The 117,364-nt window shown below is 41.0% G+C and overlaps 2 protein-coding genes and 2 non-coding genes across 5 annotated transcripts; 1 reads left to right on the top strand and 3 right to left on the bottom strand.

Moving 5' to 3' along the window:
* Positions 1 to 6,265: 6,265 nt before the first annotated feature.
* Positions 6,266 to 82,389, bottom strand: IPO7 (importin 7). Of its 2 annotated transcripts, none has more exons than XM_089521152.1 (25): positions 81,927 to 82,389; positions 53,293 to 53,374; positions 51,231 to 51,384; positions 50,716 to 50,874; positions 43,324 to 43,480; positions 41,405 to 41,494; positions 40,601 to 40,695; positions 40,410 to 40,494; positions 39,370 to 39,504; positions 36,722 to 36,821; positions 35,200 to 35,276; positions 34,288 to 34,404; positions 33,001 to 33,090; positions 30,083 to 30,248; positions 27,471 to 27,631; positions 25,869 to 25,997; positions 23,467 to 23,533; positions 23,247 to 23,372; positions 23,014 to 23,111; positions 20,277 to 20,372; positions 19,154 to 19,374; positions 18,713 to 18,918; positions 10,811 to 11,017; positions 9,010 to 9,126; positions 6,266 to 8,356 (listed from the first exon to the last, which is right to left on the bottom strand). In XM_089521152.1, exons 1-25 carry the CDS (start codon positions 82,242 to 82,244, stop codon positions 8,259 to 8,261), a joined length of 3,351 nt encoding a protein of 1,116 aa, XP_089377278.1. In that variant the 5' UTR covers positions 82,245 to 82,389; the 3' UTR covers positions 6,266 to 8,258. The 2 variants fall into 2 exon arrangements, with proteins under 2 accessions (XP_089377278.1, XP_089377279.1); XM_089521153.1 differs by lacking the exon at positions 81,927 to 82,389 and adding an exon at positions 55,637 to 55,791.
* On the bottom strand, positions 22,369 to 22,549 carry LOC149314458 (small nucleolar RNA SNORA23). The gene has a single exon (XR_016281179.1). It is a non-coding gene; the product is annotated as a small nucleolar RNA SNORA23 (small nucleolar RNA).
* On the bottom strand, positions 30,376 to 30,545 carry LOC149314457 (small nucleolar RNA SNORA23). Its single transcript, XR_016281180.1, has one exon. It is a non-coding gene; the product is annotated as a small nucleolar RNA SNORA23 (small nucleolar RNA).
* Positions 82,390 to 93,301: 10,912 nt separating the features above from the next.
* Positions 93,302 to 112,049, top strand: TMEM41B (transmembrane protein 41B). Its single transcript, XM_089521151.1, has 7 exons — positions 93,302 to 93,499; positions 100,224 to 100,341; positions 102,819 to 102,947; positions 105,455 to 105,548; positions 106,885 to 106,989; positions 108,056 to 108,194; positions 109,596 to 112,049. The coding sequence occupies exons 1-7, from the start codon at positions 93,418 to 93,420 to the stop codon at positions 109,763 to 109,765; spliced, it is 837 nt and encodes a 278-aa protein (XP_089377277.1). The 5' UTR covers positions 93,302 to 93,417; the 3' UTR covers positions 109,766 to 112,049.
* The last annotated feature ends 5,315 nt before the right edge of the window (positions 112,050 to 117,364 follow it).

The raw sequence follows: 117,364 nt of genomic DNA, 5'->3' as shown, positions 1-117,364 counted from the left end.
CAGGGCCTTGTTCTGCAGGGGGCGAGGGAAGAAAGCCAACCTAGGGCTGGGCTCAGTTTGCCTCGGCGGCGCAGGACTCGAACCCAGGGCTTCCTTTCTTCGGGGAACAAAAAATAGGAAGGAAGGGCGCCTTTTCTTCTTTCTTTCTTTCTTTCTTTCTTTCTTTCACGGCGACGAAAAAAGACAGCCTCTCTGAGGAGAAAACACTTTAATTCGAATTAAGCCGAATACACACACACACACACATATATATATGTATGTATGTATGATATACATGGTTCCACATCTAAAATCCTACAGGCTTGTCATTTGTACATATTTACAACAGTAACACTTCCATCTTCTTTTCACTTCTGTCTGTTATTCATCTCTCTTATCATTATTCTTTCTTTTTCCCCCAATAACATTTTTTATTTCTCTGCTGCCTTTCCAAGGGACCAAGAATTAAGGTTCTTTGAACCTTCCCCTGATTTTGAAGATGGGTCTCGTAATGGCTCCAATTCACCAGTGCTTTTTCAAAATTATTTCCTTTTTAAAAAGGGGGCTTCCATCCCGGCTTCCCTCCCAGGAGGGGATTCATTTGATCACAGTGATAGACGTGGTCGGTTTTGCTCATTCCTGACTCGGTTTGGCATGAGTAGCCTGGAGCCCCTTCCCTGCTCCTTGTGCCAAAAACTTCCCTCTTTCGGCTGGTTCGGTAGAAGACCAATTAATCCGGCACCTGCCTTATTCAAGCCAGTTTGGGATTAATTTACATCGATAGAGTATAGTATACAGGGAATGGCAGTGGGGAAGGGGATCAAGCCCTTTGATTGCGAACTGAAACGGTTACAGACCCATTCAGCTTTTTCAGATTTAAGCTTATATATCAGAAGTTAAATATATATCATTTGCTCTCTCACACACACACATACATATATATATATATATATATTAAAACTTCCAACAGATTTTAGAGTTAACTTCTCATATGTAAACATACACCTGAAAAAGTAGAACGGATCTGTAACCATATGTATGCTAAAGCTTTCCAACAGGTTTTATGGTTAACGTCTCATATATAAACTTAAATCTGAAGAAGTAGAGTGGATCTGTAACCATTTCAGTTGGTAAGCAAAGCTGCTGGAGTTGATCTATATGTATTTGGATCATTGATTTATAGTCAGCCCTCCATATCCACAGATTTTTTTATCCACAGATTCAAGCATCCAGAACTTGAAAATATTCCAAAGAGTTATAAATTCCAAATGGCAAACCTTGATTTTGCTATTTCATATAAAGGACACCATTTCCTTAACCGTAGTATTTAGTGGCACTTGAGCATTCACTGATTTTTGTATCCACTGCGAGTCTGGAACCAAACCTCAGCAGGTAACAAGGACCCACTGTATTAAGGTAGACACAGAAGAAGATAATCACAGGGATGAATCCTTTGGTTAGATAGAATTAGACACATTCAGTAAATGCGGTCCAAAACACGCTGCAGAAATAATCCATTTTGAGACTGCGTTAATTGCTCCTTCTTAATGCTAGGCATTCTCAGAACTGCAGTTTTGTGAGACGTTTAGCCTTCTCTGTAAGAGTTCTGGTTCCACTATAAACTAGCATTGAACCAGGGCACTTAAAGCAGTCTGAAACTGGACTATTTCTGTAGTGTGTGTTGGTCCTGAGGCTTTCCTAGTTGGGAGTAACAACTGGATTCAGCCTGTAAATTTCCTTATATTATGCAAGTCCATCAGTCACAGACTGACAAACTCTCCACCATCCTGTAGAACTGGGCTCATCGTGTCAAGCTGCACAAACTGATATTTCCTGCTCTTGGATATTCTTGTCTTCAAACCAGCACGTGGGTTAGTTACTTGCCATTTGTTTCATAGGAAGCCCTTGGCCAAGAGAGAAAGAGAGCAATTGTGGCCCAAGCTTCATGGACAACAAGGTCTTAGTTGTAGACACTAGCAGCAGCCTCACCCATCTGCCTACCTCATGTGCTGCCTTCAAGTCATTTCAGACATACGGCAGCCCTAAGGCGAACCTGTCATGGGGTTTTCTTGGCAAGTTTCTTGCCATCCTTTGAGGCTGAGAGAGTGTGACTTGCCCAAGGTCACCCGGTGGATTTCATGACCGAGCCAGGATTCAAACCCTGGTTTCTAGACTCCAGCATTGAGACCATTGCACTATGCTGGCTTGATTCGGTTTGGCTAGATTAAAATAAAAGAATGCCAGTCTTCTTTTCCTAGTGCTCCTGAGAATTTTATTGAAGGATGATGGTATAAATTCCTCTTATAAATAAAATCTATGCAAGAAAGGACAGTCAACTCATAGTGAATGATACAATCAAGGAACTAATCATGAACAGTAGTAAGAACAAAAATGTACATTTTAAGCTGTTTAGTAAGAACTAGATCTGTTTGGCTAGTTCTTAATAAAAAAAAAATGCCATAGTCTTAAAAAGTTATATGGCAGTAAGCACATAAATATAACTTAGTTCCTTGAGTGTAAGTGTATCATTTATTGTAAGAATTGTCCTTTTCTGTGCAGATTTTTATGGGAGGTATTTCTACCACCATTCCTCAATAAAATTCTCAAGAACACTTGGAAAAGTACTGCCATTCTTCTAATCATTATGAAGCCTAGTTGTTAAAACTAATTAATTTATTTGTGGATTTTTGGTCCACAAAATAATGGCAGTAGTTCCTCTTAATTCCCCAGTAAATAATTGTAAACAAATTTGAAGCTTTGAAGTGTCCCAATGTTAGAAAAATTTCACTCAAAGCTGAAATGAAATGTTCTATTGAAGTTCTAAAAAATTGAAAATGAATTGCAGTTAGTGTAACACCAAGTTTTGCAAATAATTGGAGAGGGCACACAACATACGGTCATTTATTCATAAAGGGTTCAGGAAAGTTATTGATAATGATGTCAAAGAAAGTGACAAAGTGAGAAATTGTGGCCTTTAGGCTGTCCGTGCCAATGGTACAGACATCCAAATATATTGACATGAACATCAATAAATGAGAAACCACTAAGTCGGATATAAGGGTACACCTATTTCAGTTGTAATCAGCAAACTCCAGATTTTACTACATATAGACTGTTTCCTATTTGTTTTCCTTCATGTTTGGCCTATGAAGCCAGGCCAATTGGAAGTCACACCAATTGTTAAAGCATATAAAGTGTCCCCAAGATAATTGCAGTTCTGGAATTCATAGGGAATGTATTTGTTGACACACAAATGACTCTTTGACAAAGTATATGAGGGGGTATCCAAAAGTTTTAATTATAAAGAAGTTATAGAGATATTTACATGAAACTTTTTGTGCCTAATCAGTGTCATTGCCATGCATACTTGTGCAAATATCAAATCTTTGTCTAAAGTAGTTTTCTTTCCACAGGCTGTAGAAGACATCAACCTGCATGATGAACAAAACTCAAGCCTGAAGTGTCATAAAGTTCCTCCATTTGAAGGGCAACAATGCACGCCAAATCCACGATGAAATGAAATCTGTCTATGGGGATGAAAGCCCATGATATGACACGGTTGTGAGATGGAAGAGGAACTTTCAAAGTGGTCACATGTCCCTGACAGATGAGCCATGAGCGGGTAGACCCTCAATCAAGGATGCTCTTGCCATGGTGAAGAAAGTGGAGGCCATTATCCTCGACGACAGAAGATTGAACATGGAAAGTGTGATGGCGGAGACTGGACTAAGGAAGTGTGTGGAGGATTATTCATGAGGAACTGAACATGAATAAGGTGTCTGCACACTGGGTACCTCGCTTGACACCTCTTCAAAAGCAAACTCGCCACGACTTTTCCCAGCAGAATTTGACTCTGTTGGAGCAGAATGAAGACAATTTTTTTGCTCGTCTCATCACTATGGATGAGTACTGGGTATACCTCTATGATCCGGAGACCAAAGAAATGAGCAAGGAGTGGAAACATCCATCCTCCCCCCCTCCCAAGAAGGTGAAGGTCCAGAAATCTGCTGGGGAAGGTGATGCTGTCCATTTTTTGGGATAGCCGTGGCGTAATCTTAACCAATTACCTTCCGAAGGGCGAGATCCTCAACAGCGCTTACTACTGCAACCTTCTGGAGAAACTGCGTGATGCATTGAAACAAAAACGTCGTGGCACGATCGGCAAAGGTGTCTGTCTCCTGGCCAACAATGCACCCATCCATACGGCCCAAGCATCCGTTGTCATCACCCACCGGTTAAGCTATGAACTTTTGCAGCATCCACCTTATTCGCCTGATCTTGCGCCAAGCGACTTCTTCCTCTTTTCACGAGATGAAGAAACCACTTTGTGGTCGGCCATTTGACGACAGAGAAGATGTCATTTTTGAAGTGGAACAGTGGTTTTCGAGCAAAGCGGAGGACTTCTGCAAAGAGGGCTTGAAACAGGTGAAACGCTGGTACAAATGTGTGACTCTGCAGGGAGACTACACGGAGAACTAACTTTGACCGCTGCAAGTGACTATTGTTTGTTTTTTATTTCATAGTGATAATTAAAACTTTTGGATACCCCCTCGTAGCTATGTATCTACATCCCTAATAAGCAGGATGCTACATGTATTAAATAAATAGTCTTACTGCCAGTAACATGGACATAGTGTTGTCTTCTGTACCAAATAGACTTCCTGAATAAAACAAGTAGGTGTTTATTGCATTGTCATATGAGTTCATAATGCAGATCTCACAGAAGTCACAATCTCAGCAACAGAGAAGGCAAAGGCAAACCCTCTGAACAAATCCTGCCAAGAAAACCCTGTGATAGGGTTGCTTTTGAGTTGCCGTAAGCCAAAAATGACTTGAAGGCATACAACAATTTTGGTGGCCTTAACATTGCAAAAGCCACTTGTTTCTGAAAGTACAGAAACAGAAATACATTATATTTAAAATTATTAACAGCTGAAGGAAGAGAACATAGTTCAGGAATAGGGAATGCGTAAATCTCCATATGTTGGACTACAACTCAAGACAGCACTATTTAGTGCAAAATTACAAACTGCATCTCAAAAATATCTGAAATACCAACATTTTGTTATCTTTTCTTTAGTCTGTTTTCCTATTCCCCCCGTCTAAGGCTCAGCTTTTATGAACCAAAGAAAAGGGCCTAAGTATAGTTACTAGAATGTCTATAAGTGTTGCCTTCTCAGGTTCCTATTGAGTGAATGGGTATCTTCTGGTTTATATTTAAACTAGCTGCTTTGGACTTCCAGCTCCCAAAAGGCCCAGGTAAGCATGGCCAATAGGAAATCTGCCACTAACTGCTCCAGGTGGTAAATAAACTTGTTGCTAGATCGTTTCAAATCAGATTTATCAGCACACAACTCATCCTTTGATTTTTTTGCTACAGATCCTTAAGGAAACACAACTACCGTGTTAGATTGTCTTCAGCCCTAAGGACATTAGTAAGTTATATTATAGAAACGAAATCAATCTTAATGTTCTGAGATTACTTAGAAATGGTGCTGTAACTAGGTTTCTGATTCAGAGACTTGCTTTACTACCAAGCTGCAAGTGCTCAGGAAGGATTATAACTATGCTGGCACATGAGGAATATGTTCCTACAGACCATCCAAAGAATGTGTTTTTATAACATGCCACAAAGCTATGCCAGCAGAAATAAATGAGAGTTTTCTCTAAATGAAAAGAACTACCTGATTCACAACTTAGCTTAAAGTGGATTTAGTCAATTATACATTTTTGTTAAGTGAAACAGTTGTAGTGTAAATAGTTTCCAAATGACCAATACTTTACACAGAAAAGGAGAGCCATACACTGGAGAAATCTAGTGCTTCTGCAGTTAGTTTTTAGGATCTGTATGGTGTTTTCTGCTCTTGATATTAGCTTTTAAACTGAAATACCTGGATAACATCTGAAATTCTATTCACCATATATACCTGTCACAGAAATTTTGGCAGGACATGAAATAAACTGAAAAGAACAGCAAGAAAGTTTACAAGACAGGCTGAGGAACTCAATTTTATTGTGCTAGTCTGCCCAGAACCTGAATGCAAAATTGGATGGATAGAAGATGCCCTTCTCTTAAGCAGCTAGGAAAGGGGTTTCAGTAGCCTGCTTCTTATTAAATCTACAATTTGGCAAGTCTGGAGACAGAAAAAGAAACATAAATGAAAAGTGAAGGGACAGCCCTTAATCTGCCTTGAGACAATCTGAGAGGTAGGTAATCTACTGGGAACCTTAATTCCAAGCATCGTCAAAATGCATACATATGAAAACAAACACACATCACACAAAATGATTTTCCGAAGACTGCATTTTTGAATATCATAATATATATGTTCATTTCAGTTTCAGTTTTATAGATATAAATTCAATTCAATTTTCAACCTGCCCTTAAAAGTTTTGGAGGCTTACATTTAAATTAAGGTAGCTTGTTCAGTATCAGTTGTAACAGCAGATGACATTAAAACATAAAAACAGACAGGAAAAAAACATTTTACTTAAAAGATTTGACACCAATGATCAAGGCAAATCAAAAAAATTCAGCATTTAAGATTTTATTTTCATATTTATTTTGTAGACGGGGCATTAAGCAGAGTCGCATCATTTTGGTGTTGGCTTCTTCCTAGAATCATTTTAATAGTGGTCCCAGTAGGGGGGAAGTTCATTGTTCTTCTAGTTAAAATGCTAGCTACTTATACCTGGACTATAGCAAGGGAGAAAGAATGGTTGCTTCAAAAATGGGACTTGGTAACCCTAAAGCCATTTCAGATTATCATATCTGTTTTAATAAGCCACAGTACCAGTCAGCCTTTTCTTTGTACACACAGTCCCTTTGTACAAGCAACAATTATGCCAGGCTTCTCTATAGAATCCTGTTCATGTAGGCTAGGAAGAAGAATTTTGGTTACCAGTTTTCAAGAAACTAGGGAGTTTAAACCACATAAATGATTTCAGAATTCTGGCTTGTTCCAAACCAAAGTTCCTTGATACTCACGAAACAGTAATCGCTAGGTAATTTAAGAGTCTTCCCAGCTAAATGTGGCTTGCTCAAAGGTGCCGCACATGTGTGCCACACTTTTATCTTGGCTTTCTAAACCAGAATGATTGTCTGAACTGGATCACTGTCTTAGCTGGCTCAGGCAAACAAAAGAATGTCAATTTTTATAGATGTGGGTGGAGCAGATGTTAAAACCCTCACCCAGGTGCTGGAAAAGAAACAACAGGATGAGAATAAACATACAGTATTCCCAAATACAGGAATAAAACTTCTGATCCAACCCAAGTTAGCCAAATTATTTTTAATAACTGCCTACGTAGATGTTTCACTGCCACACTTCAAAATACACTCCTGTAAAAACAGAACTTCATGTCAGATTTCACATGCTGCTGAGAAAATGAACTCCCATCTCAAACATGAAGGTTTCTGTATTCAAATTTTCATTTGTACATTGACAGCTTTGAGAGAAAAAAACAAAGGACACAGAGGGTGTTGCCATTTTTTTCTTTTTTAGCAGCAATGAAATACCACTAACCCCTTTTTACATAACCAAATTCAAGTCACAACCAGTGGTGACTGCACCACAAAGTCACCAGGTACAAAACTGCTAGTTTTAAATTAATAACCTGAAATTTTCCCCAGAACATCCCTTTTTTATAAACAAACAATTTGCTATTTTTGTACATAGGCTAGCAGGCTTGTTTCAATATGAAAGTGCTAAATCATTTACAGATTTAAATCAGTTATGTAGTGCTACAATAAGTGTCCGATATTCTACATATGAACAAACCTGATAAATGGAAATGATGGAAGTGTTAAGTAAGGCTATCCAATTACCTTTATGTACATTAGAAGAATAGATACCCAGCAGGGAGGAGGTAAAGGGGAAAAGATTGGGCAAATAGTCCCACAGGTGTAAAAATTAAATTGGCCTTCTAGCTTTTGTACTGTAAATGAGACCTTTCCAACAGTCCTGCAGCCAATGCCTTTTTTTCTTCATAGAAAGGAAGCTGCCTTCATGACATTCCCTCTTGATTTTTGATTTCCACAGCGTGTCATTTGAAGCTCAAGTGTCAGGTTCTTCCTATCTTCATAAACCCTTCTTTCCAGTATTAGGTTGCATGATCAAGTCCCACTTCCTGGGTTGGTTTTTCTTTTTTAAACGTTCAATCTACCAATTCATTTAGAGTGAGCTGTAGATAACATGAACCAGTTCTGGAACCACTATATTGGGAGGAACACAAGCTCTTCACTACAATCACACAGTAGGAGGAAAAGTAGTGATAATTCAATTCATTCCTGGGGCTGGACCACCAAAATTGAATGAACTTGGCACAACTGGAGCATTGAACTTATATCCACCATGCTTTTCAATCATTTTGGATTCTGAAAGAGGAGAAAAAATTAAGTCACCTGAATGTCATAAACTAAGTCCATACAGGTTGCATCATCCTAAATTCATGATGTGTGCTGTTAGCTACACCACAAATGAGCCTGTTTTCGATACCTCTCTTTATATAGAAACAATGAGGAATGCAATGAAAGGGAACATGATTACTGTTTCAGTTTACTGTGTTACAATCAAAACAATTATATTGGAAATAAGACCATGGAACTGCGAGGCAGTTTACTTTAAATCTTTATTATAAGATAGAATACAGTATGCCTAGAGTACCTAACAAATGTTTCCTCCGTCTTTCCTTAAAAGCCTGTACTAAGGAGATCCTCATCGTCTTTCCAGAAAATGCACTACAGTAGTTATTGGCTCTCAAGAACAAATAACTTCAAGAATCCAAGAGTTTTTCAAGCAACTATCTACTTAACTACCTACTTATTTACAAAATATTCATTCAATCTCAATACCAAGTTATCACTGTTGCAGTTGCTATTTTGTAATATGCTTCCAAATGTACTTGGTTTGACAGTGCTTTAGGCTTCAAACATCAAATCAGAGCTGAGTGATCTGCTCACAGATGCCTCTAGTAAAATGTGAATGACACAACCAACCTCAACCAACAATTAATTTATAAAAAACTTACCATGGGCTGCTCTCCGTTGATCTGCTAAAGTTGCTATGTCCTGTAACTGTTTTCTTTGTTCTTCATTAAGACCACGTGTCAATGCTTGGTACCACACAGGGTTACGATTTTGAATTGCTACCGAATAAAGAAAAAATTAATTTTGGTCAGACTGAAAATTGAGTACTGCCTTAATTATTGAATTCTGACTAAAACTATTAATGCTAAACTTCTGCAGCATTAGACGAAAGTTATGCAGAACTATGCCTCACAAGGTTTTTATGCAGATAGCTTTAACCGTCTTTTAAAACAAGGCCGAAAAAACATAATAGTTACTGAAGATTTAGAAATCAAAAGGTTGTGTTAGGAAGCCAGAATAGTAGGGATTTCTCTACTTGAATAGCTTCCTATTCTACCACTACCAAAAATTCTACTTCTCCTTTAGCTCTTTCTGTGGTACCTTCTAATTATATTTCCAGTTATTGCCAAATGAAGCTTACTCATTGGAAAGCTTTCATTTTTCCTCACTGCCATTCACAAGGTTCCTCCCTTACTAAGCAGTGGTAAGCTTCCTTTTCCCGATTTTTCTGGCATCCTGGAGCTATCAAGGTCAAGTGCTAATTTCCATCAATCCACCATCTTTGTCACCTATCTTAATCCATAGAATCTATGGCTATGTACATATGTACGTTTGTATGTATGTATGCATGCATGCATGAGGGATGGCAGGCAGCTAGAGTCATTACTTGACATTAACATGCTCTCAGCCACTTAAAACAAATGTTTAATTAAATCAAAACTACAATCATAGATATCAAGAGGACATTTTGTGGGTGTAGGGGGCACCATGTTTATCTCTGCACTAGAGAACACAAAGATGTGTTTAAGGATAGTATTTAATTTTATTGCCTTGTTTTTTCTTATTCATACTGACAAATAGTTGCAAGTTTTAAATATTTTAGTGTAAACATTTACAAAATCTGGGATTCAATGGTTTTTTTTGGGGAGGGGAAGTAACATGATTTGACATACAACAGACCAGATCATACCAAGATGCTTCCTGAAAATTCCTTGCCCTCCATGAAAATGAATCTCATTTTCTCCATACATACTGCCAACCTCGCCTATTACAATTTATATTATCACTTGAAATGATGTTCTCTTTTGGGACATATGAGCATGTGTGGTGGAAGACATGCCATTTGTCTGACAATTGTACAGGTAGAACAGTATTATTAAGTCAGCTTCATGTGACTCAGCAGTGGATCAACAGAATTCTAAACTTTATTTTCCTTTTTTTGTATTTCAGTACTCTAACAAAAGAGCCAGTGTGGTGTAATGGTCTCAGTGCTGGACTACATGGACACTAGGCTCTGAACCCCCACCCAGCCATGCAAACTGGAAGGCCTTGGCCAGGTTACACCCTCTCAGCCTCAGAGGAAGGCAAAGGCAAACACCCTCTGAACAAATGTTAAGGCTTTAGGGTTGCCATAAGTGAGAAATGACTTGAAGGCACGCAACAACACAATTTCTATCAAAATAAAAATATTCTGTATTTGAAAAATTATCTTCATTTTCTTCAAATTTGTTTTCCTTCAGACAAAGCTACAGTACGACAACTATGATCTCATAAATCTAAAGCAGCATTTCTACAATGCCACCACTGCAGTCTTCTATCATACTCCTCCTCCAATAAATCTTCTGGAATCTCTCTGCACTCTAATTCCCACAACCCACAAGCTCTTCAAGACACTACTGACTCATTTTTCAACCAAAAGGAATCATAATATGAGCTTGCTGTACAAATTATAATAGCTCTTACTCTGAAAAATTGCTTTAAATATCTGGTACTCATCTACAGGGTTGTCTTCATCATCAATAATTGTTGAATATCCCTCCAAAGCAGTCTCTTCTGCGTCATCTTCTTCCCAGTCTTCATCATCTCCATCTTCTCCAGCCCGCTTTGCCAAAATCTCTAAATATTCTTGTCCATCTTCATCGATATCATCTTCATCACTCCCAAGCTCCTCTGTATGAAGAAGAATGGATAAAGCATAACACTATTACTATAATAGTTATGGCTGTCATAATTCTTGCTTTTTGTCCTAGTGATGGCACAAACTCCCATGTTCTTATAATGCAGTACAGTCAGCCCTCCACATTTGCAGCTTTGACATTTGTGGTTTTGATTATTCGCAAGGTCATGGCTGCGTGTGCACATACTCCTCCTCATTCCTCCCAGGCTTTTGCCCTCAGGAAATAAGCCCAGGAGGTCAGAAGCAGCCAGGAAGGGTGCATATACCAACCCCACATCTTTCCCAGTGGGATAGCTGTCTTTCCCGGGCAGCTATCCCATCAGGAAAAGAGGGAGGAGATTTCACACACACACACACACACACACACAGATTCCCAGTATGACAGCTGTCTGGGGAATACAGCTATCCCACTGGTGAAGGGGTGGGGAGCCAGTTAAAGGGAGGGCGGGGGAAGAGAAGTGTGCATGCCTGCTCCTCTTCCCCTGCCCACCTGTCCCTTTAACTGGCTTCCGCATGAGGGGAGTTATTCATGGTGTTTCCACATTTGTGGAGGTCTTGTTCCCCTAACCCCCATGAATGTGGGGGGCTGACTGTAAATACAAATTTAGTCAATTTGCACTATACAGCTAGCAAATGAGTAATGAAAACTGAATATGGATATTTAACATTAAAAGAATTCAAAATGGAGGAAATGATGTAACATCCACAGCCAGAAGATGAAGAACTGCAGGCTTTTGTGACTCCCAACATCTTTGTTTCCCACCCATGATTTTTAAAACCATCTTTGTTTGACAAGCCAGTGATTTTGAAATCTACCATGTTTTTGGTTCCTTCAGACTGGCATAATAAAGGTATCACCAGTATGTATTTTGGAAAGAATGATGAAAAGCGAAGGTGCAGACTTACATTTTTAAAAAGATAAAACAAAAATAGAAAAGACTGAAAAAAGGCAGATCAGTTACCAGCAATTGTGGTTCTTCTAGTGTTTATTTGAGCCCTCACACAATTGGGTTTTCGAACCTGTCCAGAAATTACCCTCAGAAAATCCTAGAGATGAGTAACCTGATGGGATGCCCCTCCCCTCATGTATTTCCAGCCCACCATGATACTCTCACTCAGTTTTAAAATCCACCAAGTAGCTTCCAGGAAACTGAAAGAGGGGAGGTTGGGTGTGTTTGTGTGAGGGCATAGATGACTACTCAAAGAACCACAGTTAAGCAACCTGTCCCTCTTCATGGTCTCTGTGCCTCACACAACTGGGTGACTATGAAACTTACCAAAGGCTGGAGGGTCAGGTCACTGGATAATAAGAAATAATAAAATTTATTTTTATCCCGCCTCTTCCAAGGATCAAGGTGGCGTACAATAGCGTAACATACAACATAGTAAAATATATCCCATTACCCTCTTTCATAAAACAATCCACACGATTATAATACAGTAAAACTACAGATAAAATTAAGAACATTAACATTAAAACCTTTTTAATGGAAGCAAGACATCGTGGGCAGTTGCTGAGACAGTCCGTATCACAAAGAAAAGGGCTGTCATAAGAGTCTCTTTTTTTTAAAGCTGTCAAGGCTAGTAGTAAGTCAACAGAATAGTAGATAACAGAAAAGAGTATGAAGAGGATAACATAAAAGAGTGCAGCCCATCCAAAGTTGGCATTTGCTTTGGCTCTACAGTCCAGTCTGTAGTGGGGTATGAATATCAAGGGCAGCTCTGCAAAGATTGGATGCCCCAGAGTGTACAAGGAGGCCACTGCTCTGGTTGAATGGGCTCTTAGGCCTGATTTTGTCAATGATCCATTTTGAGAACTGCTGGAGGGAGACTGGTTGCCTTTTCCTTGTGCCATCATAGCAGACAAAAAGACAGTTTGTCTGAAAAGACAAAACTATGCAGCTGATGTGGGAGGTTAAGGCACATTTTACATCCAAACAGTGGAGAAATCTTTCAAGTGGCAACTTAGGTTGTGAGTAGAACACTGGTAGGTCAAACTGTGACATAACCTTGGAAATGAAATCAATGTCCAGTCAGAGGACTACTTTATCCTGGAAGACTAGGAAAGGTTTGTCAGAGGAAAGCCATTTTGAAGGTGAGTAGCTGCTCATCAACTGCGGTAAGGCATTGATTGGACCAGGGTAGTGTGTGTGTGTGTGTGTGTGGGGGGGGGGTCCATTGATGAGAAGAAGTGCACTAGGGTCTTAAGCAACTTCCTGAGAACAGGGTTCAGAAAGAACATCAAAGGGGATGGAGGTTGGTTTGCAACTACGGCACCTAAGTATACTTTTAGGAACAAGTGCCAGTCTTTTTTCTCAGAGTTTTATCAACAGTCAAGGGTCACAGATGAAGGTAGCTTGTGTCTTGTGGCTGCGAACAAACAGAATTTTTCACATTTGTATTGATAGGGTTAGGGTCATTTGGTGAAGACCTTTCTGAATAGAGTCAAGACCTCCGTGAGGCACAGGAAAGTTAGGGTGTTATTCTTCATGCCAACAGTCTGACTGTCTTGAGGTCAGGGTGGAGAATATGCCTCCTGGAGGGAGATAGTAGGTCCACCATCCACAGCAGCGACATGGTACACTCCTGGATAGGTGGAGGAGTAGGATGAACCATGCTTGTCTGGGCTAGTGGACAATGAGGATCATGCCCGACTTGTCCCTCGATAGCTTCTTGATAACTGTAGTGAGGATTGGGAAGGAGGAAAAAGATAAAGGAGACTGCTGGACCATGTGAGTAAAAATGCATCCCTGAGGGATTCTCATTCCCTCCCTGCTCTGGAGCAAAAGCAAGGCACTTTATATTTGAAGGAGATGCAAAGAAATCAATGCTGGACAGCCCCCACTTTGAGGCAATGTACAGCGCTGTGTAAATTTACAGCGCTTTATAAATAAAGGTTAATAATAATAATAATAATAATAATAATAATAATAATAATAATGTCAGATAATGACCAGTCAGGATGAAGGACCCGAGTCTGGCTCATGGTGTCTACTAGGACATTCTCCATGCCTGCTAGGTGTATTGCTACAGGGTGAATGTGCCTCTCCATGCACCAGTCCCAGAGGTCAATGGCCAGATGCAGAAGTGCAACTGAATGGATTCTTCCCTGCTTGTTGATGTAACACAGGATAGTGCTGTTGCACCACCCTGTAGCTCAGTTTCTTCTTGAATGCTCAGAAGACCTTGATGATAGTGAGAAGCTCTAAGATGTTTGTGTGGAATGTGGACTCCATAGGAGCACAGATGTTGGTATAGTAGGGCTCTCATTCTGTCTGAGAGTCATCCATTGTCATCACACATGATGGTTCAAGTGGGCAGAATGGCATGTCAGACAGGAGGTTGTGGTATTGCATGCACCAGAGGTGGGGGAGGTGGACATGGACTGATGCCATCAAATGCATGGATTGATTGTTCTGAAGCAGTTAAGAAACCAGGCTTGTAGAGAGTGGAAACACAGCTTGGCAAGGTAAGTAACAACTCTGGTGGCTACCATTAAGCCAAGGAGCTGTTCGATGGTGTGCAGGGCAGATGAAGAAACAAGTATATTTGAGTTCTGAGGTTTCCACTGTGTTGTGTGGGAGGAACACTCTGCCTCTGCAGGAGTCTAGTATTGCATCTATAAAATTGATAGTCTTTGTTGGCTTGAGTACCAACTTCTTGCATAGCAGGTGGTCGGACTGGATGGCCTTTGTGTTCTGTTCCAACTCTATGATGTTTGCAGTTGACTTTCAGACCATGGACCTGCAGGGATGCATGCCTTTAAAGAGTGAGGTCCAGAAGGATGACACCAGCAGCCAATTTTCAAGGTAAGGTTAGATTTGCACCCCTCAATAAGGGAGATGACTAATGCCTTCCATTTGGTGAACACCTGTGGTGTAAAGAGGCTAAAAGGAAACACCTTGTACTGGTAAAGTTTGGTCCCAATTGAGAAGCACAGGAACTTGCAGTGTTGCTGTCTTATCCCAAAGTGGAAGTACATGTCCTGTAGGTCAATGGATGCAAACCAGTCTCTTCTGTGAAAGAACAGTAAGATAGAGTTTAGCATCACCATCCTGAACATCTGGGGCTTGATGTATCAGTTCACACCAAGAAGATCTAAGGTCAGACAAAGGTCACCACCTCCATTCAGTGCTGTAAAGCACTGTCAGAAGTAGCCACTTCTCCATCACATCTTTATGTAGCATGGTGGAAATCCCATCTAACAGGTGGGGAAGGGCAGGGGTGCAATGAAAAACACCTTTGGATGGGGTGTGTGAAAATGTTATGGCATACCCCAGACAAACAATGGTAAGAACCTATGAATCTGTGGTGATATTCCACCAGGTGGTATACTAGCAGAGTGGTCTGGGTGCCCAGGATGCAGAAGGATTGTAAAGCGGGGGGAAGGCTGCAGTGACATCCTAGTGGAAGTGTCAAAGACACGACCTGGCTGGTCCAGATGATTTCTTGGATGTAGGTGGCTGGTACCTCTGGAGTTTGAAGGACTTCCTTTGATGTGTGAAGGAGTGGTGACTTGAATCCCAAAAGGAGGAAGGCAGCTGCTTCCAAGACTGCCAGAAGGGCTTCTGTTGATAGTGGTGGGTTCCAAAGCCCATCTTCCTCCCTGTGATGCAGGGCTTGAGGAGTTGGCCCATTGCCTCATCCGTGGAGGTCTGAAACAGGTATTGGCTGTCAAACAAAAGGTCCTGAATGTGCTACCTCATGTCCACTGTAAGGCCCACTATGACTTTGGCCTCACTATTGGCAAAGTGCTAGGCTGACTATACAGTCTGCCCTTCCATAACATGGGGGATCCGTTCCAGACTCCCCAGCATAAAGGGAATTCTGCCTATGCTCGAGCCCCATTCAAATGAATGGGGCTTGTGCACGTGGCGGCCCGGGGGTGTGCATGTGCCATGGGTGCACGCTCCATTATTCCTTATGGCACATGCCACCCCTTCTCCCAGTGTGGCTTTCAGCATATGCTGAAAGCTGCGTAAAGCGCACCTGTGTATGACACGGGCACACTGTATCTTCTGGGTGTGGACACCTGTAATCTCCTGGTGAAATTGAAGGGCTGAGGCCCACTGATTCTCTGGGAGGTTCAGGACAAAGGTGAGTATCTTATCCCAGAGGGACCTGTGGTAAGCAGACACACTGGCTTGCATGTTTACCACTCTCACTGCTAGGAGAAGGAAGAGAACTTCCAGCCAAACATGTCCAAATGTCTGCTCTATTAACTGGTGTGAAGTGGGATTTCTTCTCTGTGTTTAACTGAGAGCCCTCTTCAATGATCCAATTTGGGGTAGGGTTCTGGAGAAGATATTGGGCATACGACTGCTTTTGGTATAGGTTAACTTGGTGCCAGGATGCCAGTGGCATGAAAGCTGGTTTCCACTAGAATTGGTTGAAAGGATCCTGCAAGGTTGGTAGGAGTGGGATCATGATCAAGGTGGGGGGGCCTGTAAACTGATACTGGGTCTGATACTGGTGGAGATCATAATTTCACCTCCAGGCCCAAGGACCATGCCATCCTCAGAATGATGTCAGCAAATATTTCCATATTCTCCAGAGTCAAGTCCAGCCTTGTGTCCTCAATACTGTTAGATAGCGAAGATGTCAGAGTAGAGAGGGCATAATGAGTCAGTCATATTCTTATGAAGAATCCGGTGGATCAAGATGATGACTATCAGGAGGAATGGCGCTGGAAGTGGTGGGTTGTACTGGGACCAGTGGAGTTGTAATGATAGATATTGGTGGTAATGGAGCAGAGGTGCATGGTATAATGCACAGGAGTAGCATTGTTAAGATTGTGGATGTGATATGTTGCATCCACCATGGAATAGTTGACAAAAGATCACAAACAGCTTCAGTATCGAAGTTCAAGGGAGAGGTGGTATTGATAGTAGTCGTGGTAATAGTGGTCGCAGTATGACAGCAAGTAGGATTGGTAAGAGAAGGGAGATTTCCTCTACTGGTAATCTGTCTAGTAGCAATCGGCATGGGAGATGGCATCTGGGGACAGTCCTCTCAGTACTGATAGTCTCTGTAAGCAGGCCACGATGGGGGGTATAACTTCACCCTCGGGGGGGATCATTATTGTTGAGGGGAAAGAGGGAGGGTATGGCAGCCTCAGAAGTTACACAGACTAAGAAATCTTAACAGGTTGTTCCATGATGTTCCATGCCTCCTGTATAGGAGGGATGAGAAGGACCTCTGCACTCGGGACTGAAGTCTCCCATCAGATCAAGGACTGCAAGAGAGATCTCCACCAATACTGACGTCATCAGTATTTGAGGGGATGGAGGTGTTTATAGCTCGGTTGTTGGTGACTCTCTGGATTCAGTTGCAACAGATGCACGTTGAAGCTTCAAGTGTTTTTACTACTATGGTTTCATTCTCAAGCTGGTTTGGTCTTTTGAGCTCACAGTGTGGTTGCTCCTTTCTTGGAGGGTTTGGAGCAAATCAATTCTGGCAGTGATGTCAACACCAATTCCTGTGTTACAGGAACTGCAGTAGCCTGTGGGGATGTTGTAGTAGGTACTTCCATTGAGACCAAGATGGGCGTTAATACTGGCAAGTTTGGTACTAAAGAGTGTTTTTTCTTCTTCAATCTAGCAACTGTCGAAGAGGCTGTGAAAAGTGTCCAATTAATTGAGGCCTTCTCAGTGATCTTCGGTCACTTTTCCCAGAGATAGGACTTGAGTCTAGATCAGTGGGTCTCAACCTTCCCAATGCCATGACCCTTTAATATAGTTCCTCATGATGTGGTGACCCCCAACCATAAAATTATTTTTGTTGCTATCATTGGAAATGTGTGTTTTCCAGTGGTCTTAGATGACCCCTGTGAAAGGGTTGTTCGACCCCCAAAGGGGTCGTGAGCCACAGGTTGAGAACCGCTGGTCTAGATGCTCTTTTCTTGAGAAAGCTTAGATCACAATGTTGCAGCAGATCTTACACTTCTCTCCCCCAGGGAGAACAAAGAGAGGGAATGGCCATCCAAAGGGGAGACCTTGCGGCCACAAGAAGCACAGTGTTTAAAGAGTGAATAGAGGCCTTAAGCCCCAAGAAAGGATAGGGGAAAATGAGGGGGAGTAGTGTTTTGTAGTTGGTGGAGAAAGACAGTAATAAACAAGGAGTTAGAAGAAAGAGAGAAAGAGGGAGAAAGAATCAAAAAAATCTCAAGAAAAAACATGAGGGTCTATTCCGCTGAGGGAACATTCAAGGGTAGTGCCTCTGCTGGCAAGAAACAGGGAGAGTAGTATGATGGGTTGAGAACTACACTATGAGTGGGAGGGGCAGGATATTCCAACAAGCTACTGAGCTCTAGAATTTTTTTAAGGCGCAAAAAACCAATCGTGTGAGACATAGACTCCACAAAGAAGCAAAATACTTGACATAAGAAGTCACCTGTCTTCCAAGAAGTGCTAATCATAATAGGTGGCTGAAGGCAGAGCAGCCAAATGAATAAACATAGTGAGGGATGCTGATATAATGCAAAAAGCATAAGTATTATGTGAAAAATAAACAAAATGGTAAACTGCAATGTGGAAACATTTGAGTCCTTTACAGACAACAGCAAATACAGCATGGAAATTTCATAAGCAAAAGAGACATACTACTTCTAAACATTCACTGACAAAAAGTCTGAACAGCACATAAAAAATACTGGTAAATAGCTGCCAAAAAGATAATCTTTCTTTTACCTGCTTCCTCATCTTCTTCTGCTTCATCATCATCATCACTATCATTTTCATGTTCTGCATGGCAAGCATATGCTCTTTTCAAGCCATTAAATAAAAGGATGAAAGCTGGCAGGATCTGGCCTGAAACCTGATTTAGAACCTGTGGTATCTGCTCCAGATCAATAAGAGCACACAAGCCTAGAACACACATTTTTCTATCATGAAGTCTGAAATGCAAAAGGAAATGTCATATTAAGTTATCTTCACTTTAACTAAAAGGAACCAAATTATCACCCAGATGAGACCCTAATTCACAAAAGGAAAAGGGTTTACATGCACTGGCTTCTTGTCACTGTTTCCAAATACATGTAACTCACACTGCAAGTAGTAGCTAGGTGGAAAAAGGTGGATGGGACATGTCCATTAAAGGGTTCAGTGAATCAGTGGTGTCAAGAGGCTTACCCCAAAAAGCAATCAACATCATTAAGCCACTGCGTAATGAAATGATTTGTAACAGGTTCCACATTATTGGGGAAGCGAAGATTTTCCAATGTGTTCAGAAGTAGATGAGGATTGTAATATAGAGCAGCTATGGCAACCTGGAGGCACATTGTTCTCAGTTCACTTGTTTTAACTTCTCTGGTCAATCGCTCTAAAGCAGCTTCCACAAATAAAGGTATACACTGAGGAGAGGGAAGAAATAATTCATGTTTAATGCACAATAAAGCATGCCAATTTTAAAACACACTTAAAGTGACCATAACATTTGATATTTAGCATTTTTCACCTTAAAAATTAAACCATGTGGTGCAAAACTTTCAAAATCCCTGACTTAACAAGAAAAAAGGATGTCATCGCTCCTCCAATCCTTCCTTTCTCCAGACTCTTCATCCATCTCCTCTTCTAAATGATGTAGCAAGTAGGACTTCTGATGTGCTCCACAGCAGATGAGGACACCACACAGAGAATGGATTATGAAATGATCTATGACTTCTTTGTAGCCTTAGGTACAAAGGCTATTTAAAATGACTCAACTGGTATTGAGATTAGAAGCATTGGGAGCACACATAATATAACTATATATATTATAAAATTATCAGTTTCTTAAAAAAAAATATACACTTTTTAAAAACCTTTTCACCCCTTCTCCTTTTGGGTCATGTATTTTTAGACTGTAAGGCTGAGGGAAGGGAACTGTCAAATTAAAAACTTGTAAGCCTCTCTAAGAGACTTTGTGGCTGAAGAACAGGGTATAAATACTCTAAATAACCCACAGCTGTTTGTTTTAGCTGCTGTATTACTTCTAATTAATAAACAGCATTAGAGATATAAAGCAGAGAAAAGAATATTCATGAGGGGGGTGAGACGGTTGATAGCTTTATCAACAAAATGTTAAGTTTCTTTCCCAAAAAGCAGGAAGCAAACAGAAACTTCAGAAAGTCTCTATTAATGTTACAGTGCTACTAACATTGTGAAACATGGTTGTCTTTAATCATCTGGTAATTACACCTGTGGCTATGCAGCACACATGAGCTTTATCTGTCATGTAGTTTATTTAAAATAGCAAAAGTATGTTCCCATTTACCTGATCAATTCCACGACCTTTACACTGTAAAATGATCACCTCTAACAGTTTTGCTGCATGACATTCTGCATCTTCTCCTGCTACACCTGTAAGGACCTAGGAGGAAAAATCATAGATATACACTGTTAACTTCAGTACTGAATATTTAGCACAACCATAAAACTGAATTATTGTTTGGGTAAGCCAATAAAGGATCCAAACGTGATGTTTCATTCTCATACAGTACATAGAGACCTAAATCCTGTTATAGAATCATAGAGTAGGAAGAGGCCACAAGGGCCATCCAATCTAACCCCTGCCATGCAGGAACTCACAATCAAAGCATCCCCGACAGATGGCCATCCAGCCTCTGTTTAAAGACCTCCAAAGAAAGAGATGTCACCACATTCCAAGGGAGTGCATTCCACTGTCGAACAGCCCTTACTGTCAGGAAGTTCTTCCTAATGTTGAGGTGAAGCATTTCCTGTAGCTTGCATTCACTGTTCTGTGTTCTAGTCTCTGGAGCAGCAGAAAACAAACTTGTTCTATCCTCAATGTGACACTCCTTCAAATGCTTAAATAATCATATCACCTCTTAACCTTCTTTTCTCCAGGCTAAACATACCCAGCTCACTAAGTCTTTCTTCATAAACCATGGTTTCCAGACCCTTCACCATTTTAGTTGCCCTCCTTTGGACACGCTCCAGTTTCTCAACATCCTTTTTGAACTGTGGTACCCAGAACTGGACCCAGTATTCCAGGTGTGGCCTGACCAAAGCAGAATAGAGTGGTACTATAACCTCTATTGATCTAGACACTATATTTCTATTGATGCAGCCTAAAATAGCATTGGCCTTTTAGCTGCTGCATCGCACTGTTGACTCATGTTCAACTTGTGGTCTATTAGGAATCCTAGATCCCTTTCACACGTAGTCTCCTTAAGCCAGGTTTCCCCCATCCTATATCAATGCATTTCATTTTTCTGCCCTAAGTACAGTACCTTACATTTCTCACTGTAGAAATTCATTTTGTTAGTTCTGGCCCAGCTTTCTAATCTATTAAGGTCATTTTGAATTTTGGTCCTGTCCTCTGGTGTATTAGCTACTCCTCCTAATTTGGTGTCATCTGCAAACTTGATAATCATTCCCCCATTCTTTCACCCAAGTTATTGATAAAGATGTTGAATAGCACTGGGCGCAGGACAGAAGCCTGTGGCATTCCACTGGTCACTTCTCTCCAGGATGAAGAGGAGCGATTGCTGAGCACCCTTTGGTTTCGCGCAGTCAAACAATTACAAATCCACTTAACACTTAGATTGTCTAGACCACATTTTACTAGTTTGTAAGAATATCATGGGAAACCTTGTCAAAGGCCTTAATGAAATCCAGATATGCTATATCTACAGCAGTCCCTTCATCTACTAAGCTGGCAATTTTATCAAAAAAGCAGTTCAGGTTAGTCTGGCATGACTTGTTGGAGTATGTTAGCATAAAGGCAGCTGCACGTTCACAGATGTTGTGTAAGTGTGGTCTCTAGTGCAGCCAATCATTTTACAAGCAAGGTTCTCACTCTTGTTTGTGATTTGGTCAGGGCCTAAATCAACTGTTGTGGAATGGATGAGCTCAAGGCCATGGAACTGTTTGTACAACTATGGATCCAGTGTAATTATGCTGGTGTATATTTATGCCAAAAATATGTAGGATCTTGGCTGTGGGTGTAACTTAATTTTATTACTTGCAGACAATTATCAGGTCACAAAACTTTGTCTCCAGCTGCTGAGCAAATTACTAGTGCAAGTAGAAAATATATGGCAGTTTCAAGAATTGCAAAACTACACTAAATACAGATCTCATCCAGAGGAGATGATTTCCATAAAATCACACAGAAATTTGGCTTCAGTCTAAAGATTGTTCCATACAGAAATAGGGGTTGTGCCTCTTCCAACAAAAGAATATGTCCTCCTACCAAAATGCCCAGCACTGTCTTGCATGTTCTTTTATTTACTTGCATGAATACATTGAAACTTAATTTATAATTCAAAGAAACATACTACACAGAAATAATCAGAACATAAAAATAGGAGTGCTTCAATTGTAGCTTACAAAATTATTCTGCATGTTTGAGAATTTGGAGGCTGATCAGTGGTAAGCATGTCTTTCGACATCACTACATCAGTACTATGATCTCAAGTTGATCTTAGGCCACAGGTAGTGTGTGAGCAATATAGTCTAAATGCAAAACACAAATGGACCATACCACTAGACACAGATGAGAAACTGTGCACACGTGACTGCAGCCATTTTAATCCATTTGGACGCAAAATGCACATCATAATACTGGTTATGGCACGGACAAACAAATTACTTACCCCCTGTTCTCCATATGTGTGAACAGGCATACAAAATTACTGATGAGCTGCAGCCTTTTGGATCTCAACTTGGTTAGAGTCACAGGTTTTGAAATAACCACCACACAGCAAATCAACAGGAGATTTCAATTAATGATTTTATTTCAGGTTAAGATCTCACTCTTTTGAATTGTTATGCCCAAAATTTAAAACCTTAGCTCTCCCAAGAATGTAGCTTAATTAAGGTCTTGCAATCTATCAAATTTGATTTAGTATAGGATACAAGAGATCCACACCCAAATTTTTATACTGTATTGTATTATATTGTGTGAGGTAATTCTACAGGATTTCAAATCTTTACAGGGTGGTCAAATAAAAATAAAATTCAACAAGGGGGGGGGACTACCTTACCTTTTTGCACATACTGTAGATCATTTCTAGATACTTTGTGTCAGACAGCAATGTATCTGTATCGACAGTTACATAGTTATGCAACAGCGGCATCATATCTGTATTTTCAAAGAATAATATGCAGTAGTTATTTATGCTTTCACCTTTTGGTAAATTATGAAAAACACAATATATTCTGGTAAGTATTATCATGTCATTGCTGCAATGAAACAACAGATAGTAAGATATGTCACCTGTAAAGTAATCAAAGCCATCCTGTTGAAAAACTTCAAATACTAATGGCAAAAGCTGCCACATCTGTGCTGAAACCTGCTGACAGGTCAGACTGTGAGCCAAAGAGAAGATTTCCTCATAAAATTCTGAAAAAGATCAAGATAGCATTAAACATGGTTTGATCAAATTAGCAGTGTGCATGCAGATATGCAAAATTGGGTGGAGGGGAGGGAATCTTACCTAAAACATGCTGTTGCAAAACAGTTCCAATTACTTGCAAACAGATACCTTCTAACTGCTGGGTAATCTGAAATGAACAGTTTGAATAAAACACACATGCTTATCAACTGGCCTTCAATGTTTGTTTTAAAATAATCTCTTTTTAAAACTACAGATATGTAGTACATGATCTAAAGAATCCCTTTCAGGCATATCAGAGTTTTTGCATACATTTAGGTTTTTTTAATTTTACTTAAAACTTTGTCAGAAAAACCTCTGAAATTCCATGTTTTAAGCATAATCTGCTGAGTAACAAAAAGTTTCCCCCCAAAAAAACAGAACACAGAAGCTGCACCATGAACATATTTTTGAGAAGCACAATTGAGTCTATCATTTGTGGAATCTCTTTATATTATACACAAGAATGCACACACAACCTATGCTGCACCACAGCAAAAAGACCTTACCAGACAGAATAGTTCTCTAAAAGAAGGCTAAAGTAAATGCTGACTATTGCATCTTTTAAACTTTTGCATGGGTATAATGAATACAGAAAGTATCCACAAGCAACATACTAGTAACTGGAGGATAGTTTGGGTTTTTAGAAATGAATGGGAAACGTGGTGAAAACTATTGGAAGGTGTTTCTGATGAAAGTTTGTAACCCTACTGTATCTCCATTGCTCTTGTCTAACTTGGATAGTAAATCATTTGCAAGATCTGTAAGTAGCCCAGCCAAACCCTAGAAACAACCAGATTTCAAATTTAAAAACTACACAACAACTTAACAGGCCTGTTTTAAAACACACAGATTGATCAGAGCAAAACACACTTTATTTAGACCAAGGGAGAAGGTCATGAGTATGAATTTACAGTGTAGGACAGAGATTTTGTGACTGGAACAACAATGACTGTTTGAATTTAAACCTTTTAACTTTCTTTACTGAAGGTTTGTTTGTTGTTAGTCCAGTATCCAATGTTAGTTGCTTCTTTTTAAGCACTTTATTTTATAATGCAATAAAAACATTCAGAAACAAGTCCTTCAATTAACATAAGTTCAACCAAAACAACTTGCTTTAAAAAGAGCACTTTTTAAAGAACAATAGCTATTTAAGCAAGTGGCATAATATCTGAACTGTACCCTCCTGCTTAATTTTCTCACTTAGTCCTATATTGCAGTCCTATGCATTAATGCAAAACACTGATTCCCCTAAGGGGGTAAAAATCAGGGTTCTTTTAAACTTGCTTTTTTCCAACACTGACCTAAGACTAGTTATGGCTAGGGTTAGGGACTGCAGTGGTCCTTCAAGGGGCCTTCAAGGATGCTGCTGTTGTTGTGTGCCTTCAAGTCATTTCTGATTTATGGAAACCCTAAAACAAACCTATCATGGAGCTTTCTTGGCAAGATTGTTCACAGACTGTTTGCCATTGTCCTCCTTTGGGAATGAAAGAATGTGACTTGTCCAACGCCACCCAGGGGGATTTCATTACTGAATGGGGATTCATACTCCTAATCCAACACTACCCCACACTGGCTCAGAAAGGCCCTAAGAGGCATGGTGGGTGATTTCATCATACTTTTTGTCTTTTCTGGGCCATTTTAGACCCAGGAAAGGTTCCCCCCCCCCCCAGATAAATTTATTTATTCTATATCCACAGCTTTGTCTCATGGATTATCAAGCTACTGCACCTTTTCTTTAGAACTGGAACAGCATGATAAAATTCTGCAATTCTTGTCTATCAGTCTTTGTGTCACCTCTCATAATGGTCTCATTCATACCAGACAAGGAATGCCCTTTATAGCTGTATTACCTTATTAGGTTCAAGCGGTTTGGAATTGCAAGTTAGTTCCATATCTCTTTCTCTAACAAGATGCTAACTAGCTATAAAAGTATGCAGTGGGGCTAATCATAAGAACCTATTTAAGGCAGACAGTGAAGGAGCTGCAGCAACTAAGAAAAAGCTGAGGAGCAAGGTAGGCTCAGCAACAAACTAAGGAAGCCAATAAAGTAAAGGCTCTTAGGACATAAAGCAGCAGAAGGCTATTGCCTTCACAGAATGTTAGCTGGCTTCCCAAAGGCATCAGTTGTCCACTATTGAGAACAGAATACCAGACTAAACAAAACTTATCTAACTGGTACCTATGACATGTGCGTGGAAACAAACTTCAATGTTTTGTTTTTAAGTTGATTAGGAGAATCTTATTAAGAAAATTTGTGAATAGGCTTGTTTTACATATACAGATCAGCTTTCATCTTGTAGTTGAAACTGCTCAAATGCTCCAAGAAAACACCCAGGAAAGAGACCAAGTTAACAAATAGTGAATTATTTTCAAAAAAACAAGTTAGTGAATGTTGCTATTAGTGCTGGCTTTCTGCTGAGTTTATTTTAACTAATGGATCATTATTACAAACAAATTATTACCTCTTTGTGATCTTCAACTACACTGAGGAGTGTATCAATTGTATTCAAGATGCCCATAGCTGTTACTGCTTTATCATCACTGCCTTCTTCATCTGGTCCTGTCTGAATTACCTGGTTAAAAGTCATTGCCTGCACACAGGAAAACATGTTAAGAAAATCAATGAAAAAACTCAAGAGACCAAAGGAGTAAAGAAAATTGAATGCCTTTTCCAGACAGTATGCAAATTTATACAATCAGTTAAGATTTTTATGTGGGGGAAGGGGGGGAGGATAATTTCTTCAGTTATTATCATAATCAAAAGAAAAAAATAAGCCTTTTTCATCTGCAGAGTTCATGGGGGACCTGAAAGACCAAAAGGAAAAAGGGGCTGGCCTAGGTCCAAGTTCCTTTTATCTGTCCTAAAACTATCACCATGATTCAAAATAGAATATACAATGGCTGAGGCTTACAGATATAAAGGATGTCTCTGCTTATCTGATGGATTAGGGACCAGAGGACTGACAAAGGTGGAATTTATTGAAAAGCAGATCCCCAGCCTTTTCTGGCTTCCAAAGGAAAAAAGACTGAACACTAGATGGAGGCTAGTAGACTGAGGTCCAAAACACACTGAAGAAATAATCCAGTTTGAGACCATTCTCACTGCCCTGGCTCAGTGCTAGGGAATCCTGGGAACTGTGGTTTATTGTGGCACCACAGCTCTCTGACAAAGATGGCTAAATGTCTCACAAAACTAAAGTTTCCAGAATTCCCTAGCACTGACCTAGGGCAGTTAAAGCAGTCTTAAAATGGATTATTTCTGCAGTGTGTTTTGGATCTGAGGGAGGAAAAACCCAGTATGCCAAGTACAGAGTAGTGTAGTAGTCTGAGTGTTGGTCTATGCCTCTGGAGATCAGCGTTCAATTCCTTATTCAGTCATGGAACCTACTGGGTGACCTTGGGCAAGTCATATGTGCTCAGCATCAGGGGAAGGAAACCTCCTCTGAACAAATCTTGCCAAGAAAACCCATGGTAGGTTCACCTTAGGGTCATCATAAGTCAGAAACAACTTTGAAGGCACACAGCAATAACATATGCTGAGTCCATTGAGAGAGAGAGAAAATAAGCAGCAGTGGCCAAAAGTGAAGCCCATGGCCGTAATTTAGATTGCTGAAACAGCAGAACATCCAAAACCAAGCAACTGAAAAGAGGGGCTGTCTGTATTTCGGAGTTTAAACTCTATTTCTATTACCTAGCAAAACATGCATGCATTAGCAAATTAAAGGTTTAAAATTTGTGCTGTAAAAACATTAATGCAGAACAAACATGACCTACTGACCACAGAGCAAATATGATTATTGTGCATTTCATCAATATTGACTATTATCTGGTTGGTGCAGAATAGCTTTTAATGAAGGTGCTGTACTTTTATTCTCTGTTATATTTTAATTGCTTTTAAACTGTTTTAAATTAGTGATGTTTTTAATAGGATAGCTTATTTAAATTTTTAAATTCTCTGTGAATGTAAATAAGGACATATAAGAAAATGTCATCAGAATATTAAGACATGAGCTGGAGTACAATATAAGCAATGGAAATGCTGACAAACGCATAAGCTGACTTACCAAATGCTGGGTCATCTCTACTGCTATAGGAGTAACCTCTTCACTGTATTCACAGATCATTTTCTGAATTACATTGGTAAGGTCATCATTCTCAGTCTCTCTAATAATATGAAGAAGAGCCTGCATCACAGGTCTAATGAATGGAGTAATATACTCCTTAGCTGCAAAGCAAACAAGAAGAGAGAGATTACTTTTCTGTAATCTATAGGAAGATGGCAACTTTAAATCCCCAACATGATGAACGTACCCTGAAAAAAACCTTAATTCAGCTTCTTGTTATGAATTACCTTAAATATATATTCACCATCTTGTATTTATATAAACTAGTGCTGGCCACACTTGTTTCAAACAGAGATGCACATTCTGACATACTTGCATTGTTTCCTCTTTGGAAAAAGAATGGCCATCCTTTGCTGCTTTTATGGGGGATATTTTTCTAACAGTTTCTGTCACTGATATGCTTAAGCCCCCAATGACAGTATCCAAAATGTTTCTTCAGACTAAACCAAGTAATTGCTTTCCCCTTTTGTTCCTTTTGCCTCCTCCTCCTCCTCCTCTCCCACTCAAACGCTGAAGAGGATGCCAGCAAATATAGGAATACTGAATGTATCTAGCAACTTCCCTTGGCAGCCTTGAGTTGGCTAAAAAGCATTAAAGAGGGAAAGGACAATTAGAGATGGGTGGTGATAAGCCAGAAAGCTAAGGGACAGTGGAATTTCATATATAGTTTTAAAATAATTAGCTAACAACTAGGGATCTATAGCTGAAAAGGGGGTGGGGTGGTTTTATTTCCCATGCCATTCAACATGCAAATGAAACCACTGGGAGAAATTTTCTGTGTCACCAGAATGCAGATTACAACCTATTCTGTTTCTCCTTTCTATCTAATTTTGAGGAAGATGTTTTGTTAGTTAAGCCAATGTTCTCAATTGCTAAAGAAGCCTGGATACCCAGGTTTCAGCAGTGGACAGGAATGCATTTGCACAGTTAAAGTTACTGCACTAGCTATACCAGAATTGGATGATTCTGGAGACCAGGGTATGAATCCCGACTCAGCCATGGAAATCAATGCATGACCTTGGGCAAGTCTCAGAAGAAGGCAAAAGAAAAGCCTTTCTGAAGAAATCTTGCCAAAACTCTTGCCATGACAGGTTTGCATAAGTTTGTAAGAGTCAACGTAACTTGGAAATAACTTGAAAGCACACAACAACTACCTACACCTCTTCCTGATAATGCAGATCTAGCTACTGTAACACATGCCTTGATTACATCCTGTTTGGATTGCCATAGCACAAGCAACATGAGGCTGCCTACGTAACCCCTTTAAAAACTTTTGTCAGGATTGAGAGATCCTGGAAAATGTCCAGATGTGGGACAAAGGTAACAGGGTTACTATAGGTCAAAGGAAGCCATAATGACTAGGCATTTAGACCCAAATGAAGTAATGTGGTATGATACAATCATGGCAGGACATAAAATCATCAAGTGGCAGAAAGTGCAAAGTCATGCCACATGGGGGACTTGTATAGATGTGACTCAGTGGGAAGAGGCTGGACTAAATGCTTGGAGATGGCAAATGTATATAAGGGAGGAGCTCCAACGCCTAGTGTGGGTGCTGTATGGTGTATTGTACAGGCATGAGATTCTGTCTGTGTGAGTACTGATTTGAGGAACAAAGATTAAAGTGCCTCTGTCTAAGAGCTCAGCATGTCGTTTGCTGCTTCTCTGTGTGGGAGACGTTTTTCTCCAGTGAGCCCAAGCTCAGAGTGCCTCTTTGGGGTTGGATCCAGGCATACTGCTTCAGAGGTATGTACAAACGTTCCAACAACTCTGTGGATCCAAAATGCTGTGACCATATTGATGACTAGAATTGGTTACAGGGAACATATAACTTTCTTTGTTGAAAGAGCGTCACTGGCTACTGGTTCCTTTTCATGCACAATTCAAAATGTTGGTTATGACCTATAAAGCATTACATGACTCAGATCCAAACTATCTAAAACACTGTCCCTATATGAGCCTGGTCAAGATCCTTGAGGAAGGTTTTTCTCATAGCCACACCATTGTCACAGGCTCATGTGGTAAGTACATGGGAGAGGTTATTCTGGAAGACTGCTCCCTAGCTACAAAATTTCCTTCCATGGGAATTTACACTGGCCTACCTGAAACAAGTCCAGATTTTTATTTTAGGTGAACGTATTTCAATATGATTATTCAGAAACATAACTTTAGCTATTATCACAATAGCTTTCTGTGGTTTTTACAGGCTGTGTGGCCGTGTTCTGGAAGAATTCATTCTTGACCTTTTGCCTGCATCTGTAGTTAGTATCCTCAGACCTCTGAAGTTGCCAACCACAGATACAGGCAAAACATCAGGAATAAATTCTTCCAGAATGTGGCCAGATAACCCAAAAGTCCACAGGAAACTATGGATGCTGGCCGTGAAAGCCTTCGATTTTGTATTATTACAATAATGGTTAGACTAATGTGCAAAGCCACCTAAAGTCCCAATTTAGGGGAAAAGGTGAGTATAAATAAATAGAAGAGGAGCAGGAGGACACTTTCAATTGCCTGTGTTTGTTAGATGTAAACTTCAGTGCAGGAAAAAGTACCTCTCTCCTGATTACTAATCAAAACCTGTAGCGCTATGGCAGCTTCCACCTTGACAGGCATTTCTCTGTCATCAATTAGGCATCTTCTTGTGAGCTCAAGTGCTGTCTGCAGATTTTGATCACTTTTAAACTTAACTTCACAGAAATAGTGAAGAACCCAGCAAGCCTAGAGATGATGGAAAGCAAATGGTTAACACATACGCACATAACTGTTTTGATCTATCAAAACTATGAATAAGAAACAGAAATGCTTAAATTACATTGTAACATTTTATCAACTTTCTTCCTTTACACATACTTGGAGAACTTTGTGGCTGGTTGGTGTTTTTAGACAACACTAGGCAAGTACTACGACCTCAAGCTGCTCTTACGCCACAGGATATATGTGAGCAACAGTCTAGATGTAGAACACATATGAACCATGCTACCAGACACAGATTAGAAGCTATGCAGATGTTACTGTAGCCCTTTCAATTGCCTTCATTTGAAGGAGGGGAGAATTAAAGGATGACCTGCCATTTAAAAAGGAGAAACAGTTTCTAAAGAGAGGAAGAATTAACGGTCTTATATCAATCTGCTGTGACACTGCTTTTATGGACAGAAAAACAATCCTTCCTTGCAACTGTACTGATCTGCCTAAGCTTTAAAAACTTCGCCATCTATCCTAGAGGAGAGAAGTATTCCTCCTAGATCAACGGTTCCTAACCTTTGGTCCTCCAGATGATTTGGACTTCAGCTCCCATAATTCCTGACTGTGGGCCAAGTTAACTGGGCTTCTGGAAGCTGAACAAATGGCGGACCAAAGGTTGGGAACTGTGTACAGTTCTGGGCACCACAATTCAAAAAGGATGTTGAGAAGCTGGAGCATGTCCAGAGGAGGGGAACCAAAATGATGAAGGGTCTGGAAAACATGCCTTGTGAGGAGAGACTTGGGGAGCTGAATATGTTTAGCCTGGAGAAGAGACATTTAAGAGATGATATTATATCCCTGTTTAAATATTTGAAGGGATGTCATATCGAAGATGGAGCAGGCTTGTTTTCTGCTGCTCCAGACAATAGGATGCAGAACAATGGATGCAAACTACAGGAAAAGAGATTCCACAACATTAGGAGGACCTTCCAGACAGTGAGAGCTGTTCAACAGTGTAACACACTTCCCTCCAAGTGTGGTGGAGTCTCCGATTTTGGATGTCTTCAAACAGAGGCTGAATGGCCATCTGTCGGGGTGCTTTGATTGTGAATGTCTGCATGGCAGGGGGTTGGATTGGATGGCTCTTGTGGTATTTTCCAACTCTATGATTGTCTTAGGTGATCATATTATGATCATATCATAATTCAGGTTTATTGTATAAATGAAACTTACACAAGTGGTTACAGAAAAATATTGTTGATACAATATTGACAAATATTATTCATGGAAATTAACTAGTAGGGACACTGGCTGGAAAAGCAATGATACTAAGGCTTAAATCCAATTGTTAATCCCAGCTGCTGAATGAATGGAACTTTATAAATCAATACTTATGTAAATTTCAACTGATACAATGAATTTACTCTAGTTGGGGACTAACAACCCAGATCATAGAATCATAGAATCGTAGAGTTGGAAGAGACCACTAGGGCCATCCAGTCCAACCCCCTGCCATGCAGGAAATCCAATTCAAAGCATCCCTGACAGATGGCCATCCAGCCTCTGTTTAAAGACCTCCAAGGAAGGAGACTCTATCACCCTCCGAGGGAGTGCATTCCACTGTCGAACAGCCCTTACTGTCAGGAAGTTCCTCCTAATGTTGAGGTGGAATCTCTTTTCCTGTAGCTTGCATCCATTGTTCCGGGTCCAGTTCTCTGGAGCAGCAGAAAACAAGCTTGCTCCCTCTTCAATATGACATCCTTTCAAATATTTAAACAGGGCTATCTGTGTTGAATTTCATTTTGTTAGCTTTGGCCCAGCTTTCTAGTCTATTCAGGTCATTTTGAATCTTGATCCTGTCCTCTGGGGTATTAGCTATTCCCCCTAATTTGGTGTCATCTGCAAATTTGATAAGTATGCTCCCAATTCTGTCATCCAGGTCATTGATAAAGATGTTGAATAGCACTGGGCCCAGGACAGAGCCCTGTGGGACCCCACTGGTCACTTCTCTCCAGGATGAAAAGGAGCCATTGTTGAGCACCCTTTGGGTTCGGCCGGTCAACCAATTACAGATCCATGTAACAGTTCCTTTGTCTAGCCCACATTTTACAACCTTGTTTGCAAGTATGTCATGGGAAACCTTGTCAAAGGCCTTAGTGAAATCAAGATATACTATATCCACAGCATTCCCTTCATCTACCAAGCTGGTAATTTTATCAAAGAAAGAGATTAGGTTTGTCTGGCATGACTTGTTTCTCTGAAACCCATGTTGACTTTTTGTGATTATGGCATTGCCTTCTAGATGTTCACAGACTCTCTGTTTAATGATCTGCTCCAGAATCTTTCCTAGTACTGATGTCAGACTAATTGGACGATAATTGTTGGGATCCTCTTTTTTCCCCTTTTTGAAGATGGGGACGTTTGCCCTTCGCCAGTCTGCTGGGATCTCTCCTGTTCTCCAGGAGTTTTCAAAGATTATTGCCAATAATCTTATTATTGCCAATAGATCACTGACACCATTATTACCCTCGCCCTTGGGAGCTTTCTCTCACATATGGGAGTTAGAAAACAAAACCTGGCACAGAACTTTGTGGCCTTCTAAGCCCTAGTTTCATCCAAAACTTGATTAACAACACCTACTCAGCAGACACCATCCACTCTTCGGTACGTCACACTGCATATTTCACAAAGCAACTACATGAGGCTTCTCCTCCTTTTGACTAGATATCTTCACACAGGACAGAAATGGGAAAGGAGTACAGGAAGTTGGAACCAGCTTTGTACTTACCCGGGCTCTCATGTAACCCAGTTCATTGCTGAAGAGAGGAAACACATGGTTCTGCAGCATGTACTCCATTTGATCTTTGTATATCTTTTTCTGTTCGAATATTAAGAAAAACAGCAGGTTTTTTTGTTTGTTTTACATACAGAAGTACATATTTTAGAAGAATTATTTCTAATTGACCATCCTATTAATACTGTGAACAGGTAATTTTTAAATGGGAATATACCAACCTAAAACCAATAAACCCAACAGTGGGCAAAACTAACACATCATGAAATACAGCCTATAGAAGTTATTCCCCCATATTCAGTTAATAGAACTACACCATTGTATCATAAATTAGATGAATACATAAATTAAGGTCACTTATGGCATTTAACACACTAGGCCTGCATCTATGGAAAACCATCCAGTACTTATTACCCCCTTTTCCAGTAGAGGAGAGGAAGGTTAACCTGCCAACAAGTAGCAAATCTGATCTCTCTCTCTCTCTCTGCACGTAGGTGTAGAGGACTACCTACTCAGGTACTACAATGCTCCTACTCTCCCCTTTCCAAAGGCTAAAAGGTCTCACTATCAAGGTTTGATATGTTGGCTTGCCTTAGCAGACATAAATTGTGATGACAACCATATCTAAAGGGAAGTATAGTCTTTTATCTCATGTTATGCCAGGCTTTGGAAAAGCAACAGCTTCTTGCTATTTCCCATTTTCCAGTATGTCTGGTGCAGCGAAGAAAGGGCCAAATGTTCTACATATATCAGAGAGTCTGTGGCAGATGTGAGGTTGCCCTCAATTCATGGTTAGTTTTAATGAAGAGAAAATAAAGACTTCGGTCATAGCTTCTTGCGCAATGTAAAGTTAATGACCATATTCATCTCTTCAGCCACATTATTTGTGCATCTTGGAAGTCTATCAAGGAAGCATTCAACCACTGGATGACTGAACTGGATCTAAAATATGACAACTTATCTAGCTAAACAACAAGGAAATTCTTTTAAAAACATTCTATAAAATTTTAGGCCTCTACCATCTGGGAGAGATGGAAAACCAGCAAAAAAACTTGTTCAACTCCTCCCGCCACAGCAGCACAATAGTAATTTATTCTAGTTAGTATGTGCATAAACCTTTAGTAAATAAAGATATTGCCATGGGATTAGATTTGGCTATAATTATTCTAGCAAACAAGATATAGTTAAAAACGTTTTTCAATGTCATCTTTATGTGATGGAAATAACGCACTCGAAGATAAGCACAAGAGAATTCAAATAAGCCACTCAAAAGGAACTTACTTTCAAGAGTATTTCAGCCAAAGAACCAATCATATGCAATGCTCCATCTTTTTTACGAGGATCAGCATTTGGTTCTGTAAGAATCTGATAACAAAAGCCCATCGTCTTTTGCAAAACCTAGTATAAGATTTTTAAAAAGAGATCATTTATTAAAACGTTTATAGCCAATATTCTAATTAGAAAGTTTCTTAATATTTAAAGATTTAAATAGAATCCTCAGAAACACTTTCTTGTTTCCAATGCTATGTTGTTATATGCCTCCAAGTCATTTTTGACTTATGGAGACCCTAAGGAGAATCTACCATAAGGTTTTCTTGCCAGGTTTCTTCAGAGGGGGTTTGCCATTGCTATCCTCTGCGGCTGAGAAAGTATGACTTATCTAAGATCACCCAGTGGATTTTTATGATCAAGCAGGGAACTGAACCCTGATCTCCACAGTCATAGCGCAATGATCAAACCACTAGATAGATAAATGCTAGATAAATATCAAATATAGACATGAGCCCCTCTTGCCTGGTGTCCCTATATGGCATATTAGGACACCATGCTCTTGGTCCTTGTCAGTTGGGAGCTGACAAGGACCAAGAGCATGGATGGGCTACAGGGATAGGGAGTTGACCTGGCAGCACTGCACAATGATCCCGTCTCTAATGTACAGAGCTGTGTGTACAGATGGCAGTACAGCATGTACTAATACAAAGAGTGGCCATGTGTTGTTGCCTGGAAAGGCATCAAAAGCAGCTTTAGCCAATGAGACCCCCAAACTTAAGTAAGGCCTGGAATCTTTAGTCATTCATTCATTCAAATGCCCAGTAATAACAATTTCACAGCTAACACATATGAGGGTTTGAGAAACAAACCAGGAAGGAGGACTATTGCTTTTGGACTAAAAGTAATCTTTACAAAGCATACCTCTTTCCTTTTACCACATGCTGTAAACAATAATGTCTGTGCAGCAGTTGTTGGGGAAATGAAGTCTTCAAACACATCTGTAAAAACAATAATTTAAATATTGTCTTTTGGAACATAAAAGAACTAGCACAAAACAAAAAGTAAATTCAGACATCAGAACCACTTTAATCCCCATGTATCAGAAGTTTCTATTCTGAACTTTCATTAAGTTTTTAGAGTATATTATAGCTTTCCATGCATCTAGATATGTAAAGATTTCAGTACTGCAGTGTCCAATGAGTTATTGCTTCTAAGAACTATAATAATCAAACAATATTTAAAGTGTTTTCTTAAAAAAAACACTTCTAAACTAAAATATTCTAAAGTCCACTCATCATCCAGTCTGTGCATATGTACAGATTAGGGCAAATTCTAGCACAATATAATATAATATTCCATGCTGACTGAAATCTCAAGGATCTTTGAGGCAGTAAAAAAATTCTCTCTTACTGTTACTTAAAAAGCCAAGCAAATATTGTATTGTCTATGGAGTCAATATTATTTCAGGAAGTTCACCTGAGAAAAAGAACATTTACCCCAAGGAAATTTATAAAACCAGGTTCTCATTCTATGTGTAATTCCATGTAATATGCTCCACTCAACACAGTTTTTGAATAAATATATGTACCACTGGGAGGCCTGAGCCATGTATTATGCTTCGAACAGGATTCCAATGCAAAAGACCGGCCCTGCTTTTCCAATGTAATAGCAGCAGGGAAGGGCCACACCTCAGAGATATAGAACATGCTTTGCAAACAGAAGGTCCCAGGTTCATTCTTTGGTATGCCTGCATAGAAGGATCAGGTAGCTGGAAAAAACTCTTGTCTAAAACCCTGTAGGGCTACTTTATGTCAGAATAGATAACACAGGTCTAGAGGGGGAACTAATCTGACCTGATGTGGCACAGCATAGCAAGACCAACATTTGAGCCACAATTGGATCCGAGAGGTGGAGAGAGTCATAATTTCCTTGATTTTGGAAAAGAAGTAGGCAAATCCAAGGGGTTTGGAACTGCTGACTGACCACTTCTTGTCTGGACTAAACCTTGTCTGCACCTCCAGAAAAGGGGGAGGACTAAAGCATCCCCAAATGCAGTAAAATGATTACTATCAGTCAGAGGCTTTGCAAGGTTTTATCAAACACCAACCCACCCACCCACCCACCCACACACACACCCCTCAAAAATGAGGGGAGAGGGGAGATGGGAATGTGGCAATCTGATGTGTGGGTGTGTGGGTGTATTTATTCAAGGTGATCTTGGCTCTGCATGTAGCCCATATTTCTCTACTTCTGTTTTAGAGGAACACAGAACACCTTGTCCAGTTATATTCATCTTGCTTTGTATTGGAACTCCCAGTAACATTTATGAGACAACAGTTATAGGAGAAACACAACTAAATGCACTCAACATGTTCAACATTTTTCATCATACTTCCTATCTGAGAAAGCTTTCTATGCAAATATTTAATTTTGAAACACTTACCAAACTTCATGCGTATATATTCATAAGGATCTTCCTGCCACAGCTCTTCATCAGCATCTGTGTAGCACATCAATGGGAAGATAACATCTTGGATAATCCCCTGCAAGAAATAAGGAAATGTATCTAATTATTCTTTCACTTTATAGCTTTTACACACTGCTCTATTACAAAAGATTGGACATCTTCCACTTAAAACATTTTTAGAAGTCAAAACCACAAAGCTAACTTACAGTGCACCCGCGTCATACATGGGCACACCTTACACAGCTTTGAGCATATGGGCAGCACGCCCATGGGGTAATGGCGTATGTGTCTGTGGTGCGTGCACCGCCGTGCGCACGTGCCTCACTCATTTAAATGGGGCTCACGCATAGGTGGAACTCCTTTTATACGGGGGGGGGGGGGGGGGGGGTCCGGAACTGTACTTCAAAAACAAAAATAGAAAGTAACAAATACCTAAATCTAAAAATTCTATTGTCTTGTATATCTTTTTGATATAGAGACCATGGAAAATCATGTATGGAGGCCCAGTATAGTCAAGGAGTTAAATACATCATTTTGGTAAAAATGTAATTTAAATATATGTCAATTTCTCTTTTGTATGGTTTGTGTGCATATGTGCTTACTTATGACAATGCAATGAATTTCATAAGTGTTTTCTTAGGCAAGGGATAATTATGAGGCTATTTTTCCATTTCTTTAATCTGAAATATAGCCTTCAACCCCTGGTATTCACTGGCAGTCTCCCATACAAAAAGGCTGACCCTTCTTAGTTTCTAAGATCAGATGGGATCCTAAGCAGATGGGAGGATAGCATGGGCCAAGCCCCAGACCAGGATGACAACAGATGGGTGTTTACACACACACACACACACACACACACACTGCTGTGGCATGGATCCGTACCTCCACACCTCATTACCTGCCTCCACTATTGAATCTGGTGAGAAGACCCCAGTCACCACGTGTAAGGGCAGAAACAGGACACCTGGCTACACACACAGGGACAATCACCCCCATCTGATGTCATAGACCGAGACAGCGGTCTTCTCACTAGACACAACAGCAAAAGAAGATAAAGGGGGTTTGGGGCTGTCCAGTCTACTGACTGTCACTCTGGAAATTCTTAGAAACTCTGCAGCAAACAGCCAATCTTTTTAGACTGGTTTAAGGCCCCTTTGGACAAGATCCACCAGATCGGCATCCAATCTGCCTGATCCTAGCCCAGGACTAATGGCTTGCATTGTCCAGACAGTATGACATGAGACTAGGGGGAGCACAAGCCTTTTGGTCTATGCATAGAGGCCCAGGCTCTGAGGCCTTTTAGGTATTTAGGCAGACGAAAACAGCATGGTGTAGTGGTTTGAGTGTGCGACTACAACTCTGGAGATCATGGTTTGATTCCCTGCTCAGACACTGGAACCCACTGGGTGACCTTGGGAGGGTCACACACTCTCAGCCACAGAATCTGCTGTGATAGCCTTAGGGTCACAATAAGCCAGAAATGACTTGAAGGCACACAACAACATGAATGGTTTACATGATACCAAAGAACACAGTCAAAGAAAAAAACTGTAGCAATACATTTTGAACTCTAAGGGGAAAATGCATCCTAAAATATATTGAACTTTTCTAGGAGGGAAAAATATGCAAGGTGCCCCAAATTTTTAAAGATTTGTATATATCTCCAGAATTAAAAATGAGAAACTGAGGTTAAATACTTTTCTGGAGTACTGAGCTTCTCCTTGAACTTCAGAAGCAGTGCACAACTGTAGGAGACTTGAGGGACCACACCTCACACTGTGTCTTCTAGGGATCATGGGCAGGCATGATTCTACTTTTTAAACCTAAAATACTGCCCTACAGCCTTTTTGGACTGTTCTAAGCCCAAGAAAGGTCTTTTCTCTAAATGTTTGGGAAATGGTTGGTCCTGGGCCTAACAGAGCCCTGGGGCCAGAAAACATAGTGAATTACCCTCTGTGGGCTTTTTTTAAAAAACTTTTTAAAATATATAAATAAAATTGCAGAATAAAAAGAATAATAATGAAAAAGTACATCTGACTGTATATAAACCATCAGAATCATATTATAAACTAACAAAATATTAGATTTAAGGAGGACAAATAAAGAATAAATCAACAGAACAAATAAAAGAATAAAAAAGTTATAGAATAATAATAGAAGAAGAAGAAGAAGAAGAAGAAGAAGAAGAAGATATCTAACTAGTATTAACACTGGTATCCCCCTCACTTTAATTCAATTTTGGCTTCTTACTCATCTAACTAGTAGTTTAGTATATACATCTTATTATTATTCCTCTATCAGAAAAAATATGGGCTTTTTAAAAAGAAAAAATATATTGTTTTTGCCAATTTGAGAGGAGTTTCTGGGTAGTCTTGGGGTACTTGGAGTCTGCCTGTAGGTCATCACCATCCTGTTCTGCACCAAGCAACACTCTCTCTTTCATTTTTTTAAACTCAGTTTTCTCAAAACAAGCAAATTTAAAACAGGTTACCTGCTCAGCTCAGAGCTGTGGTTATAATCCAGTGAAATATGTTGCAACAAGACTAGAGACAGCCTATTAAGAACAATAAGGTACAATTTAGCTCTGCATGTATTCTTTTTTTTTTAAATAAGAAAGAACTCACTTGGATATGGGGCTTCAAATTCTTCCAAGTGACTGCATGCGACACACCCTGATTAATGTAGTTCAGTGTTTGCTGTAGAACTCTAGGAGCCATGTACTGCTTTTCCTTATATTGATATAATACCTTCAGCAAAACCTAGGAAAATAAATTCTGATTAGTTTACCTCAGGAATCAAGTTTTTCTAAGAATTTCTAACAATTAGTTTTTACCTTCAGGATTCTACTGTTGATAACTAACAAAAACAAATCCTAGATTTGGTTCAAGTGGCAGTTTTACACATGGAATATCTAAAACTGCAGATACAAAGTCTAGTTTTTTTATATAAGGAATACTCTCTGCTAGCACAGGAAGATGTTAGGAAAGATGGGGTGTGCTACATTCACTTTTCACAGTATCCATTCACATCAATCTAGCTATCCTAATAAGATAGCAGTGATCAACATATTTTCCATGTATTTAAGTACTGTGTGTACAAAGGCTCTTACTCTGAAAGCACCCTAGACTATGTTTACATAAACGATGTTCCTCAGAGAAAGACTGTAGCTTAGTAGTTCTGCAAGGCAGAAGCCATGGGCATCTCCTCACCAAGCTGTAAAATCCTCTTCCAAACACTCAAGAGAAGCTATCAGTCAGTGTAGACAACAGTGAGTTAAACAGACCAATGGTCTAATATGATTAAGGCAGCTAAATATCTTAAAATAATCTACAGCAGATGAAGAAAAGCAAATGGGGGATATGTAGGTGGTACCACCTTATGGTGATATTGCTTGGAATGTAATGACCCGAAGCCACCGAAACTGGGTTCAGTTTCAATATCATCATCAGAAGATCTCCTCATAACTCTAAAATAAATTCTGCTAAATATCAAGTATTGTAGTGGTTTCTATCTGAGTGACAGACAGAGAGAGACAGACAGACACTCTTGACTAGAACTCCATTTTAAATGTTGTCTAGCCACCTGAATATGATTTTTAATCTGTGGGGGAGTTGTAAACTGCAACTACTTCCCAATCTGACTTGTAATGTGAAGAACTTCTTACCTGCTGAACACCAACAGCAAATGCTTTTAAGAAAACTTCAGCAAATTCATTATATTCCTTGGAAACATTACCAGGGCTGCCATACCTATTATTAGTAATGAAAAGTTCAAGACAATTCTATTATATATTATGCATGTAATAACAAAAGTTACACTTAATGTTTTAAAAATAATCTTGGGAAAAGTCATTACCTTTCAAAAAGTCTAGCCAAGATATGCAATGCCCATTTCTTACATTTCCACCACGGCAATTCAGGTCTATCATCTTCATCAACTTGTAGGGTTTCCTTTAAAACAACAGCAAATTAATAGCATAAGAATTCAACTTATTATTTAAATTTTTGTGGTTTCCCCCCCAGAAACTACTATGTTCAAAGGGATGCTCACAAATACTGCCAAAAGATTTCATACAAAAACAGTGACTCAAAACAGACAGGCCAAATAAAGTGGCTTCCGGCCACTTTGAGGGCATGGCATTTAAATGATAAATAAATAGATTTTCCAACATGCCCCCAAAGCAGCCAGAAGCCTCACCAAGGCCCTTTTAGGAGTTGATTTAATCTGCTCCAGCTGGCTTGGGACCGCACCTGCGGCCCACCTTGATACCACCATTTCTAGGCTGTCTGCTTCAGTCCATAGGTATACTCCAAGAATATCATAATAGAATTGTAGAAGTAAAATGATTAAAATAAATAGATTTTCCAACTATTTATTTATTTATTTAATATGATGCCTGTGATTCAAAGAAGCTGTTACGTGAAAGCAAGAGAACCATGTGCATATCCTGAGTGCTTTTTCTAGTCCCAGCACTCCTCTATCCATAGCTAAAAGGCAAGTTCACTGTTCAGTTTCAGAAGCAGTTTGCCTCATTGCCTGTGAAATTTACAGAGGAGGAACAGATCAAGAAAACTTATCAGCTACATATATTCTAAGATTTGCGCGTTCATGTTCCATGTATAAGCATGGAACAAACTAAGACAGGAAGCAAGCACTTACAGCTGGTACATCTCGATCTACAACTGTCTTCAATATTTCTATCCATTCTGCTAGATTTTGTTGATTGATCAACTCCAAGGGTAAAGTGTACTAGTTAAAAAAGAACAAAACAAACAAAAAGAATGATTATAAATTACAGAGATCTTAAACACCAATCTTGCATATCTACAGAGTATATCCAATTCTAGTCCCAACTAGAATAGAACTGAATTGATGGGATTTACATATGCATGGATTTATTCAAGAATTGTTTCAGTGTCTCCAAGTTGAAATTATCCATGGAATGTAGGCCAAAGTACCCTCGCAAAACCTGCTATAGACTTTTAAAAAACCCTATTTTAATACCTTTTTGCCATTTTCAGTACTACAGTCTTCTGTGCACATTATAGCAATATCTAGAGTTACAACATCTTATATCTAGATTTATCTAGAGTTGGATCTAGAGTTATGACACCAGCTCTAAGTTCCTCAATCACTCCTGCTAAATCTGAAAGTACCTCAAAGAAATTTAAACCAGGAAATATGTTTAGGTTGAAAAGCACTACTGTAAATTTGATGTCTATGAAGTTAGAACTGAATAAAGAATTAGTCTTGTACATACCATGATTGCCCTAGCTTGAATATATATATAATTTCAGATTTCATATGTATGGTTTAGCAAAAATGGATGTTTCAGGTATATTAGACAGTACAATGTCTTTAAAAAGAAATTTTGAGCATTTAGTCAAAATTTCAAATGTAATAAAGAAAACGCTTCCTTGTAATTGGTGAGGGTTTACCTAGTAGTCACTCCTTTCTGGATGGATTATTGCAATATACTAAACTTAGGCGGGGTACACACTGCCAGAAAGAGGCGCCTCCCCGGCACCTCTCTTTGCTCTGCAGGAGCGCAGCAGCAACCAAACTGCACAGCGCTGCTGCGGAGCAAAAAGGGAGCACCCAGAAGCAGCTCCTTTCTGCGGTGACACTGCAATGTCGCAAAGCGCCACAGATGGCGCAGTGATGGCGCAGTTACGCTGCCCTGTTTGGAGGCGGAACAGCTGTGATGTCATCGTTAAGCTCCGTGTCTAGGCACGTGCCCCCATTCAAACATATGGGGCTTGAATATCTGCAAGTTTCCGTTTTTGCGGGGGGGGGGGGTTCAGAACAGATTCCCCGTGAAAACGGAGTGCTGACTTTATTTGTTGACATGCACATACATTTAAACAACATTCCTACAACATGGAACTTAACTAACAGACAAGATGGCTTATTACAGCTAACGCTCGTACTCCAAATTTGGAAATACAAATATCCACCATACACCATTCAATGGTCAGAATAGTCTACTACCTTAGTGACACACAAATGTATATTCTTTAGGTGTCTACTACCAAATTAATATATTTTTGGACACACGGTCAGCTTAAATGCCTAGTCATGCTCCTTCCTTTATGACTGCTTCCGCCTTTCTCCCCCTCCCTCCCACTTTGTTTATATTTTAAAATTCAAGTGAGACTGTAGTGAGACAGTCTCTTGACATAAGTGGTTATTATTAGGATAACAGATAGTGTGCAGAACATTTCTGTGGTTGCACTCCATAGTAAGAAGTAACATGCATGGGCAGAGAAAAGATTAAACTGCTATTTGCTGCTCCAAAAAATAAAAACACCTTTTAAATCTAACCAGCAGCAATTTGAATTGCAAATGAGAACTGCTAGAGCCTGCAGGGGTGCAACCTGGACAATCCAAAACATTATTTTCTTGTAGAAAATAGCCTACCATATCAAATTATTTGTGCCTGAGCTGGCTGTGTTTGTACTGAATACATGGTAGACAAATATATTCAAAATGAGCCTATACACAAAATTTCCTCTGGATCCAAAGACTGTATAATGATTTTAAACAGCCTTACTCTAAAAATGATAAATTGCTCTCACCTGAACAAGAGCATAGAAGATTTTGAAGATCTGTTTTTGGATAAGGACAGATTGATCAGATGAATCAGGAAGGAGCTGAATAAAACGATCTTTCAGAACAGGCAAGAAATGTTGCATTGCTGCTATCAAAGGAGTGCGCTCCTCTGGTTTCTTATATCTTCAAAAGCAAATAACACCCAGCTTTATAAAGAACTTAAGACATGATGATTTCAAATAAACAGATCTGAGCAGATAGTGCAACTTCAAAGGAAGTAGTAGAGCAAAAAGCACTAAAGCAGCCACCATCTTTTTCTGGAGACACACAACTAAGATTTTATTATTAAATTTGTATTTTAAAAAAGAGCTCTACTGCCCACAATGTTGACTTAGATCAACCCATGATACAAGCAATCTTAATTAGTAGGAGAAGAGAGACAAAGCAAGGGCAAAACACACTGGTTATGGATAGTGTAGACTGAAGTGAGGAACTGCACAGGAGCCAGGGGCCAATTCCCTCACTCCCATCCTCTGACAGTGCTCCCAAATACCTGTTTTCATCTGATGTCTTCTCAAAATGTCAACTAGAAGTGACACTGCATCAACTTCCTGTTGTCATTTTGAGAGGGACTCAGATGAAAATAGAGATATTTGGGGATGTTGGGACATTCTGGAGGATTTCTGTATGTAGTTTACTTTTTTCTGCATTTCAGGCACTCTCCACATTGCTTTAAGGCAAAGAATACTAAAAAAACTATGTTGAAATTCTTAAATGGGGGAGTTTGGAAGGCTAACAGGGGCCCTAAGGCCACATATGGCACACAGGCCACATGTTGTCCACTTCTAGTATAGGAGAACTAGGATTCATGGGGAGTGGGGGGTGGGAGGAGATCCTAATGGCCTCCAAAATTATTATTTAATGATAGCCAAGAAATCAAGGAGAATAGATAACTGGATGAGATAACTCAAGGAGAATAGATAACTCAAAATCTTCAGAAGGTCCTTTTCACAATAGAAGAACAGGTTGCTCACCTGTAACTGTGTTTCTTCGAGTGGTCATCTGCGAATTCACACAAATGGGTTTATTCTGCGCCTGCGCAGCAATCCTCGGAAACTTCTGGAATCTCCAGGCAGAAAGCAATGTATCTTTCTGCAACTTTTTGGCGGTAGCCCCGCCCACCCATATATAAGGCCCCTGGTGGCCCGCTCCTCTTCAGTTCCGAATGAGCCGCAAACAGCGCGGCAACAAGCGTTGTCAAATGAACAGACACTGAGGGGATGGATGGGCGGGTTTGTGTGAATTCGCAGATGACCACTCGAAGAAACACAGTTACAGGTGAGCAACCTGTTCTTCTTCTTCGTGGTCTCTGCGAATCACACAAATGGGTTTAGACTAGCGAGCTGTAGTTAGTGGAGGAGGGAGTGTCAAACATAATGAAATCAACAATCAGTAAACAGTGTAACCCAGCACCTTGTATCTATTAACAATGCCGTGGGTTCAGTGAATGGCAAAAAGTAACACTGCCCTCCCAAAGCCTGCGTCTTGTCTGGCCCTGGCGTCCAGCCTTAACGTCTGAAGAATGTCAAAGGCTGGGACCAGACAGCAGCCTTGTACACATCCTCAAGGGGGAATCACCCATCAAAAAGGCTGAGGATGCGGCTACCGCCCTAGTTGCATGGGCTCTAACCCGACCTGGCAAGGGCTTCCCAGCCAGTTCGTAGCAGAGGCACATGGTGTCGCCGACCCATTTGAAGAACCTCTGCGGTGAAACCGGCAGCCCTTTTTTGGCTTCGGAGTAGCAAACAAGAGTTTCCCCGAGCGTCTGTAAGCAGATGTTCTGTCCAGGTAGGACGCAGCGCCCTCTGGACATCCAGGACATGAAACTGACGTTCAGAGTCTGTGGTCGGATTAGGAGCCAGAGTCGGCAAAACAACGTCCTGATTGATGTGAAAGGCAGACAACACTCTAGGCAAGAGGGGGATGTCTGTACGGAGAACAACCCTGCCCTTGTGAAATGGAGAAAGGGTTGATCCACCCTGAGGGGACACAGTTCACCAGCCCGGCAGGCTGATGTGATGGCTACTAGGAAAGCTGCCTTCAAAGTAGGGAGTCTCAGATCCGTAGTAGCTAAGGGTTGAAAGGGTTTAGACACCAGATGCGCCAGGACGGCGTCTAGTCTCCACTGCGGAGGAGGAACCGCAGCCGGTGGATGCAGGTTATTGAATCCTTTAAGAACCTTTCTATGTGAGGGTCTCTAAGCAAAGGGGCTTTGTTCTTAAACAAATAGTGAGAGGAGATGGCAGACAGGTAACACTTTATAAAACTTAAAGAGAAACCTGTTCCAGTCAGTGTCATCAGAAGTCCAGAACCACTGGGATGGAGACACGGGTTGGTGGAACGTCCTTGGTCTGTAGGAAGGCAAGGAATTTGTTCCATTGTAAGCATGGGCCGTCTGGGTAGACGGTCTCTACGCTGCCCTAATTATTTGTTGTACACTGGGTGGAAGAGCCCTCAGTACCGAATCCTCCATGCCACCAATGGGAGAGCTTGCATCTCGGGATGGTGGACTTGCTCGTCGTGAAGCGAGAGTAGGTTGGGCCGGTATTCCAAGCGGAGATACTCTTGGGCTCGTCGTAGTAAAGGGGCGAATGAACCAAGGTTGTATGGGCCACCACGGAGTTATTAAAATTGAGTCCGTCCGGTCGGCCAACATCTTCGAGAACCCTCTTGTGATCAGAGGAAACGGAGGAGGGGCATATGGTAGGCCTTGAGTCCACTTGAGCTGGAAGGCGTTTCCTTCTGATCTCGGCTCTCCGGTGGGAGAGCAGAACCTCGGTGTGTGAGCGTTTGACAGGGAAGCAAACAGGTCCAGCCGAGGGGTTAACCAGTGGGCGAAAAGTTGGTTCACCACATCCGGGTGTAGCCTCCATACGTGGCAAGTGGAGGACAACATGCTCAGTTAGTCCACGAGGTTGTTTTGATCACCGGCAGGTGAATGCACTGCAGCAGCGTCCCGTGCTGTATGCACCTTCCCAAATGAGGATGGTGACAGCTAGTAGCGTCTCTGATCTCGTACCACCTTGTTTGTTGAGGTAGTGTACGGCGGTGGTGTTGTCTGTGAGCAGAAGCATGACTTTATCGGAAAGAACCATCTGAAAAGCTCTGAGTGACTTTTCCATGGCCAGGATCTCCAAGATGTTGATGTGGAGAGCGGCCTCTGCGGACAACCACTTGTCCCTTATAGCAAGGTCCGAGTGTGGGCACCCCAACCTTGCAGGGAGGCGTCCGTGGTCAAGGAGAGGACCAGTTGTGGAGGCAGGAATAGCATCCTTATGCAGACATTGTCATGTTGGAGCCACTAGGATCTCTGTACGGTCCGTGGCATGGTGAGCACCTTGGAAGGAACGTCTTGATTGTGAAGTCGATGAGCTTGGTAGGGAGCAGGTTAGACTTGTCAAAGTTGACCTGCAGGCCCAGGGCAAGAAGGAGCGAGGGGGCAAATGGAGGTCCTCGAGGAGAGTCTCTTTGGAGGATGCCCTGAAGAGTCATTCGTCCAGGTACAGGAAGACTGCGATCCCCTTTTTTGAGCAGGTAGGCCACCATGGGTGCCATGCCCTTGGTGAAGACCTGTGGAATTCTAGAGAGGCTGAAGGGAAGGGCCTTGTACTGGTAAGCCTCTATGGCAACAGCAAGGGGAAGAACCTCCAGTGGTCCTTCAATACTGAAATGTAAAAACAGGCGTCCTTTAAATCCAGTGTCACAAACCAGGAATCTTCCTGTAGGAGTGGTAAAATCGAGGCAAGATTCACCATCCTGAACTTCTTGCACAGAATAAAGGCATTCATGGGCTGAAGGTCCATTATGGGCCGGAGGCCCGAGTTTCTCTTCGGTACAGTGAAGTACCTGGAGAAAAAGTACCGTTGAACCCTCCAAGGGGGAACAGGTTTAGTAGCGCCCTTGACTAAAAGAGTGTGCACTCCGTCGAGAAGAGGCGAAGAGGTGTGCAGGAGCACATTAGAACCTCTTCCTGCTGGGAGCCGGGGTACCAGGAGTGTCGGCCAGAATAATTTTGACGTGTCTTAACTGAAGAGGCCCGAGTTGTCAAAGGGCATATCTTCAATCGCCGCCTTTGCCTGGGGGTTGAGTTCGGAGGCCCGGAGCCACGCGTAATGGCGAAAGGCTATGGGCCATATAGCACTTGGATGCACAGTCCATGGTGTGCTTGACAGAAATGATCTGTTGGCCTGCTATCAGATGGATCTCATTTCGCAGAGTGACCATCATGAGTCTCCTATCGTCTGGGAGATCAGCGATGGTAGGGCCCATCCCCTCGACCAGAAACTGTATATAGGCCCCATACAGGCTGCATAGTTGGTTATCTTAAAGTCAAGAGCAGCTGAGGCAAAAAAAATATAAGAATTTTTTTTTTCCAGTCTATCCAGCTTCTTGATGTCTCTGCCTACTGGCGAAGAGACGTCCTAGGAGCGAAAGTAGCCTGGGCTCCTTCCCCTATATCAGAATTCAGCTGAGGGTGGTTGGAGAGCCAGGACGAAGTGGACAGAGTGACCCGGTAGAAGTTGTCGATCCGTAGATAGTCTTTTCTACTGGGTCGAGGGCGTCATCATCAGGGTGGGCCACCTCTAACTTGAGGGCGCCAGCCATCCATATGACCCTGTCAGCAAAGGCCCTGACATCGTTGGTGGGCGATGGCAGTGTAGGGCCCTCAGGAACGAACTATGATCCTTTGTCCGAGAGAGGTGATCTTAGGAGAGTCATCTCTGTCAAAGTTGTCGGGCCCCTAGGTGACGTCCACGGCCTGAGCGGGGAGGCGTGTCCATGTGGGGCCACGAATGCTACGACACAGATGGGAAGGTGCCACTGGGAGTAGGTACTGTCCCGTGGGCTGGTCATAGACAAGGTCTGGAAACGACTCGAGTGGGTCCTGATCTGGCTCGACCGTGTCGGTCGTTCATAGGCCAAAGCCTCATCAGCCTCTGTACCAAGGGCGCCCCTGCCCTTCCGTAAAGGAGAACGTATGTGCCATTTGTCCTGAGAGGGAGAGCGTGGCTTTGATCTTGACCTCTGTGGGGATAGAGGCGCATCGGAGTCTGAGGGTTCTCCCTCCGATTCCGAATCCATGCTGACTATCTGCAGGCTGTCTGCCAGTACAGAAAGGTGGTTCACAAGGAGGACCCTGGGCTCCAAGAGCACTGTCCGGGAAGATGCCGGCACAGGCGGCGGCGGGGTCTTAATTGACGTAAAGTCAGAAGACGGAGCAGGTACTGGCCTCGATCCTGGCGGAGGCACTGAGACCATGGTCAAAGGTCCTTTGCGCTGGATTTTGGCGTCGGCGTAGGGGTCTTGATTGACCCAATGTCATGAGATGAAGCAGGTACTGGCCTCGACTATGGCGGAGGCACTGAGACCATGCTCGGAGGCCCTTTAGGCCAGGTCTTGATCAACCCCGTGTCAGGAGACGGAGCAGGTCCTGGCCTTGAGTATGGTGGAGGCACTGACATCGTTCTCAGAGGCCCGTTACGGCGGGTTCTGGCGTCGGCGTCTTGATCGACCCAGTGTCAGGAGACGGAGCAGGTACTGGCCTCGACTATGGCAGAGGCATTGAGACCGTGCTCGGAGGCCCTTTACGCCGGGTTCTGGCGTCGGCGTCTTGATTGACCCAGTGTCAGGAGACAGAGCAGGTATTGGCCTCGACTATGGCGGAGGCACTGAGACCGTACTCGGAGGCCCCTTACGCCGGGTTCTGGCGTCGGCGTCGGGGTCTTGATTGATCCAGTGTCAGGAGACGGAGCAGGTACTGGCCTCGACTACGACGGAGGCACTGAGACCGTGCTCGGAGGCCCTTTATGCCGGGTTTTGGCGTCGGCGTCTTGATTGACCCAATGTCAGGAGGCGGAGCAGGTACTGGCCTTGACTATGGCAGAGGCACTGAGACCGTGCTCGGAGACCCTTTATGCCGGGTTTTGGCGGCGGCGAGGATGAGCAAGCCCGCTGCTTGTTGCGGTTGGAGCAGTTGTCCCTTTTCCTTTTGAGGACATAGAGGTGGTATCACCTGTCTCTCCGGAGGCTCCAGAACCGCCAGGCTGGCTTAAAGCTTTTTCGTACAGCGCAGCCTTCAATGTCCGGCCCCGCTTCAGGGTCCGGTGGACATTGCCGTTGGCCATGGGGATTTTAACCCCGCACTTTGTGCTCCTCCTAAAGGAGGCCATGGCAAGAGAAGTCCGTTAGGTCAGAGAAGTGGTCAAGCCGAAGGAGAGTCCAAACGAATGGATAAAGAGATTCCAATGTAAGAGCAAGCGAAATGCTAGCGAAGTTCCTCGAGCTGCTTAGCGCGGCGGAATGAAGGAACTGAAGAGGAGCGGGCCACCAGGGGCCTTATATATGGGTGGGCGGGGCTACCGCCAAAAAGTTGCAGAAAGATACATTGCTTTCTGCCTGGAGATTCCAGAAGTTTCCGAGGATTGCTGCGCAGGCGCAGAATAAACCCATTTGTGTGATTCACAGAGACCACGAAGAAGAATAAGCATAGTTAAAAGAACAAAAACCTATAATTAGACAAGTTACATTTTAAAAATTTAATCTGCATCCAATCCTTTCTTCAATAAATCCTACATAAAGCTTCAAGCTAGTTCCCAAACCCAGATATGCTTAGCTTCAGTAACAGAACGGTGTCATGCTTCAAGTTACTTTCTGTGCCATAGACAAACTAAACTGTTAAAATAACCTTACATGACACTTTATGTGGAATTTTAAACACAGTCACATCAGATTACAAAAAAATAAGGAAAAAGTAAAGGACTGATCACTGATGGAAAGGGATGTTTAGAGCGAGGCACTATTATAGTTTAATTCCAAGGTAATTTCTGAAAGGACTCTAGAATGATAAAAAGGATCTTGATAGGAATAGCCTTTGCACTGATATGACTTTTAAAGAGGAAAAAAACTTCAGGGCAATTTAAAAAGCAGAAACATAAAACAGTGAAAGATACACACACACACACACACACACACACACATATTACCAATCTTATACAAATCAAAATAGCAGCAATAGGTTAAAAACTAAAATATGAGTCTACATCAATTGAAAGTGGCCTGAAACACCCAAGCCTTTAACAGTGGTAAAGGAGAAAAGCTAGAATATATTTGAGGAGGGGGATTCTATAAAGATGGGACCATCAACGAAAGAGCATTTATTTGTGTGTTTGCCAACCTAATTTATCTTATCAGGAGGCACAAGTCTCTGTGTCCAATAGTAAGAGTCTACTGCATAGCTTACAGAAAACCCACATTACTCTGATTTTAAAATATAGCTATGTAATCTCCAAGTAAAGCAACTGTCATACGTCCCCTGCTATGTTTCTTCAATAAAATTAGTAAAAGGCAGAGGAACTTACTCATAGTTCTTCACAAGTTGATAAAGACAGAGAAGGATTCCAAGCCAACAGGCGCTATTATCAGACTGAAGATAAAACCCAATTTTCTCTACAACTGCAGTCCAACGATTGGGATAATCATGCTTGATAATATGATGAATGCAAGTAGTAAGTTGTACTCTGGAACACAAGACACAGAACTGTTATACTATTTCATTAATTTTTGCAGGGATCTTTTTTTTCAGAACACCTGAAGATTAATTAAAATGGGCAAGTGAAATAGAATTAAACAGTTTGAAGTTTTGTCAACGCAAAAAAGCCAGCTCAAGTATGTTTACTTCTTCAGCTTAACAGAGTGACCATCTTTAGCTTTGCCTCCTAAAACACTGTAAATATATAATGATTGTATCTTTTTCCTTACCAATCGAGCTGTCTTTAAGACAGCCTAACAATATCAGTGTTAGCACTTCTCAGCTTAGTGTAACAAGGAATGGATTTTGAATGAATGAATGTTGTGACCAGGAGTTGGACTGTACCTAATCAACTCAGGAGAATGAATAATGGCTTCTACAATATTTTCACGAATACAGTGTCTATCTTCTTCTGGTATTGAGTAAGGTGGGATGTCCCCTGGAGTAGTTTCCCGATCTGGCCAATACTGGGTTATCATATTCTTCAAGTAGATAACACCTGTCAAGGAAAAGCTCAATATTAATATGGCCCAAACCACTACATTAATATCATGTATTTACAGTAATCATGTGCATACCTACATATAACTCAGAAATATGTGCATATCTGTGAACTTCTTCTATGGAAGTTCTTCCACATTTATACAACAAAAGCAATGTTCAATAAAGATACCTGTTTTTCTACATTCTCTTTTTTTATAAAGCTTGTGTTTTTAAAGCAGTTTCAAGAACTCTGTTTTAAAGATTTTACATAAAAAACACTATAGGAAAAACAAAATGAGACACCTAAAGACTGACGACTAGGCCAGGGCAATAATGTATCTCAGAAATTATTTATTATTATTATTATTATTATTATTATTATTATTAACCTTTATTTATGAAGCGCTGTAAATTTACACAGCGTTGTACATGCAATCTTTTTAGTTAGATGGTTCCCTGCCCTCGGGCTTACAATCTAAAAAGACATGACACAGAAGGAGAAGGGAGTGGTGGCAGGAAAGGGTAAGAGGTCCATTATTACCATTATCTCCATTATGACAGAGAGTCCATGTGATAATAGTAGCCTGAAGTCTCCACTCAAATACAAAGCTCATTCTAAACCTATCCCACCACACAGAACTGTTTCATGGTAAAAATGGGACAGACACTATGCACACGAGTTCTTAGGGAGAAGGTGGCATATATCTGCGATTATCTGATCAAACCCTAAGATTCCAACACAAAACAATATTTTATTTTATGATGTCACTGTGTCATATCTGGACACAAGGGGAATCCCTTACAAAGGGACTACAAGGTCCTGTCCTTGAGAATGTATTTCTCAGAATCACTAACAGCTTTTTCATTTGCACTACCTGATGTTATGCTGAAAGGGACTGAGATGCCACCACTGCTGAGAAAGAGAAAAAGCACCAATTTATTCAGAACTTTATTCTAATTCATTATTTTGAGTCATAGTTGTACTGAGCAGAATTTTTTTGCAATATATTTCAAGATGAAAGTGTTCCAGTTTATACAGCAATGTTGACTGGAGGCTATATTCACTAAGCCTTTATAATATTATCGAAGTTATTTTAGCCCAGCTTCTATCACAGGGGAACCACAGATAAGTATATCTCCTGTACACCTCAGCTGGCAAAGTTTAAGGCCTAAATCTAATTGCTGGTTCCAGACACAGCTGAGCAGAGCAGCAAAAATTAACCATCAAATGGTAAATCAACAATTATGTTGATATTTATTCAATGGCTCAACTCATAACCCATTTCTGGTGAAAAAATTTACAGGTATCTCCATTGCAGAACTCTAAAGAAGGATGAAATGGACTCTTGTATCTACATTATGAATCCACATGGAAACATACAGAGAACACAGAGCAACAAAAACAAAGATAATTATGCATACAGAAATAAGTTGTGCAATTGTCTACTATGCTTTGATAAAAAAAATTTGGACAAGAGCTAAGTCAATGGCAGGCAAAATGTGACCCCTAAAAAGTTATATTGCAACTCTTGGCATTCCTCTAATAGCTGTGCGGCTAGTAGGGCTTCAGGAAGCTGCAATCCAACAACAGTTGAAAGACTGAAATTTGCCCACTGCTAGCCTAAATCCAGTTGCTAGTTACAACTAAAGCATACACACTGAATCAATTCTGAGTGCTAGACTAAGATTCTGAACACTGTTCAGTGGGTCTGCTCTAATTGAGATTAGCAGTTCCACCACACCAAATTCTGAGGTTTTTATTAGAAAGACATTATCTACAAAAAGTTTCTAATTTAGTTTTCATTCCTTATGTTTGGTCATCTAGACATATTTACTACATAGATACTATTTGTTCTTTCTCTCTCTCACTCTCTTTCTCACTCCCTCTGTATATAAAATATATCATAAGAAACTCAACACTTGCCTGCTTGTCTCACTGGTAAATCCAGTTGATCTGACATAGTGATTTGAAGAAGAGTTGAAACAAAGGTCACTGACTTGTGAGCCTGTAAAGCAACATGAACAAAACAGTCAGGTGAAAACATATGTAGAAGTCATTATAAATATAGTTTTTCAAATTTTAAAATGGTGTGTTTTTCAACTAAAGCTAGGATTGAAAGGTTGGGAGCTCTGATATAACAGCTTGGAGGCCTCATGCATCCAGTGGTTCCTGGCAACTGATTTTTAGTCCACCCTACTTCTTTCTTCTAGTTTACTCTTACCTCCCTGGCACTTCCCATATGCACCCCCTAAGATTTTTCCTTATCAGTACAGTAGTTGAAATGTCTACCACAGTTTACTCTTGCAATACTTATACGAAGGACATTTCACTCAAGACAGTGTCATCAGCAAAAGTCTTACTTTTATTGTCCCTGGACAATGAAGCAGACAAATATCTTTTTTCCCCTTTTGGTCTAAGAATGTTCTCTCTAAGTACGCCTGCTCAAAATCGTGAAATCCAGAGTTAGTTACCCTGTCACCACTTCACTGTAATCATAATCAGGATGCTCACTGAGATACGGCAACACAGTTTTTCCCAAACTATCAATGCAAGCTTCTGAAAATTCTAATCCACAATATTCACTATGTGAAGGAGACTGTGAGAAGTAATGCTGGCAGAGAACATAAGGACAATTAAATATATATATCAGTGAATCCAGTGCAAGGGACTGCAAAATGTGTGTTATTTGCTCAGTACAGTGTGCCCTTGCCTTACATGGGGGATTCATTCCGGAACCCTCCGTAAGGCAAATAGCATGTATGCTCAAGCACCATTGAAAATAATGGGGCTCGTGCAGGACATGCACCATTGCAACCCCGTTGGCATGGTTTTTAGCATAAGCTGAAAGCCATGTAAAAGGTGCCTGCACATGACGTAGGTGCACTGTATGGGCTTCTCTGCTCTCCCCTGAAAAATTGAGTAGCCTCATAGTTTGCCTCTATGAGCTCTTCTCCTATCTGAACTCCAGTGCTTAAGAACATAAGAACTATGATGGATGACACTAAAGGCCCATCTAATCCAACATGTTATTCACACAAAAGCCAGGCAATTGCCTATGGCAATCAACAAGTGGGAGACATCTTGCACTCCCCAGAAACAAAAGAACAAATATTTTCCTACTGTTGTTGTGTGCCTTCAAGTTGTTTCCAACTTACAGACACCCCTATCATGGGGTTTTCATGGCAAGATTTGTTCAAAGGAGGTTTGCCACTGCCTTTCAGAGTCTATGGCTTGCCCAAAGTCACCCAGCAGATTTCATGGCTGAGCTGGGACCATGGTCTCCAGTCTTTCTCTGATACTGGAGATTTAACTATCTATTCTGAAATGAGACTTGAAGGCACACAACAATAGCTCTAGTGTACATTTTTTCATTTGTCCCACCATTCAGCTTCAGTGGGTGACAATGCAGCATTCTAGAAGTATAAAAGAGGGGAACGCCTTTTTTCTCCTTTTTCCACACCATGCTTAATCGTATATACCTCTGTCCCTTTTTACTTGGCTTTTCTAAGCTAAACAGTCTAACATATTTCAGCAACTATCCTTGTGGATAGTTGCTCCAGTTCTTTTGTCATTTTGGCTGCCCTGTTCTACAATTTTTCAAGCGCCAAAGTATTATTTTTAGGTTTAGTGACTTGAACTGCAGTTACAATGCATAATTTACTGATAATTTTAAGTTCATTTGTCTGTGATTTGTCAATTCTTGAAGTGTCACCTTTGTCGTGACCTATCCTGACTCAGCTCCTCCTTCATGGAATCAATAGTTCAGGTGTGGACTTATCCCCTATATCTTCAGCAGTGAAGACAGATCAAAAGAATTTAATTAAGCTCTCTGCAATTTGCTTATCTTCCTTCAGAACTCCCTTAATGTCACAGATATCTAGTAGTCCAACCACCACCCTGGTTCACTTCCCAGTCCCGATGTATTTAAACAATTATTTAGGTTTTGTCTTGATGCCTTTAGCAATATGTTCCTTCTCCTCTTCCTTTTCTTCTGTAAGAGGGGTGAAAGTTACCTAATTGTCTGCTTTTCTTTTGCCAACTTTGAACTCTTTTCAATTCACCTTACTGAACAACTTTGGAAGTAAGTCTTTGTATTTCTTAACAGATTCCTTCACATAGCCCATAAGCCATGCTAATGATCTCTTGGAGTTTGCACTTCCCTCTCTAATCTGTGATATGTCTCAGCTCATATAGAATTATATAATCACAGAGTTGAAAGAGACCACAAGGGCCATCCAGTCCAACCCCCTGCCATGCAGGAACTCACAATCAAAGCACCACGACAAATGGCCATCCAGCCTCTGTTTAAAGGTCTCCAAAGAAGGAGACTTCGCTACACTTGGAGGGAGTGTGTTCCACTGTCGAACAGCTCTCACTGTCTGGACGTTCCTCCTAATGTTGAAGTGGAATCTCTTTTCCTGCAGCTTGCATCCATTGTTCCGGGTCCTGTTCTCTGAAGCAGCAGAAAGCAAGCTTGCTCCCTCCTTGATATGACATCCTTTCAAATATTTAAACAGTGTTATCATATTACTTCTTAAACTTTTCTTCTCCAGGCTAAGCCTACCCAGCTCTCCAAGTCTCTCATCGTAGACCATGGTTTTCAGACCCTTCACCATTTTGCTTACCCTCCTCTGGACACGCTCCAGCTTGTCAACATCCTTTTTGAACTGTGGCACCCAGAACTGGACACAGTATTCCAGGTGATGCCTGACCAAGGCAGAATAGAGTGGCACCATTACTTCTCTTGATCTAAGCACTATAGTTCTATTGATGCAGCCTAGAATCATATTGGCCTTTTTAGATGCCGCATCAGACTGCTGACTCATGTTCAACTTGTGGTCTACTAGGACTCCTAGATCCCTATCACATATAGTCTCCATAAGCCAAGTGTCCCCCATTCTATATCTATGCATTTCATTTATTAATTTTGGCCCAGCTTTCTGATCTACGTATTAAAATCATTTTGAATTTTGATCCTCTCTTCTGGGGTACTAGCTACTCCTCCAAATGTGGTGTTATGTGCAAATTTGATAAGCATGCCCGCTATTCTTTCATCCAAGTCATTGATAAAGATGTTGAATATAATTATTCAAGATACCAAAAGCCGTTGTGGAAGAACAGGAGATGAATCAAAACAAATGCATAACCTTTTTCAGACAATTGTTTTTACTTGCACATTGCCCTGAGTTTCCACAATACACAACAGGGTATGAATATTTAATAAATAAACCCTTCCTCTCTGGACCCTGTTACAAAGTTGGCACCACAGGAGTTCTTCTTGTCTATACTGAGTTAGTTTTTGGAATAGTTGAGTTGCAGCCTGTCTTTCCCTTTCCACTTCACAAACACAGATGTTTTCTTTCCCCTCCTCCTCTTTTCTTTCTGGTTTTACAGGTCTGTGCCTTTGGGGTTGTTCTCACTTAAGATTTGAAACGATTTAAAATACAACGTTTTTAATAAAATCGATTCAAAATAACACTGTTCTTATCCCGCTATCCAAATCGCTTTGTTCATCGTTCCCATCTGGTTATTTAAATCGAAGTTTTTACCTGCAAGCGTTCCTACTTGGCATGAAATCGGTGTTTAAATAAAGCGATTCTTCTCCTCCATACCTTATTTGGAGCTGTCAATCAATAGTACGTCAGAATGACGTAACGTTAATCCGGAATATTTGGAAGCGATTTATCTTTTGGCATCGTTTCCATTTCATTGACTGTTTGTGAATTTAGCGAATTTATGAAAGCGAATTTAGGAAACCCAAGCTCTTTCCAGAGGAACTATGGGATAGGTTTTGCATGACAGCATCCCCTCTTCATGTCTCCCAAAAGACAGCCAGGGAGAATCCCTTCAGAGAGCCCAGAGATCAATGAAGGAGGCTGCTGGAAAAGCAGGGAGGGAGCACTCTTCCCAAAGATTCTCTTTCCAGGGTTGGAGGAGAAGGCAGATTCCATTTGAGAAAGGGAGGGAGAAAGGCTCTATTCCCCCTCCCCCCCATTGATCAGAGCCCTTCCTTGCCTGGGTGAGATCAGATGCCTCCTCGCGAGGAGCCTTCCCTTCCCTGCCTGGGCGAGATCAGAGCCCAAGCGGGCAGGGAATGCCTCTTCGAGAGGAGCCTTCCCTTCCTGCCTCTCCTCCGTTAGAAATGGGCTCTCCCCACACAGAGGGGAGGTTGCAAAAATAAAAATAATCCTTATCTCTTATTGAAAGACCACAGCGGACAAAGGGGTGAGGGAAGCAAAAATGGCACAGAGATCAATGGGAGCACAGAGATCAATGGGAGAGGCTTCTGGCAAAGCGAAGCTCTTTCCAGAGGAACTATGGGATAGGTTTTGGAGGGCAGCATCCTGTCTCCCAAGACAGCCAGGGAGAATCCCTTCAGAGAGCACAGAGATCAATGGGAGAGGCTTCTGGCAAAGCGAAGCTCTTTCCAGAGGAACTATGGGAGAATCCCTTCAGAGAGCCCAGAGATCAATGAAGGAGGCTGCTGGAAAAGCAGGGAGGGAGCACTCTTCCCAAAGATTCTCTTTCCAGGGTTGGAGGAGAAGGCAGATTCCATTTGAGAAAGGGAGAGAGAAAGGCTCTATCCCCCCCCCCCCATTGATTAGAGCCCTTCCCTGCCTGGGCGAGATCAGATGTCTCCTCGCGAGGAGCCATCCCTTCCCTGCCTCTCCTCCGTTAGAAATGGGCTCTCCCCACACAGAGGGGAGGTTGCAATCCACCGGGGGAAGCCTTGAGCAGCCGGGACTTCAGGTGTTTAAAGCGCTGAAGAGATTAAGCGCCTGTAAACCATTAAAATAATAAATAAAAATAATCCTTATCTCTTATTGAAAGACCACAGCGGACAAAGGGGTGAGGGAAGAAAAAATGGCGACAGCCAGACGGATGGGGACAGAAAGGGCAACTCCCCCAAGGACAGCCCCATCGCACTCCGTTCCTCCCATTCATCTAACGCAATTTCAAAGGCTGTCGTTCCTATTTAAATGCTCCGGTTCCTAAATCGAATCAATGGAAAAACGTAGGTCGGACCCTAGTGTTTTTTTAACACGCGTTAAATGAGGAAAACTCGATTCAAAATTTTATTCCGCTCTACAATTCGATTTGTAGTGGGGACGATTGCGGGTTGCTCTAGAACCGTTCTAGGTTTAAATCGGATCCTAATAGGAACGCCACTCCTTGGATTCGATTCAGAACGCGGGGTTTCACCTAGTGAGAACAACCCCTTTGATTAGAAGTTTATGTCTGAGGAGCAGAATACCTCACTCTGACATGTACTTAATAAAAATAGCATCTTAATGAGTAACACATTTATACGGCATATGCTTTCCCAAACTACAATCCACTTCAGATACACGTTTGGATTGGAAATGCGAACTTTAAATGATGAGATAAGAAATTAAAGAGAGAAAGATGAGACAGTGACAATTACATTATCAACAATGGCCACCAACAAAGTAACTATTGACAATAATACCAACAACCTGTAATTGGTAGCTAATTAACAACTCTAGCATAACAAAAGTTTACTGTGATTCAAACTACAAGCGGTACACAAACTGATGAAGAATTAATCTGACTTGGGTATAACTGGCCATGATATATGAAAGACAATGGTTGTTGTCCAATACACTGCTTTGTACAGTATGGAAAAATATAAAATATTCTATAAGCATCTTTCTTTTATCCAAATACATATCTAGTTTAGAGTGTGTGTGCTTTAATACTAACTAACATGGAACATTCAGAAAAAAACCAACATCTTTTGGGGAGTTTAAGAATTCATTTTCAGATGCCCTGACTGAATATCAAGTTAAATGGCTAAAGAGTGGCAGTCCATACTTCATTATTAACCGTCTATTATCCTCTTTGTTGTAAGCTGCCCGGATTTCCAGTGATTGGGCAGCATATAAATAAATCCTATTATAATTATTATTATTATTATTATTATTATTACCCAAACTATTTTGTTATTGTTGTGTGCCTTCAAATTCTTAGGCAACCCGATCACGGGGTTTTCATGGCAAGATTTGTTCAGAGATGGTTTGCCTTTGCCTCCCTCTGAGTGTGTGACTGCCTTTCACCCAGCGGGTTTCCATGGCCGAGCAGATATTTGAATTCTGGACTCCTGAATGTAGTCCAATGTTGAAACCATTATACCACACTGCTCCTCCATTATATCTAACGTTTAGTTGCTCTCAAAAAATTAGTGTATTAGCCATCTTGAAACAAGATAACAATCTAGTGCTGCAAAGGGCAAAATGTAGCCCCAATATCCCCAGGGCCCTCATATCCCGCAAAAAAATTATTTAGAATATTTATTTATTTAAGTTGTTTGCTTGTTTCATTTAGATTATTATAACCTGCCTTTCAGCCAAAGGCTTCAAGAGTAGCTTACAAATTTGCTAAAAAGGTCTAAGAGCCTGAAATCTCCAGGGGGTATAACTGGCCATTTTCCCCTATTTCCTCCTGATGCTTGTTTGAAGAACATATCGGCATAAATCAGATGAAAGAATTCTGAAAGTGTGGTAGAATGGGCAGCTGTGCTCAAAATTTGGATGGGAGGATTAGCGTCATGTGGATAAAAATGGAGATGTGATCCTTTGGAGTCCCAATTCAGTTATCTAAGCCTTGGATGCTGCCTGCTCCTGAGCTACTGGATACAACACCAAAATACAATTGGTGCCTTGTCAAATGAATCTGTCATCTTTAAATTAGCTGACATACTGGTAATAGTTTGAAAGCAATTGTAACCTGGACTCTACAAACTAGAGGATGAAGCTACTTAGCTTCAGATCTGTAACTTTTCAATTCTTGATAGCAAGATGACTGTGCCTATGGGGGAATGTGTTTTATCTACTTTAGCATCTCTGTCCTATAATAGCTTTATATACTTAGTTTATAACCTAAAATTCATCCCTCAATTGGCTGAAGTAAGGACTACAACAATTCTCTGTCCTTATCCTCCTGCCGTTTTCCAAGTAGTGCTACCTATAGATACAAATAATGGCTGCATTTTTGAAAGGCAGAGCAAATAAATTATTGGTGTGTCCTACCTCCTTTTCCGAAGCCTAAGACTTCAAAACCAAACCTCACAAAACCTCTTTATCTTTTTGTTTAAGATGTTTGCAAGCTACAGAATTCAGTTCTAGCAACATAATACTCCCTTAACCCCCCCCCCCCCCGTTCAATTTCATTTTGTGGGTGCAGGCTTTTTGTTTTGACTTAACATTTAGAATCAGGTGGAGAAACTACAACCCCATGTAGGGTATGCATGGCCTCCAGATTGGTTTTTGAGCCTCTTAGCACACATTTTTAAATAGTTTTTTTTTTCTCCAATCCCTCCCTAGTGGTATGGGAAGCACTTCTACCATCTTTTAACCTCCCTGGGCCATTGACTTTTGTGTTATTTCCTGCTGGAAGAAAGGCCTCTCCTGGGGCTAAAATGGCCCAGTTAGAAAGAAAGTGCCAAAATTGCCCCATGTCCCTAGAGCCATGGTGGCAAACCTGTGGCACATTTGCCGTCTGTCACATGAACCTGTCCTTGAGGGCACGCTTGGCTCAGCTCATTGTCACGGCTTGGTTTGCCTCAAAAGAAACAGGCTACGGAAAAGAGGGGCAGGAGGCACGTACAGTCAGCCCGGCTCCTTGCCGCAGCCTGGTTCTCCAGTGGAAAACCAAGCCACGACAAGAAAGGGCAGTGCACAGCCCTTCTGGGTTGAAGTTTTGGTTCTTCCGGCCGGAAGGTCTGCACCTTCCATGCCATGGGATTCTAGGAACTGTAGTTTTGTGAAGTGTAAAGAGCCCATCAGGGAGTTGCTATTGCTAGCCTGAGGCTGAGAGAGTGTGCCTTGGTGCCCCCGGAAATCCAAAGTCCCACCCCCCTGGAAGGTGTCTCCCCCCTGGCACCAGGTGACATCCAGTGTGCCAACGCCACCGAGATTGAACACTCAGTCTCCAAGAAGTTTGCCATCACTGCCCTAGAGGGTATTGGGGGCAAAAATTCAAATGGAGACTTCAAAGTCCTCAGGAGCCAATGTGATCCCCTAATACTGACAGTTACCCACCCTTGATCTATATCTATCTATCTATCTATCTATCTATCTATCTATCTAAAACTGTTCTCATATTTTTAGTTGGACCTTTGAAAGTTTAATTATTGAAGTCTGCTCTCCAGATTTTCAATTTAATAGACACACATGGCTATCTGCATTTTTGCAGACATATATAGCTCTGCAAAATCTATTGTGTCATCAAAAATGCTTTTCTAAAATTGAATAATTGTTCCATCACAGCTGTTAAGATTCCCACTCATTCTCTTTGCATGTATGGAGATGCTAAGACAACACACAGTAAAATATTTCCCCATTTCCTAAAGACAAAGCTGAGTCATCTTAGAAGGTTATAACAAATTCAAGTTGTTTGCACGTATAATTTACTACTCATGGTGATTCACTTTTAATTCCCTGCCAGTAAAAGTGGCCTACAGACTACAAGCATGACATAAAAAGAATGCTATTCAAAAAGAACTACGTGATCGCAGAACAATCTCATGTTGGTTCAAATGCTACTTTAAAATGTATGATATTATAAATTTGGCAACTTTCAGTCTTAAGGAAATACACTCAGCCCTCAACTTTTAGGGGTTACGGGCACAGGATCCTGGCAAAAGTACATGCTACAGATTACAAATCTCCTTCAGTGTTGCTGTCCTCCTTGAGAAGGAAGAGAAGGACAATGACACTAAAGGAGACTTTGGCAGCTGCCAGGGAAGGGCCCGGCTCTTGGCAGTAGCAGCTCCTCCTTCTCCTCTCCATCTCATTCCCTGCCAAGAGTTCTGGTCGGTTACTCCCTTTGCCACTTTGGCAACATGAAACCTCCACCTCAGTCCAAGGGCACCTCTGCCAGCCTCTGTCACCTGCCCCAGTCTCTATGTCTTCCTCCTGCCATCTCTTTGCACAATGACACTATTATTATTATTATTATACTTTATTTATATCGCGCTGTAGATTTACACAGTGCTGTACATACAAACAATAAAATCGATAAAAATGAAACCTGCCAATGGCGCACATTCTACAAAATACATATAAAACAACAGATAATAATACAAGATAGAATTAGATAAAAATAAGCAGGCAACAAATTTAAAAAACATCAGATATCAAATATCAAATCAAATATCTGATAACAATAGGATAAACAATCCCACAAAGCCTGGGAACACTTCCCTAAACAGTTTTGAAACTGGTTAAAGAAGTGATGAGCCGTGTTAGTGAGGGAAGAAGGTTCCAGGAGTGACGGGCAGCAAGTGAGAAGGGATGAATACAGGATGGAGCAGTGGAAATCCTATGCTGGGACAGTAGACCTTGACTACCAGAACTGAGAGGTACGAGTGGGAATGTGAGGAGAAAGAAGTTCAGATAAGTAAGGAGGGGCCAGCACATGCAGGGCTTTAAAAGTCAACAGCAGAGGCTTATACTGAATACGGAAGGGGAAGGGGAGCCAGTGATGATAATAGAGGAGAAACATGGTCAAACGGCGAGTGGATGAAATGATGTGTACAGCTGAATGCTGGACAGAAACTAAAGGACAGAGGTGAGAGAGAGGAAGCCCTGCCAGAAGGAGGTTACAATAATCTAGTTGTGAGATGACCAGAGCGTGGACCAGTCTTGGCAGTAGAGGCCGAAAGAAATAGATGGATTTTAGCAATATTATAGAGAAAGAATCTACAAGCCTTGATTGTGGCCTGGATCTGGGAGATACACGACAGAGAAGAATCAAAAATGAAACCAAGACGGTGGGCTTCCTAGACCGGTCGAATAGACATGAAATGAGGTTTTGTGGCGGGTTTTGCTTCAGAAGCAGCTGCAACATTTGCCTCTCTACTGTCCAGGTGGCAAGGAAGAGGCGGAGGGAGGAAGGCTTGTACACTAGCAGTGAAGGCAGAGTGGCCTGTGAGCAAGGCAAAAAATGGGCTAGGGCAGGAAAGGAGATGGGGAGGAGAGCAAGGATAAGCAAACACTGGCAGCCCAGCCCCACAAGGTCTCACAGATCTAGAGCCTTTTCTAGAACCAGATCTAGCTCTGCAGGCAGCAGTGGCTTCTGGACATTGAGAGACAAAACACGTGAGTATGGTGTCTCATTATCAGTGTTGTGTAATGTAATTGAGTAATTAACATATTACATAATATTATGTTTTGCTTTTGAAAAGTAATATAACACGCTACTTTTTTGTAGTCAGTAATAATACTGCCGTTACTTTCCCCCCTGAGCAGTGCCTTACTTATTACGGTTGGCCCTCTACTTACACAGATTCAGCATTCGTGGACTTGATTATTTGCTGCTTATTTCATTTTATGATCTATTTCCAGTAGATGTAGAGCTGCAGTGGCCATTTTTAATAAGGGCACAATGCACAAGCTTTTTTGCAGTGAATGTGGCAGCCATTTTTATGTCGGCCAATAATAATTTGTGCAAAGCCAACTCCCAGCACAGTCTGGGTAAATATCACCTAGCTACAGCCAAAAATAATGTACACCGCAGAGTATAAAAATAAACCCTCCAGCTGTTGGTACTGGCAGTATACTGACCACTTTTCATACTTAAAAGAAACAATCATAGACAGTTGATTCATCCAAAGTTCCTAGAGGCTTTTATTTTCAGTTTGTTTATACACACACAATATAATACAGAATGCCTATATGTACACACCTCTGACTTATAATCAACTTCAAAGTCTGCTTCACAGCTCCAAACCTAGGCCACACGCATACACAGCAATCAAACACACCTGCTGCTTCAGCCATAACACTCAACCAACTGAACGTTCCAACTGTCCCATCAAACAAAATATTTTTCTGTCAATCAAAATATTTTTTTAAAAATACATATTATACCAACATTTTAATAGGGGCAAGATCCTTTTAAAAGTTGCCACCACAGTCTCTCTGCAGAGAAGTTTATATATTATGCACTTATTAAAAATGGCCTCCACTTCTGCCAGAAGTCATAGAATCATGCTGGAACATCTAAAGATTCCTAGAGATTCCTCAGATAAAAAAACGAATTCAACTGGTTCAAAATGCAGCAGCCAGATTGGTCACCAGAACATCTAGGTTTGACCATATAACACCAATACTGAAATCTCTTCACTGGCTGCCAATTAGCTTCCGGGTGCAATACAAGGTGTTGGTTATTACCTTTAAAGCCCTACATTGTTCAGGCCCGAGTTACTTGCGGGAGCGCTTCTCCCTACATAATCTCCGCCCCGCACTCTCAGAACATCTGGGAAGTTCTTACTAGAATATTATAATACCAGGTTAATGATAACTTCATATAAGGCATTCACTGCCGCAGCCCCAAGATTATGGCATGACCTACCAGAAGAGATCTGTCTCATTATTACCTTAGAGGCCTTTAAGAAGGCACTCAAAACGGATCTCTTCCGGCAGGCTTATCCACTGAATTCCATATAAAAAGGTTATGATGACTGCTCTTCCTTGACTGATTGTTGGCTAATTTTTAGAGAATAGGAATTCTTGGTAAATTCAGTGTTAGTATTTTATTGTTGTATTGATTGTAAATTGTACTAAGTGTCTTTTAAGGTTGTAATCCCGCCTCAATCTGTGGGAGAGGCGAGAGGTATAAATAAACTATATTTATTATTATTATTATTATTATTATTATTATTATTATTATTATTGTGTCTTTACTTTCCAGGCTGCTTGGAAGCAAAGAGCACCTACCCTTTTGGGGGGTCCTCCAGCGGTGAGTGAGGAGAGGGAGGCTTTCAAACAGCCCCAAGAGTAAAGAGAGTCCCTAGTATATGCAAAGCCTTTCTCCATTACTCCCACCCTGCCCTCTGATCCACGTAGTCCTTGAAAAACCTACTTTACAGAGATGACAGCAGGCAAGCTGGGGGCAAGTTTTCTGCCCCCAGAAAATTAGGATTGCCTAACTGCAAACTGGAGAGAGTTTCAGCACGTTTCATGGTAGGGTAGAAGAGGAAATTTTAGCAGACATTGCTTGTCTTGCAACCAGGGAACAAGCAACACCTGCTGGCAATGACAATCTGGCTGCTTTAATAAAGAAGGAATATTTAACAAAAAGTGTTATAATATATTACATTTTGGGGTAAGAAATAAGTAATATACCCATACTGCCCTTTTTTTTACAAGTAATATGTACTACAGTGTGGCCACACCATATGCGGCTTTCAGCTTACACCAAAAGACACGCACCAGAAGAGGCAATGGCATGCGCACTGTGGGCACAAGCCCCATTGTTTTCAATAGGGCTCTAGGATATGCGGTATTTCCCTTATGCGGGGGTGGGGGTGGGAGGGTTTCAGAACAGATCCCAGTATAAGGGTGTATTGTGTGTCAATTAATATTTTATAACACTGCTCATTACTAGCCAGTAAACTTGTGAATATTTTTTTAAAATATTCTTTATTGAATTTTTTCCAACTGTACATCAATATTTATATTTAGATTCCATACAAAAATCATCATAACATTAAATCTTGCAAAACATCAGCTAATTTCTTACATTATTACCAAAACAAGGTAATACAATAATTCTCTGCTAATTGGTTCCCTCTTATTGCAATCAATTCCTTACCCAATTTTCAAGAATCTAAAAAAAAAGCTTATAACAAATTATTGAATTTCTGCTAAACTTGTGAATAACTGAATACATGGAGGTTAAACCCACGAAGGTTGTGCACCAAGAGTTTCTTTTTCAATGAAACATCAGGTTTTGTTTCCTGTTCCTATCAATCTATCTAAACATATCAATTCAAGAGAAAAGTTAAAAATTATGTGTAAACTTAAGGACCGATTTTTAAAAAAAATATTATTATTAAACAAAATGGGTTTTTTAAAAATTTAGATCAGATTTTTTAAAAAACCAAAGTCAATTTCAACATTTTCCTAGTTTAAAAAGGGCCTAGGTCAAAGATATGATTGTGAATACTATGTAAGCAACTTCTTGTTATGTTTGGTGAATGCTTGCAATGGTTTATATAAGCTAAGACAGACTGAAAGAACAGAATTTATGGAGAAGTAGATCTAAGAGAAGATGTATGAATATCAATACAATACAAGGAATCAATCCCATTTGTGATAAATGGAAAGTGAAGGTGAGAATAATTGCTTAGTTTGTACCTAACAAAGTAGTTGCTTAGTTTGTACCTAACAAATAATGAAATCTAAATATGTTTTGAAGTTAGATAATACTGTGAGTCCCATGTTGGGAAAAGGTGGGACATAAATAAAATGACAGTGATTTGGTTCAACAAAAATAATGGATTAGATAGAATTTTTCTCACTAGTGATTTAAACTGTGATTTAAAAAGCTAAAAATTCACTCTCTGAGGTAAGTGATTTAAATCAAACCCTGCTGTGCTTTGGTCTTCACTGCAATGTAGTTCTCTTTGATGGCACTCTTTTATTAACTTGCAAGACTTGTAACAAGACCCGAGGTGACAAAAGACAAAAATAGTCATGTATCCAATTCAAGTAGAAAGATAATTTAATTTATCAAATGCATCTGAGGAAGTAGATTGAAATCTATGAAAGCTCATGCTGTCAATTTCTTTCAGTTAGTCTCAAAGGTGCTACAGGATCTCTCTACGTACATATTTATCAGTGTATGTATATAATAATATTATTTATGTCAGTGTATAGGTATAATGGGTTCTCAGTTATATTAAAGATAACATTTGCATTAGCAATAACATTTGATATTTCTGACAGTCTGCTGCTATTCTTGCTTTAAAGATATTATAGTATCATAATCTTGGTCATGAACACTTGAAGTTCCATTCTAAAAGAGGAACAAGGACAGAAATGGAAGGTAGACTATTCCCCTGAATCTCCACAAATATTTCTATTCACATCTTCAGTATACTTTTCTTGTAACTAAATATACTAAACCTTAAAGGTACCAGATCTAATCTTAGAAGCAAAGACATGTCAGCCCCGATTCATATTTGGATGGGAGACTGGCAATGAATACAAGGTGCTGTGGATACATTTCAGAGGAAGGAACTGGCAAAACCAACTGAGTATTCTTTGCCTAAGAAAATCCAATGTAATTCATGGGATGGCTATAAGTCGACAGGCAACCTGAAGCACACCCACCATGTTGCTGTAATTATGAATCCAGTAGAATTTTCCAATTTTTCACTACTGCATCTCTCAGTTAAAGTTCTCCTTTGTTCATCTGCCTCACTTTCTGCCCTCTTTTTGTAGGTACAGGAATATCCTTCTCTTCAAGCAAGCTGTTGGCTGTTAACTGGTTGTGCTAGAAGTGTCTTTTAATGGGGTTGCACTCTACTTTTGCTTTCTTTACCTTGGCCCAAAACAGATGGGCCAAATAAAGACACTTCTGGCCAGTTCAGGGGCATGGCATTTACATGACACACACCTCCAAAGTGGCTGGAAGCTGCAGAGGTTGCACCGTGGCAGCAAGAGTTGGCCTAAAAAGGAGTGGATTAAATACACTCTGCCAGCAGCCCATTTGTCACTGCAGCATCCCACTTTGGGAAACAGGCGATTGTTGTTGAACTTTTTATTTATTAGATTTTTAGCTGTACTTGTTTTAATCAATGTTGTAAGCCACTCTGGGGCTCATATCAGGAGAAAAGTGGAAACAAAATAATAATAATAATAATAATAATAATAATAATAATAATGTGACCCTGTTCTTGGCCCTTAGCCCCAGCGGGATCCCTTTAAATCCCCCTAGAGTCTCCTAAGTCTCTATTCCCACTCCCTGCTGAGCTGAATGAGACCCCTTGAGATCTTCTAGTCAAGCTGCCACCACCCAGTGAATCTCCAATGAACTCCCCCTTAGCACACACTTGCTAAGGACTTAAGTTTCCTTCCCTTGCTAACCTGAGCAAGCAGTAACTGAGCTAAGATACGTGTACAGGAGCAGAGACAGCAGATACTTTTAAAGTAAGGTATTTATTCTAAATAGAAAGAATAGAGCAATAAGATATCATTCATGCAAGGCCTCCTTGCCTTGCATGTACAGAATGAATAGTTACAAGATGTTCATTTCAGGCAAGCTATTAGATATCCCTCCAGTCCATCTGCCCTGGTCCAGGCCTCAGAGGGAGAGAAGATCTGCTGGACTTTCCCCCTTCCCCACTGCCATCCCCTTCTCCTTTTGTGTCTGGTCTCTTTAGATTGTAAACCTGAGGGCAGGGAAATGTCCAATTAACAATTTGTATGCCGCTCTGATAACCTTTTGGCTGAACAGTGGGGTATAAGTAAATAAATATGATTATGATTAATACACACACATCTTATTGTGTTGCTTCCTTTCATGTGTACCTTTTTATAAAGTTTAACCCCTGCTGCTGTGCTGCAAATACTAAGAAATTTTTCACAGGCTTCTTCATCTGTGAGTGCTTGTCTCCATACATATCTTGCTTATTATCACAAATTAAGAGCAAAACCTGGGGGCATTTGAAGATACTGACCTTTCAGTTAGAAAATCCTTCTGTCAAAGAAGCTTATTTATGTGAGCTGTAGGAAATATTCTACAGTTCTGGAATCAAATGAGAGTCTAGTGTACTGTGTATAATATAACAACAATGTGTGATCCTAGTTAGAACTTTTGCAGTCGTATTTCACAGTAGATGAAATTTCCAGACTGTCTCCATAGGTAACGCCATATATAATAGATTACAGTAATCCAAAGCAAAGGTTTTTTTGCTCTCTGGTAATCCACCTCCATAGTTTTATAACTGTCATATCAATAAAAGCTAGTAAAATAGACTCCATGTCAGAAACCAGCTGAACCTCTAATGGCAGCAAGGGATGCTGCAAAACACCAAAATTATACACTTGGCCTTTCAAGGCGAGCACAACCCATTTTAGAGAAGACTGGATCCCCCTCATCTGCTCAGAGGAATTACCTTCTACAGAGATTTTCAACATATCTGGGTTGAGCTTGTTATCTTTCATTGAGTCTATTACCACAGCCAGGCACAAGTCCATCACCTCACAAAGCCTCACCTGACTGGGAGAAGTTAAATGAAATAGAGATGACAATGAACTCCAAATCCCTAAATGACCTCAGTTAGCAGTTTTGGGTAAACAGCATTGGAGGATTAGATGAAAACTTGATACAGTGTAAATAAGCCTGCTCACAGTTCAAAGTAGTCCTATTCACAGTTAACTCCAGCAGTTCCCCCAGGATACCATGGCTACAGATTTTGCACAGGTGACCAAAGGTTTGGCAGTGTTTTTATATATCAAACCTGTTCTTATTTAAGAAGAAGCGAAGCAGTTTTTTCTTCAGCATGCCGTGCCATGGGTATGACTACTCAGTAGTACAGACATCAAAGAACCCAGGGACATTTTCCAAGAGCTATGTTTGCAGTGTGGTCCAGTGGTTTGAAAGCTGGATTAGGGAAATGGAGAGCATGGTTCGAATCCCCTTGGGCAAGTCATACTATTTCAGCCTCAGAGAAACACAATGACAAATCTTCTCTGAACAAATCTTGCCAAGAAAACAATTTGAAGGCACACAACAAGTACAACTATGTTTGCCATGCGGCCATATTAACAAAGTCACTTTCACTATTATACCACAAAAGTGACTGTATATCATTCTGTCAGCAACTGAAAGCATTTTACAGCAACAAATTTATGGTACCCTCATTTCAGGATGAATTATTTTTAGAAATTGACATAAAATACATTCACATATAACAAAATGTCATCAATTTTAAAGCTAACATTTTAAACTATTTAAGCAATGCTTAAGTCACATGTTGACCTGTGTTCCTCAAGTTGGACAGAATATCTAGTTCACCCTTGGCCTTGCCAATTTTGTTGTTATTGTTGTTGTGTGTCTTCGTGTTATTTCTGACCCTGAGGCAAGCCTATCATGAGGTTTTCTTGGCATGATTTTTCAGGTTTCCCACTGTCTTCCCCTGAGACTGAGAGCATGTGACATGTCCAAGATCACCCAGTGGGTTTGATGGCCAACTGGGGAATGGAACCCTGGTCTCCAGAGTCACAGTCCAATACTTACCTTATATTTGAATTGCCCAACAGGAAACAGACTTTCTACTGTGATACATAGCATGTGTCAAAGTAATGCTTCTGAACAAAGGCAGCCTTATATTATTATACTTGTGCATCTTTCAAATAACAACTAGAACTCCACTTGGAAAATAAACAACCAACAACTGAAAATGATTGTGTCTCACAACTGCTCATCTTTGAATGCTACATGATAAAGTACTGTTACCAACAAAAGTACAATCTATACCAGCTGTTAACAACCTTTGAAAACAAGTCACCTAGGAATGAAATCTTATTATTTTATTCATTTATATCCAACCTTTCCCCCCTAATCTGGGACTCAAGGCAGCTTACAAAGACTGGAACAAATACAAATAAAAACTAATATTTCTTTTAAAATAAACTGAACTATCAACAGTATTAAAAACAATAAAATAAGAGCCAATCTAACAATTCTAGGAAGGAAAATCCACCAAGAACTCCTCTCCTGTCTTCCTACCAGATCTACCTATGTAGAGATGTATAATTTCTGGAAATTTTGAAGTCACAGAAAAAACAGGGTTTTTTTCTGGGGAGTTTGGGGGGAAATGGAAATTTTCAGAAAAATTGAAAAAAATGTAACATTAGCACTTTTAACAGATTGAAAGTCACTGTTACTTTAAGAACATGAAATATGACAGTACAATTTGATTTGGCATAAAATTATCACAACTGGTATACTGAAGTACAGTATATTCAAACAATTATTACAAACAGAATTTCCTTTTTTTTAATTTATTTGTAACAAATGGAGTAATAATCTCCTGAAATTTGGTTTTGTTAGTTTATGTGGAGCCGGCAAAACACACACACACAGAGAGAAGAAATCATCAACATTAGTAACAAAAAATTATTTATATTTCCTCTCCACAGTAGCAGACACAAAGCACCCATTCCCACACAAAAGAATTGGGGGGAAAGTGTGTGGAAGAGAGGAAGGGCTACGATTCAATTAATAGGAATGAAATTTAATCAGATTCATTTTCTAAGTTCTGCACTGCATCCGCACTGCAGAAATATTTCAGTCTGACACCACTTTAACTGTTATGGCTCAATGCTAGCCTTTGTTGTGGCAAGGCTAAATATCTCATAAAACTACAAATCCCAGAATTCCATAGCACTGAGCCATGGCAGTTAAAGTGATGTCAAACTGCATTATTTCTGCAGTGTGGGTGCAGTCCTGCTTATCAGTATCAATCTCTGCTTCTGTTTTGTTACATTTGTCGTCATCACAATGATCATGGACTTCTAAAAACCGAAGGTGTACCCGGATTAAAAGAAGCATCTCTACCTTTTCACATGTCAATGTTTCCAAACATAGACCAGATTCTTTCAGTGCCCTCTAAAGAAAGAAATGCATCTTGCTCTTGCATTGGAGATTTCAGTTTGTAACCTAGGACTTGTTTTCCTTCAAAATTTCCTTTTTTCCCTGGGCCTTCCCATCTCTATACCTATGAGGTTGATGGAGAAGGGTTTCCCCGAAGACTCCAAAACACAGGCAGGCTCATATGGACAATATGGTCTTTCATAAAACCTGGGTCTAAACTGTATATCTTTATTGGTCACAATCAGCATTCTGAATTGTGGGCAGAAACAAAGTGGTACACAGTGAAGCTGCTGTCACTAGGAGTTACATGCTTCCTATAAGTTGCCCTAGAGCAGTGGTCCCCAAACTGTGCTCTTTAAGGGATTTTGGACTTCAGCTCCCAGACAATTGGCCAACATGGTTGAGGCTTCTGGGAGCTGAAGTCCAAAATCTCTGAAAAGGCACAGTTTAGGGACCACTACCCTAGAGAAGATTCTCACTGCAGCTCTTTTGAAGAAGCTGAAATTAAAAGGCAGCTCCACACAGTATAGTTAGCCCTTGGTATTCACTGGGGTTTGGTTAAAGCACTCCCACTGATATCAAAAACTGTGGATGTTCAAGTCCCATTATATGCGGGGGAGGGGGGGAGAGATGGTGTCCCTTATATAAAATGGAAAAATCAAAGTTTTCTTTTTTGGAATGTTTTTTTTTTGTTTTGTTTTGTTTTTTGCTGTTGAATCAAGGCATGGATGATTGAATCCGTGGAGCCAGGATCCATGGATATAGAGGACCAATTGCACTAGTCCAAACTGGATATGAATGTGTCATCACGGTCAGAAAAGATGTCTCTATGAACTAGTGAAGTTCATGCATAAGTTTTAACTGTGGAAATATATATCTGGCTACCTAAGAAACATGAACTTCCAGGCTTTTGCAACTGAATCCAAGAATGCATCCAAGGTGTGAGTGCATGCAAAGAGTGTAGCCCCATCCAACATAGGTTGAATCTCTACTCCCTATTGACTTCTGATTAACCAGGTGTCTGGATTAATGTGAAGTCGAAGGCTTTCATGGCTGGCATAGTTTTTGTGGGTTTTTCAGGCTATGTGGTCATGTTCTGGAAGAGTTTATTCCTGAAGTTTCGCCAGCATCTGTTGCTGTCATCTTCAGAGAAAGATTAAGCTTCAATTTGTTTGCCATTACTAATGACACACACGGGTGCAGAACCAAAAGAGCTTCCTTGGAATGAACTAGAGATAAGCAATAGTTGGGTGTCATCTGCAAACAAATAGCACCAGACCCCAAAGTTCTGGACACCGTCTTCTACTGATTTCAAGTAAATTAAATAGCATGCTATGTTCAAATACTTTAAAAACTGAATGGCACCACAGACCAACAACAAAAGGGTTGAACTGAAGTCCTCTAGCACCATCTTCTGGGCTGACCTCCCCAGAAGAAACATCAGCCCTTGTAAAACAGTACCATCCTAGCACGGCAGCCCAGAAGGATACCATAGTATTGAAAGATGCTTCCAATTTTACTAAGGCTTCTAATATAATCAGGCAAAATTTTGTATCCTTCTCAGTGCCAAGTGCCATGCCTATGATTTTTTCAAAGTAGAGCAAACCATATATTATTTGGCTAAAAGTTTAAGTGGGGTGGATTAAGGGTATATAAACTACAACTTCAGACTAATAAACTCTTCTTTAAAGTGAAGGTTTGTGTAACTACACTCCCTATGTTTGGAAATTCTCTGTAATAGTTACAGAGAATGCAGCCTTCAAACAACTATTTACAGTAGAGATGGGAATGAAGCAAGCCTCCAGTAAGGTACAGTGAGAGTTGCAATCCAAGAACAAGAGCTGCCTGAACAATTTCAAACTTTGAGGTTTATCAACTGCATATCGAAATATTTATCCATTGCATTTATCCATTGCACTTCAGCTGACAAGCACCTAACAGAATACATTATATTTTATTCACAGAATGCTATGATGTAGAGGTCAAGCAGATAAATGGTGCCCTTGGGTTGGCCATAATGGAACATCTTCTCATTTACGTTCACTGTTCTTATCCACAATGCCACACTGGCCCTCAATATATACACAACTGACATATGTATGCCTAAAGTGAAAAGTGACTGGTGCTGCACTGAACTCTGAATCCTAATTGCTACTGTCATCAACAGGCCTGAAAGAAGAAAAGCCCTCCCTTTATCCACCATCTTGAGGGAGAGGAAGACAAGCCAGCTCCCTTCAGCCACCATCTTGAAGGGAGAGAGAGGGGCAGGCGAGCTCCAACTGCCTTGCCCGGAGGAAGACCAGCCCTCCCTTCAGCCACCATCTTGAAGGGAGAGAGAGGGGCAGGCGAGCTCCAACTGCCTTGCCTGGAGGAAGACCAGCCCTCCCTTAGCCACCATCTTGAAGGGAGAGAGAGGGGCAGGCAAGCACCAACTGCCTTGCCTGAAAGAAGACAAGCCCTCCCTTCAACCACCATCTTGAAGGGGAGAGAGGCAGGCTAGCTCCACCAGGCCTGCCTGGAAGAAGCAGAGTCCTCCTTCTAGTCCATCTGCCTTGGTCCAGGCCTCAGAGGGAGAGAAGAATGCTGGACCTGATCCCCTCCTCCCCTCACCATTCCCTTCTCCTTTTGTGTCGTGTCTTTTAGATTGTAAGCCTGCGGGCAGGGAACTGTCTGGTTAAAAAATAATAAATGTAAGCCGTCCTGAGAGCCATTAGGGCTGAAGGGCGGGATACAAATACCTAAATAAATAAATAAATAAATAAATAAATAAATAAATAAAATAAACAGGCCTCCAAGGGAGAGCAGATCTGCTAGACTTTTCCCCTTCCCTACCGTCATTCCCATCTCCTTTTGTGTCTTGTCTTTTTTAGATTGTAAGCCCGAGGGCAGGGAAATGTCTAATTAACAAACTGTAACCCTGCTCTGATAGCCTTGGCTGAAGAGCAGAGTATAAATAAATGAATATTATTATTATTATTATTATTACAGTATTAATAATCATCTCCTACTAAGTGAGTGCTGGACAGTTGTTAATGGACTGTAATTTTGCTTTGCTCAAACTGCACATTATGATAGCAAACCACTTTAAACTACAAGGTGGGAACTGGTGCCCTAAAGTCCAGAACCACCCTGCAAAGCCTTATCAACCAACCTCTAGTGTTCATGCTGTGCTCCTCCTCACCATAACCCCACTCCTCCTCACCATAACCCCACTCCCCACCATAACCTCCTTCAAGGGCACTCCAGTGTAACTGTTTGGTGAATACTTTATACACTTCTGAAGTCAGAACCCATATCATCTTTGTTCCTATCAATTTCTTTCTGAAGTACTTGATATTTGGGTAATTCTGGAAGTACTCAGGAAGCATGAGAAGCACTCAGGTTTTGGAGGGATGTTGAGATCATCAGCAGTGCTCAGTAAGCAATGGTGAGCAAGAGCATCAAGCCTCTGTGAACTGCCATCCTCCAGCTACAACAGCTATTTGGTATCCTGGTTACTTAGAAAGTCAAGGAAAGGAAATCAACATAGGAAATATTAACATCAACAGAATAAGTCATTGTGAGGATCTGTGGGGAGTCAGTGGTAGAAAGAAGGGAGGGAGCTTCCTGGTTTTATCAAATGCAAGAACCTGCATGTATTAATTAGGAAAATTTTTGGTTTCATTTGGAGGGACCATTTTCTAATCTGATGCAATTCTGTTTCTTTTAAAAAAATAAAAAAATTAGGGGAGGGAAAGACTTAGGACAGGGGTAGGCAACCTGCGGCCCGCGGGCCGGATGTGGCCCGGCGAGGCCTTGGGACCGGCCCCAGCGAGGTCCTGCTGCCGATTGCCGCCGGGGCCTTTGGCCTCTCGCGCGCAGGGGCAAGGGGGGCAATTGTCTATAGATGCCTCAGAAACATGCATTTATATTAACATTTTTTAAAAAATCAGCAATTTTTTTTGTGTGTCCTCCACTTTTTTTAAAAAAAGTGTCCACCATTTGAAAATGTTGTCCTACATTTGTCCCGGTTTATTTATTTATTTAAATTTTTTTAAAAAATTATTTAATTATTTATTTTTTGGCTTCGGCCCCCCAGTTGTCTGAGAGACAGCAACCCGGCCCCCCGGCTCAAAAAGGTTGCCTACCCCTGACTTAGGATGTGTTTTGGTATGGAGAAGAGAGGAAAAGCAAGCCATCATGATTATGGGGAGAAGAAAGGAGATCAGACATTTCTGAAAATTACTCTTTTTCAGGAGAGATGTTTGGAGACCAGAAACAAATAAGCAGACACTTTATCTACAACTTATTCACATACCATAACTTTAAAGAAAATTAAATCACAATAAAGTTTTACCAAAGTATTTAAAAGAAATTATTAAAAGGATAAAAGTCTTCAATTACCAGAACAAAAGTGTTAAAACATGTATTTAGTGCAGAGGAAGGACCATGTTATCTAGTTATCACATCACTGAAGAGCTCAGTCCATGAGATAAAAATTTACCGTGTAGACATACGCCAGGTCAACTATGGGCTCTGCTCTCCAAATGAATACGATGCAGGCACTAATAAATATACAACAGATCATGTTTCACTGTACAACAGAAAGCACAGAATACATTAAGGCTGTAATCCCTTTAATGAACATACTGTATATAGTCATGCACAGTGGAACCTTATTATACGCGAGGGATCCGTTCCGGATCCCTCCGCGTATAAAAAAATCCGCCTATGCTCGAGCACCATTGTTTCCAATGAGGCTTGTGCGCGGCGGTGCACAAGGCGCAACGGGTGCGCGCGCCCATTCAATTGAATGGGACGCGCGCCCCTTCTGCCCCGCGTGCGCAGGCGGCTTTGAGCGCCTATGCTCAAAGCCGCCTATAAAAAGGCAGCGTATGCGGAGGCTCCACTGTATAAGTCTAGAAATTTTAGTCGAAAAATTGATCCCAAAAACCTAGACCGACTTATCCATGGGTCAATGTAAATACTACATTTTAAAAAGGGAACCATCCCTTGGTTAAAGGTGAGAGTGCATTCTGTCTTGGAAACATTGACCTCCCTCTTCTCTCTCTTCCATCCAGCCTTTAGTGTGAGCCAAAACAGTTATGCCTACCAGAATTTTGTAGGTTCTTTGGCATTGTTTCCCTTTGCTTCATCATTTAGAATAGACCCTTTGTTGCAGGTCCCTAAGTTTTACCCTCAACTTATCCTTGGGTCATATTAAAATCCATAATTTGCCCCCAAAACCTGCCCTCAACTTATATGAGGTTGACTTACAGTCAAGAATATATGCTAGGTCCAAAACACACTGCAGAAATCATTCAGTTTGAGGCCTCTTTAACTGCCCTGGCACAATGCTACCTAGGGAATCCTGGGAGCTGTAGTTTTGTGTGACATTTGGCCTCCTCTATCAGAGCACTCTGGTACCAAAGCAAACTATAATTCCCAGGATTCCCCAGCACTGAGCCAGAGTAGTTACAGTGGTTTCAACTGGATGATTCCTGCAGTGTTTTCAACCTTAGTGGGATCTAACCTTGGAACAGACACATACAGTGGGCCCTTATTATACACTGGGGTTTGGTTCCAAGATCCCCCGTGTATAACAAAATCTGTGTATGCTAAAGTCCCATTAAATATAATGACATAGCAAAATGGTGTCCCTTAGAAAAAATGGAAAATCAAGGTTTGACATTTGAAATTTATACTTTTTTGGAACATTTTCAAAGCGTGGATGCTTGAATCCATGTATAAAAAATCTGTGTATAAGGAGGGCCAAATGTATATGAATGAACATATTCAACCAATATTTCTGCTGATTTAGCAATATTACTACACTATGCCCTTGGATACGTCATAAGGTAAAAGCAGCAAGTTATATGCTTGCTTCATCCCTGAATGTATGTATCATATCAAGTTTATATTTTCTGTTATATCTATCAGCAGTCATATATAGCTCCTTCTTATATGACAGTATACACACACACACACACACACACACACGCACACCTGTCCTATTTTAAAAAACAAATAATTACAGAAGGGAAAGTCCCCAAATACAGTGCATCAATATATTTTCCAACACTGTGTAAACTCTTACATTATTAAAAACAGAAACCAAAGTTATTGAACTTAACCACAAACTTACAATGTTAGTTTTTAAAAAAATTAAGCACACTATATAACTTTTTAACCCAGGTACAAACTGGAAACGTTTCAAACATTTCAAGATACAAATACAGCCAGAAAAACTTTACGCAATTCATCTTCTCTGGGAGCCACAATACAATGATTCCATTTCAACACTGCATGAGGCTGCATGAGATCAGTTGACAAATCCAAACTCCAGTACAGATTTGTGAACTGACATGTTCCTTTTATATCTCCACAGCGATATCACTTCCTACACTTTCTGAGCTGCATGTTCACTTAGTTATCCCAGTTCTTACGAAGCCATGTTGACTCACTTGGAGTCATCACTTTATCTTTTGTTTCTAGAAGCAGCAAAGCTATAGCTAACTTATTTTATATACAAAGCATCACATGTCTTCTGGACCATGTGTGTGTGCAGGCTGGGCCAAATAAAGTGTGGTACATCAAGTTTTCTGAAAAGCATAATAGATCTATTTAGGGCATGCTGTCAGCAGAAGCGTAATGGCAACCCTCAGCCCAAAGTTTGCAAGCTCCCTCTGTCCATTATTGTTGATGCCACACCAGCCCAAGCTTATTATGATGAGGCATAATTCAGCCATTCATATAAAGATATAAAGAGAATTAGCTCTTTTAACCTATTTTTACTGAATATAGTGAGGTAATATGACCCTTAGTTCACATAAACTTAGCTGGCTGATTCCCAAGGGCCCACAGCTAAGCATAAATGAACAGGTCTTACAAGTCTCCATTTCTCAAAGCTTTTTTTCACATTCTGGTCTACTCTTCAAAATGGTTTATAAACATCTGGAGCTACCTATAGAAATGTATATAGGCTTAACAGATAACAAATCAGGAGCACACATAGCATGCAAAATTCTACTTTTAGGGCCCAAACACACAGGCCAAAATAAAGCTGCTTCAGGTCACTTTGGAGGTATGCTGTTTAAATGCTGCATGCATTCTAAGAACTTGGAAGGTGCGCCAAAGTCATGCTCCAATCCTAAGGACTGGAGCGCAGCTGTGGCACAGCTTCTGGCCTCTTAAGATGTGAGTGTCATTTAAACAGCATACAGTGGGTCCTCGCCTTACGCAGGGATCCGTTCCGGATCCCTCCGCGTAAGGCGATTTCCGCCTATGCTCAAGCCCCATTGGAAACAATGGGGCTTGTGCATGGTGGTGCGGCGGTGCGCAAGCGCCATTCAATTGAATGGGGTGCGCTGCCCCTTCCGCCCCGCGGCTTGAGCACGTATGCTCAAGCCACGTAAAGCGTGCTCGCGTATGATGCGGGCGCGCTGTACCTCCAACGTGTCCCAAAGCAGCTTTATTCTGGCCTGTCTGGGCCTAAGAAAGCTGTGGACATTATCCAGCTTTACCCTTCATTCTCAGGCTACTTTCCTTGACACCATAGTATTCAAGCTATATTTGCACGGTGCCTACTCAAGGATACTAACTTTTCAAAGTACTGTAGTACAGTCGGAGCTCTGTGTTCATGGATTCTTTATCCATGGATTCAACCATCTATGGCTTGAAAATATTCCCAATATATCTACAAAAAAAGCAAACCTTTATTTTGCCATTTTATATAAGGAATATCATTTGACTATGCCATTGTACTTAATGGGATGAACATCCACAGATTTTGGTATCCATAGGGCATCCTGGAAGCAAACTCCAGCTGATATCAGGGGCCCACTGCACCATGCGTTTGAAGAAGCCAGCATGGTGTACTGGTTTGAACACTGTATGACTCTGAAGATCAAAGTTCAAATCCCTACTTGGCCATGAAACCCACTGGCTGACCCTGGGCAGGTCACACTCTCTCAGCCTCAGAGGATGACAATGGCAAACCTTCCCTGAAGAAACTGCCAAGAAAGTCCTATGATAGGGATGCCTTATTGTCACCGTAAGTTGGAATGACTTGAAGGCACACAATTTTCTGGCAGTGGCTTCCCCCCCCCCCCAGCCATTTTTGCTAGAAAAAAAATGCTAATTTGAGGGTGGTCTGGGGGGGGGGTGCAAGTCTCTGTCTCTCAGCCTCAGAATATGGCAGTGGCACATCCCCTCTGAAGAAACCTCTCAAGAAAACCTGGTTATAGGGTCACCATAAGCTGGAACAACTTGAAGGTACACAACAACAAAACATGTGTGTGAACATTCTAACAAGGGTGTCACCGCAAAAACTGGCATCTAGCTGCACTGTGTCCTTGTAACAAAAACCTGGAGCTTTACAAAGGATAATATAGGTTTGTTGTTGCTGTGTGCCTCCAAATTGTTTCTAACTTATGGCAACACTAAGGTGAACTTATCATTGGGTTTTCCTGGCAAAATTTGTTCAAAGGGGGCTTTCCATTACTTTCCTCTGAGGCTGAGAGAGTGTGACTTGCTCAAGATCACCTAGTAGGGTTCATGGCTGAGCCAGGATCTGAGCCCTGGTCTCCAGAACTGTAGTCCGACACTCAAACAACTCCGCCGTGACAATATAGGTACCAGCTGTTATTGATACTCCTGCATAGGGTTACTATAGTGGACCCTTGTTATCTGCTGGGGTTTGGTTCCAGCCCCCCCCCCCGTGGATAACAAAATCCATGCGCCCACATCATACGCGGATGCCTTTTATGTGGCTTTCAGCTTATGCTGAAAGCCATGCAACGGAACTAGAACGGTGCGCACGCCGCATGCACAAGTCCATTACTTTCAATGGGGCTCAAGCATATGAGCTATTTGCTTTACACTGGGGAGGGGGGTTTGGAATGGATCCCCACATAAAGCAAGGGCGCACTGTAATGGAAAAGGATGTCTCTAAAATAAAACGGAAATTGAAGGTTTGCTATGTGGAATTCATATTTTTTAAGAATATTTTCAAGCCGTGGATGTTTGAATCTGTGGGTTAAAGAATCCGTGGATACGGAGGGCTGCCTGTCCTGTGCCTGAGAAGTGAGGTGGCAGTTTACAATATGCGCATGGATGAACACTGCTATGAGCTCTGCTGGGACTATATGAGCAGCTTTGCTTTGAGGGGTGCTTTGCTCTGCCTTGCTCACTGTCCTGCAAGCACACAGTTCTGGTTTAAAGGGCAAACCTCTTACACCGGGATCCAGCCAGACTTTCTGGGCTCCAAAGTTCGTTAACCAGCGCAATCCCTGAAGTGTCCCAGAGCCCCTAATTGACCTGGGGTCGCCTTTTGGTCTCCATTCTCCCCTCAACCCACCCCAGCCTCCATTTTACCCGCCCCTCCTCACAGGTGCTCCTCCTTTTTCCAGGACCTGCCCTCCATCCCCAGCTTCTCTGTCCAGGACCAGAGGTCCTCCCTTTCCGCCTTTCCTCTCCAGGAGGCAAGCATTGCGAAATGTCCTCCATTCTGAGCAGGGCTATGAACAGAGCGACCAGGGGCCCCGCTTTTCCCATGACTGTCCTCCATTTCCATCCTCTGCCCGGGAGGGATTCCAAACGTCCTCCATTCTGAGCAGGACCATGAAGAGGGGGCGGCCAAAGGTGGTCCTCCTTTTGCAGGACATGTCCTCTATTTCCGCCTCCTCTGCGCAGAGGACAGAGTTCCGAGCGTCCTCCATTTTGAGCAGGACTCAAGCAGCTTGCGTTGGGTATTCCTAGGCGCTTGTGGCGCTTGCGTGGCCCCTGCCTCCCTTTGGGGTTCCCAGGACGCCCACATCCAAGCCCCGGGGGCTGTGTCCATGCCAAGAGCGGGGGCGCCGTCGGCCACCCCTCTTTCCCTGAGCCTCCCTCGGAAGCCTCCCTGAGAGGCCTGCCTTGCCATGTGCCCGGGAGGGACAATGCGGGCCCAGGGCGGGAAGAGAGGAAGTCAGCAAACCAGGCAGGGAGGGAGGGAGGCAGGGAGGAGGCCTGACAGCGGCCCTTCCACCAGGCCTCGCCTCTTGCCCTCCGCCGCCGCCAGGCCTCCTCCTCCTCCTCCTCCGAGGCTCAATGCAAACGTGGACCCGGGGCCCGAAGCCTCCCCCGTCGGGGCCTGGCTGGGCCTAGGCGCCCTTCCCTGCTCTCACCTCGTTGAGCTGCCTCTCGGCCGTCTCCCGCAGCGTGGAGTCCATGGTGCCCCGCAGGGCCTCGATTATAGTGTTGGGGTCCATGGCGGCCGCCGTCGCCGCGGGGCCCGAAGGAGGAAGGCTAGGCGAGGAAGAGGAGGAGGAGGAGGAGGAGGCCCTCTGCGCACATGGACCCCGCCGCTCCTTGGAGGCAGCCGGCGGCGCGAAAGGAGGGAGCAGGAGCGCCAAGGCCCCGGATGGAGCTCCCCGCGCGACGCCGATGGGAGGGAGAAGGAGGAGGGCGATGACGACTTCCGGTCGGGTGGGGCCCAGGGGCATCACGGGAGTTGTAGTCCCAGGAACAGGGAGGCCGGGCGCCCTCCATTCTGAGCGTGGCGGCGAAGGAGGGCGGCCAGAGGGCCCTCGGCTTTGTCTTTGTCTTATCCTCAGGACCTGTGCTACTCGTCCAAAGACATAGCCCTGCTAGTCTGTGGGATCAGTATCTAAAGAGACCGTGTAGGAGGCCCTTTGGGACTCACTGAAAGGCTTCCCCAGGCTTCAGCCTCCTTCCTCAGGGGCATTCGGTGCACTTGCTGTTGGTTGTTGTTGATGTTGTTTTAGTTCCGTGTTTTCATCTCAGCCCTTCTCAGATGAGGGAGGGTCTCCATGTGTGAGAGTGCAAGACCCTGAGGCCTGCTGGCTCAGGAGCTGAGGGCCCACAGGACCTGGGACTCAAGACTTGAGTCATAGCTATCTATAGAGGCCATCGTAGCAGATCAGATCTTTTTCATTCAGATGTTTCTAGAACAAAAAAGGGGCAGGGGCTAGAAATGGCGGATATGATTGTTATTATTATCACTGGACCCATATTTGACTAAGTTGGTCTTTGTAGGAGATTGCTTGCAGCCTTCCTGTATGTTACCATAATTGCTGACGGCAGAAATAAGGCTGAGGACACTGTCCCTGTGCAGAGGCAGAGAGTGCCACAGACTCCTAGACCTGGAAGAGACCCAAGGGCCACCCAGTCCAACCCCATTCTGCCATCCAGCAACTCACAATAATCAAAGGCCATCCTGCCTCTGTTTACAGACCTTTACTGAGGAGCTGTTTGTGATTACAACTTTGTGCCTAGAGGTGTGTTGGTAAAGTGTGAAGCGACAGACACTCAGCATCACAGTCCCCATAGTCATGTCACTAAAAAGATGTAGGACCATTAAGACATTTTTGGATGTCTACATTCCCTGGTGACTCCTACCAGCAAACTTGTTCTCGTATTTCTGGGCTATATCACACTGGGAAAATCTGGGGTTTAAACTGTCATTATCCCACAGCGTCACGATTAAAGAGGATTTATCCAGGGAATAACCAGCAAAATCTTGTGAATTATTAGTTGTTGGTTATTCCCTGGTCATTCTCAGGATAAGTCCTCTTCAATCACAATGTGATTCAGTTAAGAAAGACATGATCCTGAGCTTGCTTGGGGATCTCTCTTTCATAAGATTGCCATAAGTAGAAGGCCACTTGACAACATATTCTTTCTGGAATCTATTTTCTTCTCGGCTACTCTGAGGGTTGCAGCTAAGCTCAGGGAGATTGGGGCGATTATGACCATGCTAGATTATGCCGTTGTCCCTGCCAGTCAAAAAGTATTACTACAGTATTTCAACCCTTCAAACCCTGGCTCTGCTATACAGGACTAAGCTGTAACTCAGTGAGGGTATTCCTTTAATTTTAGAGGAAGTCTCTTGGAGCAGGCATTTAACTACCTAACAGCCCCTAACCAAATTCTTCCATCAATTTTTCCCCCTGAAAGCCAGTAGTCAAGCAGCTATCAAAGGTCATTATGCAATAATCGGACTGCTTAAAAGTCCAAGGAACAGTGACATAAAACATTGTGTTGTTGACAAATATCCATCTGTTTTCCCCACAATAAGCCTTTATGTCTTTCTCAGATGTCATGAAAAAAAATCAGAGTTAAAATATTGAGATAAAAATAAACATTGGGAATCCCAGTGTTCAAGATCAGTGATAATCCCTTGCAGACCATTGGTTACGGAGTGAAATGAGTGCAACTCTATTCGTAATCTCCTCACTAACCATCCAAATAAAACATTAATCTTGTTTAGCTGCTAAATCCATGATCCTCATTGCATTAACTTCTTTCAAACCCGTAAGTGATACTATGCTTTCCTCAAATGGCCTAATTTAATCATGGCTATCCGAATATGGCAATTGTGTGTCTTAATATTATAGTGGTTAGCACCAAATAGTAACAGTCTTGTGTGATGTGTAATATTACATTATGTATTTTCAAACTATTGTATTTCAGTTATAAACCTATGATGGGTGACCAACTCCATCAGGTCCTGCAGCTCAATGTTGTTGACTTTATGAGGGTTGCATGACTGTCCAAAATGGCAAACAAAATTTGAAAATCCACTTCTGGTTTGAAAGATGGAGTTTCTTATGTTAAACTTTACAGGGCATGCCCAGGAATGATTTAAAATGTGAATGGCTGCTCCCAAAAGATTCTGGGAAAGGTGGTTTACCCTTCTGAGGGACAGAAAAAGGGTGGTCTAGAGAAGACTGGCAGTCATAAAAACAGCCTTGGAGGTCACAATTTGCCCACTCTGGTTTATGAGATAATTTTTAAAGGCTGAGATTTGTATTTTGATGCACTCCACTTATCTGGATTTGGACTGCAAATAGGGGGTTTACTATTGCCATCCTCTGAGACTGAGAGCATGTGACTTGCCCAGGGTTATTCAGTGGGGTTATATATGCACTACTTACATTTAAATAAATAAATTGTATAAGTTTTGTTCCTTTTTGTGTTCTTATTGCAGTCTAAAATCCTTTTACACTGTGGAAGGGAGCACTATAGTTAGGAATTAATTACCACTGCAAAAAAATAATAATCTCAAAATCTAATGGATTACATTAAATTCTGAGATTAGTAGTCAGATATCCAAAAAATTAATGTCATGAGAACAAGTAGCTTGGCAGGAGCATCTATACATATTAACCTAATAGAGTAAGAGGTGAAAAGCTATCAGTTCCTCATATTGCATTTTGCATTTGCAATCACAAATATATGAGATGACTAAAACAGAATTGTTTAATCAGTGTCTATTTGGAATGCCATCTTCTTCATTCAAACTCAGTGTAGCATCAACTTCTTTTTAATTCAAAATTTTACAGGGATGTTCAGTCCTATTTGGAAGTCCTGCAGCCTACTCATACTCCTATCTTACTTCAAAACATTACTGTCCCTACCATTATTGGGCAAATTAAAATTGTCTCAACCAGCAGATGCTGGAGAGTCAAAAGTGTCCTTCTGTTGGAGGACAGAGCTGTATAACTAAATTAGCTGCTGTCTCAAATATGGTACAAAGCAGAATCCCATCACATATATTCATCTTTTAGTCCAGCCACTTTATATGTATGAGCAGGACAGACACTATTTTGCTTTGGTCTCAGGCAACAACATACCTTGGGTTGGTCCTGACCACCATAACCACCATGACTTGGGTGAGAGAATGGGAGGGAGTTAAATAGAGACGGAGATATTTTACATGCCAGCACTTTTACAGATCCTCATCTTATGTCATCTTGTAGCTTTGAGGAACTGGCTCAGCAAGGAAAAGAACAATTAGCCCCGCCCAGTACAAAGGGGAAATGTCATACAGTATTGGGAAGTATGAAGCATGTTGCAATCGTGTAGATGTCCTTGGAAGAAAGCCCAGTTGAAACCGGAAGAACAAGCTTCTAACTATCCTGACCCAGAAATCATACCCTTTTCTTCACAACTACTGGTTTAACACATGCAAATCTAATTTATTTGTCAGCTATGACAATTATAGTTTAGAGAGACAATTGTTACTCTAATAAAGGGGAAAGAAGGGGAAATTAATCCATCTCATAATCACATAGTGAATTCAGTTACTCTAAGCTAGTTTCATTATACATCATAAAAATTCTTATACAGAAGTAGCATTCACAGGTTCTTTAGTATAACCTGCAGCATTGTTTCTCTCTCTGTCTCCCAAAGTGACAGACTTCATTTTAAAGTTCTTACACATTGATGGACAGAATAACTTCTAATTATTTCACAATCATTTAATTTGCTGGGTGCCTTTGTTAATTGGTATAATAACTGTAATTTAACTTTTGAATTTTCAAACTAGACAGATGCTGTATTTTTGTAGTTAAAGATTTCAAATATAGTGGGGAAAATAAATTTCCCTCATTAAGGCCAAGAGAGAATATATGCCTGAAGCACCTTTTTTCCTGTGGTCTTGGATCTGTCAGAATGGCTTCAGATGCCACTGTCCTAGAAACCAGATATTCTAATGTTACAAAAGGGCTCCTGTCAAGACTCACTGCAGGATTATATCTTGCAGTGATCAGGTGGCAGGTAAAGACATAAAGATTATGGCCAGTAAAAAGGTGGCAGCTGTTAATCCTACTGAAGATAGTGGAATTAAAGAGATTACAGTCGGAAGGGCCCATTCAGTCCAATCACTGGCCATGCACAATATATATCTAAAACACTTCTGGTGCCCATCCTGTCTCTGTTTAAAGACTTGCAAAAAAGGAGAGTTCATCACCTTCTGAAGCAATCCATTCCAATGTCAAACATAATTTCAATCCACTGGTTCATGCTCTAATCTTTGAAGCAGCAGAAAACAAGCATGCTCCATTTAACACATGGCATCCCTTCAGATATTTAAAGATGGCTCCATATCACCTCTGTGCTCTCTTCTCCAAACCAATTTCTCAATATAATTATCCCCAGTCATTAGTGTATCCTGGCCCTCTGGAATACAGTTACTCTCTGCACTGTACCTCAGGCTGCATCTATGCTGCAGAATTAATGCAGTTTGACACTGCTTTAACTGCCACGGCTTAATGGTATGTGCTATGGACAAATCCCAGGATTCCATAGGATTGAGTTCTGACAGTTAAAGCAGTGTCAAACTGCATTAATTCTGCAGTGTGGTAACTGCACCAGTTTAAAGTCCTCATGTTCAGATTGAGACTCCTAACAAATGTGATCTTACCAACTGCTATAGAGTGCAATCCATCTCTTGCAAGAATTCCTTTTTCATTAAAGCACCAACCCAAGAAGCCAAATCTTTCTTGAAAGCACCATCTGCAAAATCAGTTATTTACTTCTAGTACTCTTCTCTCTCTTTCTTGTCCAGGTCCACAGGAAGGAGCAATTAAATAAAAACCTATGGTCCAGAATCCTTTATCTTTCTGTGCAGGGCCTCATAGTCCGTTGTAGTATGTTGAAGGCTATATTGCGCAGACACAGAATATCTGGAGGAATAATGTTGAGGAAGGCTGTTCTAAATCTGTGATAGACTTTCAACGTGTGTGTTTTTCTGCTTTGTTACACAGTGTAGGACACTTCAGTCACGTCATGAGAAGGAATGACTCACTGGAAATGCTAGGAAAGGTGGAGGTCTGTGGAGAGAGAGGAAGACCTTATGCTAGATGGGTGGACTCTATTAAGGAGACCACAGGCATTAATTTAAAGGGTCTAGAACAGTGGAAGACAGAGAGTCTTGGAGATGTCTCATCCACAGGGTTGCCTTGAGTTGGGATCTACTCAAGGGCAGTTAACAACAAGGGAGAGGAACTTGAGGAGACATTAACATTTTTCAGTTGATTTTGCTGCCTAAAGGTATTCTGAATAAGAGCTCTTTATAAATACAAACTGTGTATACATGCTTTTATGGTAAAAGTTTATCTATCTATACCTAGGAGTTGAGAGTCAGTGTGGCACTGTGTTGGATTAAGACTCTGGAGACTAGGGTGTAATTCAAATTTGGGCAAGTCACATGCTCTCAGCTTCAGGGAAAGGTAATGGCAAACTTCCTCTGAACAAATCTTGCCAAGAAAACTCCATTATAGGGTCGCTGTAAATAGGGAATGAATTGAAGGCGCAAAACAACAACAGTTACAGTACACTGTATTCAATGGTAGTTATAATTAGGCAATTTAGAAAAAATGTTTAGAACCACCTAATTATGTTGCCTGGCTTAGGTGGTATGAAGCGGTATATAAATGAAGCTGCTATTGCTATTGTTGCCACCGCCACCACTACTTCTAACATCATTATCAGCATCACCCCAGAGATGGCCACATCCATAATCCAAATATTATTTTTCTCAATTATTGGTGGATTATGTTATAATTGTTGGAATCAGTTTGAATCTTAAAAATCCCATTAATTTCACCATTTTCAACAACTTTTCCAGGCTTATTGTTTGCCCATCCCTACCCCCGCATCCAACCTTACAATAGGCTGATAAAAAGAAAAGGAAGAAACAGAGCTGTCATATTATAAAAGGGAAGTACTCCAAGCAATGAAAACAACCATGACTCCACAGCATGATCTGAGGGCATAAGATAATGCCACCTTCTAGAAGTTAAAATGGCTCTGGGTTTGATTAGTGTCTGTGTGGGACAATCACCTAGGAACATATCCCATATAGGCCGTCTTGAGCAGCATTATGGAAGAAACAGAAGAAAAGCCTATCTCCATAGTGTATACATAACCCTATAGTAAAGAATAGCTTCCTTGCTCAGTGTGGTGTTTGATATTCTGTTCAAGGGTGAAGGAAAGTGGTAGCCACATGTTTCAATCAATCAACCAAACAAATCAGACTTTTTCCCCCCTGGGTATTCTAACTCTATGGAGAGTCTTGCATTGAACAGTAAGCTCAGTTCGCTTCCCCCGATAAATGCACTGGTTACAGCAAGTTTCCCCTTTTCAAATGTGTTTCATATGCCCAACACTCTCTATTAAATGTTAATATTACTGTGTCTAGGAATTAGAAATTAATTTTTTTTAAGAAAAATTCTGAAAACTCTTGGCTTTTGATGTCATTCTTTTGAACTTGCATAAATATTGCCTCTGTAACCTAGTCATGTACATCCTGATGTGGTTTTCTCAAAACACTGCTAGCTAGAACTTACTTAAGCAGTATATCAAATTGGATATGAAATCAAAGTCATAGTGATACAGTATATGTAATTAGGGTTTCTGTCTGGCTGGTTTTAAACTGGTTTAATTATGACCAGACTTTCTCTTTGCCAGTCCTCAGTGTTATGAAAGGCAATATACGTTCTGTAGCACTCTGGACAGTAATCACTTGCACTGGAGAACTGCTTTGTTCTTCTTGTTATAATGGGAAATAAGTATCCCTAAAGCAAGTGGGAAGGAGAAAACAAAATGGCCAATATTGTAATCCCCTTATTTATCAAATGTATATCGTGCCTTTCTACCACAAATGGTGTTCGAGGTGCCTAAAAAATCAATATCTTACCATAACACAAAGCACAAACATATCAGTAAAACCTCATGATAGGGTTGCCATAAGTCAGAAATGACTCGAAGGCACACAACACATACACACACAAAAACCATAGACAGCACCCTACACATTAACAAATAAATTTAACAGTTTGGTCTCATGTCTATATATTTTCCCATGCAGCTAATATTGTAACAACAATATTAGAAACACAGAATTTAAGATCCATCTCCAGAGTTACAAATATAGAAGCAAAGGTTCCGCCAAAGCTCCCTGGAAGGCCCATAAAAATGGGAGATCAGTAATGGAAGAAGTGATTTGCAGTGCCCAAGTGTTACAAATGAAATTACTTGGAATCAACAATTTGTTCTCTTTGGTGGTTTACAGACCGCCCTTTTGGGGCGGCCTGTTCCCGCCCCTTTCCCCGCTGGATCGGGGCCTCAGCTGCCACAGTGGCAGCCTCTGAGGCCCCAATCCACCGCTTTCCAGGCCACTTCTCCGCAGCCTGGAAAGAGGTGTCCTTGGGGCTTCATGCCCCAAGGACACCCGACAGCGGCAGGGAGACAGAGAATGGGGCTGCTTGACCCCTTTCTCTTTTGTGTTGCTAGCGCAGCTGTGTAAAGGCTGCACCCAGTGACACAAACTTGGAAGGAGCTCCATTTCGGAGCTTCTTCCAGCACCGCGGAAAGGGCGCCCCAGGCACCCTCGCACTTCCGAGCCACTCTGTTTGGAGGCGGCACGGTCGTGACGTCCCAATGGCAGCGCCCATGTAAAATAGGCACCACCATGTTGTATGTACTAGGTACATACTAGGGTTAGGGCGTCCGGAAAGGACGCCCTTTCCTAACCCTAGTACGTACTTTTTGCGCGTCTGGAACCTGCCTTTATTTACTTTAAAGTGGCAAACATTTAAGTACGATAACAATTAATTACAAAGGGAAAGCAATTAATTACATAGGATAAATTGTTAATTAAGAATTAATCATCATGAGTCTGGCTCAGTAGGTGAGGTTTTCTGAGAGAGGTCTTCCTGAGCAGTCTATGATGGAAGGACTCACACGCCACAAAAGGGCTTTTAATAGGGTTTTTGTTATTATTGTATGCCTTCAAGTCCTTTCCTATTTATGGTGACCCTAAGGTGAACCTATCATAGGGTTTTCTTGGCAAGATTTGTTCGGAGGGGGTTTGCCACTGCCTTCCTCCAAGATTGAGAGTACAGTATGTGACTTGCCCAAGATCACCTAGTGGTTTTCCATGGCCAAGCAGGGATTCGAACCTTGATTTCCAGAGTTATAGTCCATCACTCAAACCACTAAGCCATGCACACTGTGCCATTTTTAATCACAGTTTTTAAACAGCTCTTAATAATTTTAATTGTTCTAGACTGGTTCTTTAATGTTACTGATTAATTAATTAATTCTATTATATTGTTGACCCTTTTTATGCTTTAAATATATTGGATTCAGTATAATTTGTAAATTGCCTTGAGACCCAGTTTTAGGGAAAAGAGATCTCTGCTTATTTACATAGAGTATATATATTAGATATTTTTTGCAGTTTTAACTATGTGCAAATTTTCTGGATTAAAAAAAAAAGAAAAATGTCCAATTATCTCTCACCCCATTTTCCTTCTTTGTCTCAACCAAAAGGATGGGTAGGTATTACCAAAACCAGCAGACAGGGTAGTGGCTCATGCTCTTTTGCATTACCTCAGTTGCCTGTATAAGAAACTATTACATGTTGAATCTCCTGTACAAGAAACTTCCATATATCCTCGATTATAAGTCAACCTCCCGTATAGGTTGAGGGCAGATTTTGGGGCCATGACCTGCAGATAAGTCAAGGATAAAACTTGGAGCCTCCTTCAGTGTGTGTATGTGTGCGTACAGCAAGAGAGACTCTAATTGAGGCTTCTTGTTTCACCAGATAGCCAGGACCAGTGCTGGCGGGAGAGGGACTCTGTTTGTCTAACAGCAATTAATCACTCAGGACTCTTTCTGCTTGACTCAAGAGAGAAATAAACTCTCTTCACACCGAACAGGGAAATCTGAACGAACTGCTATCACATTACCATACTGAGTCGTAAAGAAGTCGGACTGGGATTTTGGGGTCAATTTTTGGGCATAAATTTTTAGATTTATAGATGAGTATATACGGTACTACATGTTGAATTGCAAATGCTTCGGACCTGAAGTGTTTTGGATTTCAAATGTTTTGATTTTGAAGTATTTACATATACATAATCTTGAAGATGGGACCCAAACCTAAATATTAAATTCATTTATGTTTCATATGAACGTTATAAACATAGTCTGAAGGTAACTTTAGGTAATGAGAAAATTTAAATAGTCAAAGGATTCCTATACCTTGGATGAAATACTGACCTGAACTGTGACTGCAGTAGAGAAATAAAAAGACTAGGATTAGGAAGGGAAGCTATGAAAGAACTGAACAAGATCTTAAAATGTAAAGATATAACTCTGAATGCTAAAGTGAGGATTGTCCAAGCCACTGTATTCCCAATTACTATGTATGGATGCGAGAGCCAGACAGTGAAGAAAGCCAATAGGAACATAATCAACTCATTGAAGATGTCATGCTGGAGAAGAGTGCTGAGGATACTGTAGACGGCCCAAAAGACAAATAAATGGGTCCTTAAACAGATCAAGCCCAAACTCTCCCCAGAAGCCAAGATGATCAAATAGAGGCTGTCAGCCACATCATGAGAAAAGACAATATTGCTAGGGAAGATAGAGAGCAGCAGGAAAAAAGGAAGACCGCATGCCAGATAATTAGAGTTCACAGGATTGCCATGAGTTGAGGTCAGATTTAGGACAGTTAACAACAAACGACTTTATACATAATATTTGTAACCATTTTGTGCACGAAACAAGGCTTGTGTAAACTCAGGGCGACAACATGTCATAACCCCAAATGAGGACAAGGCATTGCAAAATGTAAGACATTCAAAATAAATGTAGCACACTACCAAATAAAAGTGAAAAACACGAATAGAAATACAAATCTATGCTTCTTAGTCCTGGTCAAAATGGAGGGCACTTTGAAATTCCTCATGGAACATAAATACACGCTTCTTGGGTATGTGGTGTGCGCCTTCAAGTTGTTTCTGACCTATGACAACCCTAAGGAGAGCCTATCATAGGGTTTTCTTGGCATGTTTGGTCAAAAGGGGTTTGCCATGGCCTTCCTCTGAGGCTGAGAGAATGTGACTTGCCCAAGGCCACCCAGTGGGTTTCCATGGCTGAGTGGGGATTTGAACCCTGGTCTCCAGAATTGAATTCCAATGCTGAAACCTCTACACTGCGGCGGCTTCTTAGTCCTGCTGCAAATAGAAGACACTTTAAAATTCCTCATGGAACATAAATCCTTGCTTCTCAGTCCTGCTCAAAATGGAGGATACTTTGGAACCCATGCTTGTTAGTGATGCTCAACATGGAGGACACTCTGACATCAATCCCTGATGGAACATCAGCCCTTGCTTCTCAGTCCATCATGAGCATGGCTCAGAGGCATAGGCCTGTTACAGACTGCCAAAATAAAGCTGCTTCGGGTCTCTTTGGAGGTATGCTGTTTAAATGATGCATGCATCCTAGGAATCTGGAAGCTGCACCAAAAGCTGCACTCTGGTGCTTATGAATGGAGTGTGGCTTTGGTGCGACCTCCGGACTCTTAGAACCCATGCATCATTTAAATAGCATACCTCCAAAGAGACCCGAAGCAGCTTTATTTTGGCAGTCTGTAACAGGCCCTAGATTTGTGTTCCTGAGCCATTCCGGGGCCACTGAAATCCCTGCGTCCCGGGCGGAAGGCTAAGATGGAGGCCAGCCAGGAGGCCTTGGCGAAGAAGGCGGAGGCCTGGTCTGCCCAGGGCAGGGCCCCTCAGGAACCAGAGGCGCCAGGCTCCCTCGGCCCTCCTCCCCTGGAGGACTGGCCTTATTATTATGTCGGAATAGTTTCGAATGGAGGAGGAGGAGGGCGGCCTGTTTCCTCAGGAGGGAGCCGCTGAGGGAGGGGAGCGGGCCTGAGGCGAGGCGAGGCGGAGGCAGGGCTGGGGCCTAGGCCCCAAAGCCTCCCTTCCTCTCGCTGCTGCTGCTCTCGCGGTGCTTCTTGGAGGAGGCGGGGCTGGGCCTGTGCGTTGCCGGCCGGCGAAAGCGGTGGCGGCCATGGCGCATCGAGGGTCCGGGAGGCCGGAGGAGGGCCTTCAGGAGGCCCAGGCCCAGGCGCGGCAGAAGCAGATGATCGCGGGTATATTGGGGGTGTGTGTGTGTGTAGTGTGTCTTCTTCTGCCTGGGGCCAAGGGAAGGAACGAGGGAACCCCCCCTAAGGGTCGGGAGCCCGCACTGCAGAAATAATCCGGTTTGATACCGCTTTAGCCGCCACGGCGCCACGCTAGGGGCTTCAGCCAGCTAGGCATCGTTTTTTGAGCGTTGGACTATGGCTCTGGAGACAGGGCTCAGTTCCCAGGTCTACCATAGAAAGAGCCCCGGGCGCCTTCGGGCAAGAAGCCACACTCTCTCAGCCTCCTGGCTCAAGGCAAGGCAAGGCAAGGGCAGCCCCTCTGGACCACGCTTGCCAAGGACAGCCCAGGATGGGGCTGCCTTTATAGGGCCGCCATAAGTCCAAAACCACTTGAAGGCAGACAACAGCAAGAACAAAGCCTGTTATTATATTCTCAGTACTATTGTATTACAATAGACATAGATCATATACATCATGGCATCATCACAGCGCTGTTGTTGTTGTTGTTGTTGTTATTGTTGTTGTGTGGCTCCAAGTCATGTCTGACTTATGGCAACCCTCTCATGGGGATGGTTTCCTTGGCAGGATTTCTTCAGAGAAGGTTTGGCATTGCCTTCCTCTGAGGCTGAGAGAGTGTGATTTGCTGAAGGTCACCATAAGTCAGAAATGACTTGAAGCAACACAACAACCACAACAAGAACAACAACTGTGCTGTGATCATGCCATGTATATGATCTGTTTCTATTATAACGTAATAGTATGGAGAATATAATAGCAAACCTTGTTGTTGTGTGCCTTCAAGCCATTTCTGACTTATGGCGGCCCCAAGATGAAGTCTTGCCCTGGGCAGGTCACACTCTCTCAGCCTCAGAAGAAGGCAGTGGCAAACCTTCTCTGAACAAATTGTGCCAAGAAAACCAACCCTGTGAGAGGGTTGCCATAAACCACACATGACTTGAAGGCACGCGGCAACAAGAGCAAAGTTTGTTCCTCTAAGGCCAGAGAGTGTGACTTAGCCCACAGTCATGCATCAGGTCTGCAAACTACAGTTCCCACAATCCCATAGCATGGAGTCATGGCACTTAAAGTGGTGTCAAACCAGATTATTTCTGCAGTGTGGATGCAGCCCTGGTTTCTGAGAAGCTAGTCTTCATTCTCAAATAGTCCCTGATGGGTTTTCTATCTTTCCCTGACAGCCTTATGTCTAATGAGGGGGGCAATTGTTGAAATAAAGCATTGGCATCACAGTGCTTTTACATCTTTCACTCTTCACTCATAATGTAAAAAGGAAGAAGGAGGGAAATGGGGTTCCTTAAAAAAACAAGCAGTTTTTAAATACTAACAGTAGTCTGATTGGCGCACTTTGCTGTTTTCTCCAGGGCCAAATCTGCCTTGAGCAGAGCCTCTAAAGCAGTGCTTTTTGAGAATTCCCAGTTTCAGACAGATTTGTTCTAGCAAAGATGTGACAGTGTGTTGTCTTCTAGATTTATTTGAGAACATAATCACTACATATCACTGTGTCACAAGTTTAGTGTGCATGGTTATTTATGATGTTAGTGATGTCTTTAAAGTATTTGTATACGTTTTATGAATATAAACCATATATGTACTTAATAAAACCCTATTGTTATAGTTAACTGCCCTGGAGCCGACCCTCACTCATGACTACCCTGTGGATGAGACATCTCCAAGACCCTCTATCATCTGCTGCTCTACTTGGGTCTTGCAGATTCAGGCCCATGACATCCCTGACTTGCGTTCATCCATCTGGCATGCGGTCGTCCTCACTTATCATCTACATTATCTGTTCAAACAATTAATGCCTTCTCATGACGGGGCCAAAGTGCAACAGCCTCAGTTTGGTCATCTTGGCCTCCAGAGAGCATTCAGGATTGATCTGTTCAAGGACTCACTTGATTGTCTTTTTTGGCTGAGGATACTATGGTATCCTCTTCTCCAGCACCACATCTCAAATGAGTTGATTTTCTTCTCATCTGCTTTCTTCACTGTACAGCTCTCACATCCATACATGGTGATAGGGAATACTATGGCCTGGAAGATTCTATCTTTAGTGCTCAGTTGTATATCTTTACAGTTTAGGATATTGTCTACTTCTTTCATGGCTGTCCTTCCCATTCGTAGTCTTGTTTCTTGACTGCAGTCTCAATTCTGATCAGATCAGACAGTCATATGGCTTCATAACTTTAGACCCTGGGGAAGACCCTAACCATTCTCTTGACCAGCCCTGGACTTTAGTTGTGTCTTATCATTGTCGCAACTACCATCCATACTTGACAGTTCCTCCCACTTTCCTAGTATGGTCCAGTGACAAAACAGTCCTGATTTAAAATACAAAACAAAAAACTCCGAGCAGATGCAGTTTTGCACTTGAAACTCACTTGAAAAAACAGTAGCATCAAATGATAGGAATAACCTCTTCTGCCTCAGCCTCTCATGTGCAAATACAGCAGTGCCAGTGGCCCAGCCTTGCTCCTCCCTCTCGCCTGCACAGGCCTTACAGCAAAAGGAAGGCTGGCTGGCTGGCTGACCAGCCACCTGCTTGGTTACTGCTCCCAGGGTGCAAAGGGAGCAGCAACAGAGCAGTCAGTCAAGCAGGGCTGACAGAGTTGCTGCTCCCTTTGCACCCAGCTACTTTGGGAGCAGCAGTTGAGCTGCTGGCTGAGTGATGACCAAGAAGCCTCTTGCCAATGCTAACCTTGAGGCAAAGTCCAACACTGGTGAGGGGCTTCTTGGTTGCTGATCAACCATCTGCTTGGTTGCTAATCTCAAGGTGACCGGGTGTGAAGGGAGAAGCTTCTCCCAGCCAAGGAAGGACTCTCAATGCTTCTTTGCTGGTGCGGGGAGCTGGCTTCCCACTTTTCTCCTTCTCATAGGAAGAACTTTAAATCCAAGAAAGGTGAAGGACTCTTTTGAAGAATTGACCCCAAATACTCCTCCCTTTCCTTCCCCAGACACATGCCTTTCCCACACAGCTTCAAGTTGTCTCCCCTTCAAAGATTGTTTCTTCTGCCACCTCTTCTCTAGGCCTAAACAACAAAAGAAGGGTGCAGCAGTGCAGCTCCCGCCTGCCATCCATGTCAAAGCTCACAAAACTGAAGCAGGGTCCCAAATGCGAAAGCTCCTTTTTCCCACTGTTTCTCCCTTGCCACCATAGGCTTTAACTCTTCATTCCCACCATGGTCCCAGAGACTCCAGGTTCCCCTTGTCTTTCTTGCGCACCACTACTTTGAAAGCGCTCCTGCAGCCCCTTTTCCCTCACTGTCCCCCCTGGATCTTTCCACTGCGTCCAGCGAGGCAGGGGGTTACTGCCCACCTTGGGAATCATTTTTTTTTTAAATTTAAGGCATTGTTCCTAAACCTTTAGGCATATGAATTAATCTACTTTGAAAAGATTCATAGTCTTACACTGATAAAGCTAACAAGTTTTGTAAAGTTGAAGGCTTTCATGGCCAGCATCCAAAGTTTTTTGTGGGTTTTTCGAGCTATGTGGCCATGTTCTAGAAGAGTTTTGTTTGTTAAAATGTGAAGCCTTAGTAACTTGGTATGAGGAAGGACATTTTCATATCCACAGCCTAGAAGGTCACGGTTTCAAAATATATAATTGGTCCAAACTGGCATGGCAATCTTTCACTGTGCCACATTTTATTAGAATCTTTGAAAATCATTCACATACTCATATCTGATATAGCTATTCAGTGTTATTGTACTTGGGTTCTTAAAGTCTTGTTTGATAAAGTAACGAACTTGTGGAAAGTATAGTGTTAATGCATTATAATAAAACCCAGTTTTGCTTAATTAAAATTGTTTAGATTGAAAAAAGGAATGTTGGGAATTATATTAGTAATAATGGGTATAAAGTGGTATTTAGCATATATGTATCTTATATGTACAAGTTGAGTCTCCCTTAGCTGAAATACTTGGGACCAGAATTGTTTTGGAATTTGGATTTTTTCAGATATTGGAATATTTGCATATACGAGACCCATATATGGAATATAACACCATATATGTTGCTTGATAAGTCAAGTTTGTGACAAAGCTTCCAAATTTTACATTAAAGTTGTGGCTGAGATTTACACTTCATTTTGGGCAGAGCATGTAACATCTGATAGTATGTAATGTTATCTGACAATGTGCCTGACATCACTGAAATTTACAGTACATGTACTTTGATTTAAAATGCTGTTATGTGACACACTTTCTGCTTTTGCAGCTTAAGGGTCATATACAGCCATTTAAAATTCATAAGTCTCATGTAATGCAGCCTTGGACAAATACCACATATACAGAAACCTTGGGCTTACATTTGCTCATCACATAGCAGAAAGCAAGTGTGATATAGTGCTTCAAGGATTGAACTAGGACTGCAAGAGACAAAGGTTTGAGCCCCTACTCAGCCATTGAAACCCACTGGGTGACTTTGGGCATGTCCCATTCACAGCCTTAGAGGAAGGCAGTGGTAAACCTCTCTGAGCAAACCCAACTGAGAAAAGCCTGTGGTAGGTTCACCTTAAAGTCACCACAAATTGGAAAGGACTTGAAAACATACCAAAAAATCTTAATAAAGTTTATATGTAGTTTTGAGCATAGCTCCAGCTTTTTTAGGTGAATCTGTTCCTTGGGTTTAGGAAACCGGACTAGGCAAACAAATTCTCAGAGAATTCCGAAACACTTCTTCATTAAATCTGAAACTCAATTAAACAAACCATTAAATTATGTGATGCATGAACTGGATTATTCTGTAATCGGTCTACTTTTCATAGTCAAAAGTTTTCCATTCTTGAGTATCTTCTGATTTGTGACTAGGATTAAAAGGTGTCAGCACTGGTTTGTGTAGCTGATGCTTATAGACACCACTAATAAGCAAATGATTATGCTGAAGACTTCTTTACTTTTAAAATGTCAAACTAACGGCAGTATCAATATTAATACTTGTATTTTCCATACTGCAATTAAGAGGGATACCACTAATTTAAAAACTTACTGATTCATAACTCTTGCTTTCCTCTATCTTTTCTAATAATTGGGTGGAATATAAATAATTTCCTTTCTAGTGTTGATAGTAATGATAGTATACCATTTCTTCCTCTGTATTATGTTGTCAGCCAGAAAGCACAGATTTTTTTTTTTCTAAAAGAAGTAGTGAAACTTTAGATGTTAGCAGCTGTACACACAGGCTGCCTTCTGTTAAGGCTCACAAGGCAGTAGAAAAAGTATGCTAGACAGCAGCTCTTTAGACTACAAGGCAAATGACCAAACCTGGTACATTTGTTATGAATCATCATCATATTTTCCCTACTTATATGGATGTTTCACCCTTTGAGTCACCTCATAATCATGTCATGTCACAAGAGGGAATATGCTGTACACGTTGCACAATCATGGCACCACCAGTTGCAATAAACATTCTGGGATTATTATTGCTCAAGGGAGTTTGTTCCACTGTCGAACAGCCCTTACTGTCAGGAAGTTCTTCCTAATGTTGAGGTGGAATCTCTTTTCCTGTAGCTTGCATCCATTCTTTCGGGTCCTGTTCTCTGGAGCAGCAGAAAACAAGCTTGCTCCCTCCTCAATATGACATCCCTTCAAATATTTAAATAGGGCTATCATATCACCTCTTAATCTTCTTTTCTACAGGCTAAACAATAGTGTTTCACAGTTACCTATATGAGTAGAATAGTTGTCTTGGATCAGCTACCACATACAGGTTTCCTATATCTAAGAAGGGATGCAAGCTCAGTAAGTGATAAACTTGTGTGTGTGTGTGCACGTGCCTTCAAGTCTCCTGTCGACTTATGGTGACTCCATGAATTTCATAGTGGTTTCTTGGAATACTCAGAAGTGTTTTTTCTAGTTCCTTCCTCTGAAATACAGCCTACAGCACCTAGTGTTCATTGGTAGTCTCCCATCCACGTACTAACCAGAGTTCCCCATTCAACCTGCTTAGCTTTACTACATGATTATCTCATTTCTAAAGAGATAAAAGCGCTCCCTTAAAGTGCCCTTGAAGCTATGAACAAGCTTAAATCAAGTTGAAGTCGAAGGCTTTCATGGCAGGCATCCATAGTTTTTTGTGCGTTTTTTGTGCTATGTGGCCATGTTCTAGAAGAGTTTATTCAAACTGAGAATCCAGATTTTTTTTAAAAAAAGATAACAAATAAATACAAAAAATATAATGTTAAGACTGAACAGATTATCCTGTTAAAACAACTACAGTAAATTAAAAGCAATTTTAAAAACTTATAAATAAAAATGATGACAGCACATGTTAAAAATTGCTTTCTCAGTGGTTAAATGCCAGTAATGCAGCCACTCACTGCCACAAGGTTGTGAGTTCAATCCTGCAGGACTCCAGGGTCTTCCATCCTTTCGTAAGTTGGTAAAATAAGTACCCAGCTTGTTGGGGGCAATTGACTTACACATTGTAAACTGCTTAGGGAGTGTTCACTGATAAGCGGTATAGAAGTGTATTAGATTTGTTCTGTCCTTTTTAGTGGTGAGAAACATTTAAAACAATTTAGTGCAGAGATACATTATTTGACAGCTAATGAACTTCAGTATTAAAGGTTGGTTTGATTTCATATTGCACTTTTTAAAGAAAAGCAGTAGAACAAAAACATATATATAAAGCCTTAGTGTTCTCATCCCAGCTTCTATAGTAATTACATGTAAGAACTCACAAGTTAATTATAAATTTGTTCTATTTCAGGAAAAGCCCATAAAGAGGGTGGATCTGCCCGAATGTCACTTCTTATATTGGTGTCCATTTTCTTAACAGCTGCTTCAGTTATGTTTCTGGTGTATCAAAACTTCCCACAGCTTAGTGAGTAAGTATGTCAGATAATTTGTTTTCTTCTAGAGAATCTCATCAAGCATACCTAGAGAATCTTATAGATGATACAGATATTGAGGCTAAGGTGAGGCCATTACTGAAAAAATATCCTCCCTGGATCCCACCATATCGGAGATATTGACCCATCAGTATCCCTTTTTTGGGCAAAGTACTAGAATGTGTGGTGGCCTCCCAGCTTCAAGGGATCCTGGATAAAATGGATCTAGATATGGGACAGAGACAGCTTTGGTCACCTTGGTAGATGCCCTATGCTGGGAACTAGACAAAGAGAGTGTGTCCCTGTTGGTTATGCTGGACTCTCAGTGGCTTTCAGTACAGTTGACCATGGCATCCTTCTGGGTTGCCTCTTGTGATGGAGCTTGTGGGAATTATTTGACAGTGGCTCCGGCTTTTCTTGGAGAGATAGACTAGAAGGTGGTGCTGAGGGTTGCCTGTCTGACATCCCTACCACTGCAGTGTCTCTCAGGGCTAGGTTCTGTCTCCCATACTCTTTAATATTTACATGAAATTGTTGGGAGAGGTCATTTTAAGTTTCATGGATGGAATAGAGAGATAGATTTAACTACATTGACTACTAGTCCACACAACTCTATCTCATTTCCACCCGATTTCAAGGAAACTGTTTCTGTACTAAACCACTGTCTGCTGTCAGTGATGGACTGGATGAAGGCAAACAAATTGAAACTTAATCCAGAGAAAACAGAGGTGTTTCTGGTCAGTCAGAAGACAGATCAGGGAGTGGGGATTCAGCCTGTGCTGGATAGGGTCACACTCCCCATGAAACTCAGATTTCAGCTTGAGTGTGCTCCTGAACTTAGATCTGAGCCTGGATGCCCAGGTTTCAGCTGTGTCTACACAGTCAAAATTAGTGTACCAGTTGCACCCGTTCCTTAAGAAGTCAGATCTGACTACAGTGACACATACATTGATTACATCTTGTTTGTATTATTGTAATATGCTGTATGTTGGGCTGACTTTAGAAACTGTTTGGAAACTTCAGTGAGTCAAGAAAGTTGCAGCCAGGCTGTTGACTGGGGCTGGGTACAAGGATCCTGTGGAAACCCCCCCCCCCCCCCCCAATTTAAGCAGGTACATTATCTACTGGTCCATTTCTGGCCAGAATTCCAGCACATGCCTTCAAATCTATAGAAGAGGGAGGGCTTCCTCTCATTTCCACCAGCTTTGCAGGACTTGAGAGAGAGCATTTGTTGGCTTCTCTCAGGTCCATGAGAGGCCTGATTAGCCCCCTCCTTGTTCTCTTTCTGCTGGCAGGTAAAGACGGTTTTATTTGCAGAGCCATTTGGTGACATCAGCTAGAGCATTTAATGGGGAAGGGGTGTAATGTTTTTTTTATTTCATCATGTTTTAAATGCCATTTATTGCTGTTTTAACTTGTGTTTTTAACTCTTGTGTTTTTAAATTATTTAGTTTAACTGTATTTTAACTTTAAAATTAGAGGTTTTAAAATTGTATTGTGTTTTTAAGGTGCTGTGCACTGTCTTGGGTCCTGCACCGGGAGAAAATTGGCATATAAAATAAATAAATATATAATTGCAGTGGGGATTGGATTTCACACAGCTTCCAGAAATGGCATATGTAAAAATATCATGTTTGTATCATGAGTTCCCCAGATATTACAGCATATTCTGCCTAGCTCTGTTCCATTACCAAAGACAGCTTACCCACCTTTTCAGATAATTGTGCAAACATATTAATGTTTCCAGTATAAAGTGAATACACTTCCAGTTTCTGGGAAGCTCTGGTTTTTGTTTCCATATGTTAGTTTGTCTAAGTTTCCTGCATAGTCATATATTCTGAAATTACAAGTTAAAATAATCACCTGGCTGAACTTCCCAGTCCTATGAAGAGCACATTCTGCAGCTATTTCCAATCAACGTTTTGTTCCCTGGTAAAACTTCAGCTGATATTCATTTTATTGAGCCATCAGTACTACAGACAACTGTTCCAATATTGGTCTGAAAGAGGTTTTTAATTGTCAGGCTTCCTAGGCACAAAAAAACCCTCACAGACAAGTAACAGTTACATTTCTGTACCGCTTATCAGGGCACTTAAACACTCCCTAAGTGGTTTACAATGTGTGAGCTAATTCCCCCAACAAGTTGGGTACTCATTTTAGTGACATTGGAAGGATGCCAGGCTGAGATGATCCTGAGCACCTGACTGGTATTGAACTCACAACTTTGTGGTTTGTGAGTGAGTGGCTGCAGTACAGGCATTTAATCACTGCAACACCAAGGCTTCTTCCTCAGGAGTAGAGGTAATACAGATCTCAATCCCTTAAGCAGAGTTTGATCAACATTTTTGTTAAATTTTTGTTAAATTTTGGACTACCTTATTCATAAGGACATGGTGGCATATTTATGCTACCATCTTTTCTGTTTGGTACAAATGTTATCTGATGTTGTTAATTTTGTCTTTTTTTCCTTGCAGAGAAGAGAGAGAATGTATAAAGGTTCCCAGAGACATGGATGATGCTAAAGCCTTAGGAAAGGTTCTTTCTAAATATAAAGATACATTCTATATACAAGTATTAGTGGCCTATTTTGCTACCTATGTGTTGTATCCTTGTTTGAAAAAATGCACATAGCTCTGATTCCACTATGATGTGATATAACTTCTAAACATTTTTTTGTGAAACTAAATATGATAATTTAACTATGCACTGTATGAAGAAAACAGCATATACCACCTTTATACTTCTCAGAAAATGACCACACTTGAAGGAACACTTGGTTTTATAGGACACATAAATAAAGATAGTTGCACCTGATATTAACAGTTTAAATATCTTTTGTTGAAGTATAACTGTAGGACCTTTAGCTTCACTCATTGTCTGCTCTATATATCAATTTTATTTCATGTTGAGAATAGTCTGATTCAGAGTAAGTATAAAATTTGATTCAGTACAGTTTATTTATCTAATGAATTGATTACAAAACAGCAGTCTAGACAACTGTGGATAAACACAAATGGAAAGTGTGAAAAAAATCCATAAAAAAACCAAAACAAAACCCAGGACCAGAAAATGTTCTACCCCACATCTCTGATCTGAAGGCTTTTTCTTCTCCCATTCTCTTTGTATTTGAAATAATTTGAGTACAGGACTTATGTCTATTTCTGATTATTTTTCTGTCATAAGAATTGGCCTGAAAGGGGGAAAACAGAGTACATAGGAATAATAGAGGATTACATTCAGGGAACTAAGGCTAGGGTCCTAAACATACCTTCTAACAATGCCTAATTTAAGACATTGGAGCTTACATCTGGTTAGGATGTCACTGGAAAAATAGATGATTTAAAGTTTTACAAGTATAAAGGTTAGGAGAAGGCTATAACCATGAAGTCTGAGCAAGGGCTTTAAACTGAGATCCTAGTTAACACTCAGCACACAGTATTATCCTGTCTTGCTTAATTCGTTTTAAAATGTATATGCTCATCTTTGACAGAACGCTGATTGCATAAGTGTGTTGATGGAATGCCGTAAGAGTCAGTAATTGGAATAACTTCAAATGTTTGGCTCTTTAAGAAGAAAAATTAGACAGGGAGCTTTTAATTATTCACATAAAGTAAAAGTTTGGTGTTGTGAACCTGTTTTCAAAAGGAAGTTCTTAACACATACTCTTCTCACTAAAATGAGCAGCTTTATTTTTGATGGTATGTTTTCCTTTGGGGATAGAATATGCTAATTTGCTATTGTAATGTTCTTAAAACACTTGGATACAAATTAGTCTTTAACTCTGTAACCCATTTAAAAGGTTTCAGTCTAGAATTACTTAGAGCAACCTTTAAGAGCTAAAGTCTTAGAGCAATTCATATTATAAATGATGCTAAAACTTTGAATTTACATAAATGAAGCAGCTTACAAAGAAAGAAGGTTAAGGTTAGTTAATAATTAATAAATGTAAACATTTAGTGAACAAGACTGTTTGTTCTACATACTTCAGATGCAATGTTTTAGATAAGTAGCATACTTATCAACATTTATTCTGTGCTGGTTTTAAAAGTGTATAGAAGCAACACCTATAAGTTTTCAGTGAATCATACTAGTAATGTTGCTAGCACCTTGGATCACATTCTGGGAGAAAGGTGGGGTATAAATCCAATAACAATGAATGTTTTAGGCCTGCCTTTAAAACATCTTGGCCTGAGTATAGCTTTTTGTTCCAACTAGAGTACACTTGGTGAACAAATTGAACTTGCATTCATGAACTAATCAATTTCTCTGAGTGTACTCTAGTTGGACTAGCAAGTGCATTGAGGCCCATGGGTATACAGCCATCCCTCCCAATTCACAGGGGATCCGTTCCAGACCCCTTCCCCCCAGCAAATCCAGAAAAACGCTGATATTCAAGTCGCCATTGATTTCAGTGGCAGTGCACACACCCTTTTGTCCCTCCCCGCTTGCTGTCCATGAATGGGCGAGACCACAGACTCCAAGTCAGTGAATTGGAAGGGACGACTGCATACGTAAATGTGATAAAGAGGCCCTGTGTAGAGTATTTTAAACCCTATTCATGTGTTTATTGTACATAGGTAGAGGGAACCAGGGACAAGCACTCCAGCCGTCCATTCTCTCTTCTTCCTTGCCTCCCTAAATTGATGGGGGAAGTGTGAAAAGCATTTAGCTGAAGCAGTACTTTCAGTTGCATGGACCTCTGCAATGACACTCAGCCAAACATGGTTACAGCTCTTGCTTAAAACTGCACTGGCAACTTAAGGAGGGAGGGTGTGACAGAAGGGGGAATGAAGTATGTGATCCTGGCTCTCTTTATATATGTGTATGTATGTCTGGACAGGGCTAGTGTGTCATTTGCTCAAAAAGCATATGCATAATTCAAATAGTATAGTAACATTTGCATATGTGAGCAATGCTTTTTATATTATGTTGTTTATGTAAAATATGTTGCTAATTTTACATTTCTAAGGTTGCATTCCTAAACACACTTACCCACGGGTAAAATCCATTAATTCCAGTGGGATTTACTTCTGAATAACCAAATGTAGGATTGGTTTGCATGTTTACAACTTCTAAATAATTTTGTCCTTGACTTAAAACAACTCTCCAGCCTGCAGACATTTGCTATTCCTGGATCTATATTTCTGAGTATACTTTCTGGATTTCTCTATCCCTTTCCACTAGCTCTATTTCTTGTTTGTTTGGTAAGTATCAATTACAAGTGGAGATTGCACTTCTTCACAATGATTTATTTGATCTGTTCTATAAAAGCAGGTGATGTGAGCAGTACAAGAATTATAAGTCTGATATATAATGTGAGCCTACAAATACAGGAGGGTTGCAGAAAAGTTTTGATTTGTCAAGGAATTTTGTATTGAGACTGTTGAGTTCAACTTTTCCACCCTACCTCAAATGGACCTAACCCACAGTTCAGGGATGTTATCAGGTCTATATCCAGCCCTATAGCTAAGCATCATGGATGTATATATGGAAGTATATTACCGTATCTTTAAAGCTAACAACATTAGTGACAACCCAGTCTTCAAATTAATGAATTAATTAAAAAGGGATAAATATATCACAGTTGCCTGTGGCAAATCAGTGCCTAGTCCCAGTTATTGATACACTGAAAGCAGAATTGGCTTGTCTTCCATAAAATTCTAACTTGCTAAGAAATAAAATAGGTAATAGACATCCAGCAAATTACTAGTCAAGACCTGTAGAAAATCTTGCTCTGCTAGGGCAGCTGAATTTTTCTTTTAATATAAGTAGAAAATGGGACAACTTTCAGAAAATAGTTTCTAGATGAGCACTGAGTTATGAATTATGCAATTCTGAGCATGCTATTGACGCTGAACCAATGCAAAACAATACAGTACAGCTGTTGGTATCCGCAGGGGTTATGTTTCACCATCACCCCAGTGGATGCCAAAAAAACCATCAGACTTCAAATCCTGTGGTTTTTAACGTGGCCACATCTACATGCTGCCATTAGGGCCAATGGGACTTGCCATCAGTGGATGCTCAAATTTGCAGATGGCAAGCCCAAGGCAGGCAGGCTGTACATAGTAATACATATCTAAATTATTTATTGCTATCTTTTGTCCCATTGTTTTTTCTTTCTTTCTTTATAAAGTGTATCTTGTGTTTTAGAAACCTTGTTTCTGAAGTGGTTATAAAATTGAGCAATGTAAACCATTCAGGATTATTAATTTCAAAATTAGGTTATTGAAAATTAGGTTGTCTCTAATGCTATTGGCTTCAAACATTATATATTTCCATGCATATATCAATGTAGAAAACTGGCACGTGGAGAGGAAGAGGTTATAGATTAGTTCTTTCCTAATCTTTTCTACACACAAAGATTATTTTCTTTTAACATAACGGTACTCAAAAATGTTCTATCACTGCAGGCAGTTTGAAGTGTTACAATCCTAGGAAAAAGTGATACTGAATGTATAGATCAGTCTTTCACTAGAGAAGTAATCTGAAATGTCATTATTGCATACTAATTATATTGAGGATTCAATTCATTTGCAGTGCTCTGGACTTGGGGCATCTTTCTGCTATATGCTGTCCTATTTGGTTGGACGACCAGTTGTATATAGATATTTAACAGAAAAAGCAGTGAAATGGTCAAAACAGGTAAGATCATTTGTGGAATATTTGTTCTAAATTATTAAATTTATGTTTAAGAGAACAGGAATTATGCGGGACCAAAATTGCCATTGTCATTAATGTTTCTTTGACAGTATTAATTACATGAGTTCATAACAGAACAATTGATAATAAGGTGAACTAGAAGGTCTCTAAATAGTGAGATCTATGTCCTCATTTCTAGAAGCTCACAGGATCTTTCTGGGCCTTTTAAATATCCCTCCCCCCCCACACACACACATTGAAATATTCATGCACATGTAGCAGACATGTAGGGAGCCTAAATACCCTAAAGTTACCAGAACCTGATCTTGCAAACTAAGCAGGGTCAGCCTTGAATAATACTTGGATGGGAGACCACCAACAAATACCAGGTGCTGTAGGATATATTTCAGAGAAAGGAACTGGGGAAAACCACCTCTGAATACTCCTTACATAAGAAACCCTATGAAATTAATAGGGTTGCCATAATTGAAAGGCAATATGAAGGCATATACATACAAAGGATCATGTGAGTGTGTAGCAAATGCTCCTGAGTTTTGACCCAATAGATTGGCACTAAGTGGACTGTTGGGTTGGAATTAACTGTATATGCAACATATTACAGTATGGAGTGTTTCTGTTCACTGCTCCAGTCAGGCATGACTTTTCACAAAACTCCCATTCCTTTCCTACTCGTACACAATTTACTGTTTACTGACCTTAGTAGTTGAGTAGCATTCCGTGGCTACTTTGTCCTTGGCTTGTTTTGGGTTTTCCCTCCAGACTTGAATTCATTTTCTCTTTACATACTATCCATATTACTGCAAGCCTCGGGCTGTATTGGGTTTCCTCCCAGCCCAAAATTCATTTCCTACTTAAATGTTGTTTATATATATGTATTTTTGCAAGCTTTTTAGCTTACTAATATGTTCCTTTGGTTTGTAAATGGTGCAGGTTTAGTTAGAAGAAGATCTGGTAGTCATCTCTTAACTTTGGAAAATAAATATGTAGTTAAGACTCAACTATATAATCTAGGATTAGACGCTTTTAATTTGAGTTTTATATCCCACAGGTTGAACGACACAGAGAACATCTCATTAACTACATAATATTTTTGAGAATAACTCCTTTCCTTCCTAACTGGTTTATCAACATAACCTCTCCTGTAATAAATGTACCATTGAAAGTGTTTTTCATTGGTACTTTTCTAGGTAAGAATTCTGATTAATACTCAGTATTGTAAAAAAGAGTGTGTTATTCATGAGTGCATAGCCCCACCTGTTGGACAGTTGTAGAAATTTTGAAAAACTTGCTTGTGCTGCTCTTCCATGTTCCTATTTGGGTTCCTATTTGGCTGGAATTCTGTGCACCCCTGTTAGCACTACTGACTTTTGTTCCCATGATTGGGAGCAAAGCTGTTTTTATACAAATAGACATTTCCACAAAAATCTCACATCTACAAATGGAGGTTCTAGACCCTGCTTATTGTACAAGGAAGAAACCTTTTTATGTGGGCCGAGATTGCCATATGGTACATTTTGATTTCATTCAAGCAAACTCAATGTAGTGCCAGACTACCTGAGGAGATACACCATTCATCCAGGGTAACTGAAATTTTGCCAAGAAGTCTTTCAGCAACAAGAAATCAATCTAGCAAGGCTCTATATGGACATGTTTACTTTAGGAAAACACTTCAAGCTTCCTCAGTTCTGTTGAGAAGTCCAGATGTCAAGTTGTCTACTGTCCTTTTGGCAAAAAGAGAATTGTTTATACCGCTTTCCTCCACCACTTAAATCACGAGAAAGAGAAAGAAGATGAAGTGTTGATATCACCATTCTGGCTATGGAGAACCCAATTTCCAGAAATTAGTAGTATCCCCGTTGTTGCCAACTGGTGAGGCCAGACCTTCTAATTCAGAGTCTGATTGTATACTTCGAGCTGGATTGGTTCCACATAGCTGCTTTGATACTGAGCAGATGGACTTCTTATCCTAGGATACCCAGGAAAAATAATTCACATTGCTAGAATCCACCTTACTACTGTGCATATTTATGAGGCAGTCTGGAAGGCTTTCACTCAGTTTTATCAGTCCCATTTGGTTGTTTTTCAGCCAGAATTTCAGACCTGTTGTTCTTTCTTCAAGCTGGCTTGGTCATGAGGCTGTGGTATAATACCTGGGCTCAATGAAACGTGCCGATTCTGGTCCAAAATTCACTGCAGAATAATCCAGTTTGTGATCAGTTTAACTGCCCGGACTCAGTGCTAGGGAATCCTGGGAACTGCCATTTTGTGGGACATTTAGCCTTCTCTTTCAGAGGTGCCACAATAAACTACAATTCCCAGGATTTCCTAGCACTGAACCAGGGCAGTTAAAGTGTTTTCAAACTGGATGATTTCTGCAGTGTGTTTTGGACCTAAAGAGATGATGTAGAATTCTGGTCGTTTATAATAATAGTAACAATAACAACAACAGCAATGATCTTCCCATCGTGACTCATTTATATCATAGAGGAAATGGTCTATGAGATTTGGAAGTAATAAAAATGCTATGTTTAAAACTGAAACTTGGTATTCCTTGTGATCCATTTTCTTCACTATTTTCCTCTTTCCAGGTGTTGCACCACCATCATTTGTAGCAATTAAAGCTGGAACAACACTTTACCAGCTTACAACAGCAGGTGAAGCAGTTTCCTGGAACTCTGTTTTTATTCTTATGGTTCTAGCCATTCTCTCCATCCTGCCAGCTGTTTTCCAGAAAAAACTTAAGCAAAAGTTTGAATAGAGATCAGCCTGGAGCTTCACTTCCCATATTTCATCTCAGGATCAACACTGTTTCTATGATCACTTTTTTATTGGATCTTTAACCATTTAAAAGGGGAGCATTGTAAAGGATAAATATGTTTCTGGACATCTCGTTCAGTTTTATTTATGGAGCATGAAGGCATAATAATGACAGTTGATTAAGGTGAACTGGGTTTTTGTTTTTGTTTTGTTTTTTACAATCAAAACCTGTCAGGAATTGTTACTTTTAACAAATATGTATAATATTTAATCTATGCCTTATCTGTTTATGTTTGCATAATGTGAATAATTAATTCCTGTTTACCACTTCTCTTTTTCATTGTCATTCAAAAGTAGTAAAGAATAATGGACTGCCCAACAGATTCTGTATCCCAGTAGAGTAATGGGCGGCTAATTTTCTTTATTATACCATTTTTGGGTGGCAGGGAAAGGTGATTTGACCAATATTCCAGTAATTGGTATGTTTCATTTTGTGCAAGATACCAAGTAACCTTTCTTTTGTGCAAGATATCGAGTAATATATTTGGTTGGAGGGAGGCTGATCAGGTTTTATCTAATAAAATGCTAGCATTGTAAATTTAATGTTTGCCAATATTGCAGATAAATGACTGTTGCTGTTTTGAACATTAAAATAATTACAATTTAACAAACTATTAGGAATTTTAGAAATTATTTTGCTATAAAAATGGCAGCTGTCATCAAAATACATTTATGAGTTCATACTGAAATGTAGGAATCACATAGACAAATACTGCAACCTGGCAGGTGGCAATTCTTTTTTTAAAGACAGTCATCTATGTTAACTTGGTAGGCAGTAATTATTAGGTTTTTTATTCATAGAATGTGGTCATGTAGAACAATAATGTACTGGTTTTGATCCAAAGATCCATGATGGTTCCAAGCTCTCTGATTGCTGCTTCAAGTACCGGTTCACTCATTCATATTCATACTCCTGCAGTTGAATGAGAAGTGCCTAAACATGAGGAGGTTTCATGTGTAAAAAGCAAGGGAAGTATGCAGACCCATATCCTCTGGGCTAGATTTATTGTGTACAAATTGTACATCTTGTAAATAGTCCTTAGTTTTAGGAAGATGTATCCTGTCTTTGGTTGAAGGCTAGCCAATGATTGACTATGAAGTTAAAATCCATTTTCAAAATAAAAATGCTCAGTTAGGGCTTTTACCTTTCCTTGAATAATTATTGTTGCTCCAGGTTTTTTTTTCCAGTTTGCCTTTCCAGCATGTGCCTGTCTATAGGCCTGAGTACTTTTTGCAGTTATTTTTATTAGATGGATATGCAGTAGAATGGATGATCATTCAAGCACTGTTATGGTTATCATCAAAGCTCGATTTCTTTCCAGCGCTCCATTTCCCTCTGTGAATTAAGGCCAAAATGCAAATCTTAACATACATACAGTTGTGCACAATCTGCCAGTTCATCTGCAAAACTAAAATATCTGTTCATTCCCCTACTTAGGTGTGTGCCCTTTCTTCTCTGAGTAGTATTCTGCTACTGCTCAGTTTTCAGCTCATCTAAAGTGCACAGTGCCCTCCTATTTGGAATTAAAAGCCTTCTGCTTATCCTGTGAGGTGAATATCTGACAAGATGCACATTCTTGACTTTACAGTATAAGCTTTTAATTGCAGATTGTAGAATATTACAGGTTTCTGCTTGCTGGCTCAAGGGCAAAGGAGAATAGTGCACAAGGGGTCTGGAATGGATAGTAAATACAATAATAAAAGACCCTGTAGTTTCCACTGTCTTTCAGGATTTTTGGCAAGCAATCTGATAAACAATTTGCTTTGTTTCAAATGCAGCCAAAGGTTTTTCCATTTAATATAACAATTAAGCACAATACATACGTTTTAGTTGCAGTTAAGTCCCATTGAAAGCAGTTTAGTGCCTGGACTGTGCCCATTGTTTGCTTCAACTGCAGTTTGGTGAAAACGGAATACTTTACAGACTCAAAGTTGCTGGGGATTCTGTGGTAGAAGCCGTAAAGTACTTAGTTCTGGTCAGCTTACTTGAAATAACTTATTGGGAAACAAGATTTCTAATAAATTTCTGCAGCCTTGTAAAATAGCTGTCCTCTTCAACATCACCTTCTCAAAAGAGGCTTTGAAATATAATATGAGAGATTATTGAAAGGTACTGGTACTTTTGCAATATTGTTCTTTTGTAACAAAATATGAATCAAGTCATTTTATTGCAGTATTATGTGCAAATGCAGAGGAAATAAATAAATATGCTTTGTTACATGTTCCCCATTTTGCATGCCTCTTGAGCATTTTTTTTAAATTGAGTTACCTCATTATAAAACAATACAATGACATGACCAGATGACATTAACCTTTTTCTGTCATTGAGATCTTTTCCCCGGTTTGGTCAGAAATGTCTCAAAGTGTATCTCCAACAAATATTGTCATTTATATAATGCAGAGTCCTTTGGTACCAAATGTTAAAGCTAGGACAGATTGTATGTGCAGTTAATGGCGGGGTACAGACCGCCGCTTTGCGGCGGTCTGGCACCGCCGCCAGAAGGTCCGCGGGGGAGCCGGAGCCTTCAAACGGCCCGACTCCCGCGCGGACCGAAAAAAGAAGCTCCAAAATGGAGCTTCTTTTTGCGTCGCGTTTGCGACGTAGCGAGGCGCCAGGGGCGCGCTCGCTACGTCAGCAGCGGCGCGACGCGTCTGGACGCTGTGCGTCCGATGCGTAAAGATGGCGGCGCCCATGTAGAAGGGGCGCCGCCATCTTGTACGGACGGAGTCCGTACTAGACCATGGGGCGTCTAAAAGAGACGCCCCTTTTTTAAAATGGGACGTCCGGAGGACGTCCCAAATGTCCGTGTGGAAAGCCCTAATGTTACAGCTCTACTTTTTCTACATTTTGAAGTTTTCTTGCTGACTTCAGTTCAAATTTCCATTCTGGTTTTCATGATCAGAAATGCAATCTGCCTTTGTACAGTATAAGAGCCATAGATTTTTACAAATCTATTTGGTTTTGAGTCCCATTTAGTCCATTACAAACTGAATGCTTTTGCTTATGCAGAAGGCTTTTAAAAAATCAAAGTAGGGTTTTTTTATTGGGGGGACAAGTTTTGACTTTACTTTCTGTGGGAACTCAGTTGGCTCAAAGCTCAGTATTTTGCATTCATCTTAATGAAGTATTGCAACATGTGGAAATTCCCTCAGGTTTTGAAAAGAAATGGTGAATGAATGAATACAGTTTAAAGTTTGAACTGTTTATGATAAAGAAGATTTATGGGCTTCAAATTTCCACTGTTCAAATACTTTCCAGATCACCAGGAGGTGCCTATAGCTCAGGAAAAGTGTCTGGTCTCGGCCCAGATTGAATAGCTTCTCTGAACTAGAGCAGTATCAACAGAACTAGTATTATAAGTTGAATTACCAACTTACTATTGTTTCAGTGGGTCTGATGTAGTTGATGCTAGCAATTGAATTTAGGCTCTGTAAGACAAGAGCTGCAAGGACTTTTAAAATGGTTGTTCTACAAAGTAGTTATTCTAAGATAAACCTTGGATAATGTTTAGAAGTAGCATATGATGCACACTACCTGATTTCTTGAACTTGAACTGGGGGTAACTAAACAATCCACAGAGGTTTACTCCATGGATTGTGTTGTCCAGCTGTGGGTGTGTTATCTTCACTGGTTCTTGTTTCTTCTTAAGAGTATTTTTCACTCATTTGCTGTACTCATTATTATGCTGTCTATCCATACCCACTTCTCTCCCTTTTCCAATGTCTTTCCCCTCATACAATGCTACAGTATACTCTAGAGGGGCTCTGCTATGTATTTCATTATCACTTGAAGCATCAGTCTGCTTATCCTAAAAGATCTGTTTGGCCCCTTTCCTGTTGGCTTTCTTCTGCCCACTGGAAACTTTCCATTTTTGGTAGGCGTTTACCTGGCCATCATTTTGTTATGATTGGCTGTATTTTTGTTGGTGGTAGGGTGGGTTCAGTCTGTTTCTAGACTTCAAAATGTAGGGAAAGCTGGGTAGAGGCAAAAGCAACCAGGAACAGATTTAAGCTGATTCAGTTGCTCATGCTTTAGTGAACTCTGCTCAGGTAGTTTCTTGAAAGGATGAAGGCTGCATGTAAGTACAGGTATGGAGCTGCACTTCCTGACCCTGCCTCTGGCTCTCTGTGTACTAGACCCCATGCTGTCTTATCTGACACAACAAGATTGAGGCTCAGCAGATGACAGAGAGCCACAAGTAGAGCAGCATACATGATGCCACACGTTTGTAGTCATCACACAAGTGCTTGAACATGTGAATATGTTTCACTGCACATATTTCCTGTTGATTACAACACACCTACAGTTAGCCTTCTGTATTCACATAATTTTTATCCCCAAATTCAAGCACCCACAGCTTGAAAATATTTTAAAACTATATAAATTCCAAAAAGCAAACTGATTTTGTCATTGTATGTAAGGGACACCATTTCACTACACCATTGTATAATATACTGAGACTTGAGCATTGATGGATTTTGCTATCTATGGGAGGTCCTGGAACCAAACTTCAGAAGATATTGAGGGACCACTGTATTAATAGGAAAGAGATTTCAAAGGGTGATGCTTTTTTCCCTGATAACTCTGCAATCTCACTGGTATGCAAGTGCAGAGTAGCTTCTGAAACTATCTAACATTAGTTACTGCTTGACCAGTAACACAAGGTATGCATCATGTCTTTCCATAGATTAAATTCTGATACATGTGGCAAATCATGCTGAATGTGCCTGGGAAATTTATATTCATGCAGGAGACAGCTTTCCCAAAAGATGTTTAGCACCTTACCTAGTATGTGACCTAATTCTCTGAATGGAGAGCACTGTAATCACTTAAAAACTGCAAAATTAGTTGTGTTTGTCATGTGCAGTAAATATGCTATTTTTCTAAAATTTTGTCAGAGGACTGCCGATTTTTAAAACTTTAATACTTACTGGTATTCAAAAGAAACCAGAGGAGCTTACAAGAAATGTTCAGAAAAAAATATTTGTTGTTTGTCATCAAGTCAGCTTCCACTTCCAGCAACCATATGAATACAGGATTTCCAAGAGTCCAAGTTATGAACAAGCCCTGCTCAGGTCTTGCAAAGTCAGGATCATGACTTTCCTGACAGGCCTGAAACAGCCAGGCAGATAGGGACAGCTTCAGGTGTTCCAGGGCTGTGGTGTTTACATAATGTATGCCCCGGTGCACCTGGAAGCTGCCCCAGGGCTGCTCTGGAGCTGCCTAAGACAGCCCAAAACCAGCTTTGAAAGGAGCGGAAAAGATCCGCTCCTTGCTGCGGTCCATTTTGGGACTGTGACAGGAGGCACCCTTGGGACAGCAGCATGTGTTTGCAATCCGGCTGGGAGCAGCTTCTGGCCGCTCCTGGATGCCTGTCTGTTTCTCCCCTAAGTCAATCCATCTGTAATGTCTTCTTTTTTCCCACTGCCTTCAACCTTCCCCAGTATTAGCTCCTTTTCCCATTAGCCATGTTGTCCCATGGTATATCCAAAATATAATATCTTCAGTTGGGTGATTTTGGCTGCTATGGTTCAGGCTGATTTAGGTCCAAATGATACTGCAGAAATAATAATATAATAATAAATAATAAAATTTTATTTATATTTCCCGCTTCTCCCTTCGGATTGAAGTGGGATTACAACAAGTGAAAACATCACAAAATACATATAATTCAAAATACATTAATCAAAAGAAGAGATAAAAAAAGGGAGGGGTTGTTACAGTATTGCTCACAAACATAAAGATCGAGTAATCATAGTAAGATATTATTCAAAATCAAATTAGAGGAGATCAGTAAGATAGGCCTGCCGGAAGAGATCAGTCTTCAACACCTTCCAAGGAAGTAATAAAACGGATCTCTTCTGGTAAATCATTCCAAAGAGTGGGGGCTATTGCAGAAAATGTTGTACTAGAGGTAGTTTTCAACCTGGTTTCAGGATGTTCTAATATTTTTGTTCCTGATGTTCTGAGAGTGCGGGGCAGATTATGTAGGGAGAGGAGTTTATTTATTTATTTATTTATAGTATTTATACCCCACTCTTCAGCAGTAACTCGGGCCCAGGCCATATAGGGCTTCATAGGTAATAACCAACACTTTGTATTGTGCCCAGACGCTAATTGGGAGCCAATGAAGAGATTTCAGTACCGGTGTAATATGTTCTGATCTCGGTATTCTGGTGATCAGTCTGGCTGCGGCATTCTGCATCAACTGAAGCTTCCGAACTTGGTACAAAGGTAGCCCCACGTAGAGCGCATTGCAGAAATCTAAATGAGAGATTACCAGTGCATGTACTACTGTTTCAAGGTCCCCCTGAGCCAGGTAGGGGTGCAGTTGGCGTCTCAGCTGAAGCTGATACCAAGCACTCCTGGCTATCACCTCCACCTGAGATGTCAGCTGTAGAGATGAGTCCAGGAGTACTCCCAAACTGCAAACTTCATTCGTCAGGGGGAGTGTGACCCTGTCAAGGATGGATTGGCAAATCTCCTTCCCTGGACCAGGGGCACTTATCGCGAGCACCTCCATTTTCTCTGGATTCAGCTTGAGTTTGTTTTCCCTCATCCAGCCCATTACTGACTCAAGGCAGGCGTCCAGAAGAGAGATGCCATCCTTAGTCACTGCAGCAGTCGGAGACATAGAGAAATAAATTTGGGTGTCATCAGCATATTGATAACACTGCGCCCCATGTCTCTGGATGATCTCTCCCAGTGGCTTCATGTAAATGTTAAAAACCATGGGGGACAGAATGGTGCCCTGAGGGACGCCAGATGTCAGTTCTCTTTTCCGAGAACTAATCCAGTTTGAGACCGCTTTAACTGTCTGGCTCAGTGATAGGGGATCCTGGGAATTGTAGTTTATTGTGAAACCAGAGTTCTCTGATGGAGAAAGCTAAATGTCTCACAAAATTTACAGTTCCCAGAATTCCCTAGCATTGAGCCAGGGCAGTTAAAGCAGTCTCAAACTGGATTATTTTTTGCAGTGTGTTTTGGACCTTTGTCCTATTTATTTGACTTGGCAGTCTACGGTATCTGTAGAAGTCTCTTCCAGCTTTACATTTCAGATGAGTTGATCTTATTCCTGTCAGCTTTCTTCACTATCCTGCTTTCATATCCATACATAGAAATTAAAAAAATCTATGGCATAGATACTTATCACTTTGGTATTCAACTGTCTGTCTTTATACTTGAGGATATATTTTTCTATTTCCTTCATAGCTGCTCTCCAAAATCTTAGTCTTCTTCTGATTTCTTGACTGCAGCTTCCAATCTGATTTATAAGTAAGCCAAGAAATAGAAAATATTTAGAGGTCTTCATAACGCATGCAGCACCAGAGCAAGGTGGGGGCTACATGCTGTCTGTGTCTTTCCCTTAATGGATCTTGGGCAACAACTGAAAACATTCTTGTCATATTTTGAGATCTGATGTGTTATGGCAATCCTCCTTTCTTTTTCTGCTTTTAGGAAGTCCTGTTTGGAATTTCAACTTGAAACTGAACACTGAAAGTTGATCAACAACCAAAGCACTATCAACTTTTATTGCAT

This window comes from Sceloporus occidentalis, unplaced genomic scaffold (genome assembly GCF_023333645.1).
Source record: "Sceloporus occidentalis isolate IW3139 unplaced genomic scaffold, rSceOcc1.0.p SCAF_4, whole genome shotgun sequence".
NCBI lineage: Eukaryota > Metazoa > Chordata > Lepidosauria > Squamata > Phrynosomatidae > Sceloporus > Sceloporus occidentalis.
Note: the sequence above shows the minus strand (reverse complement) of the source record. Positions and strands in the feature narration are given on the sequence as shown.

Coding starts and splice junctions, on each gene's coding strand:
- TMEM41B (XM_089521151.1), top strand. CDS start 93,418: ATGGCGCATCGAGGGTCCGGGAGGCCGGAGGAGGGCCTTCAGGAGGCC. Junction 105,549..106,884: donor CTCTATTTCTTGTTTGTTTG/GTAAGTATCAAT, acceptor ATTCATTTGCAG/TGCTCTGGACTTGGGGCATC. Junction 106,990..108,055: donor CAGTGAAATGGTCAAAACAG/GTAAGATCATTT, acceptor TATATCCCACAG/GTTGAACGACACAGAGAACA.
- IPO7 (XM_089521152.1), bottom strand. CDS start 82,244: ATGCCCCTGGGCCCCACCCGACCGGAAGTCGTCATCGCCCTCCTCCTT. Junction 40,696..41,404: donor TAGATCGAGATGTACCAGCT/GTAAGTGCTTGC, acceptor GTTGTTTTAAAG/GAAACCCTACAAGTTGATGA. Junction 25,998..27,470: donor TAGAGATGACCCAGCATTTG/GTAAGTCAGCTT, acceptor TCCTGTGTGCAG/GCAATGACTTTTAACCAGGT.